Source organism: Sphaerodactylus townsendi, linkage group LG10, assembly GCF_021028975.2.
Source record: "Sphaerodactylus townsendi isolate TG3544 linkage group LG10, MPM_Stown_v2.3, whole genome shotgun sequence".
Taxonomy (NCBI): domain Eukaryota; kingdom Metazoa; phylum Chordata; class Lepidosauria; order Squamata; family Sphaerodactylidae; genus Sphaerodactylus; species Sphaerodactylus townsendi.
Genome location: NC_059434.1, coordinates 79,831,144 through 79,973,092, shown reverse-complemented (window position 1 = coordinate 79,973,092; position 141,949 = coordinate 79,831,144). Strand labels below are relative to the sequence as shown.

Sequence of the window (141,949 nt, the reverse complement as noted above, 5' to 3'; positions counted from 1 at the left end):
CAGCCTCACCTACCTCACAAGGTGTCTGTTGTGGGGAGAGGAAGGGAAAGGAGTTTGTAAGCCACCTTGAGTCTCCTTACAGGATAGAAAGGCGAGGTATAAATCCAAACTCTTCTTCTTCTTCCACTGTGCTGTGTCTTTTGTATCCCAAGATCCTATAGCTTAGTGCAATCCGAGGCTTGAGAGAATCCATTATTATGCCATGTTTACTCAACAGGAAGATGACCCTGACTTTAAGATGACCACCTTGAAAGTGTTACACACACACACACACACAAATTACTACTGGACGTAACTGTAATTTGCTTCTGATTGTAAGATTACTTCCTGTTTTTCATTTATAGTGTACCTGGGGAAAAAACTGGTCTTGCATCTGAGTAACTACTATATATCAAGCCACAGTTTCTCTGTCAAGGTGTACATTAATTCCAACCATTTGCTCGGAAAAGTAGCCTGATTGCCGTGAGAACATTTGGAGCATATTGGTCAGGATTCTTTCATGTGCTCTTCCCAGACTCCTCACAGTTAATGACCCATGTTTTGATGCTGATAATCTACCATCTCCAGTTCTCTCTTACAATACAGACTTAGCTGGAAACCTAATCAGATGCATTTGGAGGACCATCCACCCATTTCATGGCCCACTGTGGGTGGCTATTAGTCATGCCTAGTGCTTGAGGAACGCAATCATCTCTTTCCCATTATATCACGAAGTTGCATCCCATATTAGTACACCTCAAAAAAAGAAGGTTAATATTGTCCAAATCATGGACGAAGGCAATGGTGGGATTCAAATAATTTAACAACCGGTTCCAGTGATGGGATTCAAATAATTTAACAACTAGTTGTTTACAAGCACCATTTTTAACAACCGGTTCCGCCGAAGCAGTGCGAACCTGCTGAATCCCACCACTGGACGTAGGTAAGCGAGGGAGTTCTCGGGTTCAAACCCCTCCCATTGCATGTCCGGCTTACTTGAAACAATGCATGGAATGGAACAGCCGGAAAGCCCTCAGTCACCGAACCTACCCCATTAAAAATCTATACCTATGTCACTGTTCCAAATGCTCCTTTGATGAGTGAGATGTAGTGGCTAGGAATGGGCACTCCCTTCTCTTTTAGTCTTTTTAACCAAGGGATCACACCCAGTAGTTTCCTAAGCTTACTGAAGTCAGCTTTCTTAAAGCCTAGGATGTGTGTCTGACTTAGTATCCCCTTTCCACTGTATAACAAACTCCAAGAGAACATGATCACTCCCACCTAAGGATCCTACCACTTCCATTCCACTAATCAAGTCATCGTTATTAATTAGAAGCAGATCTGAAACAGTCTTGTTGTTTCTTCCACCTTCTGGACCATGAAACTGTCTGCAAGACAAGTGAAAAATTTGTTGGACCCGATAGTCTTGGCAGAGTTTGACTCCCAACAAATATCAGGATGATTGAAATAGCCCATGACTACTACTACTTCTTTCCTTTCTGAAAGTTGGTCACCTGTCCAGTGGTGGGATCCAAAAATTTTAGTAACAGGTTCCCTCGCCAGCCCCCCCTCAGCAAAGGGGGCAGAGGCGTACCTGGGCAAAACCTGAGTTGGATGACTCCCCATGGGCAGCCACCCCACCACGACCCCAAAAATTTTTTTTTGCACCAGGTCATTTCTAAATCATCATCACATTATAGAAACTCACAAATCTGAACACAGCAATGGTGAAACACACAGGTTCTTTGATAGAGACTGGTGACATAAAAGGAACGAAAGGCTGAGAATCAATGAATTGCAGTACCAGAAAGGGATTAACCCAGTTCAGGGAGTTACATTATTAGTCACAATTGCTGTATGGAACCTTTACATTCAAAGGCAGTATGCCTCTCGGGGAGACGAGGGCGTGGAGATGGAAAAGCGGCCCCATTAGTAACCCCCTCTCGGCACACACAAATAATTAGTAACCCACTCTCGGGAACTGGTGAGAACCTGCTGGATCCCACCTCTGCACCTGTCCCAGGAAGGCTTCATCCAACTCTTCAGTCTGGCTTCAAGGCCTGTAATGACCTGGGAGTTTGCATCTTTTAAGGTATAAAGGAAACTACGGCCCTCAGTTTGCAAGACTTGAGCAAGGCTGTTAACGATAGGACATTTTGGAGGACAATGATTCACAGGGTCGCTACGAGTCGGTGGCAACTTGGCAATACTTAAGACCCCACAATGGATTTTGTTTCTTTATTTCATTTAAAACATTTCTATTCCTCCTAGTCAGGATCCCCATGGCAGTACGGTAAGATATGTTTTTTCTTTGTCTCCAGCAGGATTCCACATGTCCCTATGAAGCTGCAGACTCTTGCTTGATTCCCCAGTATGAGCAGTTTGTTGTTCAGGCATAGATCGAATCCTCCAATTACCTGCCCACACACCTCTGTCTCTCCCTGTTTTCCAGACAGCTAGATCTGATCGGCAGGGCATGTGGTGCAGAGATGCCCCGTAGCCTGTGACTTACCCATTGCTATATCTCTACCATGACCAAAGTAATTACATTAGTGCATTCTTCTACTGCCAAAATGAGTGATATTTCAACCAATAATAAATTGGAATACAATTCTATCTTTGTTCTCTTGGTAACAACTCAAAATTATTAATATAGTTCAACAGGTAAGCATGTAGGCTGTTTGGCTATAAAACCTCCAGATTTGGTTTTTATTTTGATGATTCTTTTTCAAGCTGTTATAATTCATGTAAGGTTTTTTCCTTTCTCCTCTAGGAGTAAATCTATTTTCTTAAAGTAAATATTGCCAGTGGTGGGATTCAGCAGGTTTGCGCCACTTTAGCAGAACCGGTTGTTAACATGGTGCTTGCAAACGACCAGTTGTTAAATTATTTGAATCCCACCGCTGAATATTGCCCAATTTTCACTCCAAAAGGCTTTTCTTAATATAGTCCGGTAAGTGTAGACGTTGGCATCAGGATCCATTGTGCTCTAGAGGAAAAAGAAAAAAATCTTACATGAATTATAACAGCTTGAAAAAGAATAATCAAAATAGAAAACAAATCTGGAGGTTTTATATTAATAATTTTGAGTTGTTACTGAGAGAACAAATATACAATTGCATTCCAATTTATTATTGTTTGAAATATTACTCATTTTGGGAGTAGAAGTATGCATTGGTGTAATTACTTTTGTCTTCACCTGTTGTACACCTGCCTTGATTACTATGGTAGATATCTCTATCATGGGCTGGAGCAGGGGTCTGCAACCTGCTGCTCCCTAGATGTTCATGGACTACAAATCCCATCAGCCCCTTCCAGCATGGCCAATTGGGGCTGATGGGAATTGTAGTCCATGAACATCTGGAGAGCCACAGGTTGCAGATCCCTGGGCTGGAGAAAGCCGAGTAATTCCATTTTAGTTATTTAAAAGATCCAACGAGTGTTTCTGGACTGGGAAGAATCATGGACAGGTTTTGTTTTTGTGAGAGAGCTGTTGAACCACGCGTGAGAACTGAAGAGTCAAGACGGGACACGCTGTGGGAAGGAGCTCACAATGTTATAGCAAGGGCTGCTCTACCAGCTGAGTTTCACTGAGTCATGCAAATATTACCTTGACGGAGGGCTTTTTCGGAGACACGAGAGCCTGCAGGTATCTCTGTGTTGATGCATGGCTGAGAAGCTGTTGGTCAGGTTGACTCTTATAGGAATCTAGAAGACGGTACTGGATTTCAAGAGTATAAGAATCTGGCTGATTACCAAATGTCATCAGGCACGGTTTCAATTAAATTTACCAAATGTCATCTAGAACTAATGATTCAAACTCTCCCCTTCTCTCAATGGTAGGAGGATCCAAAGCAGTCTTTTTACAATGTTGGTTTCTTTGTGAAGAGAGAGTGGAGAAGATTTTATAGCGTTTTGCATAGAAGAAGAAGAAGAAGAAGAAGAAGAAGAAGAAGAAGAAGAAGAAGAAGAAGAAGAAGAAGAAGAAGAAGAAGAGTTTGGATTTATATCCCCCCTTTCTCTCCTGCAGGAGACTCAAAGGGGCTGACAATCTCCTTGCCCTTCCCCCCTCACAACAAACACCCTGTGAGGTGGGTGGGGCTGAGAGAGCTCCGAGAAGCTGTGACTAGCCCAAGGTCACCCAGCTGGCGTATGTGGGAGTGTACAGGCTAATCTGAATTCCTCAGATAAGCCTCCACAGCTCAGGCGGCAGAGCTGGGAATCAAACCTGGCTCCTCCAGATTAGATACACGAGCTCTTAACCTCCTACGCCACTGCTGCTCCTATAGCACAACTGATTTATTGCCAAAGTAGCCCAAGTTGGCCAGATGGGAACCAAGCATACACACCGGAAGTACTAATCTCAAATCACTACTGGCCTAGCATCCCAATGACTCACAGTATGGAGGACAGGCATGGGTCATTTGGTTTTCGCTGACCGGTATTTTTTCAGATGAGATCATGTTCCATTGTTTGCTTCTTCTTCCCAGAAGGCAGATTATGTAATCTGTTTTAAGATCTCACAAGGGTTTACAATTTAAGACCTAGAATCAAACAGGGTCTTTTTTTTCCTGTAATGTTTTTTTTTTAAATTTCCCACATGTAAAACAAAGCGCCCAAACATAACCCCGCTCCCCCCAATCTGTTACACATCCCATATTGACTTCCAGCTTTGATTGAAAGTTAACACTAGCTTCATGCATCTGTGATTGAAAGTTAACGCTGGCTTCACGCATACAATTAAAACATTCGTTCAATAGTTATTTTTACATGTATTCTAGTGTTTACGATCTCCTGTTTTCGTCAGATTTCAAACCCTGCCACTACTTCTGTACTTGAATAGATTTTCAAAAGATATTCTGTAAAAGGTTTCTAAAAAAACTATCCAAACTATTGTCTCTTAGAAGTATTGTCAGCTATGCCATTTCTGAATATTCTGTAACTTTCAGAACCCAGCCTTCTTTTGTTGGTAGGAATCAAACAGGATGTTGACTTAAGATGTTGACTTGAAAAATCTGCTTTTTCTCGCCTTGATTTTAAAAAAATGTTTCTAACATCTAACCTGAGAAAGAGTTCTTACACAACGCTTTATTTTATTTCACTTGGCCCTAATAAAAACTATTAAATTGATTTTGTTTCTTGTTCTGGATTTTTTGGCCCGGTATGACTGTTTACAACATGATAGTACAACGTTGCTGAAACTAAGTTGGCTAAGGGTTTGGACATCATGGATCAGTTCTGCTGACGGAAGAGAATTCTGTTCCCTCCTTGTCTTATTCTCACAGCAGCCACATGAGGAAGATTTCAGTTGAGAAACAGTAACTTTCCTGCAGGTATCTCTGTGTTAATGAATGGCTGTGTTAATGGAGGTATTGGCAGTGGTGTGCCGGCAGGAAATGAGGCCCGGGGCAAGCGTTGAAATGTTGCCCCCCCGCCTTAAAATTACGCCCCCACCCAATTGAGGCAAGCTCAGAGATGGGATCCAGCAGGTTCTCACAGGTTCCCGAGAGTAGGTTACTAATTATTTGTGTGTGCCGAGAGGGGGTTACTAATGGGTGATTTTGCCTTAGTTACGCCGCTCCTCTCAGCAGTAGCGCACAGAACTGGAAGCAGTCTAGCAGGAGGTGCGCAAGCGTGCGGCGTGGACAGCCTGCAGCGCGATACGTTTCCTTAAGGACAGGCACTGTGGCTGCGTCATTGCCACAGCCAGCCCAGGAATGCCCTTGGAATACTTACCCAGCCCCATTGAAAACTCATACGCCACAGTTTGAATCCCACCACCATGGGAACCTGTTACTAACATTTTTGGATCCCACCACTGGGCAAGCTAGTGGGTGGGTGGGTGGAAGAGCAAGTGGGGCATGCAGGCGAGGCAGGTGGGTGAGCAATGAGTGAGGGGGTGGGTGGGTGAGCGAGTGGTGATTGAACGGTGGAAATCAGGGGCCAGTGGGTGGGACACAGGAAGTGATGGCCACAGCAGCAAGTTTGCCACAGACTTCAGAGGAGGGGTTGACATCTGATCACGCGACAAGTTTTGTAGCTCAGTCACATCAGAAGAATCCTAACGGAACACACCAGTACTCCTCTATAGTACAATATCTCATTTTACACAGTGGCCAACCTGCTCCTCTGGAAAGCCAACAAATCATAAAGTCCAGGCATCCTGTAACGTTGCCTCCTACTGCCATCAGGGCAGGGATTTGAACTCAATGACTGATCTATGCCACCAATGGAAGACACCTTTCCCTGACATACATCAGGAAGGATATTCTGTTCTAGAGAAGGGATTCCCAACATGGTGCCCATGGGCAGCACGGTGCCTGATGACACCTTTCCTGGAGCCCGACAAGTGTTTTCAGAAAATGGATGGGGCCAAGTGTGTAACGAACCAGTAAAGTCCAGGCAGAAGTAACCGTTCTTAGTTCTTTATTGAGCTGGCATTCTTAGTCAGATACAGATGATGCGAGATCTGGAGCCCCAGATCTCAGTCGACAGCTTTTACAGAGTGTCAAAACAGGTTCCCGCCAAGACCGTGTAAACAAGGCAGAGTTTCACACAGACTAGCAAGCAAGTAAGAGATAACCTAAAACAGCAAAATTCCCCTTCCCAGGCAGAGAGCCGGAAACCTCCGGTGGGAACCTCTCAAGGTCGGAACGCACACACTCACCACAACCTTACAAAGTGGAGCTTTTTGCCCAGCAAGGCTTTTGACTGGCAACTGAAGATCTGATTGGTTGTGCAGATTTTTTTTAAAAAAAACGTTGCTTTGGGGGGTGGCAACCAGGCACCCTCAACCCACGAAATTGCCCCCCCATGTGACCAGGAAAATCGACATGGGTGGGGTCGAGGGCGCCTGAAGACGACAAGGCAGCAGGACTTCCTGCTGCCTTGCTATCTTCCTGGTCACATATGGGGGGGGCCATTTTGCGCCCCCAATGTGACCAACTTAGTGGTGCCTGGGGACAGAGAGTACCCCTCGCCCCCGGGTAAATATGCCACTGCTGTCTGCACAGATGCATGTGAATGTGAAAACGGGTTCCTTTATCCCGACTGCATCTTGTTATATATTTGCTGTTCAGAAGGGGTCTTAGTTTACATTCTGTAATGACAGTGCTAGTATATCCAGAGAGAAAGAAAAAACCAGGAGAGAACCAGGAAAGGAAGAAGAGAGACCGGACAGGGTAGGTGACCTGAGAAGGTCTAGTACAGTGTTTCCCAACCTTTTCGACATCACGGTACCCTTGACCTCACTCTTCATATCTCACAGTACCCCTGCCATTCCTCCCACCTTCCCCTCCCAGTGCCCCTGCTTGCCACCCCCCTTCCCCTCCCACGATGATGGGAAGCACGGGGGGGGGGGGTGGTGTCGGGAAGTGGCTGCTGACCTTGTAGCTGGTCCTGCCCCTTGGGCCAGCTCCATGTCCTTGCTGGCACTGGTGGGAGACATCACAAAAGTGAGGGGGCCGGTAGTGTTGCCGCGGTACCCCTGGGACATGCTCATGGCACCCCAGGGTACCACGGAACCCTGGTTGGGAATCGTTGGTCTAGTACCTTCTTCATTACCACGGGGCCTTGCAACCCTTGCATTAAAACTGTACACAATCAGATTTAAAAACAAGCAACATTGAAACGGTCAATATAAATATGAAAACTCCAGTCTACAAGCCCCGATCTGCAATCACCAAATGCTTCTCAATGCCACCCCAGATCTTCCTGGCAACGCTTTACGCAACACACTACTCTAGCTGGAAGGTTAAAAGCCTGCATTCAGACTCTTCTCTTTCCTCCCTTTCCCATTTAAAAGAAACAGTGAAGGTTATTTTTCCAGGCTTCGTCCTTGCCTCATTTGTGATCATGCTTTTATCATCAGAAAACGGAGGGAGTCAGTGAGTGGTCAAATAATGGACTTGGCTCCTTAGCAATTCAATGGCTTTGAGATGTTGTTTTTTTGCTAATGGAATTTCCTGCCTTGATGTATGGGAAGGGAGCTTGTGTGTGACTTCTGCCGACTGAACCTCGGTACGGCAACCCAGTGATACATAGCAGGAAAAGAAACTGATTAGAGTGCTGACTTAAGGAATCTTTGATCAATTAATCATCTCCGTTTTAATGGAGAGTCAGTCACTGTGCTGAATCTGCATAATGAAGCTACGACACCCGTGCGGAAGACGAATTAACTTTCATTTCTTTTGAGATGATTTGTCCCGGATGATTTATCCTGGCGAGGGCCAGCTCAGAAGAAGCATTCTCTCCTGTGTGAGACAGAGGGGGGAATGCCTCTTCAAGGAAGAAGAGGGCTCCTCGTGGAGGTTTCATTGAAGTCGTTACGGCGACGCAATGAAGAGACGAGACGCAGCGATATCGTCCGGTGGAGAGAAGCCAGCGGCGGGCTAGCGCGATCCGTGGATCTGGCTAATCTGCCGTACTGTGGTCCCTGGCACCTTTTATTAGGGTTTGGGGAAGGCGGGAGAGTGGGAGAAGGTTGCGCAATTCATAGCCCCTCGCGGGGGCAGTGTACGTGCAGGAAGAAGCGCCTCCGTCTGGGTCAATTCCACATCTGGGGAGTCTTGTGGCCCATGACTCAGAGCATCTGGTAACCTGTATGAGTCAGGGGGATCTAAATGATGGAATTATGCGTGTAAGCCCAGAAGAGGACGGAGAGATGGCGCAGGCATTCCTGTGCATTTTCTGATACCCCTACATTTCATTTTATTTATTTAGATATTTAGACCCTGCCTTTCACCCCAGTGACTTATGACACTATTCTCTTCTCCTTCATTTTATCCTCACAACGACCCTGAGAGAGAGAGAGAGAGAGAGAGAGAGAGAGAGAGAGAGAGAGAGAGGCTCATTCCACACATGCAAAATAATGCACTTTCAAACTGCTTTCAGTGTTCTTTGAAGCTGTGCGGAATAGCAAAATCCACTTGCAAACAGTTGTGAAAGTGGTTTGAAAACGCATTATTTTGCGTGTGCGGAAGGGGCCAGAGACAGAGATAGAGAGAGAGAGGTGGGTTTTCCAGATTGTATGCCCGTGTTCCAGTTGCGTTTTCTCCTGACATTTCGCCTGCATGTGTGGGTGGCATCTTCTGCGATCCTCTGAAGATGCCAGCCACAGGTGCAGGTGAAATTTCAGGAGAAAAGGCTACTGGAACACGACCATGCATTGCAACCCATAAAACCCACAAAAGATTTCATGGCAACCCATTAATTGCATTGACTAAAATCTGCAGCCCAACAGCACTCTTTTAAAAAAATACTGGGATGTGCATGTTAATTTCAGACAGGAGGATTAGCTTAATATGTCATTTACAAGAAACTCATAATACTTCCAATGGCTTTTACCTACTACTGAAGAAACTTAGGGCGTTTCAATATGATATTAATGAGGGGCTGTGGAATCTCTGGAGGAGGGAAGGCAAAAATTAAATGGAGAAAAGAAATCTGTCATGACCTCAATTTGGGGTTGGGGTTAGCAACTAAGAAACACGAGCAACTACCAGGAGAATCGTTAGGTAGTTAGGCTATATCTGGTGAAGGACAAGAACTCAGATATCTGTAGAATAGGTATATAGGGCTGAGGGGGTGGTAAAAACACCAGGAATAGGGCATGTACCCTGTGTTACCTAAGGCAAATAATGGGTTAGGAACTTGTGAAGAGATTGAGGAAAATATCCCAAGAGACAAGCTAACCCTGGCCCCTTCCGTACACACAAAATAATGCGTTTTCAAACCACTTTCACAACTGTTTGCAAGTGGATTTTGCTATTCCGCACAGCTTCAAAGAGCACTGAAAGCAGTTTGAAAGTGCATTATTCTGCATGTGAGGAATGAGCCCCTGTTTCAATAGGCTGAGATTCTTGGCTTTAAGGAAGAGTCCCAAATGAAACCATTCTTTTCTTTCTCTCTGCCAGAAACACCTTGTCAGTTCAGTAAACATGTATGTATGTGGAATAAAACAGCAGAATCTAATCTGCAGAACAAAGTTTGATTCCCCACTCTTCCACACGAGTGGCAGACTCTCATCTGGAGAACCAGTTTTGTTTCCCTGCTCCTACACATGAAGCCTGCTGCGTGACCTTGGGCTAGTCTCAGTTTCCTCAGAGCTCTCTCAGCCCCATCTACTTCACGAGGGGTTTGTTGTTGGGAGAGAATGGGAAGGAGTTTGTGAGCCACTTTGAGACAGACTCCTTACAGTTGAGAAAAGCAGGCTGTAAATCCAAGCACTTCTTCATCTTGCTGTGTCGGCCAATAACTTGTTCCATTCCTTGTCTTAACCATATGGACCCTCCAAACTGTAGCCCCATCTCCTATTAGCTCCCATTGGAAACAATGGGGGATGGGGGCACCCCCTTTGGGAATCCATAACTTTGGACTCCCTGAACCAAACTTCACCAAACTTGGGGGGTAGCATAAGGACAGTCTCCTAATGATATGCTGAAATTTTGGTGCCGCTAGCCTAAAAACTGTGCCCCCTGCAGGCCAAAAATGGAAAACCACTAAAAATACCCCAAAACAAACCCTGCGTTTTGATGCCCCCCACAAGGTGATGCCCTGGGCAGTTGTCCACCTTGCCCAATGGGCATTACGCCCCTGCATGAAACCACTAAGTGTTTAAAGAAGGGATAATAAACTTATCTTTTTGTGTTGGGAAAGGAAGGTAGTAGTGTGAATCACTCCAGGAGAAGGGGTGGAAAGAAGTAATAGAAATTACCTCAGGTTCTTATTCAACCTCCTCAGGTTTCCTCAGTAATAGCAGCACACTCATTTGTTCAAATTGCCTTACTGACCACTTGCAAACCCATGCCGTAAACAAAATTTAATTAGTCACGGCTATTGGAAGTTGTGATGAGCTGGGTGGGGAGTTGCAAAAGCACTCAGCTGTCACATAGGCCCCTTCTGCACCTCCAGAGTAATGCACTTTCAATCCACTTTCAATGCACCAACAGTGGTGGGATCCAAAAATTTTAGTAACAGGTTTCCATGGTGGTGGGATTCAAACAGTGGCGGATGGGCAGGGCATGATGGGGGCGTGGCCGGGCATTCTGAGGGCGGGGCATTAATAATTTCTCTGTTACTGTAAAAAACTCTTACTGTAAAAAAAAAGTTCCTAATTTACAGCTGGTATCTTTCTGTCCATAATTTAAACTCATTCTAGCAAGTCCTATCGTCTACTGCCAACAGAAACAACGACTTCTCCTCTAATTGACTGCCTGTCAAATACTTAATACTTTCAAATACTTAATTTTGTTTCTAGAAATCAAAAGAAGGATACTTTCCTTAAACAAGGAACTTTACCATATTTCTAAAACATGTTTTTAAAACAGCCCGACAGGGAGAATTATCCCGTTTTCTACCTTCGCTAACCAGCCACATAGGAAACAACAGGACTTTATGATTTTTGGACCTAATGGATTTCTAACGGAAAAGCAGACCCAATTAGTAACCCCCTCTCGGCACACACAAATAATTAGTAACCTACTCTTGGGAACTGGTGAGAATTTGCTGGATCCCACCTCTGACCTTGCAGCTGGATTTTACTTTGCGGAATAGATTTTGCTTGCAAGTAGATCCACTTGCAAACAGTTGTGAAAGTGGATTGAAAGTGCATTACTCTGCATGTGCGGAAGGGGCCGTAGAACCGCTTTGGACGGCAGCCAGAAGGTGATGTTTCAAACGCTTCCTGATGTTCAAAACCCCTTCGAATAGAAAGCCAAGCAAGCCGAGGGAGGGAGTTAGAACTTGGCTCGCTGCGCTCCTGCTGTCGCTTTGCCTGGACTATTTTTCATATTCATTGCAGGAAGCCCTTCTCTGCAGTTTGAAGTGGTGTAATCCATTCTGCCAGCTTGACATCGTATCACCTCCTTTTCCTGTGTATGCAAACCAGACCTAAACACTTCACTTAGTCTGTTTGCCGTTCCTCTCCAGATAAACAGAACCTCCAAGAACAGGGCCAGAGGTTTCCACAAAGCCCTTGGCCACAGTTGGAAACACAAGGATAGAAATACAGTGAGAACTGCACAATAAAGCTTTATGAGGGCAATTCTGTTGTGTATATATACTGTATAAGCAGAGTAGAACAGAAGAGACATATTCTCAGTGGCTTTTTATATAAATGAGTTTACTAACTACAAAGGGAGGGTTACGTGGAGATAAAATAAGAAATCCTTCCTTTCCTGTTACACATCAACATTACAGTACATTTGGTTACATCTTGCTACCTATCTGGTGTCATGTCTCCTCTTGTCTTGCTGGCTCGTGGTCTGCTCAAATAAACAGAGTTAACTTTACACAGAGGTGGGATCCAGCAGGTTCTCACAGGTTCCCGAGAGTAGGTTGCTAATTATTTGTGTGTGCCGAGAGGGGGTTACTAATTGGTGATTTTGCCACGTGATTTTGGCCTTAGTTACGCCCCTCCTCTCAGCAGTGGCGCGCAGAACTTGAAGCAGTCTAGCAGGAGGTGTACCGGTGTGTGTGGCAGCCTGCGCCTGCGTGCATTCGTTTCCCGCCCAAGGACCGGCGCAGCGGCTGCGTCCTTGCCACAGCCCCGCCCAGGAATGCCCTGCCCCCAGAATGCCCAGTCACGCCCCCATCGTGCCCCGCCCAGTCCCATTGACGCTATGCCACAGTTTGAATCCCACCACCATGGGAACCTGTTACTAAAATTTTTGGATCCCACCACTGACTTTATAGTTTCTGATGTACATGCTCACTAGCATGTAAGCAATGGCTGTCTGACTGACCAATAGCTAATCAATAGACCAGGTCATAAAACAGTGACCTCAGCAACTGGTTTACAGACAAACAGTTAATCGTATTGTCGAAGGCTTTCACGGCCGGAATCACTTGGGTGCTGTGTGGTTTCCGGGCTGTATGGCCGTGTTCTAGCAGCATTCTCTCCTGACGTTTCGCCTGCATCTGTGGCTGGCATCTTCAGAGGATCTGATGTTGGGAAAGCAAGTGGAGTATATATATATCTGTTGGAGTGTCCAGGGTGGGTGAAGAAACATTGTCTGTGAGTAACAAAGAAGGCAACCAGGTCAATAGTTGAGGGCATCTGAATAGAAGTATGAGTAACAATGAAGTCTATGAAGACATTGTCTTGACTTAACAGAAAGGAAGAAACTATGAAAATGAACAGAACTTGGCTGCCAGTGTTGAAAAATACTAGAGTCAAGACAGTGTCTAACCAGCTCCACACAAACACAGGATGACCATAGACAAAGGAAACAAAGGCCAGGATACTTCTATTCAGATGCTCCCACCAGTGACCTTGCTATCTCCATTGTTACTCCCATGCTATAGACTTCATTGTTACTCATACTTCTATTCAGATGCCCTCAACTGATTGACCTGGTTGCCTTCTTTGTTACTCACAGGCAATGTTTCTTCACCCACCCTGGACACTCCAACAGATATATATATGCTCCACTTGCTTCCCCAACATCAGATCCTCTGAAGATGCCAGCCACAGATGCTTCTGTAACGTCAGGAGAGAATACTGCTATTCTGACCATACCTTCCCGGAAGCTTATAACATAAACAGATAATCCTTTTCACGGTGAGTTGTGACAGATTCTTGCAAAATCCCAACAAATTCAGGTGTTGATTTGAAGGTGTCTTTCAACGACATGGCGGGACCCGATTCCCATACGCTAGATATAAGCCAAGCCAAGCCTGCGCAACTCATACTTGCTAAGGCGCTGATTACAGGTAGTAAGGTTGCCAATCTCCAGGTGGGGCCTGGAGATCTCTTGGAATTACAACTGGTCTCCAGACTACCGTGTGTCACTTGTGGGGTGGTTTTTTTTTTTTGTTTAATTGGAAGTGCCAAGATGGTGCAGCTGGTATTGTGATTCTTTTAAAATTTCCTCCATGGGTGGGGGCAGGAGATCTCCCACTCAGGGGCTTGGTAGCATGGTTAATCGTACGTTCCTTGTTGTTTGTTTTGTTTATGGCGTAGTGGTTAGGAGCAGGTATACTCTAATCGGGAGGAACCGGGTTTGATTCCCCGCTCTGCCACCTGAGCTGTGCAGGCTTATCTGGGGAATTCAGGTTAGCCTGTACACTCCCGCACATGCCAGCTGGGTGACCTTGGGCTAGTCACAACTTCTCGGAGCTCTCTCAGCCCCACCTACTTCACAGGGTGTTTGTTGTGAGGGGGGAAGGGCAAGGAGATTGTAAGCTAGGCTGACCAGCCGTCCCGCTTTTGGCGGGACAGTCCCGTCTTCACACAATTTGTCCCGCATCCCGCGGGTTCCTTCCATTGTCCTGATTTTTGGGAGGCTGTCGCACTGCCTTCTGGGGCGGGACAGGGTGGGAAACAGCAGCGCCCCAGAAGGCAGTGCGCTCCTGCAACTGCGTGCACGTGCAAGCGCGCGCAGCCGCCTACCCCGTCCCGGGTTCACAAGGTGACCATCTGGTCACCTTATTGTAAGCCCCTTTGAGTCTCCTATCGGAGAGAAAGGGGGGATATAAATCCAACTCTTCTTCTTCTTCTTCTTCTTCTTCTTCTTCTTCTTCTTCTTCTTCTTCTTCTTCTTCTTCTTCTTCTTCTTCTTCTTCTTCTTCTTCTTCTTCTTCTTCTTCTTCTTCTTCTTCTTCTTCTTCTTCTTCTTCTTCTTCTTCTTCTTCCTTCTTCTTCTTCTTCTTCTTCTTCTTCTTCTTCTTCTTCTTCTTCTTCTTCTTCTTCTTCTTCTTCTTCTTCTTCTTCTTCTTCTTCTTCTTCTTCTTCTTCTTCTTCTTCTTCTTCTTCTTCTTCTTCTTCTTCTTCTTCTTCTTCTTCTTCTTCGCACAGAAAGGTGATTCTTCTGGCCAGGGAATCTAATCAAATTATTAGATCTTTGCTACATGGGCGCACTTGATCAATGCGCTCCATCAATACGAGATCTTGATAACATTCTGCAGTTTTGCATTCCCCCTTGGCAATGACGGAGTCTTTCTAACCAGGACTGGGTCCTCATTTCCCACCCGCTTCCGATCATGACGCAGCTGACATTCTGGTTTCATCCAGTCCTGAGCAGAACCACCAGGAACTTTCTGGGGGCTGCCGAAGGACAGAGAAGAGCCGATCACTCAGTAGGATGCAGCAAAGCAGCTGTCAGGATAAATTAAACCAAGACTGTGAAAGTGATGCTTTAAAAATGGATGATGCAATTTTGCTTTAAACTGGCTTTTCCTGGCCTTTCCGAAGAGCATTTCAGTATGTAGAATTAAAATTTCACAGCTCGTTTTAAACAATAGTTAAGGCTGGCTGGTTTATAGTCGGATCCTTCGATTCCTGGTCCAGGGTTTGGAAGGCTGCTTTCTTATGAAATTAGGTCACCCGAGGCAAGTCACACAGGCTTTCTTGGGTCTCCCAGGCGCAATTCTGTGTCCTTTTCTGAACCTACAACATTTTCCTCCAGTTGCATTCTACAGAAACAACAAAAAGCCCTGCTGGTGAAATGGGTGGATGGGGGTGAACCTGCCTGCTGCCCTTCACTGCTTGATTTCTAGAGAAAGGGAAGTCCAAACCAGCACCCTCTGATTGGGACATTTAGTAAACAGATTAGCGGTGGAAAGTGCGGGCAAGTCACAGCCGACTTATGGTGACCTCCATAAGGGGTGCAAGACAAGGCACAAACACAGGGGGTTTGCCATTACCTGTCTCCCGTACAAGTACAAACTGGGGCCAACCCTAGGGTTGCCTCGCCAGCCCCCAGGTAGAGGACCTTTGCACACAAATCACCTGAAACATTTCTAACATGTTTTCAATACTCCTCTTTACCACTGATCCCCTTGAAACTATTCATGGCTGGCACCATGTGTTCTTCCCGCCTTTTTTGAGGTAGTTGCTAAATTGATGGTTCAGTGCTTCCCAGCTTCTTGCTGCAATCCTGTATACCTCGTATGGAGAATGCTTTAAAGATTACACCCAGAGGTGGGATCCAGCAGGTTCTCACAGGTTCCCGAGAGTAGGTTACTAATTCTTTGCGTGTGCCGAGAGGGGGATACTAATTGGTGATTTTGCCACATGATTTTTGCCTTAGTCCTAGCCTCCTCTCAGCCCAGTAAGCGGCGCAAGGCACAAGCAGTCTAGCAGGAGGTGCACCGGCGTGCATGGCAGCCTGCGCCTGCGTGCATTTGTTTCCCGCCCAAGGACCGGTGCAGTGGCTGCGTCCTTGCTGATATGAACATATATGAATAACCAGACAGAGCCTTAGCTCTGAGGACAGGGCCTAGCTCCCTGTGCTCTTACCACATTAAGCAAGCATTAGCCCCTAGGAATGTTCCTGCCCCGTCTGGCCACGCCCGTGTCATGCCCCGCCCAGCCCCATTGGCGCTACGCCACAGTTTGAATCCCACCACCATGGGAACCTGTTACTAAATTTTTTGGATCCCACCACTGATTACACCCCCCCAGTAAAAAAACAACAAAGAAATGGTGAAAATAAACAGGCGGGGGGGGGGGGGCAGAGTGAGCTCAGAATATGGAGGCAAGGAGGAAATTTGGGGGCGGCACACAGGTGTGGGAAATGTCACAAATAGATCGCATAGGCAACTGGAGACGTTTTGAAAACTTTTCAACCAAATAATTGTTTTAAAAGGAGATTCATTTAAAACATTTTGAGGCTGGAAATAAAATGTTTTTGGGATGGAAGGAAAAATGAAGTGGAACTCCATGGAGAAAATGTTTTATTTCCTGCCTGAAAACGTTTTAAAAGGCTTGTGAGGAAAGGCCCAGTGGCTGGAGAACGTTTTGGTGTGCTGTGTGACCTCCTTAAGACGTTTCCCACACCCTGTGGGACTGATCTGAGCTACACCAAGATTTTCAGGGGCAAAATGTTGCACACTTTTTAATGAGGTATCTGGGGCTGCTTGAGATTAGGAAGTCGACTCAGTTCTGCTCTGCCCACAGCACAGATCTCCTAGCATTTCAAGTAATCTCTGGAAATCAGTTCCCCGGACTCTGGAGGGAATAACAGCTTCGGACTTTCTGACATTACGCCCTTCTGATGTCCCTCTCTAAAAGAGCCAGCGTGGTGTAGTGGTTAAGAGCAGGTGCACTCTAATCTGGGGAACTGGGTTTAATTCCCCACTCTGCCACTTGAGCTGTGGAGGCTTATCTAGTGAGCCAGATTAGCTTGTGGACTCCAACACATGCCAGCTGGGTGACCTTGGGCTAGTCACAGTTCTTCGGAGCTGTCTCAACCCCACCCACATTACAGGGTGTTTGTTGTGGGGTGGGGGAGGGAAAGGAGATTGTAAATCCCTTTGAGTCTCCTTACAGGAAAGAAAGGGGGGGATACAAATCCAAACTCCTCTTCTTCTAAAACTGTTCCATTTGATGAATGAATGAAACAGTGCTCTGTGCTTGCTGCCTTTCTCTTTAATTTCTTTATTGATCATACTATAATGTAGTAAATATCAGTTTTTTTCCTCTCTGCAACTTGGAACAGAAAGCTGTTTCTAAACCAACAATATACTGCTGTTTTTCTTTGCACAGATTGCTTTGAGGAAGTTATTCAGGACTCCATATTCTACTGCATAAAAGAATTTCCACACCGATAATTATGAAAGAACAAATGTGATTGTTTCTAGATGTAAACCTCAACTCTCAGGCAACTGAACAGGTAAAGTGATATCTGGGTCTTTTTTCACTTTTGTCTAAATAATGGGAGATGGAAAAGATGCAATGAAAAATGTATGAAAGCTGAGCAGACAACTGAAGAAACATTGAATTTGGAGAATGACTCGGGGCATGCAGGTGCAGTCAATTAACCTGAAATCTAACCTGACTTTGAACATAAAGATTAGGAAGCATTAAAGAACATTCAATCTTCATCGTTTTCTGAACTAAATACTGAGAGTGGTTTCCTAGAGGTACAGTCTCAATCTTGAGAGTAGAAATCAGGATGTTATACATATATAAAAATAATATTTCTGGCTTAAGTGATCCATTTGTATAACTTTTCATTCAAGGCACCGGCCAGGTCTAAATTCAAATCTGGATAGGAAAATCTATATGCAATTTAGTATATTTGAATCGATTAAAGATTCTGTCTCAGTATGGCATGATATAAGCTTTGTTTGGAAGACTATTCAATTTGTTTTGGGGTTTTTTTTTAAAGGAAACCATTTATTATGATTAATTTCTAGCAGATGGCTGTTAAGGTTGCCTATAATCAGGTGGGCTTGGAGTTACAGCCGATCTCCCCACTGGAAGAAGCAGCCACTTTGGAGGGCAGACTCTGTGGTATACCATAGCATCTAGGAGAAACTGAGGCCTAGAGTGATCACACATCCCCACTGAGTTCCGGTCCTAGCTGCAGCCCCCAAATGTCCAGGATTTTTCCTCCGTGCAGGAGTTGACAACCCTTACAGAAGCTGCTCTGGAAGCAACTTTCTGATATTGCATATGAGGAAGTCCTCAGGTGGCAGATCTGGCTTTTTATTTAAATGTCCTTTGACTCAGTGAGTAGGGAATATATTTCTGCAACTTGTGAATCATTAAACGGGCTGGCCCCAGTATGGAGGACGAAAACAGCAAAACTAGGCCAGCCAGAGACAAGGAAAAGGTCTTGGATGCAGAAAAGTATGACTTTGTAAATAAAAGGGGGAAAAATCCCCAAAGGCTATCTCATAAGGACAGAAAATGCTCTAGAAGAGAACACTGAGAGCAGCAAAGAGTCATATAATGGAAGAATGAGAAGTCAGCTTGCTCGAAGCAGAGCCAGTGTAGTGCAGTGGTTAAGAGTGGTGCAATCTAATCTGGAGAACTGGGGTTGATTCCCCCTCTACCACATGAGTGGTGGACTCTAATCTGGTGAACCAGGTTTGTTTCCCCGCTCCTACACCTGAAGCCTGCTGGGTGACCTTGAGTTAGTCACAGTTCCTCAGAACTCTCTCAACCCCACCTACCTCATAAAGTGTCTGTTGCGGGGAGAGGAAGGGAAAGGAGTTTGTAAGCTGTTTTGAGACTCCTTACTGTTGAGAAAAGTGGGTATAAATCCAAACTCTTTTTCTTCCTTAAAAGCTTAGATATCTGGGAGGAGCTGGGGTATGTGAAGTAGGACTGCTATGTTGTTCTCTTTCTCCAGCAATTCTCCATCCCTATTTCCAAAATACGGACTTTTCTGTGACCCCTTACATGTAACACCTGCCAAAGCACCTCTCCCATAGGGTTCTGAAAGGACATGGGCTGTACTGCTTCCTTAGGATTTCCTACTTATTTTGCTGCCCCCCAAAAGCTGTCACTTTAGAATTCTCAATTAGACCCAGAGGTGGGATCCAGCAGGTTCTCACCAGTTCCTGAGAGTGGGTTACTAATTATTTGTGTGTGCCGAGAGGGGGTTACTAATTGGGTCTGCTTTTGCGTTAGAAATTCCATTAGGTTCAAAAATCATAAAATCCTGTTGTTTCCTATGTGGCTGGTTAGCGAAGGTAGAAAATGGGATAATTCTCCCTGTCGGGCTGTTTTAAAAACATGTTTTGGAAATATGGTAAAGTTCCTTGTTTAAGGAAAGTCTCCTTCTTTTGATTTCTAGAAACAAAATTAAGTATTTGAAAGTATTAAGTATTTGACAGGCAGTCAATTAGAGGAGAAGTAGTTGTTTCTGTCGGCAGTAGATGATAGGACTTGCTATAACGAGTTTAAATTATGGACAGAAAGATACCAGCTGGAAATTAGGAACTTTTTTTCAACAGTAAGAGTTTTTTACAGTAACAGAGAAATTATTAATGCCCAGCCCCCGTCGTGCCCAGCCACGCTCCTGTCGTGCCCTGCCCCGCCCCATTGGCGCTACGCCACTGTTTGAATCCCGCCACCACCATGGGAACCTGATACACCCCCATTCCAAGAAACAGGATAGTCAAACAGATTTCTTTCACAGGACCACACTTTTCACCCACCGTCACAGATGTTCCTTTTGAGGAGGCTAGACAGATGGAGATCTAAGATGCCATCAAGCTATCCAGTTCTACATGTTTACGCATAGCAACCACATTAAATCACAGAAATAAAGCATGTACAAAATATTTACCTATCAAAACACAACAGTTTCCAGGGAAATTAGCTGCTTTAGCACATTTCGGTTAATGATGTTCATGCAGCTATCTTGAAGTCACATATTCTATGGATTGTGTATTACAGCACTGTTGATGTTTGTGTATTTCTAAAATTCTATAATTCATTTCAAACTAAATTGTAAAGTTTATGTAATGGCTAACGGCTGAATCATCTGTCTTAAAACACTGGGGAAATGTTCTGCCAGAATGCCTTAAAAAGATAAACTAATATGTAAAGATCTTATTTTCCTAAAATGACCACTGGTACAGTTGAGGGTCAGTTTGTTTGCAAAGAAGGCAGAGTGCTCTCTATCTCCAGTACCCAGATGCTGACAATGGAGACAATAAAACTAGACCAGGCATTTGAAATGGACCTTTATCTAATTAAAAATTTTCATAGCTTCCAAAGCAGTCCATTAAAGCCGTACCCAAACTGCTTCTTACGATAAGACTGCTTTGATCATAAACTAGATCAAGTTTGAAATATTAGAGCGGGGTACATGCGACGATGGTAAAAAGCAACTGTTTAAACAGCAGCATCTCTGGTGAAAATATGTAGAGAGAAGGTTTCAAAAAAGTTTTCCTAAATCATGCCTATGTTGTTTTATTTTTACAGGCCATCAAAGCAGACTTGGATGATGTACTGTCACGCCGACTGGAAGGATGGGCAAGGACACTACATATTCAGCAGCTGGCGTTAAGTGATGTACAAAACTGCAAACGTCACTCCAACTAAAGACATCCAGACAAAACCAAATTTTAATTTCGACAAAACAGCCTTGTGGTACTGAGTTCCCCGCAGCAAAACTGAAAGCTAAGCAAAACCTGAGCTTTGCTTCAATGCAAAACCGCAAGCCACTTCGCTCCCTAGAAGGCATTGCCAGGCGTGGCAACCTCAGTTCCTGCAGAGAAAAGGAGGAGGCAAGAAAAAGGGAACGGGGGCATTGCATCCAACCCCAAAGGCGGCGAAGTTTAAAAGAACACAATGCGCACGCGCAGCTTTCCCTCGGCGCAGAAAGCCTCCCGAGATAAGCTGCCAAAGCGTCGAGCCAGTGCGCCTGCGCGTAAATCTCGGCCTCCCGAGATAAGACGCCAAACTGTCCAGCCAGTGCGCCTGCGCGTAAATCTCGCGCCCCCCCCCCCTCCCTCCCTCCCCGATAAGATGCCAAAACATCGAGCCAGCGCGCTTGCGTAAAAGGCTCGGATTCATGAGCGCCTTCGTCCCCTGACGGACGGGAGGGAGCGCGCACGCGCAGGACGCCGGCGCGTCGCGAAGGGCAGGGCGCGCGAGCCTCGTTCTCGGAGGCGCGAGGGGGCGGGGCCTCCCTCGCGCTCGCCTGGCCCCGCCCTCGCCTCCGCTTCCCTCAGGAGGGCCGGGCGTGAGGGAGAGAGAAGGAGCGGCGGCGGTGGCGGCAACCTCGGCGGCTTCTCTCGCTGGCCTTCCTCGCGGGGCTGGTGCTCCTCCCTCGCCCCGCCATGAAGAAGTTTTCTCGCATGCCCAAGTCGGACGGGACCGGCGGCAGCGGAGGGGGCAGCGGAGGGGGCGGCAGCGGCCCGGCGGCGGGCGTGGGGTCGGTGGCCGCAGGCGGCCCGGCCGTGGGCAGCAGCCGGGTCTTCTCGGTAGGGCGTTACCAGGTCACGGTGGAGGAGGTCCTGGCGGAAGGTGAGGCACTGCTGCGGAGCGGGGGCGGGGAGCGAGACCCCACCCGGGCGCCCCTGAAGCCACGCCCTTTGGAACCCCCCGAACTGACACCCCGGGGGCGCCGCCCACCCCCCGCAGGCTGGTCATTCCCTAGTCCTCCACCTCTCCAAATCCAAGGCCCTCCCTTGATTGCAGTCTGCAGAAAGCAGCGTACTGTGGGTGGAAGGGACCAGAGTCAATACTCTTAAAGAAATAAAGTAGTTCTCGTTTTGGCCAGCTGTGATCACGGTGGCCCAGGCTATCTTGGACTTGTCAGCCACTAGTCCTCAATCTCTTCCACTTCCAGGGCCGCCCTTACTTGCAGTTTGCAGTATGCAACGTATTTAGCAAACGGCTGCATGCATATGGGTGGAAAGGACCTGGTTGGATACCCTTACAGAAATAAAGCAATGTTAGGTTTGGCCAGTGGTGATTTGGGTCGCCTTGGCTAGCCTGGACCCGTCAATCATAGGCCCTCGATCTCATCAAATCCAAGGCCTGCCCTTAATTGCAGCTGGCAACATGTTTAGCAAATGACCATGGTGAATTCCAGTGGACAGTACCTGATTTGATGCCTTTTCAGATAGCAGTTCTAGTTTTGAGTAGCTGTGACCTCGATAGCCCAGGCTGGCCTTATCTTGCCAGATTTCAGGGTTGGGCCTGCCTTGTAACTGGGGGGGTGGTGTGGGATAAATTTTAATAAATCCATTGCTATGCAGAGACAGGCAATGGCTGATTAGTTCTGAATGTCGTTTGCCTTTAAAACTCTCCTGGGTCACTGTAGATCAGCTGTGACTTGATGGCGATTTAGAAAAGTAGTTGTTTAACTTACAGAGTGTCTTCTTCAACTTCCCCAATGGAAGAAAGGGGAGCAGTTATCAAAGTATTAAACATTTCATGGTGCTCAGTGTTTATAGCTCTTCCACTATTCTCCTTGCAAGGCAGGCCAGTATTTTTTCCTCAAATTGGGGGAACGTCTTGAAACTGTAATACTTTTACAATAATATAGTCTTATGTCCCTGCTTCTGTTTTTAGGGTAGCTGAGTGGAATTTAGCCGTAGGGTTCATTTACACTTAATAAGGGCATAAGATGTAACTTATCAAGTAAAAAGCTTCAGGTGATGATGCTACTACTTGTTCAAGATGCAGGACGCTAATCAACAAGTCCACCCACCCCATTAAAGAAAAATGGTCGCTTTGTGTAAGTGCCACTTGTAAGAGTGATTTGTTTGTGCATCTCTAAGGTATGTGAATTTCCAAGTTGTCATGGGTTACTACATCTACAGTAATACTACCTATAGTAATGCTCCAGGAAAGACTAGAGAAATGAAGGGTTCAGCAGCCCTGTTTTTGTAAACATAACACTTAGCAAACGCCGTTGCCATGTTTTCCTCCCTCTGGGTAGAAGGTGTTTCTCAGCTTGATCTTTTTTTATTTTAGTATTATTCAATATTTTGGGTAGGATAGAAAGCTTCAGTGTTGTTCATCTGTAAACCATACCTTAGTTTACAAAATGTCTCCTGACTTGCCCAGAGTCATCACTCCCGTTTGTTATGGAGTCTGTGAGGTGTTATTGCCACTTCATGTATATAAGTTCAAAGGGCAGCTGGGTTCTGATGAAGTGAGTGCTATTGCAGATCTTGTGCTGGAATAAATGCTTTTAGTGTGTAAGGTGCTATCGGATTCCAGTTTAGTTTTAGTGCTTGTATAGGCTTTTGTAGTAGTAGGTATTACTAATGCAGTTTTTCAGTCCTTCACAGATGCTCATCTTTTGGAAGGTCATCTTGCCCTATGCAGGTCACTTCAAGGTCAGTTTTAATTGATTCCACCTGAATGGTTCTAGTTAGCAGTGTCTGAACAGCAGCAGAGTTAAGTGTGTAGTGAATCGGTTGACAGTCAGATTTCAGTACAAATTTGAGGCATTGAAAACCAAGTCCTAGTGAACTCAGTAGGGTTTCCAGTAAGTGTGTTTAAAATTAGGCAGGGGGAAAGTCTTGTGGCAAAGGAAAAGAGAGCCACAACCAGGAAAGCCCAGTTGCACAGAGATAAATGTGTGTTTGTGTATGTGAGACACATTCCAATTTGCTTTGCTTTGCTGGCCTCAGTCTCCAGAATTAAGGGATGTATTATTCGGCGTGCCACAAAGCTTATTGTGAGGGGTGTGGCAGCATCAGTCCTTCGCTTTGCAAACCTCTGTGATTCTTAGATTATCCCCTCCTGCTTCTAGCTCTTGGCACCAACATCCAAATCCCAGTGTATGTCACCTTACAAGGCAGACAAAATCTGGGTGTGTGTGTGTGAGCCTTGGGGTTTTTTGAGGGTTCTTTTGGGTTGTGGAGCTTTTCAGTATGTATTTGTGAGTGGGTTGAAGAATAAGGAACTGAGGATAAAATTCAGTCTCATGGAGGAAAGAGTCTGAGTGCCTTCTATATCTTTATCAAGTTGGCTCTGTCTGGCTGTGGAACTGAAATTTGCAGGTGCTAATTCTTTGTATATTAACATTGGTTTAGTTGACAGCTTGCATTGTTACGATATTAGACTGTTTCCATCTTTGGAGTTTTGATCATTTTCATTTGTAATCTGTTGCAGTTGTTCCAAAGTAGACAACGCATCCATTTATGTATCATTAGCACTTAAATTTTTGCAAAGAAGCCTTTAAGATTATCATCTGTTAACTGATGAATATTAATGGTATTAGTTCTCTTATATGTTGGTAGTAATCTGCTTTAAGTTGCACTATTTCTAATTACCAATCTATTCTGTATGCTAGTTTAAGAAAAATAGGCAAGTTGATTTTTATCAGTTTCTTTAGCTGAATTTAAGTATTCCTAATAGGGAGAAGTTGTACTCTCCCTAAAGAAGCAGGTTGAAGCTTGGGGGTGCTCCCGACCCTGGGACTCCTGTTGAATACGCAGGTGGCCAGAGGTGCCCTTCAGCAACTTTTACTGGTGAGACAGGTGTGGCCCAAACTGAGTGCCACCTATCTGGCGAGGCACACGAAGCAGGGCCTTCAAATATGACCAGTGTAGGTTCATATGAGAGCAAGAGGTCCTTAAGGCCCCTTCCGCGCACACAAAATGATGCGTTTTCAAACCACTTTCACAACTGTTTGCAAGTGGATTTTGCTATTCCGCACAGCTTCAAAGAGCACTGAAAGCAGTTTGAAAGTGCATTATTCTGCATGTGCGGAATGAGCCTAAGATATGCTGAGACCAAGTCATATAAGGCTTTAAAGTTCAATACCAGCACATTGATATGGGCCCAGAAACAAATTGGGACTGAATGTAGACAGAACAAATATTGGAATGATACTGTGCCTGTTCGCCACTCCACTTTCTGGCCCAGCTTTCTCTACCAACCATAGGTAGCCCCATATAGAGCCCATAGTTGGTGAAAGGCACCCGTGGCCCTGGTTGCCACCTTTGTATCCTATGGGAGTCCTGGATCCAGAAACACTCCCAAGCTTACTCCTTGGAGAGCATGCAACCCCATCCAGAGTAGGAGACAACTCCTTCCCATAGTCAGACCTTACGCTCGCACACATACACCTCTGTGTGTGTCTCATTAAAAGAAGCCCAGGTTAGAAGTCCTAAACTTTGTTTGGATTGTGCTCAAGGGAAACATTGCCTTGAGTTCAGTTTTCAGAAGTTCATAAAAAAATAGCGAGCTTTACCAGAACTTGTTGAATAATATGTATTCAGTTTCACGAGATATGCAAGTGCATGAGATACAAAGTAGTTCTGGAGAGTTTTCAGTCACACATGACGGATAGTATTTGAATAGCCACTGCAAAGCAGATAGCACTTTAGGGGGGAGTTTCGGGAGATAGGTTGGCAGTTGTGCCGTTGTTTTGCTTGAGAGGTTGGCAGTTGTGCAGTTGTTTTGCTTGAGGGGTTGGCAGTTGTGCCGTTGTTTTGCTTGAGGGGTTATTGTGACATCAGTATACCCATCTTATTCCTTCAAGCTCACCTAAACCATTCCAGTATTGTCATTTATGATACTTTGAAATAATGATTTTGTTGAATTCACACACTGTGTGTGGTTACAGTTAGAGGAGTAAAATATTGAATGCAGAATTGTTACATCAAACGTACAGCCTAAATTTTTGTTTGGCAAAAAAATGCTCAGACATGCAACATAGAATAGGATCATAGAGTTGGAAGAGACCACAAGAACCATCAAGTCCAACCCCCTGCAATGCAGGTACACACAATCAAAGCACTTCTGACATATATTCATCCATCCTCTGTTTAAAAACCTCCACAGAAGAAGGCTCCACAATTCTCCGAGGCAGTGAATTCCACTGTTGAACAGCCCTGACGGTCAGGAAGTTCTTCCTAATGTTTAGGTGGAATCTGTTTTCCTTCACCTTGAATCCATTACTGTACTTCTATGGCAGTGCTTTTATGGTATGAGAGAATCCCGGCTGCTGACTAGGTTTCCTGAAGGATCCACCTGGAGAAGAAAAAGAAGAGTTTGAAGAAGAGTTTGGATTTATATTCCACCTTTCTCTCCTGTAAGGAGACTCAAGGTGACGTACAAGCTCCTTTCCCTTCCTCTCCCTACAGCAGTCACCTTTGAGGCAGGTGGGGCTGAGAGAGTTCCGAAGAACTGTGACTAGCCCAAGGTCACCCAGCTGGAGTGTAGGAGGTCGGAAACACATCTGGTTCACCAGATAAGCCTCTGCCACTCAGGTGGGGGAATCAAATCTGGTTCTCCAGATTAGAATCCACCTGCTCTCAGCCACTGCACCACACTGGCAAAAATTTATGCAAGTCCAGCAAGTCCAGTAAATCAATTGGGCAAGGAGAAGTAATAGCATATCAGCGTTTCAGTTTCTATGCACCACAGTGATTTCCAGTGAAGTCTGCCACAAAAGCCTCTTTTTCACTCCTCATATCCAGGTTAACAACCGGGAGTCATTGTCATTATCTCAGTGTTCTAGAGCAGGGGTCCCCAGCCTTTTAAAGTCTATAGGCACAGTTGGAATGCTGATATGGCATGGTGGGCGCAGCAGCAAAATGGCCTCCACAAAATAGCTGCTGCAAGAGGCAGAGCGAGCAACAAAATGTATTCGACAATACGTTGAACAAAATGATTGCCTCAGCTTAACTTCAGTAACAGTGCAGAGAGCCTTGTGCTGTGGTGGCAGCTGCTGCCCAAGCAACATTTTAAAGAATATGCACAATCAGAATGTTTGCTTGGCAAAAGTCCTGTCTGGCCTCACTTGCTTCCTAAAAACACTTAGTGGGGTACCATGTTGTGGACCCTGATCTAGTGGCCTTCAGATGCTAACCTTGTATGGTTAATAGTTCACATGAAACAGATCTTTGTGTTGGTTTACTTAATTTTGCAATTAGCCATTTGTCGGAAACTGACTAACAATTCTGCATACTTCATACAGTGGTACATGGAAATGGCGGGCAGGTTTCTGTAATTTTTGTGGACTTGCTAGGTAACTTTATTGGAGATAAATTATATTCTTCAAACAGTATCAGTAGAATTAGGACCTTGTATGACAGATTTTGCATACAAATGTGGAGTAGATTGGAAGAGAATGTCTTTACCCATTTACCAAATAAACAGACTGCTAAGTTTACTAAATTCTGATATGTACAATATGATTCATGGGATTGCAACTTACTCTGGCAATACTTGTGAAAGTTTGTGTTTGGGTCATAAGATTGAGTTTTGAGAGCTGAAAGGCTAGAGGTCAGGAACAGTTAAAGAACCAAGCTATATAAAACTCAGGCCGAGAGGTCAACAAAGAGCCAGTATAAAAGAGCTGTTTTGGATGACTGAAATGTATAAAACTTTACTGATAATTGATGTATGATTATTAATCTATGCAGTTTTCACAGTCCAAATAGTGGTGATTGAATATCCTTTAATAGGAAGTGGCACACACCTAATCTGAGTAATAAATATACATGATAGCAGCACCCTGCCCAATTAATTTAGTGCACTGGCATAAGTTTTTGCATGATTCACACTTGGGTTACTAGTATTTCTCTTTCTGTAAAAGAACTCTGTGAAGCTTTTCAGTCCTATAAATGTTTTTGCCTGCCATTGTATTCATACCTTTAACTATCTAGCATCCCGCCTGTATACCTCTATACCTTAACTTAAACATATTTTATTATTTTTTAAAAGTGTCTTATTTGATTCTGTAGAAGATGATGATGAGTTTGGATTTATACCCAACCTTTCTTTCCTGTCAGGCTTACAAACTCCTTTCCTTTCCTTTCCCCACAACAGACACCTTTGAGGTAGGTGGGGCTGACAGAGTTCTGGCCCAAGGTCACCCAGCAGGAATGTAGGAGTGCGGAAACACATCTGATTCACCAGATAAGCCTCTGCCACTCAGGTGGAGGAGTGGGGAATCAAACCCGGTTCTCCAGATTAAACTCCACCTGCTCTTAACCATTACACCACGCTGCTCTGACCATGAACTAAGACACCACGTGACAGCCCACAATGCAGATGAACAAAGGTACCACATGATGTACTTCTTGAAAACCCCAGTTCAACCAACCTTTCCTTTCAATGGGGACGGAATCAAACCCGGTTCTCCAGATTAGACTCCACCTGCTCTTAACCACTACACCACGCTGACTCTGTACTGAGCTACATTTGGTAGTGTCACCATAAGTTTCTGACTCCTGTCCTTTTACTATAGCAAGTATTTGATATTTCATTTAACCAGATTTTTTTCCAGATCAGATAAACAATACCTTTATGAAGGATGGATATATGTATGTTCCTTCTTTCCCCCCCTAATAGGGACCCAAAGCTGCTAACAGTACATAGAGAGAATAAACTTGTGGTCAGGCAGTTATTCTGTCTCCACTTGTTGATCTGCACAGCTCCTTAGTGCTGACTCTCAAGGTGCGAGATAAAGAGACTTGTGACTTTGGGCAACCCCAGACCCTTTTATATCTGTATGTAGAGAACAGAACAAACCTTGTGTGATGTTGTTAAGCTCCTACTAAATATCAGTATCTTCCACAATTCCACCCCTGCCAGTATCAACCATGGAAGAAACTCCAGCGCTGTCATGCAGCCTTAATGATTTTTTTTTTTGCTATTTAGAATTTCTGTACATTGTTAGTGGTGGTGAAGCTTATTGTCCTGCTTGGCTGAGTGAATAATCTTCAGTTGCTTCTTGGGGGAGCGGGCATTATAGTGCATGGAATTAAAACTTTGTAGAGGTACCAAGGGCCAGTCTAGGAGTAGGAAGGGGTAATAGGAGGAAGAGCAGCCAAGTGACGGAAAGCCCTAGAGCCAAAGTGAATGACCGAAGAATTCTCTGCAGACTGAAAAAGAGGAACCAGAGGGAATGGTAGGTGAAAGGAAGTTAAGCTTGTGAAAAGGTACGGAAGAAATAGGAAGCTAACTGATGAGAGAGAGAGGGAACAGGGAGCCAACGGGAGCTTTGGTTTACTTGAGCTTGAGTCTGCATTCTAGCAATGGTAGTGTCGTTTCTGTGTTTGCGTAGAGAAAGATTCTTGCACTTGTGGCTTTGAGTGCTTTTGTAATATCGAAAGCTGAATTTCACCGTTGCCTTCTTATGAGGAATGTGGGGTAAAGATGTGTTAAATGAATGTTGAGTTAGTCCATTCTTTGGATGCAAGCTTCTAGTTTGTTAGCATGTGTTAGACTTTTCAGGCAGAGTGTTCTTTGCCTTATCCTTTGGAACAAACCAGTCACAATTCTAAAATCTTTTAAGACTCTGTTCTTTCTACTTGTTCATTGACTCGACCTTCTTGGGTAGGGCTGTAGGTTTACGTTAGATGGTCTATAACCGTGGTGGCGAACCTTTGGCCATGCTGGCAGGGGCTGATGGGAATTGTAGTCCATAACATCTGGAGTGCCAAAGGTTTGCCACCACTGGTCTATAAACTGTTCAACAAGTTGTTTTTATTTAAAGCAGTTTTGCACAACTTGCTTTAAGTGGCCCAGGGAAGCTGACCACATGAATTGTTTAAAAAACACAATTAGATAAAAGTCCAATAAAAGTAAAAATTCCCAAATTTCATTTTCACCGGTAAGTCCAAAACCAGTGGCAGTAATCAACAAAAACCCAGTTATCCTCAGCTTTGAAAAAGAGAGGTTTTCTGCAGTTACCAGGTGGGCAAAGGGATGTGGGGGGAGCGGTCAGCAGGGAAAGCTGGGCAGATCAGAGGTGGCACAAAGGTTTGCACCTGGTTCTCAGTATGTATAACCATGTCGTGGAACATGAGCTTACAAGACTTTGCTGAAAACTTGCAAGGTTGCAGTGGTTCTGAATATCTGGCAACCTATCTTTCGAGACAAGCGTCAGGTACCAGGTGCTTGGGAGCAGCAGCAGCAGAAGGCTGTTGCTTTAACATCCTGCATGTGAGCTCCCAAAGGTATCTGGTGGCCCACTGCGAGTAGCAGAGTGCTGGACTAGATGGACTCTGGTCTGATCCAGCAGGCTCTTTCTTATGTTCTTATGTTCTTACTTTATCAGTGATGTGTGACACACTGAAATGTTGTAAAGGGTGGCTTTTGATTCAGGTTGTCTAGCATGAGGACAGAACTTTGTGAGGCTTGGGAAATTGTCAGTAGAAGATTTGATTGAACTGGTTTCAAATAGGAAGAGTCAACTAGTATATGATATGTGCCCTGAATGCGCAGTTCCTTGAAGCCTTTTATATTCTTATGGACTGCTTCCCCCAGATTGACGATTAGGTTTTGGTGGGTATTTTTATTTGCACTTCAAATATTCTTACTTTATAACAAGTGCAAGTGTATATATACTGATGCTACCTTGTCTTCTAAGTGAAACCAGACTAGGGTGCACCTTGTTCTTACGTTCCCCTGTGAACTTTCTGCAGTAAAGAATACAGGGAAGGATTCATTTCTAGTTTTAGCCGGCTTGGGTCTCTGGGGCAAATAACATCTGCAAAACAGTGTTCTTGGATGTTTAAAGCAATCCATTGGTAAGCATGTTCATTAAAAAAATGAACCAAGGAAATGAAAAACTTGACTTAAACCGGTTATTTAAATTGGGATTAGGGTTTTTTTGAGAGGAAGGGTGATTTATATCTTTCCTTTCCTTCAGGACCCACTAGTGCACAGGTGTCAAACTCACGGCCCTCCAGATGTTATGGACTACAGTTCCCATCATCCCTTGCTAGCATCATGCTGGCAGGGGATTATGGGAACTGTAGTCCATAACCTCTGGAGGGCCGCAAATTTGACACCTATGCACTAGTGCATACTAAAAAGGTGGTGTTGTGGGTGATATTACACATAACCCAACGCTTGCCACCAAAAATGTAACATCACCCACTCCCTGAGGGAAAACAGAAACCCCAAAAAGAGAGTGAGGCCTGTCCCTGAGGGTGGATGTTTGGGTAAAAAGGTGGGTGTTGTGGATGGAGGAGCCCCAGCTATGTAAAACAGGTGGTTCAGCAAAGAGGAAGAAGTGGTTAATGTCTCCTGTGCAGCCTTTTAGAACAGCAGAAGCTGTATTGCCAGTGAAAAAGAAGGCACGGATTCTGACTCCTTTACTTAAAATTAGTCCATTTTGTGTATTGTGCTCAGCTCATGAGCCAGTTATATCTGTTTGTCTTTTGATGTCTGCCCTTTCTACCTGAAAATTGACTTCATGCTTCTGTGATTTGAACAACAACCTAAACTGTTATGTGTATTTGTAATCATAACAAGTCTCATTTGTTCCAGTATGTTGTCCATTCTCAAACCAATCAGTTCCTTGTCCAACTGTTTAGTGGAGCTAATTTAGTGGTATATCTGGCAAGTAGTACTTTTGAAAGAACATAGAAGTGTACAGTTCAGAACTGGAAAAACCACTCAAGTTATCCTGGTGATATTTCATATTTACAGCTTTTGGTAAGGTTTTCCACTTAACCTTAACAAAACAAGTCAGAAGAGATTGAAGGTGGCAGTATGATTAGATTTTAAAATGTCCATTAGGACTAGCCCAGTTGTGAGGCAATAAGTGAGATTTAAGTTTCCTAGAGGCTGCATTTTTTTAAAACATAGACTGGGTGGTGATAAAAAGATGCCTCAGGGCATGGTGAACAGTGGGTTGCAGTTAGTTCCGTTCTTCCATTGGAAAATTTAGTTGGGTCTACCAATTCAATAGGCCAGGAAAATTCTCCACATAGTTTGTATCCACTGACTATGCCCATTGGTTCTACTTCTGCTTTCACTAAGGATTCTGTGAACTTCACTGTGTTAATGGCTTGTAATGGACATTCATTGAGGTTTTTAAAAATATATAGTATATCTTGAACATTTTAGGAAGAGGTACCCTAGGAACTGCCTCAGCCCTACTTAATCAAGAACAGAGGTGAGGGAAATCATAAAGGTTTTCCAGCATTTAGCTTCTGTAGACTGTAACAAGAGTCTTTAAAGCAAGAAATATGTTTTTTTTAATTTGAAGCCACTTGATAGTAGGGAGCAATATTAGTATGAGTGTGTTAATTCTTGATTCATCCTAAATCTCACTATTTAAAAAGAAAATGGAGAGGTGAAATCCATCATTTTCATAATTGCATTTCACAGTTGTTAGGAGTCTAGTAACATACAACAGCAATTTCATTTGGGAGTGTAATATGAATATTGCTTTGCACTTCCCAATTCCTGTTCAGAACAAGCTCCTGCAGGCTGAATTAAGCATGATGGGACAGTCGTAAGTGTGAAATGAATGGTACTGCGCCAGGGGTATTTAACACAAAAAGCTTTATGTCAGTAAGATGAGCTGACCCTTTCCCTGTGGTGTGTTTTCATTCTGTATTCTATTGGCTCCTCTGGGGAGAAAGGGAAACGAGTGCAACCAGGTGTGCGTCTTCCAGCACCAGTGTGCATACTTTCATATGATTCTCCTCTCCCCTCAAATGTCATGTTTATGGGGCAGGATCATAAGAGTTGGCAGAATCATAGGGTTGGAAGAGACCCCAAGAGCCATCAAGTCCACCCCCTGCAATGCAGGGACATATAATCAAAGCACTCCTGACAGATGTCCATCCAGCCTCTGTTTAAAAACCTCCAAAGGAGACTCCACCACACTCCGAGGTAGTGCATCCCACTGTCAAACAGCCCTTACTGTCAGGAAGTTTTTCCTGATGTTTAGGTGGAATCTCTTTTCCTTCACCTAGAACCCATTACTCCTGGTCCTAGTCTCATGAGCAGAAGAAAATAAGCTTGCTCTCTCTTTGACATGACATCCCTTCAAATATCTAAAAATGGCTATCATATTACCTCTTAACCTTCTCTTCACCAAACCAAACATACCCAGCTTCCTAAGTCTCTCCTCGTAGGGCATGGATTCCAAACCTTTGACCATTTTGGTTGCCCTCCTCTGGACCCGTTCCAGAAGACCGACTAAACACATGACTGCCATTCATGTCTGGTTTTGGATCTCTTGGACTAGAATGGATGCTCTAAAAATAACATTTTCATTAGAAAAAGGCAAGTTACAATAGCACGTGGGTCCAATTTAGATTGGAACCATGTGCAGAGGACAAAGGGAGTTGACCCTTCACTGAACAACCCCCCGTCTGTTTCTGGTAGTACTTCAAAGGAAAAAGACTGGTTTTATAATAACTCGTTTAAGATGCTAATAAGTGTATAGAGGGTACATGTTTAATAAGCAAAAGTATGTGCAAGTTGAAGGGTTAAACCCTTTCTGCTTAGCCTCAGTTAGAATCATGTGTACACGCCCTCTCAGTTTGTCTTGTATAGCTCGACAGATCTATAATCTTCATTACCTCTGCTTCCACCCCAGTATCCAGGGGCAGTTTACCATACTGGTGTTACACTGTGAGTGAAGCAAACTTGAGTATGGTACAAAATTCCTGTAATAGGAGGGATATACAGGTAAATTCTTGGGAAGTGATATTTACAGAATGAGGAATAGTTGAATTCCAGTACCTTAACAAAGTTAAATCTGAGTTTTGCATGAAAAGTGAGTCACAGTTATGGAGTTTTCAAGGCAAGAGATGTTCAGAGATGGGTCCTCATTGCCTGCCTCTGTGTGGCGACCCCGGACACTCTTGGTGGTCTCCCATCCAAGTATTAATCAGGGCTAACCCTCCTTAGCTTCCAGCATCTGACGAGGGCAGGACAGGGCAGATGTCCTGAACAGATGTGGAGTATTTTATCTAAGCCAGTGTTGGCGAACCTATGGCATGCCAGATGTTCATGAACTACAATTCCCATCAGCCCCTACCAGCATGGCCAATTGGCCATGTTGGCAGGGGCTGATGGGAATTGTAGTCCATGAACATCTGGAGTGCCATAGGTTCGCCACCACGGATCTGAGCTCTGTAGTAAGAAATGCATGAAGGACTTGACTTCAGTATACTGTGATAGTTTTGGTCAGTATGTCCTTGTGCTGTGCAAGTGATGTTTCCTCAGTGGCTTTAAATATTAAGCAACCAATTTTTTTTCTTCGCGTAAAATTTGAGTCATACAGACATTCTGCAGACTGCTTCCCTTTACAGCTGTGAAACATAGATTTTTTTCTTTGTTTACCAAAAGTGTTCAGTTATTGTGATGGTGAGGTTTGAATTAGGAGATGATGCCACCTAATGGTAAAGTAACTTCCTGGGTCTGCAGCTGTTCTATTTCAATTGCTGTCAAGCTGTGTTTCTGTGAAATCTTGAGTTTTCTTGGTGGCTTATTGGGAATATCTCAGTGAGATGAATAACTGTGGATGTGTTTCCTGACAAAGAACTTGCACATAATTACTGTTCTTCACTAGCAATGTTACCAGGGCCTGTTAAGTTTATTTGTGTGCCCAATTGCATTTTGCACCGAGAACCCCAGGGGACTCTGACCTTGGGGAATCCAATAATGTGTGAACTGCATGTGCCCTAGAATACTTTTCAGTCCACAGGGTTTCTTTGGTAGGATATTTAATCTGAAAAGTGTTCCCTGAAGTTAGGGAAGATGAAGTATTAATTTAGTTACGAGCATACAAATTATATATAAGTATTAAAGATTTGGAAGCATGTAAGAATTTCACACATGCCCTTCAAGGGAGATGGGTGAGAATTTCAAATACATTTTCAAGGTCCGCTTGTTAAAATATGCTTTGTTCATGGGAAATATGAGGGCTGGCAGTTAACTAAGCTTTTAGAGCACCATGTCAGCAACTCACTTCTTGCCCTTCCGCAACCTGACCGTAGGTAGAGGAGGAACAAGCAACAGGTCCCAAAGATGCTCTCTGTAGCAGTGGGAGATGCCCATGAACAACGTAACCTGCCCCTTTCCACTAATCAGCTGTGGGCTGAGTGGTGATTCCATTGACTGCTTCACAGCTGATTAGTGGCAGCGAGCAAGGGGAGAACAGCACCAGTAAGATCAGCATGTGCCCCTAATTGGGACTCAGAGCCTCTTCTGCCACTGCCTGCTATCTTGAGAGTAATCGGCGGTGGCTGGCATGCTGCCAGTAACATATCTTCATCGCTGTGCATTCAATACAATTTTGCATGGGGACTGTGTAGGCCTGGGGTATCGAACTCTGGCGCTTCATATGTTCATGGACTACAATTCTCATCAGCCCTGAAGCTCTGGTGTAGGCGGAAGCCAGCCATGGAGAACTGACCAAAGGTTTCCAGAAGTTTCACAGCACTTGGAGCGCTTTCCCCTCCTGCCCAGAGCTGAGTATGGGTTGGTTCCCTTTCCAAATGGTCACATGATCGCCGAAGAGTCTCTTCCCTTAGTTCTCCCAGAGGACATCTTGTGTTGGGTGAGAAATCCAGTGCATGCTGGGAAATGTCACTCGCATGATGTCCTCTATCTTTAGGAATGCCCCAGGAGTTGTGATCAGTGAAGCAGGGTGAGTTGTAGGGGTAAGGAAGTTTGGGGAGATACTTTTCTTTGACCCACTGCTTATATCATTGTCACCCATAGACAAGGCAAGGCAAAAATGTTGCACCACCCAATCTGAAGAAGATTCTTGAGGGTGTTGCACTCACTTTGCATTGCAGGCACTCATTACAAGCTACTCGGATTCATGCTGAGTGTGCAAACTCTGATGTTATCAGCAGTAATTATGTAAATACAGATTTCCTGCTTTCCAATAAAAGCTTATTGAATAATTGTGGGTCATTCCAGGAAGAGCACCCCAAGGAGGGTCATTACTTTGGTTCAGGGTGGGGACTGTCCCTCAATGTTCTAAATTTAGAGGTCATTTCCATATAGTGTACACCTAGGAGTGCATGGTTCTCGAGTACGCTTCCTGTGAAGTTTTTCTTACCTTTTAAAGCTGTCCATTGTAAAACAGTTAGCTCACTGTTTCTGAAAAAGGGTGGTTTTGGGTTGGTTTATCCGATCTCTGGCTGTCCTGAAGCTGTATTTTAATTATTTTTGTCATGCTTTTAAGTAGGAAAACTGTAACACATTGCAACCTCTCTTCCTGTGCCTGCTGTGGTGATTTTGGGTTGTGGTGCCATCAGTAGTGTTTGAAGTAGGAGGAGAAATGGTGACGAGAGAAGGTGGGCAGATTAAGTTGGAAACATGTCAGATGATCGTAATGTCCCTATTCCAGTCAACCTGTCCCTTTCTGAGCTGTCAAAAGTTCATCATTTTACAGTGTTAATCCTCCCTAATTTGGGGAGGAGGAAGGGCTAATTATCAAAGATTTCCAAACTTAGATTCGGATGTTGTGGGTTTTCCGGGTTGTATGGCCGTGTTCCAGTAGTATTTTCTCCTAAAGTTTCTGCATCTGTGGCTGGCATCTTCAGAGGATCTGGTGGTAGTGGTGCAAACCAGATCCTCTGAAGATAGCAGCCACAGATGCAGGAGAAACATCAGGAGGAAATACTACTGGAACACGGCCATACAACCCGAAAAACCCACAACATCCTAGTAATTCCTGCCGTGAAAGCCTTCGACAATACATTAGATTATACTGTAGTTGGCTTTTATCTATGACCTTTGCAAGAACAGAATTTGGCACAGTAATACCCTTCTGAGTGCATTTCCCTCTTCAGTGATAAGTTCATTGTGAAGGGTGAAGAAGGGAAGTGGAATAGCTCTTTGTCTCTTCCTTCCAGGTGTGGCTTCTTGAGGGGTCCTCATGTGTAACTCATATTGTTAAAATTTTAAGGACAGTATTAATGACTGTAATGTGCTCTAACTTAAACTGTAAAAAGCTGCTTAGGTTTATTAGTAGATGAGGTTATTAGATCCATCCTGTTTGTTCTTTGTAGGTGGGTTTTCCACTGTCCTCCTTGTCCGCACACATGGTGGAATTCGGTGCGCATTGAAAAGAATGTATGTAAATAATGTGACTGACCTCAATATTTGCAAAAGAGAAATAACAATTATGGTAAGTAACATTATTTTTAGATGTGAACACTTTTATATAAGCATGAATTGGTTTGTGATCAAAGTCTTGGTAAGTTTACATCCTCTGGAGTTACTTTTAAAAGACTCAGATGGATTTGGGAGGCTGTTATCAGTATTTACATTTGTGCAATGTTTGAAAGGTAGTATCTCAGGAAAAGAAAAGCAAGTTATGTGAGGCTCTAGGCCAGTTTGGCAGTTCACAATTCCATCTGAATGGATTCTGTTACTATTCAATTACTTGTTTTGAGAATGGGTTACTGTGAAAGGGCCCCCTAAAGGTATGGAACAAACCTTGTTTAAAAATACTGTTGATCATCAATGTTCTCACAGGCAACCCAATGATGCAATTTTTTTGGGAGTCCTTTAAAAGGAGTGAAGATGACAGCACAGCTCATCTCAGATTTTTATGGCAGTTTTTGAATTCTAAATATCCATTTAATCAAGATTATGAGAAACAGATATTTGGATTGCTTTAGAAGAGCCATGCTAGAATAATGTATACCACTAGCAGTTCAGAGTAATCCTTATGCCCTGATTTTACTGTTTGCAGACTTTGGAAATGTTTTCCCCTTTAAATATGTGCTTCTTTTTTCAGAAAGAGTTGTCTGGGCACAAGAACATTGTGGGGTATTTGGAATGTGCTGTTAACTCTGTTAGTGATAACGTGTGGGAGGTGCTCATCCTAATGGAGTACTGTCGTGGTAAGTAAACTTCTGTCACTCTGAATTTAAAAAATCTAATGCTGTTGCTAAAAAACAGGTTTGGCTGATTTCAAACATGCCCTTTTATTTGTGGATGGCTTCTTCTACTTGCAGAAGTATTGCTTTACCTTGTGCTAGAACAGTGATGGCGAAATGGCACGGGTGCCAGAGGTGGCACTCGGAGCCCTCTCTCTGGGCACGTGCACACAGAGTTCGTCGTGGGGGGGCAGAAAATCATCCCCCCCCACACACACACATCTAGGCTGGCTTGGCCACTGAGAAGTGCATTATTCTGCATGTGCGGAAGGGGCCTTAGCCAGGCTTTAAGCCCTGGTATACAGGACAAACCTTAGGAACCTTTTTAGTCTGATGCATTTCCGCCCTTCATCATGTGCCCCAATGAAATTCAGTTCTTATACAGAAAGCCACATTTTGTCTCAGTCATCAACTGTTCACTACCCTCAACACCAGGACTACAAGCCTAGCTTCAACTCTCAGAAGCCAGATTTCCAACACAAAGTTCTAGCACAATGATGGCGAACCTTTTTGAGACCGAGTGCCCAAATTGCAACCCAAACCCGCTTATTTATCGCAAAGTGCCAACCCAGCAATTTAACCTGAATGCTGAGGTTTTAGTTTAGAAAAAACTGTTTGGCTCCCTCTTCCTCCGCCCCACCCGCTCAAGCAGGGGCCAGCCTGCTCTAGCCTTCAGCAAGTCCCAAGCTCTGTGGCTCTCTATTATTTCTGCCTCCTCTCCCCCCCCCCCCCCCCCCCCCCCGCTCAGGCAGCAGCCACCCAGAGCACAGGCACCAGGCCAGCCAGCCGAGTCCTCCCTGCTCACCGCGGTGCGCACATGTCATTTCAATCCACTTTCAATGCACTTTGAAGCTGGATTTTACTGTGCGGAATAGCAAAACCCACTTTCAAACAGTTGTGAAAGTGGATTGAATGTGCATTATTCTGCATGTGTGGAAGGGGCCTTACTGTTGACTGTGTAACCTTTTGTGGTTTGGGCACCAGAATAAGCTGCAGGAATTTCAATGTGTGTAGCATGTGTCGCCCAGGCTAGCCTGATCTCACCAGGTCTCTGACGCTAAGCAGGGCCAGTCCTGTTCACTATTTGGATGAGAGACCACCGAGGAACACCAGGGTAATGATGCAGAGGCAGATGGTGGGAAACCACCTCTGAATGTCCCTTGCGATGAAAATCCTATGGGGACACCAGAAGTCAATTGTGACTTCATGGCCCAAAAATCCAAAATAACATGTTATGCCTCTGTGGGCCTGTTACAATTAGCATAGAGTGTAACAGTGTATTTTATCTGTTCTGTAGCAGTTTATTTGAAGGCTCTCTTGTAATCCTAATGCATATTTTTGATGGATTCAGAGCTTTTTAATGGCATTCCTCAGGGCTAAATAATGCTTGCCAGATAAACCTCTTTCCTGGGTTGGGTGTGTATAATTAGAGGGATTTTTATATTTCCTAGGCAGTGCTTGGGAATAAAAGTGCACTCCAGTGGAAAACTGCTTAAATTTCAGTTCATACTAAATTTTGAGGATACAATCCAGCTATAGACAAACATTTATATGTTTTCATTTGAGTGACTTAAGCGTGTGCATGACATTTACTGATTCCCAGATTCTTGGATTACTGATAAGAGCAAAAACTATCATATATAGGTACCAGTATGAGACCTTTTTCCTAAGTAATGTTTCTAATTGGTCAGAATTGTTAAAAGTTGTAGCATTTGACTATTGTGTTAATTTTGAAAACATTATTTAATCTATTCTGTAAGGGTTTTTTTTACATTGCTGTAATTGTGGCCTTCTTTTTGCAGCGGGACAGGTAGTGAATCAGATGAACCAGAGATTGCAGACAGGCTTTACTGAGGCAGAAGTGCTGAGGATATTTTGCGATGCTTGTGAAGCCGTTGCCAGGTTGCATCAATGCAAAACACCCATTGTTCACCGAGATTTAAAGGTGAGAACCTGAAGTTAATGGGCCAAATGTTTGCTGTTTTTTTCCTAGTGGTGACTGAGCTACAATAAAAGCCCCTTAAGTAATGTAGTGTTAAAAATGATGATGCTAAGCTTCAATCAGATTCAGATATGTTGCTCCTTTTAAAACAGTTAATTAGCTTGTGACAATAACATGGAACATGACTCTGTTGCTCTTTCAGGGTCAGTGCAAGCCTGTCCATATCAGGCTGACTCTGTAATCTCCTTATTAATGGGCAGTATTCATAGAATCATAGAGTTGGAAGAGACCCCAAGGGCCATCAAGTCCAACCCCCTGCAATGCAGGGACACATAATCAAAGCACTCCTGACAGATGGCCATACAGCCTCTCTTAAAAAAACCCCAAAGAAGGAGACTCCACCACACTCCGAGGTAGTGCATTCCACTGTCAAACAGCCCTTCTTACTGTCAGGAAGTGGAATTTCTTTTCCTTCACCCTGAACCCATTACTGCTGGTCCTAGTCTCTGGAGCAGCAGAAAACAAGCTTGCTCCCACACCTACATGACAGCTCTCCAAATATCTAAACATGGCTATCATATCACCTCTTAGTTTTCTCTTCACCAAACGAAACATACCCATCTCCCTAAGTCTCTCCTTGTAGGGCATGGACTCCAGACCTTTTTACCATGGATTCCAGAGCTTTTATCAACATATCTTCAGTTCATTGATGGTCATCAGCCAATACCAGCCCAAAACACTAGTTAAGAACATCCGCTGTTTTTCCTGACTCAGATGACATAGAATACACTTATACAGGTTGGCATTTATACACTGATCATGATGTCACACAGTGTACAGCATGTCAGTATGCCACACTGTGGAGGCTGAGCCTGTGCCCTGAAGCTTATTTGCATGCAGCCTATTCTTTATAGAACAGTTATTATGCTTCTGATGATCATTGTTATTGCTGAAGCCTGCATAGTTAGATAAATTCCACCGGTAAGACTAAGTGTTAAGAAAGAAGCAAGAGACACTTCTTGAAAATTAGGTCAAATTGTATTTCTAAATTATCTTTTTTTCTTCCTAAGGTTGAGAACCTTTTGTTAAATGACAGTGGAAATTATGTCCTTTGTGACTTCGGAAGCGCTACTAATAAATTCCTTAATCCTCAGAAAGATGGAGTTAATGTAGTTGAAGAAGAAATTAAGAAGTAAGTTACATTTTGTGTGGAAAAACTGTTAAGTGGAAGTAGGGCATTAACAGTGTTTGCCCAAATGGCGTAAAAATGCAAAGATCTCTTTTTGCAAGTGTGGGTAATGTCAGTGATTTTCTGATTATCTGACACCCCCATGTATGTATTCTGTATGGTAGGCCCCTTTGTGTTCGTTTGTGTTGCCCTGTGCAAAAACAGAGAAAAACTTATCCTTATGCCATCCAAATAGTATGCTAATCATGAACAAATTAATTAGAGCTTGCAAAGATACCTAATAATTGAATAGAGAATAATAGATTACTGTGTGTTTAAGTACCGTTTGGACTACAAGATTCCTCCAAAGGGAGAAAAATTTCTGTCCCTCAGAACTGCAAAAATCAATTTGAAAATATGGTACCAAAAGTGTAAAGGGTTAAAAACAGGGCAACTAGGATTTTTTTTAAAAAAAAGAATGGTCTGCTTGTAAGTTCATTTTTAATATTTCAAGAGTCAGCACTTAAGAATGAGACAAAAGTATAATATGCCTTAAGAGAACTTCTCATCACGTGATATGCAAATTAGACTACTTTAAATAATCCGTGTAGCACAATTTGCTAAAATCATCTTTCACTTTAATTTGTTCATAGGTATACTACATTATCATACAGAGCTCCTGAAATGGTCAACCTTTATGGAGGGAAGCCAATTACTACCAAGGCAGATATCTGGGTAAGGAAAACTATCATTTGACTGAAGTGAAATGAGGTGAAACTAAGGAATTAATGAATTTGAGGGATGTGGTTGGAGGAAGGATACTAATGTCCACACGGGCAGATTTTCTTTCATGCATTCATTCATTCTGCTTCTGAAGTGTATGAATAAATGACTTCTAAAATAGAGATTACTTGTACTAATACATGTTCAGTATATAACTAATGAAATGCAGTAATGGTTATTCATAAAGACTTAATTTCCTGCAAATAAATTTGTTGGTGTACATAAATGCTTATAGGCAATATAATTGGAAAATGCAGGTAGATTAGCCGCTTACAAACAAAATACCAGACACCACTTGTTAGGGTTATCTTGACCTTATTTTTCAGACATCAAACAGAAACCTACAAAAAACCCCATCAAAGACAAAAAAACTAAACAAAACTACCTCTGTTGTTCTTTGAACTCTTCATCTTCCTCCACCCTATTTATCCTGCACACCCTTGTTTCGTTATTGCTCTTTGTCCTACAAATGCACACTTCCTTCCTGGTTTATTCAAAGGGGTTTTACCGGTGCAACCAGGGTCTTGCCAATTTTGAAAGACAGAAGCTGCTGCATCTACTTGTGCCAGCCTTCACCTCTGTGCTGGCTGTACCCGAGTCAGCTAGTGCTGGCCACTGCATTTTCCTTTAAAGAGATGATTGTTTTGCTGGGTCTTTGGGCTTTGAAGACACACCTGTGTAGGGAGGTGAATAATTGAGCACAGTGCGTACAGATCATAGAATCATAGAGTTGGAAGAGACCCCAAGGGCCATCAAGTCCAACCTCCTGCCATGCAGGAACACACAATCAAAGCACTCCTGACATATGTTTATCCAGCATGGACTTGAATTAACAGAGCTCTTCCCCTGAAATGTAGGCAAACAGTTTGAGGTAAAATAACAGTAATGTTGTTCATACTATCTGTATGAACGTGGAGATTGCAGTTAGGTGGGGAAAAAGAAGGCACGGGTGTTGGGTTATTTTAGGCTTTGAAGCAGCTTTCCTTAACCAGTTAAGTGCCTGGGGCAATATTTTAAGGGTAATTTAGCTAAACTTCAGACTGTCATACTTTACACTTAGGAAGCAGAGGTTAAAAGAATTTATATAGTTTTGTTGATGCTTCTCCTGTTAACTGTGTTTTCCTTCCTAGGCCCTTGGCTGCTTGCTCTATAAGCTTTGCTTCTTCGTGCTTCCCTTTGGTGAGAGCCAGGTTGCCATTTGTGATGGAAGCTTTACCATTCCAGATAATTCCCGTTACTCTCATAGTATACATTGCTTAATAAGTAAGTATCTGGAGCAGTTTAAGTTAAACTTTCAATGGAAGTTTTGTTGTGTGAAACCTTACCGTGTGGTGTCTTTGGTTTTGGCAGCATCACAGCGCAGCATTATTAAAACGAACTCATTTAGAAATCAATATATTGGTGGGAGGAGAATTCTTTGCTTGATCCATTGAACTTTCCTGGATAGAATGGATTTCTGCGTGTGGAACGTGCAGTTTTCTCTTTTCTCCCCAGTCCCCGTTGCTAGAGAAGGAAAGGAACCCACTGAAACAGAATGAAAGGGGAGTCATAGGTCTGTGGTCAGAGAAGGGAATTGCTTGTTTAACTTCTTTGGTGCTGCATTTGTACTTAAATGCAAAAGAGACTTTACAAAAATACTTAGTGTAGAGAATCTGTACATCTAAATGTAGTCACAGCTTACTTTGAAAAGTTTTTTTTTGTTCCATGCGCTTATTATCTCTTGCACTCAGAAAAGTAGAACAGCTTCTTCAAATTGTTTTTAATGGGTCCCTTCAGGATTTAATTTTACAAACCAGGTCGTACATTATCTTGTCATGTTTGCAGTTAACATTTCTCCCATTATATGTGGGCGAACAAGGATGTTGAATGCAGATAAAAACTCATCATATCTGGAGAATGCATTAGATGTGTTTTGCTAGTAACAAACAAAGCAACTGCATTTGTGAGGAAAATAGATCTCCTTCTGGGTCTACCACATCTTTACCAGCTCATCTTTTGCAATGTGGCAAGTCTTTTTGAATTTCTAGCCTTTTCCGCCATAAAAAATCAGGATCGTAATGGTCCAAAATAAATGTATAGTCTAATACAAATTTTATCAAAACATGCTGACGTTTTAAAAACTTACTGAAAACATAGGAAGCATTATTGACTTCAAAAGTGTGGAAAGACTTGAATTTTGGAAAATTCTTGGAGAAAGAGGCTGTCTTACCTGTAATGTAACAATTTAAAATGCCACTGTGTGCCATTGTAGCACAGTCTAGCCAAGAGACTGATGCAGCATGGATTGGGGTCTCTAATAGTGTTGTCCTTAGCAGAAGTTAGTGATCTCAGATGGGAGTAACTCTGCCTAGGATGGCATTGCAAAGTATTTGGGACACAGTTGGTTTTAGGCTTCACAGGTTAAAACCACTGTCTTAGACTGTACTTGGAAGGCATTGGGAAGTCAGTCTAGATGCTGGATCACTGGAATAACATACTTTCAGTTGCCTGCCACCGCAAAATGATAGTCTGTTGATTTCTGATACCATAAAAGCTGAGCATTTGTGGATAGATAACACTGGAGTGATCTGGCCTCAGAGTCATGGACATGTAAATAACAGGGCCAGTCAGGTCTGACCTGGAAAGACATGGTATGGTCTGTTTGTCCAATGAGGTTGGTGCAAACCACTTTTGGTTACTACGATAACCTGAATATAGATATGGGAATCCCCCGAAGTTCAAACCTATGATTAGAAAATGCTGAACCAAGACACACCTGTGCCTATCCCCATCCTTGGTTGCATGGCCTGTCAACACAAGCTGGATTTGAGTTGTTGAGAGCATGATTTACCAAACAGTAGCTGAGCTTGGAAAACTTAGATTTGGACAGGGGTATGCAACTCTGTCCCTCCAGATGTCCATAAACTATGATTCCCACCAGCCCCTGCCAGGAGGTGCTGATGGGAATCGTAGTGATTTAGACGAGGTCCAGTTTTCTCATAGTTAAACTCTAATCTGTCCCAATCTACAGGGTACATGCTTGAACCAGATCAAGAACGGAGGCCGGATATCTTTCAAGTCTCTTTCTTTGCCTTTAAAATTGCCAAAAAGGACTGTCCTATATCCAACATAAACGTAAGTTGTTTTAAATGTGTCAAGATAAGTAGATATTTTGTGTTGTACTCTAAAAGAATCCCAGTAGGTTTTATATTTTAAAACCTAATTTCTGTTAAAATTGAGAAAAAATTGCTTCCATGTCTCCATTGAAAACTGTCAAATAAGATAAGTGAAAGCTGTGCCATCAACACCTGTCATGGTTAGGGGTGGAAGGCCTGTCTTTGCATGTATCAGTCACTTTGGGGAGGACGGAGTAAGACCCACTGTCTGAGAAGCTTGCAGATTCTAAGAGCTTTCCTAAGAACAGCTGTAGGGCTGGCATTTCCACAGCATGGCAGGTCAGGCAAGGGAACTGCCTAGCCAGCCCCAGATGAGCTGTGAGCAGAGCTGTAACTAGGGAAAATGTAGCCCAGTGCAAAATCTGAGTTTTCCAACCCCCCCTCCACCTCCCCGACCAAACAACTTTTTTTGCACCAGGTCTTGAAGTCAGAGTATGGACCTGGGGGGAAGGAGGAGGGGCATGGGGATAATTTTCTCCACCCCACGTGACTATATGGCCACAGCCTGGGGATGACCCCATATGTCCCCCTGGGTGGTACACCCCTGGCTGTGAGTGTGATTCGACTTGCTAGACAGGGGGGACCCAGCCTTCCCTGATATCTTCAGTCTAAAGAAAGAGGATGAAGACCCAGGGTGTTTGCCTCCTCCTCCTCCCCTCTCTGCTGAGCCTCACGCCACGTGGCTACTAATATATCATCAACAAAAAAGATAGAGAAGAAAACTTGCTGTGTCAACAGTAACTCTGGTCAATAGGAGACTTGAAAGAGGAGAAAGTCAGAGCCAGTCAATGCGTGAGTCTGGCATTCGGCTGTCTACTGTGTGTGATCTAAAGGCACAAAAGGCAGACCCGATGAGATTAGCGTCCAGTTCAGAGATAAGCGGAGCAACAGTTGAAAGGCTTTAATGTTGTTGTAATTGCCTACTTTTTTACTTGAGAAAACATAAGGTCTAGTTACTAGCTCATTTAGTTAATCTGCAACCTCCATGTTGGTGCCAGTTAACCAAACTTTTGCTGTAATGGGTATTGATGCCTTTGATTATTGCTCATGTAAAATATTACATAAGATTTAGTCTGTATACTTCACTTTCTGGGCCTTTCCTAGAAAACAGTCAAAGCTTTAATTGTAGATAATCCTGGTTGATGTCCCCAAAACAAAAAGCTAAGTTGTCCCCTGGCCTAACTTCTCTCCAGTTTCTTATAATTCCATTACTGTGAAAAGCTAGATTTCATTAAATGTTGACCTGGCATAGAAAGTAGCTGGTTAAAAAATAAATGTATCCACCATCACTGAATGGTGTAAAATTAAGCTTATTTATAAACAAGTAGTGACGAGAAATTCACACATGTTTATTTTTGTTGTAGTAGAAACAGCATTCTCATGCAAAATGGTAAATGAAATTTGGATTGAATCCAGATTGTTTTTACTCATTCTTGGCCAATTCCCTTTCTTATCCCCCCCCCCCCCCCCCCGTTCCACATGGTTTTTGTCTGTAAAGGTCCCATGATTCCAAATACAGCCTTTTCAGCGATTAAAGAGAACAGTGATCTTTTTCATCAGTAGTTGATCCCAACCCTTCATACTTCCACTGAGAAATGTTGAGACATGCTAAAATTATTCCTGAAAATTCTAGGCACCACATAGTAATTTCTAAGTACCATTATGAACTGCCTTGTCTGATTTGTCCAGCACTGGGTTGGGGTGCCTAGATGAAATCTAACTTTTCTTCCTGTTCATTCCCTGATTATTAGTATAAAAGTGGGGAAATGTTAGCCAGGTATGGTAATTCCCTTATTTAAGTATTTTCTCTTGAGTTGTGATGGACACCATAGGATGCTTATTAATGAATTCTGTGAAACTCATTTGCCATCCTTCAAATACCTGTGTAATTTGTTTGTATTACAGAAATCTATTGCTCAAAAAATTAATCTGTCTCATTTTATTTATTTGCTGAAGAATTCTCCTCTCCCATCTACTCTTCCCGAGCCCTTGACAGCTAGTGAGGCTGCTGCTAAGAAAAGCCAAATAAAAGCTAGGTGAGTCTAATTTCTGTTAAGCGCTGCTAGCATAATAATAGTACAATATTATGCTTTGTAGTAGCCTGGTAGCCTGGCCTAGCCAGATTTCATCAGAACTGTTTCATCAGAGCATTGTTGGCCACGGCCGGTACTTGAATGAGATACCATCAGGGAAGCTGAGGGTTGTTATGTAGAGCAATGGCAAATCATCTCTAGTCCTCTCTTGCCTTAAAAGACCTCAGTTGCAACTTGTTGTTTCTGCGATTGCCAGAAATGGCCTGCTTTGCTGTTAACACAGAAGGAAAAAAATGGAGAAGTCCAAATGAGTAAAAATGTAGCTAAAGATAGACCGTATTCCTGGAGCATCACATGGAGAATAGGAATGAAGGTATCTGCTGGGTAAAAAAAAATTGTGAGATTTACGTTTGAGCCAAATGCTGTATAATAGGGCCTCCTGCCTTGAAAGTAGAATGAAAACCCATTTCTCTTACTAGTTTTTATGTCTGGCGCCCTCGGTTAGGCAATGTTTGTTCTCTTTGCTATACAAAAGATAATCTAGTAGCTTTATAATGTAAAATGCTCGAGGCTCCTAAAGCTTTAGGAAACAGCTTTCTGGCATTCTGTCCCCACCCCCCAGGTTCAATTTTGTGAGAAGCTGTGAATAGAATTATTGTCTTACCGGGTGTACAACTGTCTCTAAAGTAGAAAAGGTGCAGAACAGTATTCAGTGCCAGTTGTTCTGTTATTTGGAAGGAAAAACATTACTCGGGCCCCCCCTTGTGGTGCACATGGATATTGAGAAGATGTATGAAGTGAAACTGTGCAAAGTACCCCACTATTAAATATTAAAAGTAGAAAAACCAAGGGGGAAGGGGAAATTGCGTTTCTTACTGTGTTCTGAAGTGCCGGCGGGAGAAACAAGTCATGTCTCTTCCATTATAGAATAACAGATGCCATTGGACCAACAGAAACCTCAATAGCCCCACGACAAAGACCAAAGGCCAACACGAGTGCTGCTGCTTCTAGTGTACTAACAATCCAGAGCTCAGCAACACCTGTCAAAGTGCCAGTCCCTGGTGATTTTAACAACGGGCAAAAAGGTAACTGATCAAACTAGTGGAGTGGTCAGGACAGCTGCTTTTTAATCAACTTGGAGAATTATCTTTGTTCGAAAATCACAGTTGTACCTTCTGAAAACTTTTGACAATTATAAATAAACGAAATGACTGGATCCCAAGCATTTTGGAAAAGGAAGCATTTGTAATTTTGGGTTTTTGTACTGTTTTATTTGAACGTGGTACAAATGCATATCCTGCAACAAGGTTAATCTTACAGTCGCTTGAAAAATACTTTTACTCAGGTCCAGTGTTTGTGTTCGCTGTTCAAATTTTGTTCAAGAAATTAATCTGTAAAGGATTATTGCTGCATAGGAAGATTCGTCTGTTTCCCTCTACTGGTATATTTTGCCAGAAGGTGAAGACTTTTTCTGTTTCACTTGGCCTACCCTAATGACAGTCACCCTGACCTGGCTGGCCCAGGCTAGCCTTATCTCATCAGATCTCAGAAACTAAGTGGGGATTGTCCTGGCTAGTATTAGGGGTGGTGATTCGGTAAATTTACCAGGTGTGCCGAAAAGCCAAACAATTTTTAGGGGTTTTTGCTCCTCTCCCTCCCCCCCATTTCCCAAGTCCATGTGGACTTGAGAGCCAGTAGAGGGGTGTAGAGAGGGGTCAATGGTTGTTCTCTTGCCCACTGAGCCTTCCCAAGCACTCCAGGGCTTTGGAAGCTCCATGCTGTGTAGGCAGGTTCAGTGCAGCATGGAGTTCTCTCCCTGCTGACACTTGCCAAGTCTTCCTGGGCTTGGGAAATGCTGGTGGGGCTGGGGAGAACTGGAAAACCGTGGAGTTTTTAACCTGAACATTTTCAGTAACAGCCAAATAAACCCAGTGGGTATTAGATTTATTTGACGTTACTAAACATTTCTGGGTTAAAAAAAAAACCCAAACCCAAAATGTCCTGAGTACAAAACGTTGTGCTCACCTCTAGCTACTACTGGTACCAGAATGGGGGTGCCACTAAGTAATCCCAGGGTAGTGATGTGGAGGCAGGCAATGGCAAACGGCTTCTGTGTGTCTCTTGCCTTGAAAACCCTAGCACAGGTGTCAAACTTGCGGCCCTCCAGATGTTATGGACTACAGTTCCCATCATCCTCTGCCAGCATAATGCTGGCAGGCGATGATGGGAACTGTAATCCATAACATCTGGAGGGCCGCAAGTTTGACACCTATGCCTGGGTTATCAGCTGTGACTTAATGACACTTTACGCATGACATCAGTTACTGACTTTCCTTCCTGGTTCTACTATATAAATTCTTATTGAATTATTTTTTAAAAATTGTACATATATTTTAATTGTGTAGATGTTTCCTCTATGCAGCCTAGGGGACCCTGATTTGGTGGGAAGGTAGCATAACAATATTTTAAATAAACATAATGTTGGTTGAGTCAGGTGTGTTGCCTTCCACAATTTGTATGGCCCACTCCAATCGCTGATTCTGTGCTAGGATTTTCTCCCATGTGGCACACCTCAAGTTCCCATGTTATTTGGTAGTTAGTATGTGATGCTGTGCTCCTTGCAAGCTCAGCTGGTGAGATTCCCATCCCCATTTAAAGCTGGAGCAAAGAAATCTTCCTTTATCCTGACTTCAGGGAGGAACAGGGTGACTGCTGCAGGCAGAGATGGTGTGTAAAAACTGCCTGCCTGCAGTTAATCCAGTGGTGGAGAGGTGCTCAGCTCTGGCATTCCCCTCCTACTTTAGCCCTCTAGGCTCAGCTGCTTGGCTGAGCTGGAGTGGTGAAGGGGGAGCTGGGAAGCTGCAGCAGTGCCCCCGTCCCTGAGGAATGTCAGCTCGGTGCTTTTGCACGCAGGTGATGAGCAGGAAGGGGGCTGAGAGGAGCATTCCCAGCAGTAAGCAGTTGTATGAATGCTTCAGCCCCGCTTGCTGCTTCTTGCACTTCTGAGAAAGCAGCCAGAGACTCTGTGGGAAGTTCTGTACGCTTCCCATAAACAGCTGTCCTCAGGCGAAAGGGAGGAACTGCAGACTTTGCCAGTGGCACAGTACGATGTAGGCCAAGAAAAACAGTGGTATGCATTCAGCCACTTGGGTCTTCTAATGTCATTTCTGTTTGTGGAGGAAGCACGGCAGTTTCTGCTGATTCCCCCCTTTCCCACCATTGCAGACACTCATTTTATCCGGGCCTCCAGTAATCTAATTTTAGGGGGCCCAGTAGTGAGAGGAGAAAGGAGAAGTCCTGCTCTATAAAATCTGGTTGTTTCGATGTATGTCAGTGGGCTTGATCTCTGCTGCATAACCTTCAGACTGGGTCAAAACGAAAGCAGCAAATGGTATAAAACACACACAAGAACAATGCATGTGCACTATTAAAAACACATAGCACGAAAGCAAAATGCTTAAACTTGCATATGGATCTCTGTGACGTGCTCGCAGTCCTAGCACTTCCTTTGTAGGAGCGTTGATGCCTCAGTTTGTCACTTTGATCATCTTGGCCCTTACATAGACAAACAGACGTCAGAACTAGAGGATGTCTCACATGGCTTCAGTTAAACCTTGCAAAATGAATCTGCAAAGTAATAAAAACATCCAAGTGCAAGACCCACACGTTAGTCCCACACCCCATTCTCCCCTCCTTTGGGGCCCCTGAGCGTGAGTAGGATTGATTTCATTTCCAGGATGCCACCCCCAGTTTGGAGATGGGGGCAGTTCTGGGAACAAAAAGTGCACCCTTTGTTTTGTTTTGTTTTGGATCAGGCTCTCTTCCCAGCCACCATTGGAAGAGTGGCAAATAGACTCTCCCCTCCGACCCTCTGCTTCCCATCACTTCTTCCTTTTTATGTCCCCCTTCTGCTTCAGTCTTTTCTTCCTGCAAACCTGGAGATTCGCCCAGGTTTGTAGGAACATCTCTTACTGTATGCGTCTGTTTAGACTCTGAAACGTGATCAGCAGGTTGTGTTCTTTGAATGTGTCCCAGGGGCCTGTAAGCCGGGAAACAGTCAAGAGAGCGTGCTGTCCCAGGGAGCGGATCAGCCTCCGCAGCAAAACAGAGTGCTCCAGCAACTCCAGCAAGGAGACTGGAGGCTACAGCAGTTGCATCATCTACACCAGCAGCAACAACAACAGTTGCTTCAGGACGCTTACATGCAGCAGGTATCCGCTGTGGCAGAAACTGCTTTTCAACTTGCCTCTCATGACCTGTATGATGTGTAAATGCGTTGAACTTGACAGCTTGTTTCCTGGGACAAGGCACAGATGGGGCCTGTTTGGGTTGTATGATTAATAGGACTGAATGGTCATTCAGTAGTTTTGAAGAGTGAGGTCCTGCATCTGGAGGCAGCTGGCAAAAAAGCTGCTGTCGTCCAAGCAAGAAAGCTGTGACTTGCATTGACAGCTCAGTTACTTTGTGATCCATATAGCCGCAAAGTGAGGCCGGCATCCGAAGAAATATGCATCTGTTTGCACAAACTTAAAAGCAACCAAAGAACGTACCGGGGGCGGGGTGTGTGTGTGTGTGGCGCACCTGCCCCGGGTGCCTGCCCCCGCGCGGCCCAGTTACCTTAGGAGCAGCCTGGTGGGGCCAGGCCGAGGAGAGCCTGCCACGGGCTGCCCCTCGGCCCGGCCCCACTAGGCTGCTTTTTCAGTCAGTGAAGCCTCCGCCAGCTGAAAGAGCAGCCTGGTGGGGCTGAGCCAAGGGGTGCCCAGCAGCGGCCCCAGCTGGCTGTTTCTTCAGCTAGCAGAGGCTTTGCTGACTGAAGGAGCAGCCTGGCGAGGCTGAGCCGAGGGGTGGCCCGCGGCAGGCTCCCGACCCAGCTGCTTGGAGCATCCGGGCTGGGAGCCTGCCAGTGGCGTAGCTAGGGGAAATGGAGCCCGGGAGAAAATCTGAGTTCCCCCCCCCCCCCCCGCATATGGGCAGCGTCCCTCCCCCACCACGACCAAATAGCATTTTTTTGCACCAGGTCATCTCAAAGTCACCATCACATTATAGAACATGCCCCAACACACAAATCTGAACACACCCAGGGCTCCCTAGTTTAAACAACATTAAAAGTGATGCTGTTTCAGAATAGATTTCCCACCCACCCCCACCCCCCAAACAGCATCATTGCCCATGTTGGTTGTTGTGGGTTTTCTGGGCTGCGGTCTGGTAGATCTTGTTTCTAATGTTTCACCTGCATCTGTGGCTGGTATCTTCAGAGGTGTATCACAGAGAGAAGTCTGTTATACACTGTGTCCACGGCCACACAGCCTGTAAAACCCACAACAACCAGTTGAATCTGGTTGTCAAAGCCTTCAACTATACTTTCAATGTTTTTTTAATCTGGGGAGCTCAGATTCTCCCTTTAAATCCACTCCAAAGGGGGTGGATTTAAAGAGAGAACCTGGGGAAAATTTGAGGGTGCCTGTCAGGAGAGCAATGGTTAAGCTAACAGTACAAAAATTTTAGGATTTCTTCAGGAGACTCTCCTGAGTGAGAACCGCATAGGTTTAGTGAAGTTTTGGTTCTCAGGGGGGTCCAAAGTTATGGACCCTCAAAGGACCCATCTACTATTAGCTCCCATTGGAAACAGTGGGAATGGGGCTGCTTGGCAGGGGTCCATAGCTTGGGACCCCCTGAACCAACTTCTTCACCAAACCTGAGTGGTTATCAGCAGAAGACTATCCTTATGATACACCACCTAGAGTTTTAGTGAAGTTTGATTCAGAGGGGTCCAAAATTATGGACCCTCAAAGATGATCAACCCCATCCACTATTAGCTCCCATTGGAAACAATGGAGGATGGGGGCACCCCCTTTGGGGGTCCATAACTTTGGACCCCCTGAACCAAACCTCACCAAACTTGGCTGGTATCATCAGGAGAGTCACCTGACGATAGCCTGAAATTTGGTGCAGTGCCTAGCCCTAAAAAAAACTGCACCCCCTGCAGACCAAAATTGGGAAAACAGTAAAAAATACAGAAAGCCACAAACGAAACTGCAATTTTTGCGCCCACCACAAGGTGGCGCCCGGGGCACTTGTCCCCATGGAAGCTACGCCTGTGGAGTCTGCTGTTGTCCACCAGGCGGCCCCCAGTGATCCAATGGGGGGTGCCTGGGGTCAGCTGAGCCCCTCCCCTCTCTGGCAGTTACGCCGCTGAAAGCAACATCCCCTATTACGTATGACGATTCAAAAGTAAGCTGTGAATAGGACTTAGGGGGAGATCTGCTACTGGAAAAAATAACATTTACTTTTCATAAGAGCTGGACAAATGTTTGTAATGGATATATTGTCATTTTCTGCAATACTGCTTCTTTGTATTGGGTGGCTTTTCTTGCGGTTTTCTTTTCTTGGAGGCTGCCCCTGCTTGAAGATTAGTATACACGTGTCCCCAGAATTTACCTTGCCAAGATTCAGTGCAGAGGTTTTTCTTCACTGGGCTAGTAGTATGGAATTACAGCTTGTGTAAAGTTTTCAGTTGCTGTTTGATTTGCAAATACCTTTTTTATGTGTTTGTGGTGTGTTTATTTGAACGTGTGAGGCAGTGCAATAGGAAATAGTCTGCACAGTGCTCTGTGGTGGGATTCAAACAATTTAACAACTGGTTGTTTACAAGCGCCATTTTAACAACTGGTTCGGCCGAAGTGGTGTGAACCTGCTGAATCCCACCACTGACGGTGCTGCTCTTTTGTTGAGTGACAGCTCAAGTGCCTTTATTTCTCCACTTAAGTTGAAAGAATGATGTAATAACTGAACTAGCTTCATACCCAAGTGCTGCTGATTTTTTGCCAGGACAGTTTGTGTCCGCTTGAGTAGATAGCATGACCTAACCAGACTCTGTCTCCTTCGAAATACAGTATCAAGCAATGCAACAGCACATGATTCAGCAGCAACTTTTGATGCAGTCTATGTACCAACAGCAGCCTCCCCCATCCCAGTATCCTGGCATGGTAAGTTGTGTTTGAATAAAAGATAACTCAGATACAGGAAGGTCAGTTACATTAACTGTGTTAAATAGTGGCTGATTACCCCCCTGCTGGCTGTTCCCTGCCCCCGCCCTGCTCTGGTGCAAAAAGTTATGTCAGAAGAGCTCTCGTTTTCCCCTCAGTGTAAAGGTTTCAGTGGTGTTGATGGTAAAGTAACCTTGAGTGCATTCCACAGCCCGGGGCTGAGCAATGGGCGGTTTCATCCCGTGGCGGAGACTTTATCTTTCTTGGCGCTGGAGATGAGGTCTCCGTTCCCATGGGAAGCAGTGAAGTGGGGGATGGGGTGAATGGGGATAGAGTTATAACCTGTGCTTCTGGCGGGAAGTGTCATTCCTGCCACTGCGTGTACTTGAGCTTTCTAAGATGTCTGAATAAACGGTCTTTTTCGCCAAAGAGCCTTTTATTTCTGCTTCTATGGAATTCCTTACATTGTGGCAGGAATCGTTAATCCATCTATTTTACTATGCAGTGGACCTCTGAGTGTCTCGGTTACATGGGAGAGGTTGGAATGTTGCACCTAACGGAAGGTCGCGGTAGCCTCCCAAAAGAGGGCTCCGACCTTTCCCTTCTGGATCTTGGGAGGAACCCGGCAGGAGAGCGGGCCTGCGCTGGTGGCTCTTTCTGGCATCCTACGTATCAGCCGCGAGTCTTCCTTTACTCCGTTGGAGCGAGGGGCGTGGCGGCGCACCATGGGACTTACTTACATGGCGAGTGCGTTTTGGGGAAGCTGTCCTATGGATCGCGGATCGCCTGTGGATGCGAGATCTCTACCGTTTCGCTCGTGTGGATTACAAACCTCAGATGCGTAACCTGTCATGGAGAGGAGAGCGGGCCTGACCACCTTTCATCACGAAGCAACCCAGGGAATCCATTGAGCGGTTCCTGGACTGCGTATTTTGGTGATGCTCCCAAAAGAACCACCGTGGCACAGCACTAGGGGCCCGTCAAAAGGACACCGGGACTAAACCTGGGATTGGGAGGGTATCCGTGCCTGTTTTCCAATCGGACTCCCCCCCCCTGACCCGGGTCAGCGATTTTTTCACCCAAAGGTGCCTCGCGAGCCACCGGGGCAAAGGCTATGGTGTCTCCGATGTCACAAGCCTTCCAGGCGGCGATTTTAAGAGTCCGAGGGGGAAAGCCTGCACTCTGGCGGATACCGATTCCCTCTCCCATCCGAGAGGAGACCTGGGATGAGGGAAGTGGGAAGCGACTGCTTGAGATGCCCAAGAAGCATGGACCGATGAGCGTCAGCTATGGGGAGGAGGAGGCGGGCACGGAATTTGCAGCAAGAGCTATCGAAACCTGGGTAAGAGGGACCGGGAGCGGCAAGCGCCAAGAGAAGTTCCAGCTTCGAGAGTTGGACCGTGCCAAAGAGATGCGCTCCAAGCGACAATATGCCCAGAATCCTGTCAGTCCATGATAAAAGTCCTGGAACACTTCCAGACTGGATTTACTGCTTGACAGCAGCTTATGGCGTTCAGGTCCTGCGCCGCCAAAGTCAGACTCACTGCAGCTTTCTAGGCCCGGGAGACGAACTGGCTAGAATTGGGTTGAGAAAAAGCTGCTGCAGATGCGCACCAGGACGCATTATTGTACCCGCACTTAAGAGGGGAGAGGGAGAGCTGGCGCTGCGTTGGAGAGGGCTTAAGGGAGGCAGCAGACCAGGAAGCCAAGTTAGGAGTCTATGCTGTTACTGATAATGCGGTAGCCAGGGAGCCCGTACCTGGAGTCCTGCCACTTTAACGCCAGCGTAATGCCATAGCTGCCCGATTCCGGCCCGCATTACAGCAAGCCAGTTCTCGCCTGCCCAACCTGCCAACTCAGCTCAGCAAATCCGCTTCCAACAGGCAAGCGCAAGAGCCGTGGAGGCAGGGGTTACTATAGGCCCCCAATACCAGCCCGCTTTTGATGGGATCCGCTTTGCAAACTTCCCTACTTCATTTTGCAAACTCAATGCCCCACTTGGGAAGACTATGATGAGTTTATACCGGTCTGGTAGCCGTGAAAAAATCACGGGACATCGGCTCAGTCCTGGATAGAATAGCAGCCGACTGGATTACGTGAACTCTTTTAGTTGCAAGATGAAGACTCTATGATGCCGCTCCGTGATTCCTCCAAGCCTTAGGATACGGCCTAAGAAGCCTTCCAGATCAAGCCGAGAGTGAAGCTATCCAGCACCATCTATCAAACTATCAACAAAGGCAAACCGCCTCGTTTGCAGAAGGTGCCCGTGGAATTTCTGATGCTGGCGGCTGCTTCGACTTCCTCCTGGAAGTAGCCTGAGCGCGCCATGAAATCACGGAATACTTCCTCTCGGATGCTGTAGACCGGTAGGCCTGCGTGAAAGCAGGTGTCTGTTTTAAGTCGGGTTCCTCATTACTATTGCAGATTGGATCCAGTTGGGATCCCAGGTGGCGCAATCTGGATTTGGAAGATCACGGCGCTTTCGTGCGGGCCGCCATCGCCCAAAACCCGCCACTGCGCCCACCAAGCAAGCCAAGTAGCCCCTACGTAAACCACTCCTCCTGAGCTGGCCGTCGCCCGACTGGGATTGTGTCTTTACTCGCGGAGGCCAAAGGTCATCTAGCCGCCAACTGTCCCCAAGAAACAAAACCAACCGCTCCAGCTTCAGCGACTCCATCTGCCAAGCCACCCGCGCCAGATTGGGGTCATACCTCCAGTGAGCTTTCGTCTAAAGAAAGAAAGCTGTCATGAAGAAGGCGACCCAGAGGAGGGGAAGCAGCTGTTTACCTTTCTTCAAGCCCTCCCATGGACATAGGGTCCGACTCCTGGCCAGCAGGTGAGTGAAGGCAGCGCTCCCCATTACTGTCAAAGCCGTTTCTGGCCAACCCGTAGCTTAAACACACTTTCGCGTGATTATAGCCTCGTGCCCTTGTGGATTCTGGCTGCTCCCATTTGTTGCTTAATGCGCCCCATTTGCCCCAGGTGGCAGAGGAGCTAGGTCTGGACGAGAATTCCCCTGGCTAAGCGTCCATACCATTCACCCAAATGGGCGTGGCAGCCCTACGAGGAGCGAAAAAGGACGGCCCGGATTCAAAACACACAGCCAGGTTCTCCTCCGTTCTGCGCCGACCATTGGGAAGAAAATTTAGTTTTATTTTGGTAGGCTTCAGTAATGTAAAACACTCCATAGTTTTGGGCATGCCATGGTTATTGTTACATGAACCAAAGTTCATTTGGAAAGAAACCCGGATCTGCGAGGAATTCTACTGACCACTCCCTGCTTGGTGAACTTACATGAATTGGGGGAAAAACCCAACTTCTCCTGAGCACCCCCTCCTGGCTTCTTGGCGATTGCTCCCCGATTCTATTGGCATCCCACCCCATGCGTATCGCCATGATCCTAGCCAGAGTTTTTCAGAAGCAAGAATCGCGATCCAGTTGCCACACCCCACAGAGACACGGACTGCAAAATCGTTTAGAGTACATAACCAGAGAGCTTAACTGCCCAAAGGTAGAATCTACCGTGATGAGGTCCCAATGAGGAGCCAGGAACTTTCGCGCCTCTTCTTGGACAAGAACCTGGCCATCAGCGAGGGTTCATCACAGTGAGCTACCAAACACACACGCACGCTAAACTCCCGTGGGCTTTGTTTGTAAAAAAAGAAAGATGGAGTGCTGCGGCTTTAAACTGCACCAAGATTATGCTCGAGGTCTGCCAGCCTTGTGGTCTCCCTGTCCAATAAATATCAACTTTGCCTTTGATCAAGGACCTTTTAGATGCACTCGGCAAAGGGGAGCTTTTATTTTACACTAAATTGGACTTGAAGAGAAGCTACTACAGGAGTCAGAATTGCTGAAAGGCTATGAACACTTGACTACGTGCTTAACACAAAGTTTGGACAGTTTGAATGCCAGTGATAATGCCATTCGGGTTAAGTGGGGCCCCGGGGCTTTTATGGCCCATATCAGCGACTAAGTCCTCATGATTTATTGTACAAAGGAGTTGTGGTATACTTAGATGACGTTTTAATTTACTCTACAAAACCATAGAAGAGCATGAAACATTGGTTGGGGAGGTATTGGAAACGCTTGCTTTCGACAACTCTCTCTTTGCCAAACTCTCCAAATGCTGTTTCCACCAGACCTCCATTGACTATTTGGATTACCGGATCTCGCCCGAGGAAGCGAAAATGGATCCTGCACTAAAATTAGCGCCCAGTCCTCCAGTAGCCTGCCCCCGCCAACCGCCAAAGAACCTTCCAATCTTTTTCTTGGTTTTGCTAATTTCCTATCGTGGACCTTTATACCCCAATTAAGCTGAACGGACTCTCCTCTCTACGCAGGACCTCTTCGCACGCTTTTAAAGGTAAAAGATCCACTATCCGGGCCAAGCCGGGGCCCCTTTCTGGTCACAGTCTGAAGAGTGTCCAAACAGCCTTTCAACTCTTAAAGTCTGCTTTTACCACCGAACCTATCCTAAAGCACCCTGACCCAGATCTCCCGTTTGTGGTTCCGTTGGATGCCTCCGGACAAAGCACTTGGGGCAGCCCTGTTGCAGAAAATAAAGTGATGGTAGGCTGGTTCCGTGTGCTTATTTTGTCTCAAGAAAATTCTCCTGAGTGCTGGAACTCCAACTGGACTGTGTAGGGGATACAAAAGAGACTGGCGGCCATCAAAGTAGCACTCTCCACTTGGCGCCCGCACTGAGCTGGAGGGGCTAAACTACCCTTTCGGGTTTGAACCGGATCCTGCAAAAACCTGGCAGCTCTTTCCACCCCCCCTCAAAGATGTCCGCCAAAACAACTCCGTTGGGCGATTTCTTTTTCGCCGTTTCTCTTTTACCCAGTCCATTTTCCGGGAAAACCAATAAACTGTAGCTGGCTCTGGCGCCTTCACCCGAGGAGGTGGAGCTGCCTGCACGGTGACCCATTCCGCGCACTGTTCTCTCCCCCCCTCCCAGTTGGGGCTGGCTGTCACCCGATCTCAAAGCGCTCACTCCTCTCCTCCACCCCCCATTCCCTAGTCACCCGTCTCTCCTTTCCTCGCGGGGAACTTTCGAGGGCCCGGCTGGGCTTACCGCAGCCCAGCGGAAGAAAGTGACTCTAAATTGGCGTTTGGAGAATGGAGTTTCATGGCGGAGGGAATGTTGAGTCGCGATACCTCCCCTCCCGCCATAAGCAGGTTCCTTGCAAGCCTGCCACGCATGCCTGCTTCGGCTTGGACATTTTGGCTTTTCTAGAAAACTGCATTTGGCCATACCGGCGCAGTTCTGGTGAAGCCGCAATGCGCAAAGGATATGTGAGAGCATATATTAAGGGCTTGCTTTTCGGTTTGTGCAGAAGCCAAGACCATCCGGGAAAGCCCTATGGGCTGTTGAGCCTCTCTGCGGTGGCCTCCCACATGTAGCAGGAAGTCATCTCCATGGATTTTATTACAGATTTGCTTGCGAAAAGTCATTGGCAACACGGTTTTGTGTGGTGAATTGGTGGACTTGTTGGCTACCTGCAAACAAGCCCATTTTTTATTCCATATGCTTCCCATCCCCTCGCTCCCTAAAGTTAGCGCGGTGATGTTCATTCAACTTATGTTTTACCGCTCTATTCCGCTTCCTTGGTTCCCACCCGCCCCCAATTCATTTCAAAGTTCTGAAGGCGCTTTTAGGGTTGTTGGGGTCAAGGTCACTCTACCACGCTTCCAAAGTGACGGTGAGACGGAGAGAACTTAACAGAACCCTAGAGCGGTCGTTGCAGAGTTACACCAACTACCACCAAGACAATTAGCGCGAAGCTTATTCCGCCGCGGAGGCTCTATAACAATGCGGTCTATAGCAGTACAAAGAAAACCCCTTTGAAATTGTGTCTGGTCGCTTCCTTCCGCCACAGTTAATAACCAATTCATGGCTAGGCTTTGGACCCCTCCAGAGTTTTCAATAATGGATTTCATCCATTCCGGCTCCCACGTTAAGGTGGTCTCCGACCCTTTGACCCCATTCATTTCCGCAGAAGTTCTGGAAGGCGTTTTTTAGGTTGTTAGGGGCCTTGTGTCGCCGCCCCTACCACGTTCAAAGTGGCCGGTGAGGCGAGGAGGAATAGCGAACAGAACCCTAGAGCAGTATTATTCCACGTTGTTACACCAGCTACCACCAAGACAATTGGTGGAGCTTATTCGTTTGCGAGATGCGTATGCCTATAACAATCTTGGTTCATAGCGGTACAGAAAACCCCCCCCCTTTGAAATTGTGTCTGAGTAAGCTCCTTCCCGTTGCCACACAACTACCAGCATGACAACATGGACCTCGGTTTCAACAATGGATTTCGTCCTAGCCGAGGGGTGGAAATCGGTCCAGACAGCCTTTACAACAGGACTAAGGGACTCCCAAAAGCTGCAAAGCGGATACTCCTTCGATTTCCCTCTGCGTGTGAAGCTTGGAAGTGTAATCTGTCCTACCAAAAAATCTCTCAGAGGCGTGCATAAATTTTTTCCAAACTTGGCAAAAGTTAGGTGGGACCTTTTCCAGATTACTAAAGTGATTAATGATGTCACTGCCCGATTGGATTTTGCCTAACCTCTCTTAGTAACATTCATCCTGTCTTCCATTCCAGCTTGCTCAAGGAGGCTTCCCGCTTCGATGCCTGGCCGCGACCAGCCGGAGGCCCCACCCGACTATTCATTTTGATGGCCACCAGCACCTCTGTAAGGTGGCCAGCTATCCTGGACTCGCTTTAATCATGGCGGCTTGCAATATTTAGTCTCTTTGGGTGGGATATTCCTCTGGGTATAATCAATGGGTTTATTCGAAAATATTGGCGCCCTCACCCTATTTCTGCTTTCCACCAGCGCTTCTTCCGACATAAACCTGGGGGAGGGTGCTCTCTTTAAGGGAGTGCAGAAGTGTAGAAAGGTTTCAGTGGTGTTGATGGTAAAGTAACCCAGCAGGTGCATTCCACAGCCCGGGCGATGGGCCAGTTTCATCGTGGAGACTTTATCTTTCTTGTGGGAGATGAGGACTCTCCGTTCCCATGGGAAGCAGGAATGGGATGGATGGAGTGAATAGAGTTACAACCTGTGTGGGATGGAATGCTTCATGGCGGGAAGTGTCATTCCCAAGCCACTCAAGTAAAATTCGTGTGAAGTTTCTCAAGATGGATCTGGAATAAGCGGTCTTTTTCGCCAAAGAGCCTTTTATTTCTGCTTCTATGGAATTCCTTACACTCAGAAAGCGAGAAGCACGTGTGAGACAAGAGGAAGAGCGTCAGGACCTTACCCCAATGTGCCTTCTCTCTCAGCGTGGGAGAGCCAGCGTGGTGTAGTGGTTAAGAGCAGGTGGATTCTAATCTAGAGAACCGGGTTTGATTCCCCACTCCTCCACCTGAGTGGCAGAGGCTTATCTGGTGAACCAGATGTGTTTCCGCACTCCTACATTCCTGCTGGGTGACCTTGGGCTAGTCACAGTTCTTCGGAAATTTCTTAAAATATCTTTGGTAAAATATTCAGAGAAGTATTATAGTAATGAATCAGTTTTGTGATGAAAACCATTTAATCCTTTTTTTGAATGCCGGTAAATGTTTAGATGGGTGTGGTAAAATAATTTTGTAGAACATGGCTTGAAATTTATTTTAATCTTCTGCCGGACAGATTCAAAAAGGCACTTAGCTGCTGAATCTTTGGGAATTTTTTTTTACTATTCATTGTTTTTACTATCACTTTAATATACAGTACAGTAAAACTTTATTGTGTAGCCATAGGCCATTACAGTATCAAAACATAAATCGACATAAAATACAATAGAAGTTTTACCAACTAGAAATAAAATATATAAACCTCAGACCTTCAATTCACCCTTCCAATATATCTGAGCTAAAATCAGACATGTTTTATATCCGTGCTGGCGAACCTTTGGCACTCCAGACATTATGGACTACAATTCCCATCAGCCCCTGCCACCATGTCTTATACAAAATTCGATCATGGTGTTTCCCTCCATATAGTCCTAGATTGAGTATTTGATGCAGCCAGTGCAAAAAGGAAAACCCTTTAGGATATGAAAGGATTTGAGTCTGAAAGGAGAAGGAATATTTTATCTACATCTGGGGTACAGAGTACATCTGGGGCATAGATTTAAAGCTAAGAAGGAACTTGGTCTTTCACTCATCATTCAAGGGGCAGTTGAGCTATCACTTCAATATGTGCAACTGGCGTTCCCCCAATGAGATTATTTTGTCAGCTTTCACTGGCTCGTGCTAATGATCGAAATAGTTTCTTGACATATATGCTTTGAAGTGTTTATTAAATATAATATTTCATATTCACCAGAATAAACAAATCTCTACATTAAACTTATGTACTTCTTAATTGCAAACGTTCCTTCAGACTAATTAATTTTGATAAATCGTTCAGTGTTGCTGCTTTAGAGTTCTGGTATAGTGGTTAAGAAAATGTCCACCTCCACACAATAACATTGAGTGGCTTATGTAGGAAGTTATATATTGAAGGTCTAGAATCTGTGCCCTATGAGGAGAGACTTCGGGAGCTGGGTATGTTTTGTTTGGTGAAGAGAAGGTTAAGAGGTGACATGATATTGTGTTGTTCACCGCCCAGAGCCCTTCGGGGGAGGGGTGGTATATAAAACTAATTATAAATAAATAAAATATATAGCCATGTTTAGATATTTGAAGGGATGTCATGTTGGTGAGAGAGCAAGCTTGTTTTCTGCTGCTCCAGAGACTGGGACCAGGAGTAGTTGGTTCAAGGTGAAGGAAAAGAGATTCCACCTAAATATCAGGAAAAACTTCCTGACAGTAAGGGCTGTTCAACAGTGCAATGCACTACCTTGGAGTGTGGTGGAGTCTCTTTCTTTGGAGGTTTTTAAAGAGAGGCTGGATGACCATCTGTCAGGAGTGCTTTGACTGTGTGTTCCTGCATTGCAGGGGTTGGCCTTGATGGCCCTTGTGGTATCTTCCAACTCCAATGATTCTATGAAACTTGGCAAAGTTGACTTCTTTCTTCTTCTTCTTCTTTTTTGAGACGCAGCAGTACCAACAGGCCCTCCTACAGCAGCAGGCCCTGGCGAAGCAGCTGCCTCCACCAAGACATTCTCCTGAATTTCTTGCCTCTCCTCAGGAGTTCTCACCAGCCTTAATGTCCCATTCGAAATCATTTCCTGCTCATGTCGGTGCAGCTCTGGATACACCATTTACTTCTAACAGGTAAGCATTCTCCACATTAATGGTAACTGCACAGATGGATTTTTGTGTGCTGTTTGAGCCTGTGGTCACATTTGGAATTGGCACAGGTTGGTGGGCACAACTAGAAAATGGTTGCCGTCAGATGTGGTGCCAACCGCAGAATGTCGACGACGGGTTATGCATGACTCTAGTAACTCTTCAGCATTTCAGGCAGATGCTCTGCTTCCAGCATGCATTTTAAAACAAATGTGTTTATTTGAAATGTTTTCTTGAGTACATACAGCTTATCTTCAGTTACACAGTGAAGGTCCCCGTGCTGTAGTGACGGCTGTTGCCAAATCAATTTAAAAAGAAAAAGCATAGCCAATTAGAAGCTGTTCTAGGCAGATGATATAGTCTTATTGGAAGACTCAACACTATCATCTCAAAAAGCAATGGCAAGATTTATAGAATTTGGATTAGTAACTGGACTTAAAATAATCAGAAAACAAAAATTTTAACATTTAATATGAATAAACAGGACCAAGTGGAACTTGAGACAAAGGTTGAATTTCGAATTGAAAAGAAAATTAAATATTTGGGAGTTGAAATATCAAATAAAGATAATACTGTATTTGATAATAATTACAAAAAATCTGCAGTGAAATTAAACAGGAGCGACGCAGAGGGGGAAATTACAGTTGTTTCTCTTGGGTGGAATTGCTGCAGTAAAAAGGAATGTTCTGCCTAGAATGCTGTTTTTACATCAATACCTGTAATATCTGAGAAGTCATTTAAAGATTGGCAAAAAGAGTTAATGAATTTCATATGGCAGGGAAGGAAAGCAAGAATAAAATTTAAAAACTTACAAGATAGTAAGGAAAGAGGAGGTCTGAGTCTTCCCAATTTTGGAATTATGATGCCGCAAGTTTAGTTTGGATTAAGGACTGATTAACACACACAAAAAATCATGTTTTAAATCTCGAAGGCCATGATCTTATATATTTTGGTTATTGTGCAACAGATTCTAATTTAGATAATTTAGTTAATTTGTTCAGCTATGTCTTTCTTTTGGAGATCCAAAATAACTTGCTTCCCTCTAAATCTGTATGTCAGCATTCTGTCATTGCTTTTTTTTGATCCTGTCATTGTTGCCTTAAGTTGCTTTCTCAATCTATTTTTACAGGCCCTCTGCGGCTGATGCGGAGTCTATTTCGAACTATCCAAAGCAGACCATCAGTAACCCCCCTGACATGTCTGGTTGGAACCCATTTGGAGAAGACAATTTCTCCAAACTAACGGAGGAGGAGCTGTTGGACAGGGAGTTTGACCTGCTGAGATCAAGTAAGGGACGTTTGAAGGCTTATTTCGCTTCGCAGTAAATAGCTCTGTAGTCCACCCGGCAGTGCCAAAGACTGTTCTGTTCAAGGGCCACACAGTCTGTACAGAAAATCCTTTCCGAGCATTTGAGGGCAGAACTTAGGCCCGCTGTCTCACTCACTCGTCCTTCTGTTACAAAAGATGTGTGCAATAGAAATTCACTGTCTGCATTTGTAACGCCACAGAAAATGTCAGCCATCTCTTGAATACTTATTTTTCTTGAGGGTCAGGAATATCTTTGGAAAACCAGAGGGTGTGTCACAATGCAGAAGGCCAGCCAACCGCTTGCATTACTTCACTTTGCACTTCGCTCTTTTGCACACCAGAACAGAAGTTTCCGTGGGTCTGGGATGCCTTTTGAAAATGCCTGAAAGAGGGGAAAATGACCTAGTACATTATGTTAATGTTTTGTAATGTCTTTTGATTGGCTACATGTAAGGGCTGCTTTATTGTTCTGACACGACAGTTGAATAAACTTTCTCTTGAAGTCAAAAAGCTAGTGTGGTTACTTGAAATCATGTGGTCTTCTATTTATTTCTTCATAATTTATCAGAGGAATCAACTGTGAGCAAAATGTAAGAGACAATTGCGGACTGGGCAAATTCCTACCCTCACTAAATGACACTTGCTATTAAAACTCCTGGCATATTGTGGGACCTTGATTTCGAAAGTAATCCTATTCTTGTGGCATTTTTTGTTATGGTAGAAAACACTTAACCCCTCCCCCATTAAAAAATAGTTTTTCCTCTAAGCATTTGATGCTAGGAAAAACATTGTGTACTTATTAAAACCTTTCCACGAGCCACAGTTAATATAAGATCACTAGTTTTAGTGAATGGATTGAAAATCCGGGGATCCTTTTGGCGTGAAAGGCTTTGCAGATAAGCTGGTTATAACAGATGCTTTAAATGCCAATTGTTTTGAAGAGCCTGGCCATGTTACCACTACGCATCTCACCTAACTCTGGTAAATAAAGAATAGTTTGGCTGTACGTTCAACGAATTCAGAATGTTGAGCTATGTAGAACATTATAGGAGCAACGGCACGCGTCAGTCTTGCAAAAATGACCAGCTCAACTTCATATTGGTCAACACTTACTGAATGGAAAAAAAATTGTAACAAATTAGAAAATACTAGCTGCTTCAAGAGTGAAGTCAGTTAATAAAAGGTTCCCGGGGAATAGTATCTTTTTGCTCTAGAAGGAATTTTACGTAGGGGTCAGATCAAGGAGCTGAAACTTTTTATAAGCTTCATATTTTTCTATACACTTAATGCCTTGTAGATCAAAGGGAAATGTAATGACCTCCTGCAACAGAACAAGGAGACCAAAGAAGGCACTAAATTTTAGTTGGTCATGAAGCCTGAGAACCATGGGATTGGAAGGAAGGATTCTGTAACCAGTTCATGGTTCCCCTTGGATATGTTCACTGTATAAATTTAAAATGCTTTCTCTTGAAGTTCTTGTGAGCCTTAGTTTCTGGAACAGCATGGCTGTGATCCAGCACCTACCTTCTCCTTTTATGCTGGCAGAGTTAAACGCACTGCATGTGCCCACATGTTTTCCACTGCATCCTGAAGATTTTATTTTGATAGAATGGGAAGGTTCTGTGTACTTTGGAGCACAGTTTGGAACTGCATGTCAAAAAAATCTAACACCGCTGATTAACCGTGTCTCTTGTTGCACACTTCTTGCAGATGGCTAAAGCATGTAAGAGTTGGTGCAAATTTTGCTTTCGTTAAATCCTGGTTGCTGAAGAGCTGTTACGGCTGAAATTACTTTTCATTCCCAGTTATCTATATTAACCTATCATTGCCAACTACTTTTCTGGAAACTTCCTGTATACTGTGCTGTTGATGACTATTAGACTCCAGATTGATATGTGGCTAAAGATCTAGAAGAAGAAGAAGAAGAAGAAGAAGAAGAAGAGTTTGGATTTATATCCCCCCTTTCTCTCCTGCAGGAGACTCAAAGGGGCTTACAATCTCCTTGCCCTTCCCCCCTCACAACAAACACCCTGTGAGGTGGGTGGGGCTGAGAGAGCTCAGAAGAGCTGTGACTCGCCCAAGGTCACCCAGCTGGCGTGTGTGGGAGTGTACAGGCTAATCTGAATTCCCCAGAGAAGCCTCCACAGCTCAGGCGGCAGAGCTGGGAATCAATCAGGCGGCAGAGCTGGGAATCAAACCCGGTTCCTCCAGATTAGACACATGAGCTCTTAACCTCCCACGCCACTGCTGCCTAACTCTGCATATATATATATTTTTTTGCACTGTGCATACCCAGTAACACTCAGAACCGACTAAATATTAAAGCAATATATGTTTAGTAGGGCAAGTAGTTTCTGCGTTTGTGCTGGTAAACTGGGATCACCCTCATTTCCTCCCTCCCATTTTTCTTTCACGATGTAGTAGGTAAAAATAAGCACGTGCTTTCTTGAAATTTTGACAAGTGCGTTGATTGAATAACAGACTTCCTCACGCTTTGATCTGAATTCAGTTTATCAGTCTGAAAAGGTTTTCCATAGTTCTCCCAACTTTTTTACGTCTGCTGTATTAAATTATGTCCGTCCTTGTGAGAATCTTCCGCTTTTATATGCACTCTCTACCCCAGGTTGGTGGTTATACTTGAAACAGAACTATGATAAGACTTTGTAAAAAGCAAATGCAAACTTCTTATGTAGAATTGGCTGTGAGTTAAATTAATTCAGAATAATTCACCCATTACTTCGTTTTGGTCATCCCTGTGTATAGGTTGCACTGTGTTTTTTTTTAGAAAAAACCACCATTGATCAAATACTTTTGAAAAGGTGTAGTTTGTATGTACAAGAGAAACTTTCCTGTATTAAACACCACGTATTGAATGTTGAGTTTCCTTTTCTCCTTCCTTTCTTGTAGCAGCAGGGGGAAAAAAGCTAAGGAAATTGTTAGCTGATATTTTGCTTTTCCAGAAACATGGCTTAAGCTGCCAAATTATGTAAAACACAAGAAACCTTTTTCGTTCACTCTGTTAAAAGGTTGGCGTTTGCAAACCTAACTTGTATTGTCCCTTTTAACCTGTATGCAAATTAAAAAATATTTACATCTTGCTGTGTTCATTCATCACTACGTACTATATATTCTGTGAACATTCAGCACTGTATTTTAAGTTGCATATTGTGCAAATTTCTGTACAAACTAGGCTGCTTGGAGCTATTGGAGCATGTAGGAGAAGGAAAACTGAAGTTGTATAAAGTGCTCTGCTAGCAATTTGTTTTTAATTTTATCTTTGAAATAATCAGAGTAATCTTGAGGAAATTATCTCAATTAAAAAATTCTTAGTGTCTTTTTGGACTGCCAAGTCATTGATCTTTTTGAAAAGATTGTTACATCAGAATGGTAGAGATTTCCGAAAGTTGTGCTTGAAAAATTGGCAGGGATTTGCAGAGTTGTCGTGACTTGCCTAACACTTGTGTGTGCCTGGTATTGAATGGCAGACACTCATTCCATTACAGGACCAAGAGGAGGGCCACAGCACTCAAAATAGAAATGACAGGCCCGGGTCCATTTGTGCCTGAAAACGCTGAAAAATTAGCTTCAAAGTTCTGCAGAATTCCTAACACATTTCAAGTGTCTGTGTATTTCCCCAGAAAATCTAAAAGCTCGATTATTAGTTCTGATCCAAACAAACTTTACTTATGTATCAGTTACACGATAACAATTATAAACTTGATATTAAGGCCTTCTTGGATCTGTTTATAGAGTCATGGTCTCTGTGGCTGCTCCATATCTGTCTTTCCTGGGCATTGACATTGGTACTGGATTGGGGAAAGCTAATATTGAGGTTTCATTTTGTTCAGTTTATATTTAGACCGATTTTGTAATAGCCTTACTTAAGGCAGGCTATGTGATGGTCCCAACAGAGCTGTGTAGAAGCCTTGAAATTTGAAATCTATAAAATTTGAAATCTATATTTGAAATCTATAAAATTTGAAATCTGTATTTGAAATCTATAAAATACCTACCCTGGTGCAACCCCTTTCATTTTGGTGGGGCTTCTAGGAGGAATTCCGGTGCAGTGAGCCTACGAGCTCTTTTTTGCTTTAAGAGCAATTGTTGGGGAGATTAGTCTCTAAATATCTACTTAACTGGCATGAAAGCTGCCATTTTTATTTTAGTTTTTATTTTTTGTTTCGTTTTATTTTTGCAGACAAGCTCGTGGAGAGGAGAGCTTCCTCAGATAGGAATGTGGAGTCACATTCTGCTCCACTGAACCGCCCTCCAGAAGACCCCTTTGGTTCTGTTCCTTTCATTTCTCACCCAGGCAAGTTACATAATGTAACCTCGCTACTTTTTCACGTAAATATATATATATATATATGTAGGAAAGAAATGAGTCTGATTAAATGGTATAGGCCAAAGTCAGAAACATCCCTGAGAAGGAAAGTTCAATGTATTGTCAAAGGCTTTCACGGCTGGAAACACTAAGGGGTTGTGGGTTTTCTGGGTTGTATGTCCGTGTTCTGGTAGCGTTCTCTCCTGATGTTTCGCCTGCATCTGTGGAAGATGTAGGTGAAATGTAAGGAGAGAATGCTACTGGAACACGGCCATGCAACCCGGAAGACCCGGAACCCCTAAGGAAAGTTCAGGTTTTCAGCAGTTAAATTATTCCCACTGCTTATCTAACCCAGCATAAAGTACAGGTATTTTTAATGTCTTTTAAATTAGTATCTGCCGCCTGAATCTGAATGTCAGAGGCTTTTTTTGTAACTCTGCAAAGCACTTGGAAGAATAACTGCACTGCTTTACCCTTCAAACTGTTCTGTTTTACCTCATGGCAGATCTTTTCAACAGTTGGTTATAGAAGCATTGAGAATTCGCTGTGGTAGTCGCCAGCTTAATTAAGAAATCAAATTTGAAAACGGCTTTTGAAATTTGTCCTCTAGAGATGCATAAAGTAACGTACTCTCAAAACAGGTTTCCAAGTTAGAACTGTAGAGTTGTAAGAGGCCGGAGGCTGTCTAGTTCAGGGGTCTGCAACCTGCGGCTCTCCGGATGTTCATGGGCTACAATTCCCATCAGCCCCTATTAGGGGCTGATGGAATTTGTAGTCCATGAACATCTGGAGAGCCGCAGGTTGCAGACCCCTGGTCTAGTTGAATCTCTACCTAGTTTATTACAGAAATCAATCTCCACTATTGTGCCTTAACTGAAAGCATTCACACTTGCGGAATGTCCTATTGAAGCTATTTTTTCACAGTACCAAATCCAGCTTCAGTTCTCACCTAAAACCCCTTTGGCCGTAATCATTCTTGTTGAACGTGAATCTTTCTTCTTTGTCACAGACGTATTTCCTATTAGATTGTTCTGGAAGTCTGTTAACAGAATAGATTTTCTGTGCTGTCTTCTATTCCAGCGCAAGACTTCTCTGGTAGATCGCGTTCCTTTTTTGTACTTTCGTTCCTTTTTTTCGTACTGTCTCTTGTTGCACATCTCCAAAGCTCTGCCGCCTGCTGTGTCACTACTTTTCTCTCCTCTTCAGTCTTGTCCTTCTTGCTGTACTGCAGCCTCACCTGTCTTGCAGGCTCATTTGTGAGGACAAAATGGAGGAGAGGAGAACCGTATAAGCTGGTTTGAGACCCCATTGGGAGAAAAGCAAACATGAAATAAGTAAATAATTCTTCTGCTTACTATTGTCCCCACTCTACTGGACTTTGGTCCATTCGGGTCCCATAATTCCCACCGTAGCCTGTTTGGTGGTCAAAAAAGGACCCCTTCTCTCTTCACTAGTGCAAGAACGAGTTGGATCCAACCCACCATGTCTTAAAACCACATATTGCCAGTTCTTATTTCAGCTTGGCCAGACTGGCTTAACCCTAACCCTAGGCTCGAATGTAATTCTATTTTCTGTACTTCCACTTTTAAAAAAAGGAATGTTTATTATTAAAGCATTTATGTATGAGGCAAACAGAAGCTTCTTACTAACGTGAGCCGAGTATGAAGATTTTCCATCTCCACTCTGTGCCCTTTGTAAATAATTTTCTCCTCAGACAATGCCGAAATGATTATGTTTTTACATTACTAACAGGAGGCTGTAATTCACAGGGCTTTCTGTTGTTGTGACAAGTTTAAAGTCAAATTGCATATTTAAAATGTAATATTTTCTGCAATTCCCAGGCTTTATGTCTCTCAAAACAGGAACGGTGAACGGTCCCTAAATCCATCAGGGCTTGACATCTGTCACTTTGGCTGTTGCCAAAAGAAACAGTGCAGATTTAGTTGATGTGTCTCAGTAATCCTTGGAGCTGACATGTGGCAAATTGCTGGGGAATGATGGGGCCAGTATGCTACCAATTCAGAAGGAGCTTTAAAACGGTTAGGCCTCTGCTTTCACCCGGCCCCTGATATGATGAACTAGCAGAAGGCATGTAATTACTCCGGTTGTTACAAGCCATTCATCTTTTGGTAATCGGATGTCTAGCAAAAGAACATCGGGACAGAAATGTTCCTCGAAGATTGGGATCTTATGATTAAAGATGTTCTACCTGTATTGAATTGGAGCAAACAATAGCCTTCTGCAAGAGGCAAGCCCGATTACCAGCGATATAATCTGCAGACTACATCGTAAGCAGATGTTACGCAGCACAGTCCTTTAGCTCTGTGGACGCAGATCTGAAATTTTCATTGCAGGAGCTCAGCGACCGCTGCGGTCAAACGTTGACTTTAAAGAACCTGGCATTATCTTGGCATTAATTTAACAGTGAACATTGGCTTTCCTTCTGCCTCTACCATGAGGGCATTGGTTAAATTAAATATGGATTTCGGGGGGTGGGGTATGGGGAACTAGATTGGGTTTGGAAATAGGTTTAATGCCTCTTATGTTTATGAAGACATTTTAGCAATGGCTTTGTGCCAGCAGGAAGGTTGAGCTTACTGGGGCTTGGTGAAATTCTGTGTCATATTTCATGAAGTTACACTGGAAATCAGCTTTGGTGCTGAAGTCTCGCAGTGTTCCTCAGAGGGAATAAGAGGGGGTCCCGAAGGTGTGAAGAAACACCTACATGAACTGTGACATGGTTCACGTTTGTGAGATTGCTGACAAATCACAGCTGACTTATTGGCGACCCTGTAGGGCAGTGGTGGCGAACCTTTGGCACTCCAGATGTTATGGACTACAATTCCCATCAGCCCCTGCCAGCATGGCCAATTGACCATGCTGGAAGGGGCTGATGGGAATTGTAGTCCATAACATCTGGAGTGCCAAAGGTTCGCCACCACGGCTGTAGGGTTTTCAAGGCAAGAAGCATCCACTGAGAGAGTTCTGAGAGAACTGTGACTGGCGGAGAGAGTTCTGAGAGAACTGTGACTGGCACAAGGTCACCCATCAGACTTCATGTGGAAGAGTGAGGAATCAAACTTGGTTCTCCAGATTAGAATCCAGTGCTCTTAACCATTACACCACACTGGTTGTCGTTTATATATACTCTCACGTTATATCAGTAGGTGGATCTCACTACTGCACAAAAATACTGAATCTTGCAAATGATCTGCTACAAAAGGAGGAGTTAATGGATTTTAGCTCAAAACATTTTCCTAAGTGTAATAAAACAGAAGTGATGCTGTTTTCTACACAAACGGTTAAAATATGGCTCTCTTTTGATAGCTGTTTGAATGAAAGGGTTGTTTACACTCCCGATGAAAGATTAAGCTTCTTTTAATCTTACAAAATTACATTCATGTAAACATCGCAATACCTAAACAAATTTTGAAAAGACGGGATTTAGATGGCGTGGTCTTCTAAAGTTTTCCTGATGGTCAGTCCTTTGGGAAATCTATAGCACATGCACAAATCCACACTTTTAAGTTGACTGTAAATCACATCTGTTATATTAATAACATGCACAAAACAATCTGAAACAGCCCAGAGTTACAATCTAGTGTTTTTACTCATGTTAGTAACTTCCTTTAAAGTAACAGCTTGCTTTTATGATTTTGCATTTTAGAGTAGGAAGGCTGTTTTTGAAACCCACAGTAAATATACACCCCCCCACCCCACACACACCGCCACCCCCCCCCCAAATACGTGCAGCGTCATCAGCTGCCATATCAACACAAAGTGATTTAATAGGGTAGTAAATGAACCAAATATAAATTATGGAAATAAGAAATCTTAATGTACCCAAAGATCAGTAGGAATGAATTTTCACAATGCTATAGTAGGCCATCAGCGAGAAGCAGGTGAATATCTTTGGGAAGAATTCGGAAGCTCTGGATTGGCTGCTGTGAAACTGTGTTCTCCCTTGACTGGGAGGACATCTTGTGCATAGTTCCCACTGTCCCACTGGGGAGGCAAGAAATAACTTTTGTCCTCTTCCTGCTGTGAGGAACCGCCCCCAGGACCTCAGTCTGTTTCCAGCCTCCAAGGGGAGAGCATGTGGACTACCTGTCCTTTTGGGATTTCATGTTTCTATATAATAGCTGGAGGCAAATCCTCTTCTACTGGCTTTAAATTTCAGGGAAGTTCACATGGTTTCCATGCCTTGCTTGCAGTCTTCCTGGAAACATTTGAATGACCACTGGTAGAGAATGGACCTGGTTTTTGGCTGGTTGGGATATTTTAGACTTGTCAAAAGCTAGTTAAAATGTGAAAAGTTTCATTGCAGGTTCTACAATGCAAACACCACCTCTTGATGAGTAATCTAATTTGCCATTACTTTGTTTTGTAACCTGAACTGGATGACCCATGATGTCCCAATCTTGTCAGAAGCTGAGCAAGATTGTCCCTGGCTAGTACTTGGATGGGAGACCACCAAGGAAGTCCAGAGTTGCTAAGTAGAGTCAGGCAATGGCAAAACACCTCTGCTTGTCTGTTACGTTACCCTGTTGGCTGGGACTTGATGGCACTTCCCACTACCAGCAGTTTCTTTTGCATCTTTATTAAATATTATTTTGCATCTTTATTAAATATTATTTTGCATCTTTATTATTATTATTATTATTATTAGTGGCATAGGAGGTTAAGAGCTCGTGTATCTAATCTGGAGGAACCGGGTTTGATTCCCAGCTCTGCTGCCTGAGCTGTGGAGGCTTATCTGGGGAATTCAGATTAGCCTGTACACTCCCACACACGCCAGCTGGGTGACCTTGGGCCAGTGACAGCTTCTTGGAGCTCTCTCAGCCCCACCCACCTCACAGGGTGTTTGTTGTGAGGGGGGAAGGGCAAGGAGATTGTAAGCCCCTTTGAGTCTCCTACAGGAGAGAAAGGGGGGATATAAATCCAAACTCCTCCTCCTCCTCCTCCTCCTCCGCTGCTGCTGCTTAATAGACCGCCCAACCCCCGAAGGGCTCTGAGCGGTGTACAACGAGACACAAAATAAACACAATACCAGGTCTCACAAATACAATATAATGATAAAACATTAAAATTCATTAAAATACATCATATCAAAGAAACGTAGTCCGAATGTATGGCCAGAGGTTCTTGGAAGGTGAAATATTAATCTGGAATTTAGATTCTCTTGTATGTTCTTCATCCATGCAGGCTCCCCAGGGAACGCGACTGATAATTCAGCCACTAATCTAGAAAAAACGGTATTGAGCTCAAGCAAAAATGAGATGCCAAGCCAGGTCGCCGAGGAACAGAAAGCTGCAGAGAAGGTGACAGAAGGACACGCCAAAAAAGGGAGCGACGAATCAGAGAGTGATTTTGAATCCGATCCTCCCTCTCCAAAGAGTAGTGAGGACGATGAGGAGCAAGAGGATGAAGAGGTCTTGCAAGGTGACCCCGGAGACTTCGTTGATGACAATGATACCGAACCGGAGAATTTTGGCCAGCGGCCTCTTCTCATGGATTCCGAGGACGAGGCCGAAGAGGACGATAAGCAGAGTTCGGATTCGGATTCCGGGATTGCCAGGCCTGTAGAAGAGGTGCCTGGCGGTAGATACAAAGAAGGCACGGGCAGCAGTGACGTCAGGGAGCCTGTTTCAACTGAATTGCCAGGAACAGCTTCCAAGGGGAGCCCCAAACAAGAATTCGATGTGTTTGGAGCAGTACCGTTTTTTGCTTTCCCTCCCCAAGACCCTAAATCAAGGCAAAACGACGGCAAGGGATTCTCGCCGGAGGCTGGGTTAGAACAAGATCCAGATGACTTCGATGTTTTCACCAAAGCCCCGTTCAGCAGAAAAGTGTCCCACCAAGACGATTTGCTGGTAGATCCTGAAAACCAGCCTTCTCCCACCGCTCCCAAAAGCGTAGATATTTTTGGCTGCATTCCATTCCACCCTCCTTCCGTCCCGAAATACGACGAGAACAAAGAGGACGTCTTTGGGCTCGTGCCGTTCGAGGAGATAGCAGGGAACCAACAGCAGCAGAAAGTGAAGCAGCAGCGGAATCTACAGAAACTCTCTTCCCGCCAGAGGCGTATGAAACAGGATGTATCGAAGGGTAACGGGAAGCGCCATCACGGCACCCCGACCGGCACCAAGAAGGCTTTGAAGTCCAGTTACCGCACCCCGGAAAGGGCTCGCAGGCACAAAAAAGCCGGCCGCCGGGATTCCCAGAGCAGCAACGAGTTCCTGACAATCTCCGATTCCAAGGAGAACATAAGCATTGCGCTGACGGATAGCAAGGACAGAGGCAACCCTCTGCAAGCAGACGATGGCCTCCTGGACCCTTTCGGAGCCAAACCATTTCACCCAACGGAGCTGGTGCGTCTCCCGCAGCATCAGGGCTTGGGTGACCATCGTGTGGACCATAACACAGTAGTGCCTGGCAGACCGCGACAGGGTTCTCTAATCGGGGCCATTCATCCTGGAGACGGGGTGAAACTAACAGACGACTTTGGGGCTGTTCCTTTCACAGAACTCGTTGTGCAAAGTGTGACCTCTCAACCAAGCCAGCAGCAACAGACGGGAGAGTTGGATCCGTTCGGGGCGGCTCCGTTTCCTTCCAAACAGTAGATTCTTCCGAGAGCATTGCTGTGTTATTTAACTTGGATTTTTTTTTCCACGCCATCATATTCTGTCTGGTTGAACCAAGGAGAAATGGGGTTTGGCACAAGCTATAAATTCTCTTTGGTAGCCAGGTCCTTAGATTTTAACATTTACTATGTTTAATATTTTGGAGGAAACAGACACATTTAAGGAAGAGCAGACTTCCAAATGTGGCTATTCCGTGTGACTATATTTGCACAGAACCAATGTGTCCTTTTGCAAGGCAGTTACACTGCAAGGAGCCAGTGGTTACTGGAACGATCTGCCTTAGGCCTCACGGGAGAAGAGTCCAAAATCTAAACATGAGCAGCCAAGTTGATCTGGAACCACATTTTCTTCGATCAGTGTCTTTTCCTTGTAAACTTTTCTGAACTTCAGAATTTGATGAGAAACTCACATTGGTTTTTAAATAACCCCGACCGTTTGCATATGTTTGTGCCAGAATTCTGTCCCCCCCCCCCCAACCCCAATAAGTGCCATTAATATAACACAGGGACAGAGAAACCTGGAGTTGTAATGCTTAAAATATCGCGATGTGAAATACGAGACTGGAGCAAATTGAGAATGCTGGGGGGTGGGGGGGGGATCAATAATGGTATATAACTGGATTTTGCAGCACTTTGGGACAACACAATTCATTTGAAGAGAGTGTGGTTTACTTGTGTGTAGTGTTGACGACAGAAAAAAACACAAATCAGAATATTGGTAGCATGTATCAACATGGCAAAAATCTGTTATGAAGTAGGATTTGCACCCAACCCATGTATCTTACAGAGGGTTCTATTTCAGATAAACTGTGTTTACCTTAGGAACTGGTTTTTAACCTCTACAAAATTTCATATTACCTAATATTTTAAATGCAGTCTGTTACAGTATATCGTCCTTCTGATTTGTCCGGTAGGAGTCTGTGCAGAGATGCGCAAAGCTCTAAAGATGCTAACTTGAATCCAGGCAGTTTCCAGAAAAGGGACTGTAAAACTGCGAGTTGTTTTTTTTTTTAATTGCAGATTTGAATCTGCTACCATTGAATTGCATAGAAAACCACCATTGCCTTATATCCAGGACTGCTATGTCCTGCTGTCAGTTTACCTCTGAGCAGTGCCCTCGAGACACTGTCTAAAAACGTGCAGAACGTAGCAGGTAAGTACAGCAAGCATTTTTATGGACGTTCCATGGGGGTTAATGGGTTCATGGTGTCTGTGGCTAGTTATACTCCACTCTTGGTCAGTTGCAGCCATTCAAGATAGTGCTCTGATATACTATAGGAGCTTTGATTGAACACCTCCCAAGCGTTCGGTTCAATAGACGAGCGTTTAGGCCGACTCGACCTTTTCTGAAGTCGGGCGGGGTACGAGAACACCTTAGTGGCCGGTGTTTGGCCAGGATCCAAAGAAGTTTGCAGTTGGCTCCAAGCATTTGACCGTGTGACTTCTGTTTTACCAAACAGGTTCTCTTTGCAATGCTTTGACAAATCACTTTTGAAACTGGGCAAGTTCCCAAATAGCTTGTTGTGTGGCTTTGCTATTCAAAGACGAGCGGATAAAAAAAATCCCATTGGGTACGTGTGTGGGTATGACAAAGCTCTCTGGGTCTTAGTCCACGTGTAAACTCTGTCTCACCAAAAGAAAAACCAAAATTGTAACTTTGTTCGCCACGTGCCAGAATGCTCCTGCAGGCAAACGGAGCGTTCTAAAACAAAAACGGTCCAGCGTGTGCCAACCAAGCTGCAATTTGGGTTTTTTCTTTTGTATATAGACATGTACACCTGTGCAAACCTGAACTGAAGCACTTGCATGCACTTATGTAAACTGGGGTATGGATGCTGCCCTGATGTGAATTTGAACCTGTGGAAAACAATCAGATTTTAATCTAAGGAAGGCATAGTATTGGGTTGACCGATAGTCCAGGTGTCGTGCGACAGCATCTGTTTTCCAACCACTGTGGGAAAAGCAAAATATCAAAGCAAAAATGCACCTGTGGTCTTATGTGAATAAAAGGTGAGTTTGATAGAGATAAGGGTCAAGGTTGTTTTTAAACGCACACAAAAGTACTTTTTAGAGCTGCGGCATCTTAACAGTTTTGGCAATCTTTTAGATATGGCGAGATGCACTCTTTGCGTTTGTCTCTTCGGCCTGTGCTCACTGTCTTTCATATCCCTGTGGATTTTGACCTCTGATCCTTGATATTTTCATAAAGGAGCCGTGGCTAAAACCACTTCGCACATACCTCAAAATGCCTTCTCTTTTATGCTTTGTGCCACAGTCTCCTTCCAACTAAACAGAGAGTTGGCTTTCAAAAGTGGATTTTAAAACTGCAAAGTAGATTATGTGAGGACTGCTACAAGAACTGTGATAGTTTCCTACCCAGAAAGTGACTTAGTGGTGGCTTTTGAGCATATGGACACATGATAAAATCACACATGTGTAGATCGCATACTGGTTCCTAAAAAATAAATCATGACTGAAGTCATACATCAGGACTGGCTGCGCTGAACACAGCTGCTGAGCCCCAGCCGAAAACCTCTGTTTCTCTCAGCACAAATGCTGTCAAATAGCATAAAGTGCATGTGGAACTATGCGATATAGAACCAGTGGTGCCCTAGTGTGATTACAAGGGGTTTCCACAGGTGCGTAGCTGCAGTGGGGACATCCGGGGCGGCTTGTCCCGGGCGGCGCCATTGCAGTCACGTGGGGAGATGGGGGTGAGGCGGGGAGGGTGCGCGCGGGCAGTTCATGCCCCTGGCACAGTCCCCCCTCCCTTTGTCACTGGGCTTCCAGTTGTGCACGGGAGAGTGAAGGCCTTTGATTTTCAAAATTCAGCCCTGCCATGAGCTGCAGCTCCCTGCTTTGAACACCGAGAGGGTTCTTAGTCCTTAGTGGTTTGGGAGGATACTGGAACGCAGTAGCAGGCAGGGGAAGTGACATTCCACGAACTAAACACCAGACCACGGCCACACAGGCACAGAAGCATAACTAATTGGATTGACAGTCTTGCTGAAGTTAGCGGGACTGAAGTTTTAACAGACACATGTAACTTTTCGTTTATTTCAACCAAGAGGTTGCGGGTTGGTGAAGCTTTGCAGAACTTGGGGCTAGACTTTAAGATCTATTAATTCACTGCTCTTTACCGCAATCTCAGGGTAGGATTACATAAAACAGCGGGGGAAAAATTCTGCAGCATTATGCTAAGGCCAAAGTAGACTAGCAGACGTAACCTAGCATTCCCAATATTGCCAACTCTCTGTGATTCCTACACGTTTCTGAATATCCCCTTTTAATGTTTTCTTGTTTCCTGAAATGTCTCCTTTTTGCCCAAGGCTTCATTTTCATCCATTTCTGTAACAAACGTTTGCATGTCAGTTGTTGTTTGTGATTGGGAATTGTTCAGTTTCCATTTTCTGGACTTCAGTTTTTAAAAAAGTAACCCAGATCTTTGGAGCAGTATCTTTGCCTTGACCGTGTGCTCTGTTGTGTATATTTGAAATGACGTCTGTTGTGATGTTTCCTGAGAGAGAGAGAAGACTATAAAGCTTTGATTCCTACCAATGACTGTCCTGTCCCGCCTGCCTTTTCCCCCTTGTAATGGTTTGACTATTCCCCTAAGTCAGAGATGTCCAACTCGGGCACTTCACATGTTCATGGACTACAATTCCCATCAGCCCCTGCAGCCCCTGCTGGCACGGCCAGTTGCAGCCCCTGCTGGCACGGCCAGTTGCAGCCCCTGCTGGCACGGCCAGTTGCAGCCCCTGCTGGCATGGCCAATTGGCCATGCCAGCAGGGGCTGATAGGAATCCTAGTCCATGAACATCTGAAGTGTCAGAATTGGACACCCCTGCCCTAAGTGTTCAGCAGACAGTTGTATGCCTCTTCCAGCATCAGCATGTAGCTCTCCTTGGCGTTTCCTATTTGGGACATGTTAATAATGTCACTCTGAAATGCTTGTGTCGAGGAGCATGGTGAACCTTTTCCTTCCTAGGTCACGAGGTGGGCTGCGCTCATCCCACCCTAGTCCCAGGCTTTTCAGTGATCTTTCTCAATGAGGAGCACATCAGCTCAACTATTCACTTTGAGGTGGTGCTGTCGCCCAGAGACTTATCTAGGGAAAATGTAGCCTGGTGCAAAATCTGAGTTTTTTGCCCTCCCCCACCACGACCAAACTTTTTTTTGCACCAGGTCCTGAAGTCAGTGTATGGACCTGGAGGAAGGAGGAGGGGTGTGTGTGTGGAGGGGAAATTTCCCACCCCCATGTGACTAAATGGCCACAGCCCGGGGACATTTGACCCCATGTGTCCCCCTGGGTGGTACACCCCTGCGGTCATCTCACGGGGAGTGTATCTTCTTTCCGAAACCCATACAACTCCATTTTCAAAAGGTACCACTGATGAACTTGATTCCGTTCCCTACCATCACCCTGCGTCAAACATGAACCTCTCCCCTTTTAATATTTAATCTGTGTTAGAGAAAGGGTTTGCATTTAACAGCTTGAATCTGCATCTTTTCAATGAAATGGTACACCACTCAGTAATTTAGAGGGACGGGATCGGTGCCGTCGTGTGGATGAGAGAGCAAGGCAGAAGTCCTTCTCTCCCAAGAAAACAAGAAAATTCTACTGTGAGAATACATTGATACAGCTTCTACTGTGACAAATAGCAACTAGAGTTTATCTGGAGATTTGTTTAATATGATAGGGTGTATTTTTTATAGAGAGAAACTTATATAAAATATACACACACACCTCTTGGAGTTTGTCATCTAAATAACATTGCAGTCACAATAGTCCTTCATGGCATTGAACAAGCAAGTATGGCCAAAAGCTGCTAAAAGCGTAAACTGGGAATTGCAAACCTAGTAGTTGCCCAGCTATTTTTCTAAAATGCTTCTTTGGAGAGATGGAATACAGAAATAGTGTGTGTAGCCAAGCTTGGTTTATGCAATGAAGGCATCATTCAAGAGTAAGAGGCATAATGCTATATTTTAATTGCTGGTGAACAGCTTTAAGTGCACTTTCTCAAATTACACTTCCATTTCTTGTTAGACTTGAAATTTCTAAAGCTTTGTGAGCGCGCGCGTGTGTGTGTACCACTAAAACAGAACTTTAACTTCTTCTGTGAAATTGATGTACATGGAAAAAATAACTTGCAGTTGTTACTAAAGAAATAAAAGTCTACCTGGTATCTCTACTATCAGATCCATTGCTAATTGGTATCGTGGATAATTTGTGGTGAATGAATGACAACCGTGTACTTTTTTCCTAAGGGCATTCTTCAGAAACATTCTTCCGAGACGTTTTAATTGCGTTATTCGCAGGTCTTGTCCGAATTGTTCTTAATGCTATCAATCCCAGTGGTGTGTACGTTTTCAGTCCTCTTGAGTTAATTTTGTTGCATTGGATTTTTTCATTGTTTAAAGGAAGCAACTTTATAATCACTTTATCTGAACAAAATGGTACAAATTAGCCCATTAACACATGGGGGGGGGGGGGAGGCCAGTGGAAAAGAAATGGAAGAAACAGAAGGAGTTTGGATTTATATCCCACCTTTCTCTCCTGTAAGGAGACTCAAGTTGGCTTACAAGCTCATTTCCCTTCCTCTCCCCACAACAGACACCTTGTCAGGTAGGTGGGGCTGAAGAGAGTTCCAAGGAACTGTGACTAGCCCAAGGTCACCCAGCAAGAATGCAGGAGTTTGGAAACACATCTGGTTCACCAGATAAGCCTCTGCCACTCAGGTGGAGGAGTGAGGAATCGAATTCAGTTCTCCAGACTGGAATCCACCTGGTCTTAACCACTACACCATGCTGGCTTTCAGTTACTGCCGATGGGCTGGATCCACCATAGTGCACCTTTGAAGTAGAAGGGAAAGATGAGGAATTCATGCTTCAGGTGGCTGCTTCGAATAGATCCAAACCATTGAATACAATATCCAGGAGCGGGAGGAAACCACATAGTGATGAAAGAGGCTCGTGAAGATCTTTGGTTGAGTACAGAACTGTCTTATTATACCAGGTGATGGTTTTCCTTTGGCATATCTCAAAGGCACGGAAACTTCCCAGCTATAGATCAAGAGCCTCTATGTTATCCATGCATCTCTTGCCGCTCTAGTCCCTGGGCTTCCTCCACTTTGCTGGTCAGTATACAAACCACCACTAAAACAAATTTTCTGTAAAGTCTTTATTTACAGTGCCAGTAGTTACCTAAGACATGTCATGCCGTTAGATGGAAATGCGCTCCAGTGCAGTTAAAGGATTCCCCTCTCCTCTGTTGTACTCGCAAAGTGGATAAAGGTGTTTTTTTTAAAAAAGCCGAAGCCACAATTTAAACAACTGCTTAGAGCAGGTCAAGTCTGAAAGGAGACTCCAGTAGAACTTACTGGTATACATTTGTTTGGCTGATACCCACTGCCCTTGGAGGGGACAGAGGTTTAGGAGATAAGACTTCTACTATAGTTCTGTCAATTTGCATTTAGGTTGCTAGTGTCTTCAAAGAGCTATTCTGTTAGAAATATGCTATTTATACATACCGTGTTTCCCCGAATATAAGACAGTGTCTTATATTAATTTTTGCTCCCAAAGATGCGCTATGTCTTATTTTCAGGGGATGTCTTATATTTCTGTATTCTGTTCGCCAGGCATGCTTCCAAACAAAAACTTTGCTACGTCTTACTTTCGGGGGATGCCTTCTATTTCGCACTTCAGCAAAACCTCCACTACGTCTTATTTTCCGGGGATGTCTTATATTCGGGGAAACAGGGTAGTAACTTTAAAATAAAGGTCTCCCTCACACAGGCTGCAATTTACAAACGTTTTGTCACGTGCAGTAGGCAAACAGCCAGAGCCCTTCGGTTTTACCTTGGAAAACTGACAATATCGTTGCCACGTTTTTAGATCAGTAAACCTTTCCACTCTTCAGGGATTTTTTTTTTTAAAAAGAGGGTTTTGCTCCACTGCTCATATCCAAAATAAACTGACAGGTTGCTTTCTCCTTTTCTAAAAGGGACCCTCCCTCCTATACTGACGGCAGCTTTTAAAAAAAGGACCCCCCCCCCATCAAGTTTGCTTTCAACATCTACGAACAAGTTTCACACAGTCTCGATGTTCAGCGAATTGTGATCGAATGCACCAAAACATAAGGCGTCTGTCACAGAGCAACACAGGCAGATGATTTTCCTTAAGCACACAGCCAGTCTTTTACTATTGTTATGCTCCTACAGCGCGAGAAGGCAGCCGAACAATATGGGGTTACTTTCCACACGCGCAAAAAGGGTGGACAGAGATTAGTTTACTGAACACTGTTTTAGTGCAGCGCACCACTGAGGTACAACCATGGCAGCAAAAATGTGAACACCTGGACTGTTTAAGACACTGACCAAGAAGCTTAATCTACTGCAATGCTACATCTTCAGTACTTCCTCCTACTCGGGATGAAGGCAGTTTGATATTCTGAAATGAAGCTATTCTAAAGAAAGGTTCTCTCCACCCTACCAGCAGTCACTCGATTTATTGTCCAAGGCTTTCACAATCAGAATCAACTGACTGCAGTAAGTTTTCCAGGCTGTGGCCGTGGTCTGGTAGTTTTTGCTCCTAACGTTTTGCCCATGGGCAAAACGTTAGGAGCAAAATGTGGGGGGGGGGGGGGTTGGGGGGGGGGGGGGGTGGGGGGGGGGGGGGGGTTTGGGGGGGAGGGGGCTGGGGGGGGGGGGGGGTGGGGGGGGGGGGGGGTGGGGGGGGGGGGGGGTGGGGGGGGGGGGGGACGGGGGGGGGGGGGGGGGGGGGGGGGGGGGGGTGGGGGGGGGGGGGGGGGGGGGGGGGGGGGGGTGGGGGGGGGGGGGGGTGGGGGGGGGGGGGGGTGGGGGGGGGGGGGGGTGGGGGGGGGGGGGGGTGGGGGGGGGGGGGGGTGGGGGGGGGGGGGGGTGGGGGGGGGGGGGGGTGGGGGGGGGGGGGGGTGGGGGGGGGGGGGGGTGGGGGGGGGGGGGGGTGGGGGGGGGGGGGGGTGGGGGGGGGGGGGGGTGGGGGGGGGGGGGGGTGGGGGGGGGGGGGGGTGGGGGGGGGGGGGGGTGGGGGGGGGGGGGGGTGGGGGGGGGGGGGGGTGGGGGGGGGGGGGGGTGGGGGGGGGGGGGGGTGGGGGGGGGGGGGGGTGGGGGGGGGGGGGGGTGGGGGGGGGGGGGGGTGGGGGGGGGGGGGGGTGGGGGGGGGGGGGGGTGGGGGGGGGGGGGGGTGGGGGGGGGGGGGGGTGGGGGGGGGGGGGGGTGGGGGGGGGGGGGGGTGGGGGGGGGGGGGGGTGGGGGGGGGGGGGGGTGGGGGGGGGGGGGGGTGGGGGGGGGGGGGGGTGGGGGGGGGGGGGGGTGGGGGGGGGGGGGGGTGGGGGGGGGGGGGGGTGGGGGGGGGGGGGGGTGGGGGGGGGGGGGGGTGGGGGGGGGGGGGGGTGGGGGGGGGGGGGGGTGGGGGGGGGGGGGGGTGGGGGGGGGGGGGGGTGGGGGGGGGGGGGGGTGGGGGGGGGGGGGGGTGGGGGGGGGGGGGGGTGGGGGGGGGGGGGGGTGGGGGGGGGGGGGGGTGGGGGGGGGGGGGGGTGGGGGGGGGGGGGGGTGGGGGGGGGGGGGGGTGGGGGGGGGGGGGGGTGGGGGGGGGGGGGGGTGGGGGGGGGGGGGGGTGGGGGGGGGGGGGGGTGGGGGGGGGGGGGGGTGGGGGGGGGGGGGGGTGGGGGGGGGGGGGGGTGGGGGGGGGGGGGGGTGGGGGGGGGGGGGGGTGGGGGGGGGGGGGGGTGGGGGGGGGGGGGGGTGGGGGGGGGGGGGGGTGGGGGGGGGGGGGGGTGGGGGGGGGGGGGGGTGGGGGGGGGGGGGGGTGGGGGGGGGGGGGGGTGGGGGGGGGGGGGGGTGGGGGGGGGGGGGGGTGGGGGGGGGGGGGGGTGGGGGGGGGGGGGGGTGGGGGGGGGGGGGGGTGGGGGGGGGGGGGGGTGGGGGGGGGGGGGGGTGGGGGGGGGGGGGGGTGGGGGGGGGGGGGGGTGGGGGGGGGGGGGGGTGGGGGGGGGGGGGGGTGGGGGGGGGGGGGGGTGGGGGGGGGGGGGGGTGGGGGGGGGGGGGGGTGGGGGGGGGGGGGGGTGGGGGGGGGGGGGGGTGGGGGGGGGGGGGGGTGGGGGGGGGGGGGGGTGGGGGGGGGGGGGGGTGGGGGGGGGGGGGGGTGGGGGGGGGGGGGGGTGGGGGGGGGGGGGGGTGGGGGGGGGGGGGGGTGGGGGGGGGGGGGGGTGGGGGGGGGGGGGGGTGGGGGGGGGGGGGGGTGGGGGGGGGGGGGGGTGGGGGGGGGGGGGGGTGGGGGGGGGGGGGGGTGGGGGGGGGGGGGGGTGGGGGGGGGGGGGGGTGGGGGGGGGGGGGGGTGGGGGGGGGGGGGGGTGGGGGGGGGGGGGGGTGGGGGGGGGGGGGGGTGGGGGGGGGGGGGGGTGGGGGGGGGGGGGGGTGGGGGGGGGGGGGGGTGGGGGGGGGGGGGGGTGGGGGGGGGGGGGGGTGGGGGGGGGGGGGGGTGGGGGGGGGGGGGGGTGGGGGGGGGGGGGGGTGGGGGGGGGGGGGGGTGGGGGGGGGGGGGGGTGGGGGGGGGGGGGGGTGGGGGGGGGGGGGGGTGGGGGGGGGGGGGGGTGGGGGGGGGGGGGGGTGGGGGGGGGGGGGGGTGGGGGGGGGGGGGGGTGGGGGGGGGGGGGGGTGGGGGGGGGGGGGGGTGGGGGGGGGGGGGGGTGGGGGGGGGGGGGGGTGGGGGGGGGGGGGGGTGGGGGGGGGGGGGGGTGGGGGGGGGGGGGGGTGGGGGGGGGGGGGGGTGGGGGGGGGGGGGGGTGGGGGGGGGGGGGGGTGGGGGGGGGGGGGGGTGGGGGGGGGGGGGGGTGGGGGGGGGGGGGGGTGGGGGGGGGGGGGGGTGGGGGGGGGGGGGGGTGGGGGGGGGGGGGGGTGGGGGGGGGGGGGGGTGGGGGGGGGGGGGGGTGGGGGGGGGGGGGGGTGGGGGGGGGGGGGGGTGGGGGGGGGGGGGGGTGGGGGGGGGGGGGGGTGGGGGGGGGGGGGGGTGGGGGGGGGGGGGGGTGGGGGGGGGGGGGGGTGGGGGGGGGGGGGGGTGGGGGGGGGGGGGGGTGGGGGGGGGGGGGGGTGGGGGGGGGGGGGGGTGGGGGGGGGGGGGGGTGGGGGGGGGGGGGGGTGGGGGGGGGGGGGGGTGGGGGGGGGGGGGGGTGGGGGGGGGGGGGGGTGGGGGGGGGGGGGGGTGGGGGGGGGGGGGGGTGGGGGGGGGGGGGGGTGGGGGGGGGGGGGGGTGGGGGGGGGGGGGGGTGGGGGGGGGGGGGGGTGGGGGGGGGGGGGGGTGGGGGGGGGGGGGGGTGGGGGGGGGGGGGGGTGGGGGGGGGGGGGGGTGGGGGGGGGGGGGGGTGGGGGGGGGGGGGGGTGGGGGGGGGGGGGGGTGGGGGGGGGGGGGGGTGGGGGGGGGGGGGGGTGGGGGGGGGGGGGGGTGGGGGGGGGGGGGGGTGGGGGGGGGGGGGGGTGGGGGGGGGGGGGGGTGGGGGGGGGGGGGGGTGGGGGGGGGGGGGGGTGGGGGGGGGGGGGGGTGGGGGGGGGGGGGGGTGGGGGGGGGGGGGGGTGGGGGGGGGGGGGGGTGGGGGGGGGGGGGGGTGGGGGGGGGGGGGGGTGGGGGGGGGGGGGGGTGGGGGGGGGGGGGGGTGGGGGGGGGGGGGGGTGGGGGGGGGGGGGGGTGGGGGGGGGGGGGGGTGGGGGGGGGGGGGGGTGGGGGGGGGGGGGGGTGGGGGGGGGGGGGGGTGGGGGGGGGGGGGGGTGGGGGGGGGGGGGGGTGGGGGGGGGGGGGGGTGGGGGGGGGGGGGGGTGGGGGGGGGGGGGGGTGGGGGGGGGGGGGGGTGGGGGGGGGGGGGGGTGGGGGGGGGGGGGGGTGGGGGGGGGGGGGGGTGGGGGGGGGGGGGGGTGGGGGGGGGGGGGGGTGGGGGGGGGGGGGGGTGGGGGGGGGGGGGGGTGGGGGGGGGGGGGGGTGGGGGGGGGGGGGGGTGGGGGGGGGGGGGGGTGGGGGGGGGGGGGGGTGGGGGGGGGGGGGGGTGGGGGGGGGGGGGGGTGGGGGGGGGGGGGGGTGGGGGGGGGGGGGGGTGGGGGGGGGGGGGGGTGGGGGGGGGGGGGGGTGGGGGGGGGGGGGGGTGGGGGGGGGGGGGGGTGGGGGGGGGGGGGGGTGGGGGGGGGGGGGGGTGGGGGGGGGGGGGGGTGGGGGGGGGGGGGGGTGGGGGGGGGGGGGGGTGGGGGGGGGGGGGGGTGGGGGGGGGGGGGGGTGGGGGGGGGGGGGGGTGGGGGGGGGGGGGGGTGGGGGGGGGGGGGGGTGGGGGGGGGGGGGGGTGGGGGGGGGGGGGGGTGGGGGGGGGGGGGGGTGGGGGGGGGGGGGGGTGGGGGGGGGGGGGGGTGGGGGGGGGGGGGGGTGGGGGGGGGGGGGGGTGGGGGGGGGGGGGGGTGGGGGGGGGGGGGGGTGGGGGGGGGGGGGGGTGGGGGGGGGGGGGGGTGGGGGGGGGGGGGGGTGGGGGGGGGGGGGGGTGGGGGGGGGGGGGGGTGGGGGGGGGGGGGGGTGGGGGGGGGGGGGGGTGGGGGGGGGGGGGGGTGGGGGGGGGGGGGGGTGGGGGGGGGGGGGGGTGGGGGGGGGGGGGGGTGGGGGGGGGGGGGGGTGGGGGGGGGGGGGGGTGGGGGGGGGGGGGGGTGGGGGGGGGGGGGGGTGGGGGGGGGGGGGGGTGGGGGGGGGGGGGGGTGGGGGGGGGGGGGGGTGGGGGGGGGGGGGGGTGGGGGGGGGGGGGGGTGGGGGGGGGGGGGGGTGGGGGGGGGGGGGGGTGGGGGGGGGGGGGGGTGGGGGGGGGGGGGGGTGGGGGGGGGGGGGGGTGGGGGGGGGGGGGGGTGGGGGGGGGGGGGGGTGGGGGGGGGGGGGGGTGGGGGGGGGGGGGGGTGGGGGGGGGGGGGGGTGGGGGGGGGGGGGGGTGGGGGGGGGGGGGGGTGGGGGGGGGGGGGGGTGGGGGGGGGGGGGGGTGGGGGGGGGGGGGGGTGGGGGGGGGGGGGGGTGGGGGGGGGGGGGGGTGGGGGGGGGGGGGGGTGGGGGGGGGGGGGGGTGGGGGGGGGGGGGGGTGGGGGGGGGGGGGGGTGGGGGGGGGGGGGGGTGGGGGGGGGGGGGGGTGGGGGGGGGGGGGGGTGGGGGGGGGGGGGGGTGGGGGGGGGGGGGGGTGGGGGGGGGGGGGGGTGGGGGGGGGGGGGGGTGGGGGGGGGGGGGGGTGGGGGGGGGGGGGGGTGGGGGGGGGGGGGGGTGGGGGGGGGGGGGGGTGGGGGGGGGGGGGGGTGGGGGGGGGGGGGGGTGGGGGGGGGGGGGGGTGGGGGGGGGGGGGGGTGGGGGGGGGGGGGGGTGGGGGGGGGGGGGGGTGGGGGGGGGGGGGGGTGGGGGGGGGGGGGGGTGGGGGGGGGGGGGGGTGGGGGGGGGGGGGGGTGGGGGGGGGGGGGGGTGGGGGGGGGGGGGGGTGGGGGGGGGGGGGGGGGGGGGGGGGGGGGGGTGGGGGGGGGGGGGGGCGCCGGCCAGGGGGGGGAGGTTTTGTGGGTGTTTTGGGGGGGGGGGTGGGGGGGGGGGGGTGGGGGGGGGGGGGGGGGTGGGGGGGCAACGGGCCAACATCATTGCTCTACGGAGCCTGGGCACGGTTATCCGGTGCAGTTATTGAGCCCCCTTATTACCAATATAGGTGATACCTAGAGCTAAAGGAGAACAAGTCCTGGAAGCCTTTTCGAGTAGGATCTGATGTTCCTGGTCAAACAGCCTTCTCTTCAGAAGTTGGAAAGTCTCTTTAGATGGCAGCATGGCCAGATAATCCAAAGAATAGCCTAATTTGTTAATTTTTGTTTCTATAATGTCCCACCATTCCGAGTGACAGGAAGTCTTGAGGGCTTTATATGACAAGGAGGCTGCATCTAGGTTGGGAACTCTGGCCCACATCATATAGAATACCCAGCAGCCACACAGTTCAACACAAATTCCTCAATTCCACAATCCCTCTATTTCTGCACGCAGCTAAATAATCCTCCACTTTCAGAACCACATACAACCATTTGTGGTACAGTCATTCCAATTCCCGAGATCCCTGCCAACCTTTGAGCTAATGAAACCTTCAGTAGTGTACATCTTTTTTTTTTTTTTAAAGAATCTAGCACCTGTATATACTTACCAGGGAAATATCGTTCTGGGACTTTGGAAATATAGAAGAGAAACGCTATAGCAGCTATTAAGTACATCACAATCACCCGTGGAGCAAACTCCTAAAAGAAAGAAACAGCGTTTACTGTGGAGGACAGAAAGTTCCCGATTTATGGATATTTACAATGGAAGGAGGTGTACAACCAATTTCAAATAGAAACTATATCCCTGAACTTTGACATAAACAGACTTAGAGAAGGATATTGTTCGCTACGCCAACTGCTATTCGTGTAGGCAGAATCACAAATAAAACCACACACGTTATTTATTACGGCAATTACAGCGCCCACTCCCTCACGCTGTTCCCACAAAGGCAGCGTTTCGTAAAAGGTGAACTGAAGCTGAGCACAACCTTAAATCTGATGAACGGAGCTTTGACTTTCAAAAGTTTAAACCCTAAAAATCTTGTCTGTCTCTAGTTAAACAGAACCCAAGTTTGTCCTGTGTGCCCTTTGAAGCAAAACTGTTGGAAGCTGGACTCTTAAATGTCAGTCCAGGGTACCCAAATGCCACTGCTCTGCGGACGCCTGCAAGACGAGGAACTGGGAACTACAAAGCGCACAGCTCACAACACAAAGTTCTGCTTCCAGCCCAAATTGATCAAGCCGAGGATAAGGGAACTGCAAAACCATTCGCATTCTCGTGGGAAAAGGTCCAGGTTAGCCTGGTCTCGTCAGATCTCAAAAGGTAAACAGGATCAACCCTGAGTAGTACTTGGATGGAAGATCACCAATCAAGCTGTGGCGGCAGCTGGGAAGTCGTGAGATCCTGGGGAAGGGAGCGAGGGTGGGGGCAAAAAGAATAAAGCCCCTGCGGGGATGTCTTGTTTCGTCTCTCAGACTTCCTTCTCTGCCTCCTCCCTGCTCCTTTCTCCCTCTGTCCACCAGGCCAAGTGGACAGAGAGGGAAGGGTGATGTGAGACTGAGGAGAGGTGGCATGGGGGACTGCTGCTGCTTGGAAGGAGCCATGAGCCTCAACTGAGCCGCTGCAGCAGACGTGCCTATGGCCCTTCTCAGAAGAACAGGTGACAGCAGGGAATGTTTTCTTTCTACGAGACAGGGTATGGGCACTGTCAGAACCTTCATGAACATCAGAAGTGACAAAGGGCAGGAGTGAGAGAACTGATGGAAACTGCATCCGCTTCTGTCATCTGCAGGATACGGTAAGATAAATTCCTTTATCTTCATCTTGAAGAAGAAGAAGAAGAAGAGTTTGGATTTATATCCCCCTTTCTCTCCTGCAGGAGACTCAAAGGGGCTTACAATCTCCTTGCCCTTCCCCCCTCACAACAAACACCCTGTGAGGTGGGTGGGGCTGAGAGAGCTCCGAGAAGCTGTTACTAGCCCAAGGTCACCCAGCTGGCTGTGTGGGAGTGTACAGGCTAATCTGAATTCCCCAGATAAGCCTTCACAGCTCAGGTGGCAGAGCAGGGAATCAAACCCGGTTCCTCCAGATTAGATACACGAGCTCTTAACCTCCTACGCCACTGCTGCTCCTACGCCACTGCTTGAGGAGCAGCGTTGAATTACGGCACACCGTACTAGCCGATGTTTACATTTGAAGCGGTGATTTAAGAACACGTTTCTCTGAGGGAACGACTGAGAGAAAGGATGAAATCCGAAGCAAGCTTACCTAGAAGCAAATGCCATGAACTCCACAGGACCCACTTCAGAATAAGCGCAGAGGATTTTTGCTTGCAAAGCCAGTAGCTTCTTGGCTTACCTGCACGATAGATGCACCGATGCCTCCGTTGAGCCAAATCCAGTGGACGGTCGGAATGATTCCATAGCTCGAGACACAGAAGAATATGACAGAGCGCAGCCTGTGCCACTGCTGAGTGAGGTAACTCGGGTGGATCTGGGCAAAGAAGACGGCTAAGATCATCGCAAGCACGGTGATCAAGTACACTTGACGCCAGTACTGGAGGGGGAGAGAAAGAAAAAAACCCGGTACATAGCCTCTGACTGGTCACTAGAATCACAGAGCTGGAAGAGACCCCACGGGACATCAAGTCCAACCCCCTGCAATGTAGGAACACACAATCAAAGCACTCCTGACAGATGGCCACCCAGCCTTTCTTTAAACCCCCCCAAAGAAGAAGACTCCACCTCACTCCGACGTCGTGTATTCCACTGTTGAAAAGCCCTTACTGTCAGGAAGTTCTTCCTGCTGTTTAGGTGGAATCTCTTTTCCTTCACCTTGAACCCATGACTCCTGGTCCTAGTCCAGTGATGGCGAACCTTTTACGAGACCGAGTGCCAAAATTGCAACCCAAAACTCACTTATTTATCGCAAAGTGCTGACACGGCAATTTAACCTGGATACTGAGGTTTTAGTTTAGAAAAAATGGCTGGCTCCGAGGGTTGCTTTACTCAGGCGTAAGCTTGGTGGTAGTCGGTGGCTTTGCTTTGAAGCAACCATGCAACTCTTCCAATGGGTGAATCACGACCCCAGGAGGGTTTACTCAGAAGCAAGCCCCATTGCCAGCAACTGAGCTTACTCCCAGGTAAAGAATCGTGCTTTAGTTCTTCGCATGAAAATCAGTGGGGTTTAACAGCACTTAACAGGGTTACCTACGCTACTTCTCCAAAACTTGGTCTTAGGTTTAACGCAAATAATCGAGCCCAGCGGCCCAGGCCAGCCTAGATGTGTGGGGGGGGGGCACTCTGTTTGCGAGTGCCCACAGAGAGGGCTCTGAGTGCCACCTCTGGCACCCGTGCCATAGGTTCGCCACCACTGTCCTAGTCTCTGGAGCAGCAGAAAACAAGCTTGCTCCCTCCCCAACATGACATCCCTTCAAATACCTAAACATGGCTAAAGAATTAGGAAGTCCTGGAGAAATGCCAGGAACAAACTTTTTCCGTTTTAAAGCATCGACTTACGTTATTGCAATAAAATGCATAAAAGACTCCAGACACGTAACAGCCCAGGATGCCTATGGAAATGCCTGCATAATCCAGTGCCATCCACCGTCGGCTCGTTTTTTCTGAGCGATGACAGCAGAAAAGGTGGTACCCTACTGAGCAGAGCATACAGACCTATAAAACAGTCAAACAAATTCATGTCAGTTTTTGGGGAATCTAGTTTCGTAAGAGACAAACTAGAGGCACTGTTTTTCTCTCTGACAATTGTGATCGGAAGAAGGGTTTTTATACTCTGTCTTCCTCTCTCGTAAGGAGACTCAAGGGGGCTTACAAACTCATTTGCCTTCTTCTCTCCACAAGAGACACCTCGTGAGGTAGGTGGGGCTGAGAGAGTTCCGAAGAACTGTGACAAGCCCAAGGTCACCTGGCAGGAATGTAGGAGTGGAGAAACAAACCTGGTTCACCAGATAAGAGTCTGCTGCTCAGGTGGAGAATGGGGAATCAAACCTGGTTCACCACGTTGGCTCTCTAGAAAGCAAGGTTTTTATATCACCACCAGATGGGGATATCAAAACATTATGGAAGCAGAAAGTCTCAAGACATCTCAAGAGGAGCTGCCGAAGACCACACCTTCATAATTGAACATGTTTCCACTACTGGGCGAAATCACTCTCCTCTAATTAACATTTCAGGTTAGCTGAAGATGCAGATACATCAAAAGAAGCTTGTGCACCTGCAGTTGAGCAAAAAATGTTTTTTTTTTTGGCCTGGAAAGCAGAGTCAAGCCTTCTGACTCAGACCCTGCATCCTGCTAATTCTGCTACTGATTGTAATGGATTTTAATATACCTTCTGATTTATACTGTTATATTATGTTTATTCTGTTTGTTGTTGGGTTTTATTGTACACCGCCCTGAGCCCTTCGGGGGTAGGGTGGTCTATTAAATTTAATAAACAATAAACAATAACAACAACCACAACAACATCAATATAACAACAACAACAACAACAACAACAATAATAATTGCAATTCCTGGTGACAGAAGGATTGATGAGAAGCAACTGGAAAAACTTACACGGTACGGGGATTTAAGGACTGAACTACAAAGACTCTGGCACAAACCAGTAAAGGTGGTCCCAGTGGTGATCGGCACACTGGGTGCAGTGCCTAAAGATCTTGAACGGCACTTAAAAACAATTGGTGCTGACAAAATCACCATATGTCAGCTGCAAAAGGCCACCCTACTCGGCTCTGCACGCATTATTCGTCGATACATCACACAGTCCTAGATGCTTGGGAAGTGTCCGACGTGTGATATAGTACAAAATCCAGCATATTGATCTTGTTTGCTGTTTTTGTATCAATATAATAATAATAATAATAATTCCCTTCTGACTACCTGAAGTGGTTCTTAAGAACCACTAAATATCACAGATCTCTCTCCTGGCTCAGTGTGGAAGGAAGAAGAAGAAGAAGAAGAAGAAGAAGAAGAAGAAGAGTTTGGATTCATATCCCCCCTTTCTCTCCTGCAGGAGACTCAAAGGGGCTGACAATCTCCTTGCCCTTCCCCCCTCACAACAAACACCCTGTGAGGTAGGTGGGGCTGAGAGAGCTCCGAGAAGCTGTGACTAGCCCAAGGTCACCCAGCTGGCGTGTGTGGGAGTGCACAGGCTAATCTGAATTCCCCAGATAAGCCTCCACAGCTCAGGCGGCAGAGCTGGGAATCAAACCCGGTTCCTCCAGATTAGATACACGAGCTCTTAACCTTCTACGCCACTGCTGCTCAAGTGGTGGCCATTTTGACACTTCAAGCAAATGCTTCCCATGGCCTGGAGATCAGCGACACACTGCTGGCACAGAGGATGACAATCTGAAGAAGTAGAAGAAGTAGAAGTAGAAGTAGAGGTAGAAGTAGAAGTAGAAGAAGAAGAAGAAGAAGAAGAAGAAGAAGAAGAAGAAGAAGAAGGAGGAGGAGGAGGAGTTTGGATTTATATCCCCCCTTTTTCTCCTGCAGGAGACTCAAAGGGGCTCACAATCTCCTTGCCCTTCCCCCCTCACAACAAACACCCTGTGAGGTGGGTGGGGCTGAGAGAGCTCCGAGAAGCTGTGACTAGCCCAAGGTCACCCAGCTGGCGTGTGTGGGAGTGCCCAGGATAAGCCTCCACAGCTCAGGCGGCAGAGCTGGGAATCAAACCCGGTTCCTCCAGATTAGATACACGAGTTCTTAACCTCCTACGCCACTGCTGCTGAAGGAAAAGAGCCGCAGGCTGAAGAAGCCTGAGAGAAATCACGCTGCAGACTGCGGCCAAGCTCCAGAGCCATTCTGGGGGCAGCATAAGGCTGATCCAGAAACGGGACACCTCCCAGGATTGAGGATTGGTCTGCAGCTGATAAAAGGACTTGCCTGGAAGCAGAAGAGACAAATGGAGCAAATAACAAAATCTTCTCTCGAGGCACTCGCTGAAGGCAACACAGAAGTCATGTCGTAGATGCCCAAAACGAAGAACAGGAAGAAGCCCAGCAGGTGACTCCAGATGTTGACCGTCTCATTGGACAAAATGAACAAGCTGGGAAGGGGAGAAGGAGACAGTCGCTTAATGTATTGTGGCCACGGGCATCCCAACCCACTACAGCATGGCTCATTATGGGAGCTGATGCTTTCTTGCTTCCACCAGCACATGTTAACCAGCGCCTTATCTCTCAGTTCCTATCCTTCACTGTTATGCATTTGAGACACTTTTGTACTGATGCAGGGCTAGTGGTCTGTTGGTTTGCCTGCAGCCCTTTGGCTTCTCCAGTGAGGTACATGCACTTCTCTATTCCTAAGTCTTAACACAGACAGCGTTCGCAGTATGAAAAGGCAAGGGGACAGATGTTCAGAGGACTGCCTACAGCCATTTCCCTATTGTGAGATCTCATGTGTGGGATTTTGTCTTACATTCAGCCACATTCCTGCCATTTGTACGCTTCAGAGTTTTTACCTTACAGAGATAAGCAATGCTGTTACTTCTGCACTTTGAAGAAGAAGAAAAGTTTGGATTTATACCCCACCTTTCTCTCCTGTAAGGAGACTCAAGGTGGCTTACGAGCTCCTTCCCTTCCTCTCCCCACAACAGACACCTTGTGAGGTGGGTGGGGCTGAGAGAGTTCTGAGAGAACTGTGACTAGCCCAAGGTCACCCAGCAGGAACACAGGAGTGTGGAAACACATCTGGTTCACCAGATAAGCCTCTGCCACTCAGGTGGAGGAGTGGGGAATCAAACCTAGTCCTCCAGATTAGAATCCACCTCCTCTTGACAGCTATACCTCATGGCTCTGAACTGAGATCCATATTTCTGTAGAGCAGCCTGCCAGAATGGGAAATGAAATCCAGGGTCTGGCACTGTGGCTAAGATGCACTGGCTTCATACACTGTGCTGTCCCCTAACTTGGTTTAAGGCATTGTACAGAAATGCTATTATAGTATACTTGCGTAAAAGCAGCTAAGATACCCACATTCCTTACACCCATGTAAGGGGTAGCTCCCAAAAAATGTTGGAAACAGACAAGGCAAGGTGATTAACCTTCACACCTTGCTTTACAGCCTGAATCTGGCAGACTACTGATGGCCACAGGTTGTTAGATCATTGGTGTGATTCCAGAAGGCTCTTATTGGATGGGAGCCAGCCTTCGTGCCCCAGTATACGACCACTTATTTAGCAACCTGACAAGCTCAGCAGCTTCCTAACACTGGCTAGTGTTGAGCCTTCAGGCTAAAACAATTCATGCTGAACTGGATTTCACTTACGTTACAGCATCTTTCTTCCTGGGAACTAGTTTTACCTCAAAACTGTTTCATGCTTCCTTGAAGCACAGCTTGAACCTCCAGACAACATCTACACCAACTTCGTACCTTTTCAGACACAGCCTGGAAGGCAGATACGCCCTGTAGCCATCCGTGATGTAAGGATTGTCCTTAAGGAATACTGGAATCTGTTCGTAGGTGTACAGGCGGATCCCTCGAGGCACCAAGACTGGCCAGTACTGGTAACTTCCCAGCTCAATGTAATGAGCGCTCTTAAGGATTTTCTGGTGCATTTTAGCAGCGTTTCAAGGCAAAAGTGAAGGATGACAAGTAATCCTCAAGGTCTCTGCTACAGTTTACCTGCAAACAGACCCCGCCACCACAAAAAAGTCATTCTGGTTTAATGCCTAGTACAGTTATCCCTTCCACGTCGCTGGGGTTAGGCCCCCCTCAATCAAAAACCAGAAAATAAGTCGATTTTTTTTTCTTTCAACTTAAAAAAAGAAATTGTGTATATTTATGGTATTAAAAAATAAAACACGTTGATATTATAGAACACTATGCATACATTTTGGGCATTTCTGAGTTTCTAAACTTCTCCTGTGTCATCTGCAGGACTTCGCAGGTTTTCTGCAGCTTCCACCCCCCTAAATTCCCATTTAATTTCTTATGCTGACCCGCAATATATCAAAACCGTAACAGGGAAAGGTTAACTGTACCGCAGTGCAAAAACATCTACTTCATAAAACGTATTTCAGAGCTTAAGACATAGAATATCCTATGAAGTCGGAAATGAGATCTCTGACGTAAAAGAACAAAGGTGTGTTACAACTGCAAGATACTAACAGGACAAATATTTAGAAGTTTGTAAGGAAATTCCCATTCTCCCTGCAGATGTAAATAAACCAAGTTATGGAGAAAATCATAACCAAGGAAGGTGTTTTATTTAAATAGGGGAATATTTAAACACCCCCATAATCTGAAAGTGCTAGAATCCATTAAAAATTGGGCTTCTTGTGTAGGCTGAACTCATAAACTGGTGCTGGGGCTATGAAAAATGTTGGGCAGAGAACCAGCAAGGTGATTAGCCTTCACGCTCTGCTTTACTGCCTGAATTTGGCAGACCACTGATAGCTACAGGTTGTTGGATCACTGGTGTGATTCAACAAGGCTCCTATTAGACGGGAGTCCGTCTTTCTGCATTAGTATATAGGACAGTGGTGGCGAACCTGTGGCACGCATGCCAGAGGTGGCACTCAGAGCCCTCTTTGTCAGCACGCGTGCTGTCACCCTAGTTTGGCCACTGGGCAGTGGCATAGTGCCAAGTGGGTGAGGGGTGCACAATGCCCCTGCGAGGCATGGCAAGGGCATTCCAGGGGTGTAATGGGGGTGTTTTGGAGTGTTCCAGTGACGCTCCAGGGCAGGGTAGGGGCAGATGAGGGCCTGGCAGGGGCACAGACAGAGTTTCCCCTTGCTCCGCCCCTGGCACTCAGTCTCTAAAAGGTTCGCCATCACTAATATAGGACCACTTTGTCAATCTATCAAGGTCAGTAACTGTTCTTTCTGCATGCAACGTTGACTAAAAAACAAAAACCCCCCAAAACAAAAAAAAACCCAAAAACAAAAACCCAAGCTGCTCTGTATGGTGATTAGTGATACGGAAATTAACGCTAATCTGAGCATTGTTCCCCTAAAAGAACACGCGGAAGACGGCCCGGTCTTCTTTGTTAACATTTATTTTTATTACACCCATTTGCAGAGAAAAGGACCAGCAGAGCCTTATAAGAGGGGGCGATTCAGGGGGCTCCACTACTACCGGCATTAAGGTAAAAGCAGAGAAGGGCTGTGCCTGCACCGCGGCAATTACGGTAAGAGCCGGTCGTTTCCTGTCCCTCACCTCGCTTGCCGTCGTCGCCTCCGCCGTCGTTTCAGCAGCGGAGCCCGCCTCAACCCATCCCACATCGTGGAGAGAAAGACGCCAGGGCAGCGCCCTTGTCCGTTCCGCTCCTCCCGGCTCCGAGACTCTCGCGGCGCGCCTCGTCGTTTCCCGTTCAAGCCGGGCGGGCCCGCAGAGCCGATTGCGCAATCGCTGCACGACCCCACGCAGCCGCCGTACCCAGACAAGCCGAGGCAGCCGCCGCTCCCTGCCAATCAGGCGCCGAGGCTGTGCCTTCTCGCCCCACCCCTTCACAGTAGCTTGTGGTGAGCTGCGCCGCGCGCATGCGCATTAGTTAAGAATTGTGGACAGGAGGGACGTCAGCGTCCAGTCTGAACCTAATCACCTTTTGCTCCTGGTGTTACGCAATGCTCGGGGTTGGGGGGGGGGGGGGGGTAGGGAAAAAAAAGAAAGGATTGGCGCATGCGTGGCCGGGTGAAGCGGACCAACGTTCTCTGCGTTTGGAATTTAAATCGGGAGAGGAGTAAAAGTCTCTGATTGGTCAGAGGGTTCACCTGAGTCACGTTACGTAGGGTTGCCAACTCCAGGTTGGGAAATATTTGGGGTGGAGCCTGGAGAAGGTGGCGTTTGGGGAGGGCAAGGAGCTCAGTGGGATGGGATACCATATAACCCATTAAGGTTGCCAACCTCCAGGTGGAGCCTGGAGGTCTCCTGGAATTACAATTGCTTGCCAGACTGCAGAGATCAGTTCTCCTGGAGAAAATGGCTCCTCCTTAGGAAGACAGACTATAACATTATGCCCTAATGACGTCCCTCCCTTCCCCAAATCCCATCCCCCCCCCCCCTGCTCGACCCTCAAATCTCCAGGTACTTACCAAATTAGTGTTACTGCTGTTTGCCAGGTAACAATAAGTGATTTCAGCTCAGCAACTTAATGAGGCGCAGGAAGCAGACGTTCTTCAAAACAAAAGGATTTTATTGCAAGTGGTGGTCACAGCTCGTTCAGGAGGGAATTGCCTCTTGCAACACAGTGCAAGAACTTTTATTCCCAAACTTCAAAGGGGGCAAAAGGGGAGGTGAGGGGGCAGGTCCCTCACCCAAACACCAATTGTAAAACAAGACAGTTCAAAAACAAGATACAGTTACACTTTTCTGAATGGGATTACCAAATCCCACTGTCAGGTGTCTTCCTGCGATGGTGCAGAATGGAAAGCAGATAGCGTCTATCTCTATTCAGAAGATCCAGATGGGCTCACCGCCACGCCCAGCTATCTCCTATCAGATGGCTGTACCTTTCAGTAATGCCCTAAGGCTCCCGCCTCACTTTGCTGTAACAAAGGAAGGTTCGAACTGTCCAATGGTGGTGGAAACACATCTGGTTCACCAGATAAGCCTCTGCCACTCAGGTGGAGGAGTGGGGAATCAAACCTAGTCCTCCAGATTAGAATCCACCTCCTCTTGACAGCTATACCTCATGGCTCTGAACTGAGATCCATATTTCTGTAGAGCAGCCTGCCAGAATGGGAAATGAAATCCAGGGTCTTCCAACAGTTGGGGGACCTTTGGGTGCTTGCAACAGATTTGATTTGCAAGTCCAAAGAGGGTCTTTGTCCTTGTCAAAGGATCGGCTGGGCGTTGGTCTAAGTTGCATTCCAGAGCCAACTTTCCTGTCCCTTAATATCACACCTTTACAGGCTATTGCTTTTACTGTCAGACACAAATTTCAAAAATAACATTTCTAACTTAAACATTAGGGAAACCTTAAAGGACAAACACATATACATAGGCAAGACTTTCCTAAACCTATTGGCAGGATTTGCTTAAAACTAACATAACCTTAACCTAACTGAAGAACCTTGTTAATCTAAAATCCTAAACTGCAGGCATAAACTCAACTAAGAGGGGCTTTTATTACATCCTAGAATGACACAAACACAAGGGAAACCATATAGCATTGGCACAAACATACATATACATTCTCTGTGAGCCTTATGGAGGTTTCTGAAACACACAAGTCTCCGTGTCCGGGCATGGAGCCAGTGTAGCCAGGCAACCTGACTTCAGGAAAATATTTTGTTTATTTTCCTGGCGGTAATATTAGGTCTTCAGCCACCAGGTGGGACTTGGAGATCTCCAGGAATTACAGCTGATTCCAGACTACAGAAATCAGTGCCCTTTAAGAAATGCCTGTTTGGGAGGGTGGACTGTGCGATGGTGTGTAGATGGCTAGTCATTCTGGGAGAACTTCAGGTGCTACCCAGTGGTTGGCCACCCCGTTCCATGTTCGAGTTTAACCTTAGATGTCAAACTCGCAGCCCTCCATGATGCTGGCAGGGGATGATGGGAACTGTTGTCCATCACATCTGGAGGGCCACGAGTTTGACACCTAGTCCATCTTGATTTGCTGAGGGTAGCAAATGCTTGAGGTTGCAAGCCCTAGTTGTCTGCAGGGTTGCCATTGCCAAGAACCCCCCCAAAATAATAAGGCGAGAAGAAACAGAGTGACCTTAGTGACGTGACAGAAAATGGCGCTGAGGAGGATGGTTGGGGACGGCTGAGAGGCGTAGAAAATGTATTATAGAGACCGTACAGCCAATTCAGGCTAAAGAATCGTTGTAAAAAAGGATGCTGGAAATAAAACGTTTTCAAAATGTTTGGAGGTAAAAACCATGTGGAACTCCACGGAGAAAACATGTTCTTTCCTACCTCAAAACATTTTATTTTGATTGTGCAGAAAAGGCCATTATTCCTCATAGGACACTGCTTAGCACGTGCCTCTGTCCCATGGAAATCTTCAACTTACCTTTTCCACACATTAAGCTTCTGATAATTCATTTGAGTTCATACCAGATTTTTGAAACCATTTGTTAGATCAAAGCCAACAAGGCCTTGCAGGATCCATAGACTCCTCAGTACACCTGTAAAACTTTACACATCAGCCTGTTATTTCTTAAACAGAGAAAAGTTTTGATGAAATGGAGCTCAAAACAAAATAATACCTGTCTGATTCACTTGCGAGCAAATAGTAGGAAAAGGCTAAGAAAAAAAATCAATTATGATCATGCACCTAAAGCGAGGGGACGGCTCTGTCCAAGAAACATGTTTTGAGTGAAATCCTTTATTCTTAGGACGAATACATTTGAAATTGGCTTGAAGAAAGGAACAATCATATAGAGAAATATTGCACAAAAGTAGTTGAGTTTTGGTTGATTCAGGTGCCCCAGGAAAACAGGCATGTGAAAGTTTACAGTTTCTGATGAAAAACTGTCTTGATGATGTTAATTTTACCTTGGAAAAAAATGAAGGCTTTCATGCTTTTATGAGACAAAACTACCCAGCTTAAAAATATATATATATATCCCACCAGGACCTGTTCCAAGTCTTCATCCAAGATAAAATTCAGTTGGCTTTCTCTAACATAGAAGCAATATTGAGGCTCTGTTTGAGTCTAATAGTAACAAATTGCTCGGGAGGAAGGTCATTTTCACAGTTGAGAAAGATCACTAGTGAGCTGCGGATAAAAATGCTACAAGAAAAGCGGACTGCACCAAACCTTATGCGCAGGGAAACTAATATGCTTTGTACCTTATTGTACAGTGACATCATCAAAGAGCGAGCTAACTAAAAACACAGTATTTAAATTGTGTGTCATGCCCAAAACACATCCAGTGCATGTATAATCTCATCCATTTATTAACTGCTAAACTGCTTTGTGTTGCTGTATACTAAAAGTTTTCATATATGCTAAGTAAGAAACCATAAGGTATTTTCTGCATATACGCAGTTTTTGAAGGAAGGCTTTGGTGCCTATTCTTCACATAGCATTTTGTTGGAAAATTTTCAATAGTCTCTTAGTAATACAGAGACAAGGGGGTTGGCTCAATGAAGCTGATAAGCTTTTATTTCTGTTATAGCAGGACAATGTGCTGTAATCAGCAAAAAACAATGTCCAAAGGATACATTTCAAAGAGCAATTTTTATACTTTTTCTTAGCAAGAAGTTAACACAGCAACACCAGCATTCTGTTGGATGCCAGCACACAGGGCGGGACATTACCGGGGGTGTGTGGGGGGAGCCAACATTAGTCGGCTTCCACTGGCATTGCAGCCCAGGAACACTGGCCCCTGGATCTTTGAACTTATGCCACACAACAGTGAGACATAAGCCATTATTGGCAATGGGACGATTCAGATGCCGGGAGGGATTTTGAGTTTCCCTCCCTTCTACTCAGCACTACCTTCACTGCCCCACCTCTGGCTGCAGCGCCCCCCCTACCCCCGGCAACCTGGATCACGCTGTAAATAAGATGTTTATGATCTGATACTGAAACTTGTATTTGGAATGAAAAATCTTAGAAAATAAAGATAGTAATTACACATTAATGCTCCTTATTTGTCATTTTCGTTTTAACAGAATCTACCTACCTTAAAAATCCTGGTGTCTCTTCATCTAAAGATGATAAAACATCTTGACTATTTTATGCTTTCACAGAGCATTATTCAGTATAATTACATTCGCTCTCTCGGTGCCCCGAACTGTAATTAAGTTATGATCCATTTTCTTTCTTGATTATTACCGTGTTTTTCATTTTTAATGTGTGCTGTTTTTCTTTTTAAGTTTTGTTATTATTGGAAAATAAATAGAAATAGGAAAAAAGAAAGAAAGAAAAAGATCTGCCCCTCCAGCCCTGCTCTGTGTGATCTGGCCTTTACAGGTGAGATGGACAGGGTATTTTTCATGGTGGCACCTCACTCCTGGAACACCACTGATGCTTGCTTGGTAACTGCTTTGCACATCTTTTAACCCAGACTTTTAATCAAGGGTCTAGCTTTCCAGTTTTTTAATGGTTCATTTCTGATACACTCAGCAGGTGAGGAGGGTGCGTTGCTGTCGGTACTGTCCCAATGCTATAGACCAGTGGTGGCAAACCTTTGGCACTCCAGATGTTATGGACTACAATTCCCATCAGCCCCTTCCAGCATGGCCAATTGGCCATGCTGGAAGGGGCTGATGGGAATTGTAGTCCATAACATCTGGAGTGCCAAAGGTTCGCCACCATGGCTATAGACTCAATCCCTCATATCCTGCTTTACTGTTCGAGGTATAATGATATTAGAACCGATCTGGGAGCTTTACTACCTCTAGAATTGATGTTTCTCTCAGACAAACCAAAAATGTCTAAGCTATTGAACAGCCCTAATGTAGAAATTTCTGAAGCAGTTGCTACATTTTTAATCCATGTTCTACATGATATGTAACAATGATCCTGTTTTTGTATTTGGAATGTATGGTACTTCTGGTTTATGCCTAATAAAGGTTTTTGGATTGGATTGGTTCATTTCTGTTCTTTAGATTGTTCTTATGTTTTGTCGAAGGCTTTCACGGCCGGATTCAACTGATTGTGGTGGTTTTTCCCCGGGCTGTGTGGCCGTGGTCTGGTGGATCTTGTTCCTAACGTTTCGCCTGGATCTGTGGCTGGCATCTTCAGAGGTGTATCACAGAGGGAAGTCTGTTACACACTACAGACTTCTCTCTGTGATACACCTCTGAAGATGCCAGCCACAGATGCAGGCGAACCATTAGGAACAAGATCCACCAGACCACGGCCACACAGCCCAGAAAAAACCCACCACAACCTGTTTTTATGTTGTTTATGGCTTGTATTTAATGGCTTATTTTATCATAGTTATGTTGTTTTAAATAGTGGCTGCCTTGAGCAGGACTCTAAAGAGGTGAGCATAGAAATATCCTACATAAATAAATACACTTTTCAGCATCACAGTCCAGTTAGGTTTTCCAAAATATCTTCCCAGCTCCCAAAGCCATTTTTTTTGATATGGCAAGTTGAGTTGGCCACTTTCATCAGCTTATTCCTTTTATCCATATTTGTAATTACCGCTCAGTTGCTCTTGGCTCCTTCAGAGGCTCTGTGTGATCTTTTTCCCTCTCTCCCCACACTGAGCTTGAAGAGCAGATGAGAAAAATTTTCTGCACTAAACTTAAAAGTCCTTCTCCCCCATGGCAGAGAAATCTGGACGATGAAATAAAAAGACGGGAACCCAGCTGCCAAGGGCCAGGTGTTGTACCCTTATAAATTACAAAAAAATTACATTGCCAGCTGTGCCACATAACCCACCAATTTTTATACTTGGCCATACTGTATCATTTGGTGCCGCCCCCTGCCATTTCTAGCTTTCGGGTGTTTCCAGCAATCAATCATGTACTCAAGCCTTTTTCGAGTGAGTGTTGTGAAAGTATCCTATTGTACCTTCCTTGCTTGTGAAAGCTAACTTTTTTTTTCGTGTTCCCCATTTGCAATGCCCTGACCTGGGGGCCCCAGACTAGCTCAGGCTCATCGAGTTGCAGAAGCTAAACGGAGTTGACTCTGGTTAGCAGGGGTGGAGCGAGGGGGAACTCCGCCTGGGAACGTCCCCAAAATGCCATGCTGCACCCCCAGAACGTCCCGGCCATGCCACGCGCCAGGGGCGTCGTGCCCCATCCAGCCCCATTGATGCTACACCTCTGCTGGTTAGTATTTGCATGGAATACATCCAAGGAATTCCAGGGTGGCTATGCAGAGGAAAGCAATGGCAAACCACTTCTGTTTGTCTCTGGCTTTGAAAACCCCACCAAAGGACTCTATAAATTTGACTGCCGTTTGATGGCACTTTACACACTTATATGTATAACACTGACCTTTTTTAGAGAGACAGTGTGGTGTAGTGGTTAAGAGGGGGGATGCCAATCTGGAGAAATAATTTAACAACTGGTTGTTTACAAGCACCATTTGAACAACTGATTCGGCCGAAGTGGTGCGAACCGGCTGAATCCCACCACTGGGTAGAGCCGAGAAAACATCGGTGCACAAGCCGGCAGAATCTAAATTTTAATGGAATCTTTGGCTCCGATACTAGTAAACGTTTTGCTGTTTTCATTCTTTCAGTGCTGGTTGGTTGCGTACCCTTACCTCCATTTCAACTTTACCAGTCATCCACAGAGCATTTTCATGGCAGCATCCACCAGATGTCACTCTGTCACTGCCGAATTTCCATCTGGGCAGTTATTTAAGGACAAAGGTTGTCAACATTGGTCTTATTCTGCGCTACGTATTTTGGCGTGGGTCGTGTCTCATAAAACTCAGAGCAAGATCCCTATTCGTTTGAAATCATCAGAGCTGAATTTACTTTTAGTGATTCATTAAATACCTATATTACCAGTAGAATAATATAGGACTGGAGAATCTTTTTGAATACTGAGTGATCTCAAAACGGTTTTTATGAGGACAGGTATAAATGTTGTTAAATAAAGAAAAATGAAAACTCTAGTCCTGTCTGACTACGTTCAGGATTTCATGGTCACTATAGGATCATGAAAAGAGGTAAATGCTGGATCTATTCCTCTCTCTCTCCCTCTCTCTCTGTAAAGTGCCGTCAAGTTGCAACCAACTTATGGTCATCTCAGCAAGGGGCTATCAAGGCAAGTGAGAAGAAGAAGAGGTAGTTTGCCGATGGCTTCCTCTGCAGAGCCTTCCTTGGTGGTCTTTCTTCCAAGTACTTCCAAGAGCCAGCATGGTTAAGACCAGGTGCACTCTAATCTGGGAAACCGGGTTTGATACCCTGCTCTGCCACTTGAGCTGTGGAGGCTTATCTGGTGAACCAGATTAGCTTGTGCACTCAACACATGCCAGCTGGGTGACTTTGGGCTAGTCACAGCTTCTTGGAGCTCTCTCAGCCACACCCACTGCACAGGGTGTTTGTTGTGGGGGGGTGGGAGGGAAAGGAGATTGTAAGCCCCTTTGAGTCTCCTTACAGGAGAGAAAGGGGGGATATAAATCCTTCTTCTCCTTCTCCTTCTCCTTCTCCTTCTCCTCTCTCCTCCTCCTTCTCCTCTCTCCTCCTCTCTCCTCCTCCTGCTCCTCCTGCTCCTGCTCCTGCTCCTTCTCCTCCTCCCCTTCTCCTTCTCCTTCTCCTTCTTCTCCTTCTCTCTCCTCCTTCTCCTTCTCCTCTCTCCTCCTCTCTCCTCCTTCTCCTTCTCCTTCTCCTCCTCCTTCTTCTTCTTCTTCTTCTTCTTTCTACTTCTTCTTCTTTCTTCTTCTTCTTCTTCTTCTTCTCCTTCTTTCTTCTTCTTCTTCTTCTCCTTCTCCTTCTCCTCCTTCTCCTTCTCCTTCTCCTTCTCCTTCTCCTTCTGCTCCTGCTCCTGCTCCTCCTCCTCCTCCTCCTCCTGCTCCTCCTGCTCCTGCTCCTCCTCCTGCTCCTCCTCCTGCTCCTCCTGCTCCTCCTCCTCCTCCTCCTCCTCCTCCTCCTTCTTCTTCTTCTTCTTCTTTAGTTTGTGGTCTACGAAGACTCCCAGATCCCTTTCGCATGTAGTGTTGTCAATCCAGATGTCACTCATCCTATGTCTGTGCATTTCATTTTTTCTGCCTAAGTGAGGAATCTTACATTTATCTCTCGCTAGTGTATAAATCTTAACTTTAAATAGGCTTTCTCCTGAAATGACTTTTTAGCATGATACATCCCCCCCTTCCCCATGGAGCTAGTGAGATCCATCCCGTTCCCACAGCTGTATTCAGGAGATACCAACTTCCAAAAGCAGATGAATTTGCTAACGTCTCGTGTTTCGATGCACTGAGCGAGAGATGCAGTCATGGGACGTGAGGCAGGATGGGTTACTCCATTATTGCTGTATTGGCTTTGCATGGCTGAAAAAAAGTCATTTTTGCAAATGAATATATAGGGTTTGGAAGGTAAGAGCAAGGCACGCCGTTACAAGCCATTCTCTCTCATGCAGAAAGCAGAGTGCACGACGCAGAACCGCTCATCTCTTTTAAATGACTTTGGGATTATTATGGGAGGGAGGAACGACGAGGACATTTGTTTGCGTGCTGCTTGAATAGAAGGAACACTACCCAGGTTGAGCTGTTGCAGGTGGGCGCCGACATGCCATCAGCTGGCTTGGATTTATTCGGCTAGCCATTTGCCTTAACGTCCCATCATCCTCTTATGTTAAAGTGTTATCCTGGGCAAAAAAAACCACAAACAGACGGACACTGGTTCCTGGGTAATTGCTAAGGAGATGGGTTGGATTCAAAGTTTTATAGACTGAGACGGACTGGGAAAAGGCAGAGAGATGCAGGGGTGGTGTAGTGGTTGAGAGCATGTGCACTCTGATCTGGAGAACCGGGTTTGATTCCCCGCTCTGCCACTTGACTTGTGGAGGGTTATCCGGTGAACCAGATTAGCTTGTGCACTCCAACACATGCCAGCTGGGTGACCTTGGGCTAGTCACAGTTCTTCGGAGCTCTCTCAGCCCCACCCACCTCACAAGGTGTTTGTTGTGGGGGGACAGGAAGGGAAAGGAGATTGTAATCCCCTGTGAGTCTCTTTACTGGAGAGAAAGAGGGGATATCAATCCAGAGTGAAGTCGTCATCGCTCGTCAGTAGGCCGATGCATTAAAATTAAATTAAATGCCGCTCACGTCAGCCGCCTTCTTCTTCTTCTTCTTCTTCTTCTTCTTCTTCTTCTTCTTCTTCTTCTTCTTCTTCTTCTTCTTCTTCTTCTTCGTCGTAAATTAGTCACCGTCTTCTCCTTCTTCTTCTTCTTCTTCTTCTTCTTCTTCTTCTTCTTCTTCTTCTTCTTCTTCTTCTTCTTCTTCTTCTTCTTCTTCTTCTTCTCCTTCTTCTTCTTCTTCTTCTTCTTCTTCTTCTTCTTCTTCTTCTTCTTCTTCTTCTTCTTCTTCTTCTTCTTCTTCTTCTTCTTCTTCTTCTTCTTCTTCTTCTTCTTCTTCTTCTTCTTCTTCTTCTTCTTCTTCTGGGCAGAGGAATCATTTGGTATGTCGCCTCTGAAACAAGGGACATGCCAATCGCGTCCTGTGGCTCCAGTCTTATGGGTCTCAGTTGTTGGTTAGTGCTACGCCCTCCGTGCAGTGAATTAGACTCACTTTGCACGCTGAGAATAGAATAGAATCTTGCCTCCGGAGCTGCAAGAACTGATCAGACATTCAGGGCTTTTGTCTCCAGGGAATGGACGAACAGGGCAATCCTGTGCAGAGTCACGCCAGTCTGTTCATTGAAGTGAACAGGCTTAGACTGGAGTAACCCTCCCCACTGTAAGATTTCTAATAGGAGGACATTTTTATTTATTTATGGGGGGGGGATTTTATTTTCTTATTTACATTTGATGCATTCTAAAAAAGTGTCTCCTCATATATATCCCTGTGTGCCAACTGCAGTCTTCTGGATTTCACCTTCTGGCTATTCATCCATGGGGCCAGGGTTGCTACCCTCCAGGTAAGGCCTGGAGGCCTCCTGTAATTATAACTCTTCTCCAGACTAGAGAGGTCAGCTGCGCTAGACAAAACGATTGCTTCAGAGAGTGGACTCTATGGTGTTATATCCAGTGGTGGGATCCAAACATTTTAGTAACAGGTTCCCATGGTGGTGGGATTCAAACAGTGGTGTAGTGCCAATGGGGCTGGGTGGGGCACAATGGGGGCAGGGCGGGGCATTCCTCGGCGGGGCGGTGGCAAGGACGCAGCCGCTGTGCCGGTCCTTGGGCGGGAAACGAATGCACGCAGGCGCAGGCTGCCATGCACGCCGGTGCACCTCCTGCTAGACTGCTTCAAGTTCTGCGTGCTACTGCTGAGGAGGAGGAGGGGCGTAACTAAGGCAAAAATCACGTGGCAAAATCACCAATTAGTAACCCCCTCTTGGCACACACAAATAATTAGTAACCTACTCTTGGGAACCTATAAGAACCTGCTGAATCCCACCTCTGGTTATGTCCTGCTGAGGTCCTTCCTGTCCACAACCCCTGAATTTTGACCTCAAGCGGTATCTGGAGCTCACCCTGGATACTGTGCCCCTCCCCAACAGCTGCGCCCCTTCCCTGTCGGGACAGGGGCACAGTTGAATGCCGGTGAGCAACAACCCACCTCAAGCTATGGCTACCAACTACAGAACGGGAAATTCTGGGAGATTCTGGGCGTGGAGTCTTGGGATGGAGAGGTGTGGGGAAGGGAAGGACACAGGAAGGGAGTATGAGGCATTGTTGCCTCAGGAGAGACCTGTAGACATGTGTGTCTCCATGAAAAGCCACGTGAGGAACACAGGACAGAATGAGAGAGGAGCGGGTCAGAGGGAAGCTCTCAGTTTCAGACAAAAAGGAGGGCATCCCATTCAAGGAGATGACACTTAGAATCACAGAGTTGGAAGAGACCCCAAGGGCCATCAAGTCCAACTCACTGCAATCCAGGAACATACAATCAAAGCACTCCTGACAGGTGGCTACCCAGCCTCTCTTTAGAAACCTCCGAAGAAGGAGACTCCACCACACTCCAAGGTAGTGCACTTCACTGTCAGGAAGTTTTTTTCTGATGTTTAGGTGGAATCTCTTGTCCTTTACCTTGAACCCATGACTCCTGGTCCTAGTCCAGTGATGGCGAACCTTTTCGAGGCCGAGTGCCCAAATTGCAACCCAAAACCCACTTACTTATTGCGAAGTGCCAACACGGCAATTTAACCTGAATACTGAGGTTTTAGTTTAGAAAAAAACGGTCCGAGGTGCGCGTTACTCAGGAGTAAGCTTGGTGGTAGTCAGTGACTTTGCTTTGAAGCAACCATGCAACTCTTCGAACGGGTGACTCACGACCCTAGGAGGGTTTACTCAGAAGCAAGCCCCATTGCCAGCAACTTACTCCCAGGTAAAGGATTGTGCTTTAGTTCTTTGCATAAAAATCAGTGGGGTTTAACAGCACTTAACAGGGTTACCTACATTGCCTCCCCAAAACTAGGTCTTAGGTTTAATGCTAATAAAGCTAATAATCAATTAGCTAATTCTAATAATAATGCTAATAATCAAGCCCAGTGGCCCAAGCCAGCCTAGATGTGTGTGTGTGGGGGGGGGGGGCACGCTGTTTGCGTGTGCCCACAGAGAGGGCTCTGAGTGCCACCTCTGGCACCCGTGCCATAGGTTCGCCACCACTGTCCTAGTCTCTGGAGCAGGTACACACTTAGAGTGATGTACCGCCCCCCAGTGTTCAAGCATGGTGAGTGCAACTCCTAAATATCACGGGGTCACTTACTGGGGGTGGGGGGAAGTTGGCCATCCACAGTTGAGGCACCAATGGCGCTAAGAAGCAATTACTGACTGGTCTGGCCCTCACCAGCAGAGAAAAGCCAAGGAATAGGGTCAGAAGACAACTGGCCAGGACAGCAGATTATTTGCTGAAGAGATGTGAGAGCCTTAGTGGAAAGCCCACTCAAGGGATTTTGTGGAAGGGTCCCCCCAATACCTGGAACCCACCCTGAGGTGCGGCCCATCCCCTTTAGCGTTGGGAATGCTCTTCGTGCACCAGAGTGTGCAGGAAAACCATTGTGTACTCACTCAAGGCGTGGGGCTGCTCACTCCAGATTGGAAAATTCCTGGGGATTAGGAGGTAGACCTTGGGGAGATTTGGGTTTGGGCAGGGAAAGGATCTCAGCTAGGGATGCCAGCCTCCAAGTGGGACCTGGAGACCCCCCAGAATTACAGCTCATCTCCAGACTAAAGAGATCAGGTCCCCTGGAGAAAATGGATGTTTTGGAGGTGGTCCTCTATGGCATCGTACCTTTAATTCCAGGGGATTCCCAGGTCCCACCTGGTGGCTGGCATTCCACACTGGGGGGCAGCAATGGCCGGCAGACTGAAACTGCCCTCCAAAATGTTTTAAATGGCTCAACTGCTGAGTGCCAGCGAGAGAGTGAGAGCAGAGCCGTAGCGAGGAGGAACTATGCCCGGGACACGTGTGTGCCTTGTGCCCCTGCCATGCCCTCACTTGCCCCGGAGTGCCCCAGAATGCCCCCAGAATGCCCCTGCCATGCCCCCCGCTCGCATGCGCCCAGTGCAAGATACCTCCCCCCCGCGCGCGCCCTTCGCCACTGAGTGAGAGGGTCCAATCTCTGGGTCTTCAGTCGCTTTTGAGGCTTTTGAGTGGGAAACCTTCTACCCGTTCCCAGCATCGAAAGCCACACCAACTCAGATTCCTCAAAACCAGCTAGAGCCTGACCTTCAGGCCAACAACATGTCCATCTCTGCTAGGGCGGATCCACCAAGTGGAATAATTTATAGGTGTTTACCCCCTTCCGGCCCCGTGCCTTGAAAGAACAGCGATATTATTATTCATCTGTACAACTTCAGACACGAGGAGAAGATGAAGCAATTATTACCTTTTGGAGCATCCGCTTTGTTGCTGGTTTTGAGTGATGGCAGAGAAGGACGCGCCGGCCCTCTGCTACGTACACCCAAGTTTATAGACAGGTCTTCTGGCCGAGAGGTGCCGGTGATTTAATTTCTCAGAGTTGAAATGTATTTATTGTTTGTCGACCTAGTAAATTATGAGGCTCTGGGCTTGTCAAAGCCCTTTGCCAGATTTTTTCACACATCCGCCCAGGTGGAGAGTCTGATAAACTGCTTGGCACCAAATCACATGGAATGACCGATGATGTATCATATATTTTTAATAGACAGAATGTTTTAATAAACATCTATCTGTCCATTATGAAAATACTGGCTTTAAAAAAAAGAGGGGGGGGGGAAACGGGAGGAGGGAAGTTTGCCTTCAGCCATGTAGTCACCCAGCTGTGCATTTTATGACACAACCGTCAGTACATCATTAGAGGTTATGATTGCTATTCCGGCTACTCAAGCGAGAACTGTTTATGCGCAATTTATTAAAAAAACAAAAAAAAGAGGAAAGTTTCACAAGACAAAAGTGTGGCTTCATTTGGGGCACAGATGAGCCCTGAAATAGATCATTTGCCTCAGGAGATTTCTGAGCATGTGCAGAGCACTGCAAGTAACTATAAGCCACCCAGATTACAAGATGTCATAGTCCGGTCACACCCTGGAGTACTGTGGGGAGTTCTGAGGGGTTCACTTCACAAAGGATGTGGACAGAGTGGAGCGGACGCAGACGAGCACGACAAGGAGGATCAGGGGTCCGTAGACTGAGGCCTACATCTGAGGAAATCCACCGTAGTTGCCATATCTGAGGAAAGCTGATGGATATGGGAATGTTCAGTCTGAAGAAGAGGAAGTTGAGGGGTTGGGCTCCTCTGTTTGAAGTATTTGAAAGACTCCACCACACTCCCGAGGCAGTGAATTCCACTGTCGAACAGCCCTTACTGTCAGGAAGTTCTTCCTAATGTTTAGGTGGAATCTCTTTTCCTGCACCTTGAATCCATTACTCGCAGTGGTGGGATCCAAAAGTTTTAGTAACAGGTTCCCATGGTGGTGGGATTCAAACTGTGGTGTAGTGCCAATGTGGCTGGGCAGGGCACGGCGGGGGCATGGGTGGGCATTCTGGGGGGCGGGGCATTCCGGGGGCGGGGCATTGCTGGTTGGGGACCACTGTGCTGGTCCTTGGGCGGGAAACGAATGCACGCAGGCGCAGGCTGACACACACACTGGTGTACTTCCTGCTAGACTCCTTCAAGTTCTGCACGCTACTGCTGAGAGGAGGGGCGTAACTAAGGCAAAAATCACGGGGCAAAATCACCAATTAGTAACCCCCTCTCGGCACACACAAATAATTAGTAACCTACTCTTGGGAACCTGTGAGAACCTGCTGGATCCCACCTCTGATTACTCTGTGTCCTGGTCTCTGAGGCAGCAGAAAACAAGCTTGGCCCCTCTTCAACATGGCATCCCTTCAAATATTTAGACACAGCTATCATGTCCCCCCTTAACCTTCACTACTGCCGACTAAACATCCCCAGCTCCCTAAGCCTCTGCTCGGAAGGTATGGATTGGATTCCAGACCTTTTACCATTTTGGTTATCCTCCTCTGGACACATTCCAGCTTGTCAATATCCTTCTTGAATTTCGGTGCCCAGAACTGACGATCACTCCCGGCTGTTGACTGGCAGGTCTTCCCAAAGTGCCTGCCACGCCAACCCATCTCTCCTCACCAGCCTTTTCCTCTGGAGGGAACTCGGTTTCATTAACTAGCAAAGAAATATGTCTCTTCCCTGAAGAAAATATGAGCTGCGTTTGTTGCAGCTTGTTTGGGCTTTGATGGCCGGGTCTATTAGGGAGTGATTTCTAGCGCATCCCTCTCGTCGCTGTCGCCGTCCATAAACTCTATTCCCAGCAGCTCTGGAGAAACTCGATCTTTCCATCCCTCTCCTAAATGGTCTTGTGACTTCCTAGGTGGAAAGCTGCCCATTCTGTAGAGTTGCCAACTGCGGGTAGGAAAATACCTGGAGATTTTTTGGGGGGAGCCTGAGGGCAGGGTTTGGGGCCAGGAGAGACTTTAGTGGAGCATAATACCACAGAGTCCACCCCAAAGTGGTTATTTTCTCCAGGTGAAAGGCTCTCTATAGCCTGGAGATCAGTGGTAATCCTAGGAGATCTCCATGTAGGCATTTAAATATATTAGCATATTTATAATTAAATATATTACCTATATATTAATATATAGGAGCAGCAGTAGCGTAGTGGCTAAGAGCAGGTGCATTCTGATCTGGAGGAACCGGGTTTGATTCCCCGCTCTGCCGCTTGAGTTGTGGAGGCTTATCTGGGGAATTCAGATTAGCCTGTACACTCCCACACACGCCAGCTGGGTGACCTTGGGCTAGTCACAGCTTTTCGGAGCTCTCTCAACCCCACCCACCTCGCAGGGTGTTTGTTGTGAGGGGGGAAGGGCAAGGAGATTGTAAGCCCCTTTGAGTCTCCTGCAGGAGAGAAAGAGGGGGATATAAATCCAAACTCTTCTTCTTCTTCTATATTAGCAAATATATTAGCATGTAGGCATTTAAATATATATAAAACAGAGGAGACTGATTCTCAGTTGCTTGTATATAAAAGAGTTTACTAAGTATAAGGGAGGGTTACATGGAGATAAAATAACAAATCCTTTGTACACTGTAGATGTTACATAACTAGCCTCGTGGTTGTGTGTCTCAAACAAAAAACAGCATTAACTGTATAACTTTTGGCTACACGCTTACCAGCATGTAAGCAAAGGTGGTCTGGCTGACCAATGGCTAATCAATAGACTACTAGGTCATAAAACAGTGACCTCAGCAGCTGGTTTACATACAGTTAACCCTTTAGTAACTGAGCTGTGACAGACGCTTGCAAAACCCCAACACTCCAGTCATTACCTGGAGGTTCGCAACCCTTCTTGGCTGGACATTGGGGCAACAGGAGAAAGAGGTTGGGGGATTTTGGTGTCCAAGATGGGGAACAAGTCAAATGTTTTGATGCATATGATTTAGTATCAGAGAGGCCCCTTTTTTGAGCCTGCAGTCACAACGTGGAATTTTGAGGGGAGGAGGCACGGAGGCGTGGAGGTACACCACATTTCCCACTGTGTATCTCCCAGAGGCATAGCTGGGCCAAACTGCACCCGGGGCGGACTCTGTGTTTTCCACCCCCACCCACCCCCCACTTACCTTAGTTCATCCTGAAAAAGTTCAGGTTGAAAAAGTGGTCTGTTCAGGCTGAAAAAGCGGCCTGGTGGGAACTACACTTCCCAGGAGACCTTGCAAGCCCCGAGGTCTCCTGGGAAGTGTAGTTCCCACCAGGGTGCTTTTTCAGCCTGAACTGAACAGGCCACTTTTCCAGCCTGAACTTTTTCAGGCTGAACTAAGGTAAATGGGGGGACACAAAAGGCAGGGGAAAGGGGGAGGGGTGCAGAGGTCAGGGAAAAATTTCTGCCCCCCAGGTGTGTGCCCGGTGCATGGCACCCACCCATCCCCTTATAGCTACACCTCTGGTATCTCCACTCTCCCCTATTAGTAAGGTGACCAGATGGTCACGCTGTGATCGGAGACCGGGGAAGCGTCGCGGCATCATGCTTGCAGACCACAGGAGCGCCACCGCCGGGCTACCAGGGCTTACCCGTTTGCAGCCCTGTGACAGAAGCGGCAAATGGCAAGCCCAGAAGGCCATCGCGGCGCTCCTGACGGCACGAAACACCGGAGGCTACGCTGCCTTAAGCCCAGAAGGCAGTGCAGCAGCCTCCCAAAAATCGGGACAATTTGTAGAACCTGCGGGACGTGGGACAAATTGTTTAAAGGCGTGATGGTCCCATCAAAAGCGGGACGGCTGGTCAGCCTACCTATTAGGGACTTTCAGGTATGTGTTTTTTAAAAAACATTTTGGGCTTCCCGTGCTGTGGGAAAGCACTTTGGAGGGGGCGGGGAGGCACCAGAGTGGTGCCACTATTGGCCACCAGCCCAGTCTGGAGTGGGTGGTAAAGAAATAATGTTTACAGAATGATAAACACTGAGAAAGAATGGTTAGAAAATGTTTTATAGATGGCATATTTTGCCCAAAGGTATAGCAAAAACCAATTGCAGATACAGTGGGAATTGTTGGAAATGCCAAAATATGGATGTGTAGTGGCGTAGGAGGTTAAGAGCTCGTGTATCTAATCTGGAGGAACCGGGTTTGATTCCCAGCTCTGCCGCCTGAGCTGTGGAGGCTTATCTGGGGAATTCAGATTAGCCTGTACACCTCAAGACACTTCGCCAGCTGGGTGACCTTGGCTAGTCAGCTTCGGAGCTCAGCCTCCACTCCAATTTGGTGGGTGTTTGTTGTGAGGGGGGAAGGGCAAGGAGATTGTAAGCCCCTTTGAGTCTCCTGCAGGAGAGAAAGGGGGGATATAAATCCAAACTCTTCTCTTCTTATATCACGTGTGGTGGTCATGCACAAAAGCTAGAAAAAACTGGATAGAGATCCATGATGACATGCAAACCATTTTAAAAATAAAGTCTGTGATGGATTCTAAAAGTATGTAATTAAATATATTACCAAGCAATACGCCAAAAATGGATACTGAATTATTCAAATATATGGCAACAGTGACAAGAATATTTGCAGCAAACTGAATATCACAGTAATGCCCATTTCTGGAAGAATGCAAAATAAATTAGCAGAATATGGTGTCGTGGAAAGTCTAGCTTCCTATATACATAACAGACCAAGATTGAAATTTCTGAAAAAATGGAATGCCTTTTACACACATATGGCTGCAGGCTCAGATGAGAATTAAAGCATAAAAGGAAAGATTTAAGATAAATGTTTTAAAAGAAGCTTTTTTTGATATATGAATGTAGATGAAAAGACTAAGAACTATTGTGAAAGTAATCTAGTATAGAAACAAATCATTAGAAAAATATATACTACATTTTATATATGGATGTTAAATTTACTCATTGTTTCTATATGTAATAATAATAATAATAATAATAATAATAATAATAATAATAATAATAATAATAATAATAATAATAATAATAATAATAATAATAATCGAGCTTCAGCGTCTATGGCACAAACTTCTTGGAACAGAGAGGATAGATCCAGTATTGGTATGCTATCAAGGCACGCTGAAGCCATCCCAAAAACACTAGGGCAGCACTTGAAACATCTTCGAATTGACAAAATTAACATATGTCAAATTCAGAAGGCAGCCCTGCTGGGATCCGCACGAATACTACGCTGATACATTACAACTTCCTAGGCTTCTGGGTGAGGCTCAAATTGTACTGAAGGCCAACAACCAGCTAAAGATCTGGCAGCTGTGCAATCTACAATAATAATAATAATAATAATAATAATAATAATAATAATAATAATAATAATAATAATAATAATAATAAAAAAAAATAAAAATGGTATTTAAATTAAAAAATATCCAGTCTCTATTGTTTTACTTTAGAGCTGCAGGGAAATCCTAGAGTGTCACATAATTCAGTGATGTCACTTCTGGTGACACACCCAGAACTGAAGTCATGATATCATGTGATACTATGTCTCCACCCCAAATTTTCCACCAGTTGCCAGTCCAGGGTTAACCATCCTAAACATGCTTAATTTTGAGTTAGATTGGAGCTCATCTATGTTCTTACAAAATAGGTTGTGATGATTTGATTTTTCCCATCAAGTCCCAGCTAACTTATCCTGTAGGATCTTCAAGGCAAGAGACATTCAGAGGTGGTTTGTCGTTGCCCGCCTCTGCGTCACAACCCTGGTATTCTGTGGAGATCTCCCGTCCAAATACTACCCAGGGTCAACCCTGCTTAGCTTTTGAGAACCAAGATCTGTCTCGCTTGGAGCAATCCAGATCTAGGATTAGGGAGTACTGAAATTGGGCATAGAGTGTTAAGGATTTGTGTGAAGCGTTTGTAAAACGTACACCACACTGAATCTATGCAAGAAGACAGGATGAAAAAAGAAATTAACGGCTGTTGTTTCTCATCCTCGCTGACTGAGAACTGGAATTCGCTTCTTCTTGGAACAGAGAACTGTGCATCCTGTATTCTTTTCTTCTCTATTTCTTTTTACAAAAACTTCATGTAAAAACCTTCTTTTACGGCACACTTGCTCGAGCATATGCTTCCCCGGCTCACTGTTTTGATACTCAAAACCGAATGTTCTGCTTTCCCTTCCCACAATATTTGCACGGCTCCAGAGAAGTCTTTCAAGACTTTGTGGGTTATGACATTCCCCCCTAAATGTGCTGAGCTTTCTTTTTAACCTTTCATAAAACGTTGTGATCTTTATGGACTGTATCATATTGTGCAGTAATGTGGTTTATTGTCCACAGAATAAGCTTTTCTTAAAGATAATTGGAAAGCTGGAAATGGCTGCTATCGGATGGTTTTTTTTAAATACATTATTTCTGAAATGGGGCTGGTGTGTAATAATGACCCTATCTGTTGAAGATTTAAGATTTGCCTTGGCAGAGAAAATTGATCCATTTCACCTTTGTCTAATGGAAAATTTTATCTGGGATTATCTGTTTATGTAAATGAATGTTCCTATGAAAAGAGAACTTGAAAGGGCTGTAAATCTCACTGACACTTCAGTTTCATGGGGGGAAAATTGGAAAGGAGGCTAGTATTTATCTGTCTGAAATTGGTTATAAAAACAAAATTATCTGCATGTACTTCAGCATCTGATGTTCTCTGGAATTTCATTACGTGTTTGAATAATGCAGGGTTACAATATGAATGGGAAGCATCTTCCCCTCCCTCTCTTTTTTACTACCTTACATGTTGTTGGTGTTTTTGTTATGTAGCATCTTAATAGTTATGTAGCATTCTAATAGTGCAATCCTATGCAGAGTTACGGTTGTCAGGTTGCAGCGCCAAACACGTCACCATGGCGTGCTTACTTCACTTCCAATTAAAAAGCAAAAACAACATAAGGGATGCTCTAGCGTTTCACAAACACTCTATGGTTTTAGCATAGAGTTTTTAAAAATGAAATGCTAGAGTGTCCTCTTTATTCTGCTTTTTTACTATAAGTGATGTAAGCATACTGGCACGATGCCAACACTCATCTGTTTTCCCTGTGTGTCCTTCTGCCAGGGCACAAGTCATTGGTGGGCAACAAGAAGGCAGACTTTGCATCCCAAAGCATACCCTTCTAAGAGTTATACCCGTGCTGGCGAACCTTTGGCACTCCAGATGTTCATGGACTACAATTCCCATTAGCCCTTGCTGGCAGGGAATTGTAGTCCATGAACATCTGGAGTGTCATAGGTTTGCCACCACTGAGTTATACCCTTTGTTGAAATGAATGGGGCTAAAAGGGTGTAACTCTTATTAGAATAGCACTGTAATAGTATTTCAGGCTTTAAACTAGATGTGATGCACCAGATACATAGGTCACCCAGCAGGAAGATAGGAGCGAGAAACAAATCCAGTCTGCCAGATAAGAGTCTGTCGCTCATGTGGAGGAGTGGGGAATCAAACCGGATTCTCCAGATTAGACCCCCCCCCCCCCCCCGGCTCTTAACCACTACACCATGCTGGCTCTTTTTTTTCAATCCAAGAATGCTAAACTTTATATCATGTATTGTTTTTAAACAGCAGAAGGGTTTGACTGGACCACAAAGCCAGATTTTAATGCGTTAAATCAAATGTGAAGTCAAACATAATGGCTCACTCTGCACATGCAGAATAATGCACTTTCAAACTGCTTTCAGTGCTCTTTGAAGCTGTGCGGAATAGCAAAATCCACTTGCAAACAGTTGTGAAAGTGGTTTGAAAACACATTATTTTGCGTGTGCGGAAGGGGCCAATGACTGAAAAGGGCTGTAGTGTCATAGAACATTCTGTGTTCTTCTTTCCCCCTTCCTTCCAGAAGAGATTAGTCACTGGGGCAAGGGGCTAGGAAACGTAAAACAGTTTGATGTTAAACACGAAGGTAAGTTCTACTGTGTTAGATTTCGTTTAGAATCATGGATATGCCCAGCAGTGTGTGTGAGTGCAGTCCACAGAAACTTCTCCAGAGACATAAATGTAAAAGGTAAAACTTACATTTATTCAAACATCTTCAGTTCACAACTTTGTTCCAAGAAAAGTAAAATAGAAAGAACCCTAGTCTAAAGAGATTACTTTCCCTATGACAAGTGGGCACAACTAACGCGCCATCACGTGTGTGGAGGTGAGTGGATGCTGCAGTGGGAAAGGCCCCACTGAGCCGGCTGCCATTGACCATGCGCTCAGGTCAAAGGCTAGAGCAGAAGTGAAGCTAGCATAAAGAAAGGAAGTTAGTGGGCGGTCTCCTGGCCCAGACAAGGAGGGCAAACAAGAGAGGCAACATCACAGTTAGAGTGATATACAGCACCCCCCCAGTGTCCAGGCATGCAGAAGTTGCTTATTCCAACATACTGGACTGCAGTGGGGGCAGACAGGAGATTTTTATTTTTATTTGTGTAAAATGTTTATTAGCCGCCTTTCTATCTTGTTGTACTCAAGCAAGCCAACTTACAATGTAAAGGGAAACAAGAAACAAAAGTCCCTCTTGAAGGTTGCTAAATTTTTAGCGGAAATTATGATCCAACTTGCAATCAAATGTGTCAAAAGGGTCAACCACTCCAGAGTCAACAACCATTGGTCCTGCAAGCTAATTTTAAATGTTTTTTAATGTACCTGTTGAGGTGTTATTTTTAATGTGTTTTTTAAATGTATTCATTGGATTTCCTTTGTACAAATGCCAGTAAAGGTAATCTGATATCTGATGTCATTGTAAAATGGAATCTGAACTTGTTGAAGATTTTGGGAAGCCCCTGAAGGGAATCAGGTAATTCGAAGTCCTCATGAGCAGTTCCCTGTTTATGGGCCTTTCCCCACTTACCTTCTGCTGTGCGCTACTCGGGCCAAGTAGCGCGGGGTCCCGCGGCAGTCCCCACTAGAGGGGCGGCGACAACGCAGCCACCCTGACACTGCCGCTCTCGCGCCCCCTCAGCACGCGTCATTTCTGGCGCTCCTCAAAACGGCGTCTTTTGATGACCACGGGATCGTGGGGAAGCCTGGGCGGCGCCAGAAATGACGCACGCAGCGAGTAGCGCGCAGCCAAGGTGGTATGTGGATATGAGGCATTTGTGGGTATGAGGAATTTGTATTTCGAAACTGGACGATTAGGTGTTTGGGTTTTTTAAATCGGAAATCAGATTACTGGCTATTGACCTGTACACCGCCCAGAGCCCTTAGGGGATGGGGCGGTATATCAAAACTAACTAACAAATAAATAAATAAAAGTGTGAGTTTTTGTGAGGCCTGAATTGTCAAGGAACGCGACTGCCACTGAGTGTGGCAACCAGTGGAAGAGTTGAGGGCAATGATATGGGAGAAATAACACTGGTGGACCCTCTACATCAGTTCCTGGGAAAACTCAGAAGTGATGAAGGATAGTTCTAGGAATCACCAGAAACATTATGGCAAAACCAAAGACTTTCTCGCAATTCCTAGGCCCCTTCCGCACACGCAGAATCATGCACTTTCAATCCACTTTCGCAATTGTTTGCAAGTGGATTTTGCTATTCTGCACAGCTGCAGAGTGCATTGAAAGTGGGTTGAAAGTGCATTATTCTGCGTGTGCGGAAAGGACCCTAGTGCTACGCTAGATCACTTCTAGGTTTTCAGGAGAAGGGACACAGCCACACAACTGATGCCACCTTTTTTTAAAAAAAATTCTCGTTGCCACTCTGAATGGTGAAGACCAAAGAGACCTGTCAGTAGGATCCCTGGCACATCTGATAGGTGCAGGTTGGCAAACAGCTTTGAATAAGTATTGACAAAGGGCACTTCTGCACATGCGGAATAATGCACTTTCAATCCACCGTGAATGCACTTTGCAGCTGGATTTTACTGTGCAGAATAGCAAAATCCACTTGCAAACAATTGTGAAAGTGGATTGAAAGCGTATTATTCTGCATGTGCAAAAGTACCCAAAGACTTTCATGGCCAGAATCAACCAGCTCTGAGGGTTTTGTGGTCTGTGTGGCCGACGTCTGGTAGTCTTTGCTCCTAACATTTGGCTGCATCTGTGGATGGCATCTTCAGAGGAAAAACTACCAGACCACAGCCACACAGCCTGGAAAATCCACAACAGTCAGCTTTGAATATCTTTTGCTATTAAACATTGAACCTTAGCCAATGTTTGTGCTTAGACACCGATCAAGCTCCACAGGAATGCAGGTCTCCTGATTGTAGCTCTGTTCACAGCTCTCAAAAGAAATATGCTTGGCATGTAGGCAGTTGTTTGTAATGTATTCTTTTTCCTGAGCGATGGCCTAGCTTCAAGGCTTAGCTCTAAAACCTTGCCTGGATTTCAAGGAGAAGGGAAAAGAGTGGGTTTGAGCATGCACAGAGGGCCTCCAAGGAGAGATCTGCAGTAGGGGGATAGTGTTGCCAACCTCCAGGTGGGACCTGGGCCCCTTCTGCACATGCTGAATAACGCACTTTCAATCCACTTTCAATGCACTTGGAAGCTGGATTTTACTGTGCGGAATAGCAAAATCCACTTTCAAACGATTTGTGAAAGTGGATTAAATGTGCATTATTCTGCGTGTGCGGAAGGGGCCCTGGAGAACTGCAGGAATGTGGTGGCGAACCTTTGGCACTCCAGATGTTATGGACTACAATTCCCATCAGCCCCTGCCAGCATGACTGATGGGAATTGTAGTCCATAACATCTGGAGTGCCAAAGGTTCGCCACCACAGCCATTCTCTAAAACACCACATGCATTGAAGACAAATCATAACTATTATCCATAACAAGGAGCCCTCTTGCCTTTTGCACCTGGCCGCCCCTTTCTCAGGGGCTTCCAGAGTCTTCCCTGAAGATGCAGAACTTGGAGGGAACCAAACACGAGGCCCAGTTGTTCTTTCCCACCAGAGGTGAAGCTCAGCATACTTCCACTGGAGAGCAGCAGAGACAACTCTGTAACATCGCCGGCAGCTTAGCTGACGGGTCAAATAGAAAGCAGAGCTGAGGTACGGTGGGGTGTTTTGTTATGCTGCTTGTGTGAGACAGAAGAAAGAAGGGAGCAGGTGGAGAAGCCCTGGGGCAGAGCTAGAACAATCAATGCCACCGTCTGATTGATAAACTGCTGTGGGGGATTCAGCAGGTGGACAGAAAGGGAGGGCGGACTTCCTGGTCCAGGTTTGTGTACCCTCCCTATATTTTCAGGTAAGTCTGTCTATATCAAGGGTAGGGAACCTGTAACACTCAAAGAGCCATTTGGACCCGGAAAAGAAAACACTTGGAGCCGCAAATAATTTTTGACATTTAAAATAAAGATAACACTGTATATATTGGGTTTTTTTACCTTTTACTCCGCTCATTCTGAGAAGCGCATGGATGCGTCCGCCCTGCTGCCTGCAGGGTGGGCAAGGATGAAGCCGGTGGCTCAGCCTCGCCGGCCGCCGGGAAAGCGCCCACCCCGCTCCAACGGGGTGGGCGAGAGGGGAAGCCCGCAGCGCAGCCCAGCCGGCCGTGGGCAGTTGGTGCACCTGCCCTGCTGCCTGCAGGGCGGACAAGGATGGGGCCGGCGGCTCGGCTCGTGGAGCCGCAGTGCAAGGGCAGAAGAGCCGCAGGTTCCCTACCCTTGGTCTATATGAAACTCCTTTTCTCCAGGACTGAACTTTCACCAGAGCCCTTCAAGGCTTCGCTCTAAAACCTTGCCTGGGTTTTTAGGAGAAAGAAAAAGAGTGGTTTTTAAGCATGCACAGAAGGCCTCCAAGGAGAGGAGAAATCTGCATTTGGGGATACTGTTGCCAACCTCCAGGTGGGGCCTGGAGCGCTGCAGGAATGACAATTGATCTCCAGATGATCAGCCCCCCCGCAAGAAAATGGTTGCGACAGAGTGCCCCCCCTCACCAAATCCTGTCCTCACCAAGGTCCACCCCAAAACCTCCAGGAATTTCCCAACCTGGAATTGGCAACCTGATGACTGATGACACAAATCGGAAATAATATTAACTTGCACTCGGCTCCTACATCCCAATTAGGTATAAGGACGGAGGCGTGCACGATGAACACCAAGCAAAGAAACTACCGTCGCCTTAACACAGTCAAAAATACACAAAGGATCCTTCCCTATCAGTCCTTTACAAGCTTCGAACCCAACCAGGCTGCTCCCGATCACGCGCAGAGCGCCTTCCTGCTCGGAAATGAATGGCAGCCCCCCTAGATGAATTCAGAGCAAGTTGCAAAGGGTGGGTTTTCGGGAAAGCCCTTCAATCCTGCTCCGCTTTTAAGACATTAAAAAAAACCCATTGTGGAATGTTTCTGCCAATGAGATATTCATAAGGTTATCCGCTCTGGATTGGGAAATATCTGGAGGTTTGGGGGCGGAGCCTGGGGAGGGCGGGGTTTTGGGGAGGGGAGGGACCTCCTCTTGGTAAAATCACATAGAGCCCATCCTCCAAAGCCGCCATTCTCTCCTGGGAAACTGACCCAGATCATCTGGAAACTGAGGCCCCGTCCGCACCTGCAGAATAATGCACTTTCAATCCACTTTCACGGTTGTTTGTGAGTGGATGTTGCTATTCCGCACAGTAAAATCCTGCAGCAAAGTGCACCGAGAGTGGAATGAAAGTGCATTGTCCTGCATGTGCGGACGGGGCCTCATCGTAACAGTGGGACATCTCCAGGTGCTACCTGGAAGTTGGCATCCCGAGCTATTGAAGACGGAGCAGGCACGCTGGGTGGGGGAGCGGGCGCAGGAGAGACGGCGAGGGAGGCAGCAGAGATCCCCCCGGCTGGCTCCTTTCCACGGCTAAAGGCCGGGAAGAAACGAGTCCATCATTTCTTCGAGCTCATCTCGCATTCAGCCGGCTGCATATAAATTTCCCCCAAACTCATCAAGGCCTCCGTGTTTGGCCTCCTCTGACGGCTACTGCCTCATCATACTTAATCTAGGGTGAAATTTCCTCGTCTGAGCTAAATTACTCGCAGCCATCAAGGGAAGCGATATTTATTTTTCGCGGGGCTAATGACCTGTCCCCCGGACCCACCCACTGATGGTTATTTACAAGGCCCCAGATGCTGGAGCTCAAAATGAGTGCTCGTGTCAGCAGGAGGCATCGCTCATCCGGCCCTCTGATTGAATCCGAGCCATCCCATTGACATTGACTCGGTGACTTGGAAGGCCGTGAGCCTCGCGGAGACACGAGTGGCTGATTAGCGACAAATTACAAGCTGGAGAGGGGGCTTTTCTCAGGGTCGGGGGGCAGCCGAACCAGCTTGCCTGTAGCAATTAGGGTGGCCAACTCCAGGTGGGGAAATTCCTGCAGACTTGGGGGCAGAGCCTGCCGAGGGCCCTTGGTGGGTCCTGCCACCTGAAGTGACCATAAAGAGCCAGTGTGGTGTAGTGGTTAAGAGCAGGTGCACTCTAATCTGGAGAACCGGGTGTGATTCCCCGCTCTGCCACTTGAGCTGTGGAGGCTTATCTGGTGAACCAGATTAGCCTGTGCACTTCAACACATGCCAGCTGGGTGACCTTGGGGCTACCTAAGGAGACAGCATGACTGTAGATCCAGGGGAGACAATATAAAACACTTTAACGCATAATATCTTTCAAACTTTTCCGAAGGGCTTTTCGACTGAATGTCTAGTAGTTCTTTCCAGGCACCGTGCTTTTTGAACTATGAACATATGAAGCTGTCTTACACTGAACCAGACCCTTGGTCAAGTCGGTATCGACTACTCAGGCCAGCAGCAGCTGTCTCTTCAGGGGGTCTCTTGGAACGGAGGTCTTTCATGTCATCTACTGCCAGATCTGTTAACTGGAGATGCCAGGGATCGAACCTGGGGCCTTCTGCATGCCAAGCAAATATTCTACTGCTGATCCACAGCCCATCCCTAATCCCTTCTTGATGGATTATTTGTTTGTGATTAAAGAAGAAGAAGAAGAAGAAGAAGAAGAAGAAGAAGAAGAAGAAGAAGAAGAGGAGGAGGAGGAGTTTGGATTTATACCCCACCTTTCTCTCAGGATGGCCTACAAGCTCCTTTCCCTTCCTCTCCCCACAACAGACACCTAGTGAGACAGGTGGGGCTGAGAGAGTTCTAGCCCAAGATCACCCAGCAGGAAAGTAGAAGTGCAGAAACATACCTGGTTCGCCAGATAAGCCTCTGCCACTCAGGTGGAGGAGTGGAGAGTCAAACCCGATTCTCCACATCAGAATCCACTTGCTCTTAACCACTACACCATGCTGGCTCCCTAGTTTGTAGTTTGTGTACTCTCTTTTTTTGTTAAACCCTATTATAAACTTTTGTTTTCCACCATAAGCAAAAGGTGAGTGAAAATGATGCAAGGAACGTTTTACTTACAAGACCGCAGATGTGGTGACTGCTGTGAGAGGCAGACATATTCATCACATCTCATTGGTCTCATGATAGCAAAACGGAACCTCCATGTTCAAAGGCAGTGTTTTGAATTCCAATGAGAAGAAGACCAGCAAAAGGGAGTGACTACTTTCAAGCTGTAGTCAGGCACTGTGGGAATAAGAATAATAAGAAGAAGAAGAAGGAGAAGGAGAAGGAGAAGGAGAAGGAGAAGAAGAGTTTCCATTTATACCCCACCTTTCTCTCCTGTAAGGAGACTCAAGGTGGCTGACAAGCTCCTTTCCCTTCCTCTTCCCACAACAGACACCTTGTGAGGAGGAGGGGGGCTGAGAGAGTTCTGAGATAACCGTGACTTGCTTAAGGTCACCCAGCAGGGATGTAGGTGTGCAGAAACACATCTGGTTCACCAGATAAGCCTCTGTCATTCAGGTGGAGGAGTGGGGAATCGAACCAGGTTCTCCAGATTAGAATCCACCTGCTCTTAACCACTACGCCACACTGGCTCTCAAGAGGCTGCAATAGGTGAGTGTACCTTCAGTCTCACACTGCAAGGATTCTTGATGCTTTTAACAACCAGAGAGTTTATTTGAGAACTAATAGATGCCACTATATGGATTCATCTTGGCGTCTTTGCACAGGCAGGCCTGTGACATTTGCCTGCAAACCAACCTCCGTTTTATGATCCAGCTGCAATTTTTGACTACGTTTGGGGTTCTAACAAGCTGTATGCAAATCAGCCCTGACAAGAGAGATCAGCAGAAGATAAAAGCCTGAATTCGGTGAATGGCATTTTATCAACCCCGTGGTCTGTAAATCTTTCTGAACGGCATGTAGTTAACTTTCTCCTGCCATTGTTAGAACCACAGCCACGCTCTCCTTTTGGACAGGGCTTTTATTTCTGCCAGAAACATCCTTTCCAAAAAGAGGTGGCAGCATCTTCATGGGGCTCTCACTGCATAGATAGGTTTTTGAGGGCCAAATGAGAGGGGTTTATCGATAAACCGAATCCAGCTGCATTACAGCAGAGTCAATAAACTGGTTCAGTAGTTACAACAATATTACTCCTGCAATTAAATGCGTGATGTAATGGTTAAGAGTGGTGGACTCTAATCTGGAGAACTAGGTTTGATTTCCCGCTCTTCCACATGAAGGCTGTTGTGTGATCTTGGGCTAGTCACAGTTTTCTCAGAACTCTCTTGGCCCCATCTATCTCACAAGGTGTCTGTTGTGGGAAGCAGGAGAGAAGGAGCTTGTAAGCAGAGGTGGGATCCAGCAGGTTCTCACAGGTTCCGGAGAGTAGGTTACTAATTATTTGTGTGTGCCGAGAGGGGGTTACTAATTGGTGATTTTGCCACTGGATTTTTGCCTTAGTTACACCCCTCCTCTCAGCAGTAGCGCGCAGAACTTGAAGCAGTCTAGCAGGAGGTGCACTGGCGTGCGTGGCAGCCTGCGCCTGCGTGCATTGGTTCCCCTTCCAAGGACCGGTGCAGCGGCTGCATCCTTGCCACAGCTCCGCCCAGGAATGCCCCGCCCCCAGAATGCCCGGCCACGCCTCCGGAATGCCCAGGAATGCCCCGCCCCCAGAATGCCCGGCCACGCCTCCGTCATGCCTCGCCCAGCCCCATTGGCGCTATGCCACAGTTTGAATCCCACCACCATGGGAACCCCACGGCTGGGTCACTGCGGCTTCACTTCTCCAGTATCGCAGGATGTGACACTCCAGCTCCTATTCTTGTTGATGGAGGTGGAACAGCTGCCACTTACCTGCAGCTCCCCAGCATTGTTTGGAGGCGGTTGCTGGTTTGGTTCGCGTACAGAGCAAAGGTTAAAAGAGCTGAACCCATCGAAGACGGAGATCCTCTGGCTGTGAGGCTTCGAGCGAGGAGAGGGGATGTTCTTCAAGCTTCACCGGTGTGCGGAGGGGGTCAGCATTGGTAATCGAAGGCTCCTGCAGACGCAACCTGGGGGGTCCACCTGGATTACGTCTCTATCCGGTAATGGAGACCCAGGTGGCCCATATTACCTGAGGTTGCTTTTTTTTCCACTCCTTCTCCAGGCCCGGCGGTTGGCCCCCTTCCTCTCCCCAGACCGACCTGGCCACCAGTGATCCATTACAGCGGTCATCTCCAGATTAGACTATTATAACTTCGCTCTACGCGGGCCTTCCCTGGCGCTTTGATTCGGAAGTTAAAGCTGGTCCAAAATGCAGCCGCTACGGTTTGCTCATTAGTAATGCCACCTGGGATCAAGTATCCAACCTGTGCTACGCCCAGCTGCACTTCGGCTCCCAGTGGAGTTCTGAATCATCTTCAAGGCGCTGGTGCTGGACCTTTATTAAGAACTTACGCAGCTGACCTGGGACCTTCCATTATCTTCGGGACCGCATCACCCCTACATGTCCATCATCATAACGCGCCTCTTACCGTTCAGCAGAGGCCAATTTACTAATGGTCCCCGGCCCCTCAATGATACGACAGGCCTCCGACGGGACTTTTAGGGCGCTTTACAGAAACCTCTGGCCCCAGCCTTGGTGGAACGCCTTCTTCCACCTTCGTATCCGGGCCCTGGCGGGACCTTGGACAGAATTCCAGAGGAGCCTGTAAGGCGATTTTGAGACTGTTCGCCTGGCCTTTGGAGGTACCAGCCGTTGATGGTGCCCCCCCCCCCCTCCCGCGGCCTTTACGATCTTCGTGCCTCTGCCATCTCGAGGGATTTTACTGCCCTTCCCTCTCTGAAAGAGGGTGAAATTAGATTGTCGGACGCCATCTTACAAATTAATTTAATTATTCTTTTTAGTCCTTTATCTACTGCTGCTTTTAAAGGTTTTAACTTTTATCTGTATACAATGGTTATCGTTTTGTACACCGCCCAGAGCCCCTAGGGGATGGGGCGGTCTAAAAATCTGAAAAATCAATCAATCAATAAATAAATAAAATTTTTGGATCCCACCACTGCTTGTAAGCCACCTTGAGTCTCCTCATGGTTGAGAAAATGGGAGTATAAATCCAAACTCTTTTTCTTCTCTTCTTTCTAACCCAGTGCTTATCAAAGTCTGCAAGCAGTGTGGTGTAGTGGCTAGAGAAGGATGTGGGTGACCTCAGTTAAAATGTTCAGATCAGCTGGCCATTTGTGACAGGGAAATATACTCTTTGGATTATGCTTCTCTCTCACTTTTTAACTGCAGCCTGAATGTGCACACAATCTACTTGAATAAAAGTAAGTTTTACTTTTTGTAACATACTTCTTGGGAGATTTATTCACTGCACTCAGTATCACACTTCTGTCCTGTAGGGAAACTCAAAGGGGCTTACAATCTCCTTTCCCTCCCCCACCCCGCAACAAACACCCTGTGAGGTAGGTGGGGCTGAGAGGTTGCAGAAGAATCTCAGATCAGCCTGTTGTTACCCATTGGCGTGTGTTGGAGTGCATAAGTTAATCTTGAATCTCTTTGTGATAAGCCTCCATAGCTCTGCTGCAGATAAAATCAAACCTAGTTCCTCCAGATTAGAGAGTATTGACCTCTCCCTACTACTTCTTACCGCTGCTCCCAATAAGTACTAAATGTCCCAATAAGTACATGCTTTACCACCAAGATCCAGTCCCTCCTAGTAACCTTTCAGTAAAACTGCGGGTGCCACTGTGACAGATAGACAGGTATATGGTTGGCCTATCTGGTGGTGCTCAGCAACCTTTCCTCACATACATGTCAGGAACAGAGCTTCATGTATGTAACCTGATTGTAACTTTCATGTGACCTGATTGATATGTAAAAGGGGCTTTCTCCTTCTCCTCCTTTCTCTTCTGATGTTTATGGCTTTGACACGAAGTGTAGATAACTAGGCCATTGACCCTGCTGAGAAGAAGAAGAAGAGTTTGGATTTATATCCCCCCTTTCTCTCCTGCAGGAGACTCAAAGGGGCTTACAATATCCTTGCCCTTCCCTCCTCACAACAAACACCCTGTGAGGTAGGTGGGGCTGAGAGAGCTCCGAGAAGCTGTGACTAGCCCAAGGTCACCCAGCTGGCGTGTGTGGGAGTGTACAGGCTAATCTGAATTCCCCAGATAAGCCTCCGCTTAGAGCCACAGGAGGGGGGGGGGGCATTAGGATAAAGGGACCCAGGGAAGCCAGACAGAACAGAACTGGCTATCTCAAGCTAGGTGCTTTGCCTTTCAATAAATGCTACTGATCAAGAATCCAGAGTTTGTTTCTTGGCAGACGGTTCCAAGACCTAACATTACAGTTTGGTCATGATGAGAAATAGATCAAGGCGACATACACTTAAAGAAGCAGGATGAAGTGATGCAACCCTTTTGTTCAAAGTCACGCTTAAGATAATTGCATTCCCCGTTACGATGTATGAATATATGAATGTGAAAGTTAGACTGGAAGAAAGGTGATCCCTTTGAAATGTGGTGTTGGAGGAGAGTTTTATGGATCCCACAGACCACAGAAAAGGCAAATAAGTGGGTTCTAGACTACATCAAGCCTGAACTCTCCTAGAAGCTAAAATGACTAAACTGAGACTGTTGGACTTTGGTCACATTATGGGAAGACCAAACTCACTGGAAAAGTGAGAAAGCAGAAAGAGCTCCAATCTCATCTCGCTCCATCACCTGTTCTCTGTCGACTTTTCAGTGTGATAACAAGGATGGGAGGGTCAGGCCAAATATCCCAAAGGACTCCAAGGTCCACTGACTTTGAAAGATATTGCCAGTTTTTTTTTTAAAAAAAAGCAGAGGTGTACCGCCCAGGGGGACATATGGGGTCAAATATCCATGGGCTGCAGCCATTTAGTCATGTGGGGGACGGAAAATCGCCCTCCACTCTCCTCCTCCTTACCCCCGGGTCCACACACTGACTTCAAGACAAGTGCAAAAAAAGTTGTTTCGTTGTGGTGGGGGAGTGCAGCTGCCTGTGGGTGTGTATGTGGAAAACTCAGATTTTGCACTGAGGCACATGTTCCCTAGACACGCCTCTGAAAAAAAGCTTTCGCTGTTGACATCTTAGGATGTGGTCAAGCAAAACTCTTTGATTGGGAACTGACATGCGGAAAGCTCTGATATCCTGGGCTCGTCTATCTCCATAATTTAAAGTTGTAAGCCTTGAGAAAGTTCACAGGAATCCCAGTTTCCAGGGGAAAGCAGAACTTTGAGTAACCCCTGATGTGTTTTTAAAGTTAGGCCAGAGGTGGGATCCAGCAGGTTCTCACAGGTTCCCGAGAGTAGGTTACTAATTATTTGTGTGTGCCGATGTCACTTTTAAATTGCGGTCTCCTGCCGTTTGATTTCTTTTGGCCTTAGTTATGCCTCTCCTCTCAGCAGCAGGAAGCGCAGGAACTCTTAAAGCAGCCTAGCAGTGAGGTGCACTGGCGTGCGTGGCAGCCCGTGCCTGCGCAGCATTCGCTTCCTGCCTAAGGACTGCGCAGCCGCTGCATCCCTGCCACAGCCCTTTCCAGGGAATCTTCGCTCCCCGGAATGCCCGGGTCACGGCCGCCTTCGTGCCCCGCCCAGCCCCCTACTGGCTTTTACACTACAGCCTGAATCCTACCACCATGTAGAACCTGTTACTTTTCAAAATTTCTTTGATCCTACCCTACTGGAAAGAAATGCTCTCTTGGAGGCATATAAGCCAATATTAGCAGGGTATTTCCCAACAGGTCCTCCTTCCTGTCTTGCTTCCTGCAAACATCTTTTCTGAGCTGGAGTGACTGAATCAATCATCGTCAGCCGCACAGTGAAGGAAGGTCTTTTTACACAATGCTCCTCTCCATCCCTTACAAACTGTGCTTTATCGTTTGAATCACTTGGTGTCAAGCTCGAGAGGGTGCCGAGATATATGGGGATTGTTCAGTGCACCCGGTAAAATATGGAACCTGGCTGGCTTACGCAGGTATAATTTACATCTGCTATTTTTGCTGCTGCGCCTTCCGCGTAAGGGGCAACAGCTGGTGAATGTGTATTTACAGCTTTTTAGGTAAGCAGTGATATTAGGGCAGGCCAGTCTCCATGTGGGGCCTGGGGATCCCCTAGAATAACAGTTGCTTCCCAGGCTACAGGGATCAGTTCCCCTGAAGAAAACAGATCTTTTGGAGGGAGGACTCTATTGGACTGTACCCCACTGAGGTCCCCAAATCTCAGAATTCTGATTGCTCTCTAGGCAACAGAGATCAGTTACCCTCAAGAAGAAGAGGAGGAGGAGGAGGAGGAGGAGGTGGAGGAGGAGTTTGGATTTATATCCCACCTTTCTCTCCTATAAGGAGACTCAAAGTGGCTTACAAGCTCAACTTCAACAAGTTCCTTTGCCTTCCTCTCCCCACAACAGACTCCTTGTGAGGCAGTGCGGGGCTGAGAGGAGTTCCCGGGCCTGCCGTCACCCAGCAGGAAATGCAGGGAGCGCGGACCGCGATCTGGTCTTACTCAGATAAGCCTCCGCCAAATTCCAGGTGGAGGAATATGGAATCGTTCCCAGTTCTCCAGGGATTTCGAATCTACTCCGTTCTTAACCACTCAGGACTACGCCGGTCCTCGATGGCTTTCGTTTGGACAGTGGACTCTATTGTATGGATGCCAGGCTCCAGTTGGGACCCAGGGACCCTCTGGAATTAATGTTACCTCCAGACCATAAAGATTAGTTCCCCAGGAGAAAAAGGATTCTTTGGAGGGTGGACTGCACCAGTGGTGGGATCCAAAAATTTTAGTAACAGGTTTCTATGGCGCTGGGATCTAAATCGTACGTGAGTTTCAATGGGGCTAAAGTGGGGCACGACGTAATGCGTGGCCGGGCATTCCAGGGCAGGGCATTCCTGGGTGGGGCTGTGGCAAGGACGCAGCTGCTGCGCCCGTCCTTGGGCGGGAAACGAATGCACGCAGGCGCAGGCTGCCACGCACCTCCTGCTAGATTGCTTCAAGTTCTGTGTGCTACTGCTGAGAGGAGGGGTGTAACTAAGGCAAAAATCACGTGGCAAAATCACCAATTAGTAACCCCCTCTCGGCACACACAAATAATTAGTAACCTACTCTCGGGAACCTGTGAGAACCTGCTGGATCCCACCTCTGGACTGCACTGTATAGATGCCTCATCCCATGATGAAGAAGGCAAAACATGCATCCCACCACACAATCACTTCACATTATGCCTTGGAGAGAAACACGTCTTATTGTGACAGGCCCCTGAACATGCCAGCTATAGATGCAGGTGAAATGTTAGGCACAAAAACTACCAGACCATAGCTGTATGGCCTGGAAAACTCATAAGAGCCAGTAAATATAGTTTCTTGATATAGTCTAATTAAATAGGATGCGGGGAGATATAGGACTGTGCTCATAGCTGCAAGGTGGAGCGTCGGCACGGAGAGAAGGTGGTGCTGCGGCTGAAGCTTCTTTGGGAGGCGGCAGTTCTACGGCTTACCGTGATAGTGTCACAGCCAGCAAGGATGCGTCTAGTGTCTTGGACCCCTCTGTCTCTCTGAAATTCCGCGACATTTAGAGTAATGTGGTTTTCAGTTCATTTTGAAGTTGGATTTCCCATCAGGTGCGGAATAGCAAAATCCACTTGCAAACAGTTATGAAAGTGGATTGAAAGTGCATTATTCTGCATGTGCGGAAGGGGCCTCTGACTCTCTAGTCCAGTCCTGTGAAGTCTGAGGTTAAGGGGTAGTGGTTTACTTTCAACAGTGTATTTATGGTATTTATTTGTTTAGAACATTTATCAGCCACTGTTCTACCTATACCTTCCCTCCATTTGGGCAAAACTATATTTTATTTATTATTTATTTATTATTTCGGCTTTTATACCGCCCGATCCCCGAAGGGGATCAGTGACTGGAACTGCCATAGTGCTGGGTCCTAAAAACCTGTTATGGGGCAGGCAGGCACCCTTAGTTCTGTGGCTTGAGTCCCCAGAAGTGGGTCAGGATGCCAGCCTTCACCTGATGGGAGGGTTGGGACAGCAAAACGGGGTTGCAACATTGCGTACACCATAATGTCACTTCCAGTGAAAACGTAGGGTAGCTATAGAAATTGCTAGAAGCTCTATGGGTAGATCTAGGGAATTGCTGGTGATTCCTAGAAATTACTGATGTCACTTCCTGTCTTTATCAGAAGCGGTTGAAAAAACTTATAGACTTAGGACCATTCCGCAAATGCAGAATATCGTATTATCCAATCCACTTCCTAAGCAACTGTTTGAAAGTGGATTTTTGGTTATCCCAAGCATAGTAAAATCCAGCTCTGAAGTGGCTTGAAAGTGCATTTGGTCCCATAAAGCGGAAGGGGCCTTAGTTGTGAGCCCTTTAGGGGACAAGGTATATTGTGTTATTTGATTTGCATTATTTATTCCAAACAAGAGACTTAGTTACTAGCTCATGCGAACTGGCTCATGTATATTTTGAGTTGTATTACTTATCTAAAAACAAGAGATTGAAGCGGAAGCTCTTTTGAATGATAGCTTTTTTTAAAGCCTAGAAGAGGATCAAGTGGATTTGCCACTTCATTAGGGCAGAGGTGGGATCCAGCCGGTTCTCACAGGTTCCTGGAGAGAGAGGTTGCACTAATTATTCAAAAGTGTGCCGAGAGGGGCTTACTTCACTGGTGACTTTGCCACGCTGGATCTTGGCTTTGGTTGGCCCCTCCTAGAGGCGGTGTGAAAAGGAACTGCACCTGGGATGCGTGTGCCCTGAGTCCTTGCCACAGCCCTGCCAGGAATGCCCTGCCCCTGGAAATTTCAGACTACACCCCCCGCCTTGCTCCGCCACTTCAGCCTTCGGGTCCATTGGCATTACGCCACTGTTTGAATCCCACCGCCATGGGAACCTGTTACTAAAATTTTTGGATCCCACCACTGCATTAGGGGCATTTCTTTTGCTGTGCCTTTTGAGCATCCCTACCCTAACCGTTATAACAACTGACCCACCTGGAAAATGGAAACCTACCTCTTCCGTACAGCCGTTCTCACGTCCCTGGTTCCATTTGGTCTCTCTTTGCCTAGGCCCAGGAAAGTTCCCTGTATGCCGTGATCTGGGATGGCAATGTTCACTATCGTATCCAGGATAAATTGCAATGGGCCCGTAGCAGATTCTCACTGTACACCTCATGAAGAAGTGCTACTGTTTTTAAGTGAACTGTGCCCTCACAGGAAGATGGCGAGACGATAGCGTCCGTCTGGGGGGGTGGGGGTAGAGAGAGAGAAAAGAGATTGTCAGGTCAAATGATCGAGTACAACTTGGCATTACAGAGGGCTATTGATTTTTCATTAGGCCACCTTGTACTGCTGTAAAAGTGGCGAAGGAGGGGGGGAGTAATTCATCGATTTGAGCAGAGGGCCGTGTTCTCTTATTGGCTTCCTGCCACTTCTGATTATGCCCAGTTCTCGATGTATATTGAAGCCAGTTTATTCTAATCGCTGCCTCCTGTCACCGAAAATGCCGCTCAGTAACTATTAGTTTAATCATCCCTTTCTTACAAAGTTAATGAGCAGTAATTTCCAGCATTACAACAGATTTAGAAATATTATTCATGCTGGGCTACGGCTTTGCGTCGAGGCGCTGTCATCGCCGTTATTAGCCCGTCATCCGCGCCATCGGGAAAAATCCCAGTCTGAGTTTTTAAAAATATAAATCATTCTGAAACGTTCGACCCTAGCTGGAGTCGGGTGGATGAAAGAGCGGGCCCAGAGGGACACTCCAAAAGAAGAGCTGTTGTATCCTACAGTTTCTGTGGCATACATTTGCATGTATGGCCTCACAAGCTAGTTTCAGTTTCCTACCTTAAGGCTTGTATAGGAGGGGTTTCAATTGGTTCTAGTTCAATTTGTAGGTTACAACTGAGTGTATTCCCCATTGGAACCAATAAACAAGCTTATTATTGATGCTTCCGGAGTCTCCAGTGTGCTACCTGGATGTGTGTGTGTAACGTGTGGTTTTAAGGCATGTAATTAAGCAGAGACGGGTTGCCATTCATTTTCTCTGCAGAGCCTTCCTTCGTGGTTTCCCATGCATAGGTGTCAAACTCGCGGCCCTCCAGATGTTATGGACTACAGTTCCCATCATCCCCTGCCAGCATCATGCTGACAGGGGATGATGGAAACTGTAGTCCATAACATCTGGAGGGCTGCAAGTTTGACACCTGTGCTTTAAGGCATTGACTCTGCTGAGCTTCCGAGATCTGGCCAGGTTGGGCTATACTATACCATTCTACATCCCAAGTACCTGGTAAGCTTATTCCTACACCCCAGACCATAAGATGGGTATGGCATGATTGATGCACCTTATGGGTAGACATTGGGTTGGGTAAATGTTACAGAGGTACGTGGATTATGTGATTGAATTTATTTATTTATTTTTATTTATAATCATTTTTATATACCGCCCCTCCCCCGAAGGGCTCTGGGCAGTGAACAACACAATAACAAACAATCACATTAAAAACCCCATTTAAAACAGCGGATTAAACAAAATTACATCGGCATTCAGCATAAAACTTCGTAAAACTTCATAAACCCACCCTGGAAAGAGCAAACCCAGAGAGCTGGGCCCCATAAAAATTTGGGGTCCAGAATGTAAAAAGGGGAAGGGGAGGGTGTTTTTAATTTTTTTTATTGGCCCCTTCCGCACATGCAGAATAATGCACTTTCAAGCCACTGAAAGTGCGTTATTCTGCATGTGCAGAAGGGGCCAATTTTTTAAATTAAAAAAACAAACTCATTCAATCATATAATCCACACATATCTCCTACTGGAAATTGGATTTTGCAAGAAGTGCAATTATTCTGCAATGTCTTGCGGAAGGGGCCAATTTTTTAAATTAAAAAAACAAACTCATTCAATCATATAATCCACATACCACTGAAAGTGGATTGCAAGTGCATTATTCTGCATGTGCGGAAGGGGCCATTTTATAGTATTGTCAGGAATGGCAGACTCTAGACAAGAACTGACCAATTGGCAATGCTTTTTCCGCTTACATAGCAAAATACTCCAAAGCACCTGGGATCATTAGAAAATTATTCAAAAATCCAGATGCCCAAGACTGCTAGTTATACATAACTAGACATCTTCTGCATTCAAATTTTCAAATAATTTTCTTATGTAACTAGCAATCTTGTGGTTTCCAATTTTTGAATAATAATTGAATAATAAGCAACCTATGCTAGGGGTGGCCAATTGGCCATGCTGGCAGGGGCTGATGGGAATTGTAGTCCATGAACATCTGGAGCACCATAGGTTGGCCACCCCTGCTCTGTACCATAGTGTCTTTCACAAATGGATATCTGTGTGTTTGGGCAGGAAAATGCCTCGTTGGTGTCACAAGCATTAGCCAAATGCTACCATCCCTAGCTGCAAATTGGCCAAAACAGTATTTTACAGAGTCAGCCTTTGAGGAAAAGCTACATTTGTACTGAAAGCAGGGAGGGCATTTCCACGCCGGCCGCGCCGCTCTACAAATGTCATCTTGTACCTTCAGCCTAAATTAATCTTAACGGCACATGCTTGCGTTCTATTTTGGACCCCGGCCTTTTAAAAAAATATCATCATCAGTGCAGCTTGTTAGAGCTTTTGTAGAGAAAGGCGGGGGGAATGTATTAATAATAATTTAAAATCCTCTTTGCATCTTTCAGCTGCCTACTTCCATCTGTGGCTGTAATGTGCGTCTGGCCGGAGGATTGCCCACACACAGACACGCCGAAAAAATTGCTGCATCACGCACGGCGGTCTGTTTCCAGTCGCCGCCCAGCTGACCGACCCATTCAGTCCATGAACAGTGTATCCAGAGTGGATTAAAAGTACCGACCGGGGCTGCTTCTCTTGTCAAATGTCACCGTCCGTTCTCTCATGCCCCCGATCGGGTTCCCCTGCCTGATTCCCTGACATGTTTTTGGTGCCCCCTTTTACTTGCCACTCCTTTGTCCCCCCTCCCCCTCTTAAGTAGAACTGACACAGATCAATACCTTTGATGGAAAGTAATAATCAGGCCTATTAAGTGACAAAGGTTTACTCGGTAACAGCTGTGCTGGCGGGAGAGGAGAGCTTCTCTGCCTAATGAATCATGAAACAATCAGGCTTCAGCCGTTTGTGTTTAGATCTGTAAATATGGTGTGGTTCAAGTGCCAGACCATCTCCAGCGTTCCAGCTGGGGGCACAGATGGTCCACATTCAAAGCTGCACACAAGTGCAAAGAAAAGGAGCCCCCCCTCTCGTGGTCCCCTCCCTCTCTTCTTCTCCGTCCCATATTGCACCTCTCTGAGGAACAGGCCGGCTAGCTCCAGGTTAAACTCCAGCAAGGTACAGTCGGAGCTCAGAAATACGTAGAGACAAAAACAGAAGGGAGATAGTCCCCGAAAGATGCTCTACAGAGACTGTGTTTTATTTTGGAAGGGCTGCCGGTAGATCTTGGGCTTCCATTTTTTTGTTCATTTTATCAACAGGACTCCTTTATGTACCACTTAATTTGCAGCTGAACAGATTGGCTGGCCTCCTGCAGGGCCCAAGTGGTCCTTAGCGTGGTGCTCCTCCAGGACGCAGAATGGCACACGAAAGGATGCAAAACCCAGATTGCGTTGTGCACCGAGAGGAACTGAGAGATCCTCCCCCCTCTTTCTCTTTCATTTTATCTTGCAAAATGTACATTTGGGAAGCAGGGGGCTCCGTTTCCATCAAGAGTGTAGATATGAAGAACCACATCGATGTGGTTCAGCGATGGAGCAACAAGCCCCATGTTCAGTCCCAGGGACATTCTGAGACAGCCAGCACGGGGGACGATCTTTGCTCAAGTTCACGGTGAGGTTGATTGGATGGACTGATGGTATCAGGGAGCTTCATCCGGTTCTAAACTTCATTGCTTGGTCTCTAGTGTCTTGAGATCTGAGAGGGTTGTATGCCAGAAGAAGTAATGAACATTGTCTGTATTCCATTGTCACACAAGCTAAACTTGTAGAAGCATTTCTCAATTATGAAATGTGATTAACGGAACACTTGCATGCATGCAAAATACCATCAAGCCACAGTCAGCTCTTGGAGACCCTAGCAAGGAGGGCCATATGTGTAGTGGTTAAGAACAGGTGGATTCTAATCTGGAGAACCGGGTTTGATTCCCCATTTCTCCACATGAGTGGCAGAGACTTATCTGGTGAACCAGATGTGTTTCTGCACTCCTACATTCCTGCTGGGTGACCTTGGGATAGCCACAGTTCTTCGGAACTCTCTCAGCCCCACCTGCCTCACAAGGTGTCTGTTGTGGGGAGAGGAAGGGAAAGGAGCTTGTAAACCATCTTGAGTCTCCTTACAGGAGAGAAAGGCAAAGTATAAATCAAACTCCTCCTTTTCTTCTTCTTCTTCTTCTTCTTCTTCTTCTTCTTCTTCTTCTTCTTCTTCTTCTTCTTCTTCTTCTTCTTCTTCTTCTTCTTCTTCGGAAGTGAAAAGCAGAGGTGGATTGCCATTGCGTGCCTCTGCACATAGCTGCATTATTGACAAGGTTGACTAGGCTAAAGCCTAGGGGCCCCACTGGGACTAGGGTATGGTGACCAGACGTCCCTCTTTTGGTGGGACAGTCCTGCCTTAAAACAATTTGTCCAGCGTCCCGCGGGTTTTTTGTACCGTCCCAATTTTTGGAAGGCTGCCGCACTGCCTTCTGGGGCACGCCCCAGAAGGCAGTGCGGCAGCCTCCCGCGCACGCAGCCGCAGGAGCACACTGCCTTCTGGGATGCTCCCCGGTTTTCCGCCATGTCACAGGGCGGGAAATGGGAGTGCCCCAGAAGGCAGTGCGTTCCTGTGGCTGTGCACTCATGTGCGCGCGTGCACGGCCACCCACCCGCCCGTTCACCCGCCCGGGGCCCAGTTTACAAAGGTGACAATCTGCTCACCTTAGACTAGGGACTCATCATTTTTTTTGCTGAGGCACTCTTACCAACACCCCAGGACTGTGGCCTTTCTGGCATGTGTTGCCTAAGCGAGCGTGTGAGGTGGTTGAGAGCAAATTGCACGGCACACTCGTCATCAGCCAAGGTTTTCAAAATGTATGTAGGGTTATGTACTTCAGTCTAGTATCTTCCATACCAGGGTCAGGTTGTCAGCTGTAGTAGTGTGAAAGATTGAAGTGAAGGAGGGGCCCCAAAGTTTCCCTTCCGGGACCTGGCATTGCTTAGCTTTTGAAATTTGATAAGAGTTGGCTATATTATCCTGCGTCCCCCCTCCACCAGTGGAACACTTAAGGCCTATCCATATAAATATTTCTCTGTCTCACAGTTCACTGACACAGCTCATAACTAGGCACTTCCATAGGTCCTTGTGTGCCAACTGTGATTTATAGACAGCTGGCTTTTGACTATCTTACTATTGGGGGAGGGGTGGGTGGGTGGAGAGACCCATCTGGCCAGAAATGAAGTTTAACAATTTTTACTAGGAAATAGAATCGTAATGTTACACACAGACAAATTGGTAAAAATACAAGCACACAGAGAATGTTTGGGATGCCCAGAGTGAGGGGATAGGTTTGGAAAAGAATAGGTCATTATGGGGAGGGTGATAGCTACCTGCCTTGAAGAGGATAAGGTCCAAAAGGGCAGAGTCCAATGCCAGCGTTGAATTCCAAAAAGGGGTAGAGCAGCACTGGGCGAAGTGTAACTAGACCACGCCTTAGTCCAGAAAACACTGAGCAATGAACTGCTGCCTGGGCAGCCTAGATATAGGAAAATTTGGCCCTTTAGCTATGTCAAGAGCAGGGGTGGAACGAGGGGGAACTGTGCCCAGGGCACGTGTGCGCCCCTGGGCCCCCCTTCGCCCCCCTTGCCCTGGAATGCCATGCCACGCCCCTGTCATGCCCCCACATGTCCCTATGTGTCATGCCCCGCCCCCTTGTTGCTATGCTACTGGTCAAGAGAGCTAATCTTCCTAAACAAAGAAGAGTTCCTGTCCTCCATAGAGAACAATGGGCACGAAAAACCTGGATGGGTTACCATTCAAAATAAATTTTGGAGTTGCAGTTCACCTACTAATAAGGTTGGGGATCACTGGTCTAATGCACCAGAGGTGCTGGAATACTTACATGGGCCTTTAAATGGGGCCATCGTCAAGTGATAATGCTTTGGAAGGCTTTGATCAGGATTATGAATAGCTATAACTTTTCACACATTTCAGTCCAGGGCATCCTTGGTAAAAAAAGAAGAAGCTAGATTTGAGTCTAGTAGTGCTGTAGAGACAGTCACTAGTTGGATGGGAGAAGACATGGAGGGCAGATTTTTAGGGTATGAGATTTCAATAGTCAAAACATGAGCAGCAGTGGCGTAGGAGGTAAAGAGCTCGTATATCTAATCTGGAGGAACCAGGTTTGATTCCCAACTCTGCCGCCTGAGCTGTGGAGGCTTATCTGGGGAATTCAGATTAGCCTGTGCACTCCCACACACGCCAGCTGGGTGACCTTGGGCTAGTCACAGCTTCTCGGAGCTCTCTCAGCCCCACCTACCTCACAGGGTGTTTGTTGTGAGGGGGGAAGGGCAAGGAGATTGTAAACCCCTTTGAGTCTCCTACAGGAGAGAAAGGGGGGATATAAATCCAAACTCTTCTTCTTCTTCTCTTCCTCATATACATGTAGGTGGGAGACCACCAAGAAAAACCAGGGTTACTGTGCAGAGGAACACCATGGCAAACCACCTCTTGCTAGTGTCTTGCATTGAAAACCCTAAAGGGTTGCCATAAGTTTGTTGTGACTTCACTGTATACACACATGGCCTTAACAGCCCACTTAGCCCTCCCTCATCAGAACTTGGGGGCTAAGCAGGCTCAACCACAATCAGAAGTTTGAACTCAGGCCTTGTTTTGAACCTCACCTGTCTAAATTTGAACCCACATCCTTATATTAAGTAACCATTCAGTCTCCACGGTAACGTCCTTCAGGAAACAGCACAGTTTGGATGCCGTGTCATGCTGGTGTATTCAATTCTAGTTCTGTCTCACCTGTCTGCATTGTTTTCTTTTCTTGTTTCTGCGTGTCTGTGCATTTATCGACTGTTATTAGTCTTTTAATAAATCTTTGCCCGGAGAGCACTTTTGTACATTAGACACATTTTGAAAGCTCTGACCAATATTTATATTTGTTGTAACTGTAGCTGACCCACCCTGTCACCTACAGTTTCTGAATGTGCTTTGTCTCTGATGCCTTTCATTTTATTTCATTGGCCTTAACCGGTTTATTTTCTTGACTGCAATTACTGACCTAGCAATCAGTCCTCACAACTAGAATGTCACCTACCATGGAGAATGTAGACCTTAAGGGAAATACATTGTCCAGCCTCCATCTGTTTACACAACTATGTATAGCTGGCCTACTTTTTCCTTTTCCTTCCAACTGTAGTAAGTTAGTTATTACACCTGCAAAAGCCAAGGAGGACAATGTTACAGATTGTGTAACATGCACACACACGTACACCGATACTCACTAGATGCTGTAATTTTAGATCACATTAGATAAAGTATAACAAATTACAACTTGGCTTCATTATACACAAGAATGTAAGAATATAAGAAGGGCCCTGCTGGATCAGACCAGTGGTTAGGGTTGTCAGATTCATGTTGGGAAAATTGCAGAGATTTAGGAATGGATGGGAAGTACAGAGACCTCAGTGGGGTACAATGCCATATATAAAGAAATTGAGGGAGAACTCCAGACAATTCTCTGTGCTGAAACCTATTCAGTCCTCAGGCTGTTTTGTTTTGGGTGGTCATTTGTGGGGAGGGAGCAGCTGATGAAATCCTTTTTCTGCATACCTGAGGAGTTCCCCAAGTATGTTCAAACCTCTGTCTTGTCTACAGGTAGGCCTGTTTTATAGCTTTTGATTTCTATACTGGTTAGAGACTAGGCTTAGCAAATACCCTAAAAATTCGGTAAAATTCGGATTTAGTCGGGCATAAAATTATCTGTATGCCCAAATAAGACAAATAATATATTCGGATATACCCGAATATTCGAGTATATCCGAAAAATTCGGGTCCATTTGAATTTTTTGTATTTTTTAGTGTTTTTTTGCATTGTGGCTGCATTTTTAAAGCTAGTGGCACCAAAATTTCAGTGTATGATCTGGGAACTGTCCTGAATATGCCCCCCGAGTTTGGTAATGTTTGGTTTTGGGGGGGCAAAGTAATGGACTCCCAAAGTGGGTGCCCCATCCCCCATTGGAAACAATGGGAGCTAA

General features: G+C 47.0%; 2 protein-coding genes across 4 annotated transcripts; one reads left to right on the top strand and one right to left on the bottom strand.

Moving 5' to 3' along the window:
- The first annotated feature begins 21,365 nt into the window (after positions 1 to 21,365).
- Positions 21,366 to 79,084, top strand: BMP2K (BMP2 inducible kinase). Of its 3 annotated transcripts, none has more exons than XM_048509440.1 (16): positions 21,366 to 21,691; positions 36,922 to 37,040; positions 37,656 to 37,761; positions 39,600 to 39,742; positions 40,810 to 40,931; positions 41,561 to 41,642; positions 42,821 to 42,953; positions 44,701 to 44,804; positions 46,802 to 46,881; positions 47,806 to 47,963; positions 50,914 to 51,089; positions 53,772 to 53,864; positions 62,895 to 63,070; positions 64,215 to 64,372; positions 68,592 to 68,705; positions 73,923 to 79,084. In XM_048509440.1, exons 1-16 carry the CDS (start codon positions 21,505 to 21,507, stop codon positions 75,338 to 75,340), a joined length of 3,369 nt encoding a protein of 1,122 aa, XP_048365397.1. In that variant the 5' UTR covers positions 21,366 to 21,504; the 3' UTR covers positions 75,341 to 79,084. The 3 variants fall into 3 exon arrangements, with proteins under 3 accessions (XP_048365397.1, XP_048365396.1, XP_048365398.1); XM_048509439.1 differs by having other exon boundaries at positions 62,889 to 63,070; XM_048509441.1 differs by lacking the exon at positions 68,592 to 68,705 and having other exon boundaries at positions 21,367 to 21,691; positions 62,889 to 63,070.
- A 125-nt stretch (positions 79,085 to 79,209) lies between these two features.
- On the bottom strand, positions 79,210 to 97,340 carry PAQR3 (progestin and adipoQ receptor family member 3). Its single transcript, XM_048508764.1, has 7 exons — positions 97,142 to 97,340; positions 95,353 to 95,604; positions 93,865 to 94,027; positions 91,479 to 91,634; positions 90,319 to 90,516; positions 88,568 to 88,658; positions 79,210 to 79,274 (listed from the first exon to the last, which is right to left on the bottom strand). Exons 2-7 carry the CDS (start codon positions 95,535 to 95,537, stop codon positions 79,210 to 79,212), a joined length of 858 nt encoding a protein of 285 aa, XP_048364721.1. The 5' UTR covers positions 95,538 to 95,604; positions 97,142 to 97,340.
- Positions 97,341 to 141,949: the final 44,609 nt, after the last annotated feature.

Bases quoted from the DNA above. Each gene is read 5' to 3' on its own strand.
- BMP2K (XM_048509439.1), top strand. From the start codon at position 21,505: ATGAAGAAGTTTTCTCGCATGCCCAAGTCGGACGGGACCGGCGGCAGC. The intron at 37,041-37,655 runs GTAAGTAACATT...TTCTTTTTTCAG, and splicing joins AAAGAGAAATAACAATTATG to AAAGAGTTGTCTGGGCACAA. The intron at 63,071-64,214 runs GTAAGCATTCTC...CTATTTTTACAG, and splicing joins ACACCATTTACTTCTAACAG to GCCCTCTGCGGCTGATGCGG.
- PAQR3 (XM_048508764.1), bottom strand. From the start codon at position 95,537: ATGCACCAGAAAATCCTTAAGAGCGCTCATTACATTGAGCTGGGAAGT. The intron at 94,028-95,352 runs GTACGAAGTTGG...TCCCCTTCCCAG, and splicing joins TCCAGGCTGTGTCTGAAAAG to CTTGTTCATTTTGTCCAATG. The intron at 79,275-88,567 runs GTAAGTATATAC...TGTCCCAAATAG, and splicing joins CCCAGAACGATATTTCCCTG to GAAACGCCAAGGAGAGCTAC.